Below are 144,179 nucleotides of genomic sequence, written 5' to 3' on the forward strand. Positions count from 1 at the left end.
CCGAATTGGGACAAGCTTTGGTGTAAGCTTCTTGCAAACCGGAGCTTCCCTCAAGAACGCTTGTGGTTCCAAGAGGGAACTTGTTACCCCCGTGTGCGAAACAACATACCTACACTGCCTTCTCCCGCCTTAATTTTTTTACACAGGAAGATTAGACCAAATAGAAGTATCGTGCTAAATTTTGGACTTATTCCGGGTTCGTTTGGCCATTTTTATACATTAATTGAGTTTATGTGCATTTAATGTGCATAATTTAAATTTGAACCACAAGCACATGCTCTAGTGCACCAAAGTTGGTTGAAAAAACACATGCGTATCTTTGGGTGAATTTATAGGTCCGATGCAAAAAATGGGAACGAAATCCAAACATCTGGGCGTCGTGGCTCGGCCGGAAAGATTGAGAAACTTGGTTTTTTAATTCTTGTAAATCCAAAACACGCCTGAAAATCAGGAAACTTGGCATGGTGTCATGACATGGCACCAACATGCTGCGGTAATTTTTTTGGCCGAATTGGGACAAGCTTTGGTGTAAGCTTCTTGCAAACCGGAGCTTCCCTCAAGAAGGCTCGTGATTCCGAGAGGGAACGTGTCACCTCCATGTGCGAAACAACATACATACACTGCCTTCTCCCGCCTTTATTTTTTTACACAGGCGGATTAGACCAAATAGAAGTATCGTGCTAAATTTTGGAATTATTCTAGGTTCGTTTGGCCTTTTTATACATTAATTGAGTATCTGCGCATTTAATGTGCATAATTCAAATTTGAACTACAAGCACATGCTCCAGTGCACCAAAGTTGGTTCAAAAATTACATGTGTTTCTTTGGGTGAATTTATAAGTCCCATGCAACAAATTGGAATGAAATTCAAACATCTGGGCGTCGTGGCTCTACCGAAAAGATTGAGAAACTTGGTTTTTTAATTCTGTAAATACAAAACATGCCTGAAAATAATGAAACTTGGCATGGTGTCATGACATAGCACCAACATGCTGCGCTAATTTTTTTGGCCGAATTGGGACAAGCTTTGGTGTAAGCTTCTTGCAAACCAGAGCTTCCCTCAAGAAGGCTCGTAGTTCCGAGAGGGAATATCTCACCACCGTGTGCGAAATGACATATGTACACTGCCTTCTCCCGCCTTAATTTTTTTACACAGGCAGATTAAACTAAATAGAAGTATCGTGCTAAATTTTGGAATTATTCCGGGTTCATTTGGCCTATTTTATACACTAATTGAGTTTCTGGGCATTTAATGTGCATAATTCGAATTTGAACTACAAGCACATGCTCCGGTGCACAAAAGTTGGTTGACAAATCACATATGTGTCCTCGGGTGAATTTCTAGGTCCCATGCAAGAAATGGGAATGAAATTCAAACATCTGGGCGTCGTGGCTCGGCTGGAAAGATTGAGAAACTTGGTTTTTTAATTCTTGTCAATCCAAAACATGCCTGAAAATCATGAAACTTGGCATGGTATCATGACATGGCACCAACATGATGCGGTAATTTTTTTGGCCGAATTGGGACAAGCTTTGGTGTAAGCTTCTTGCAAACTGGAGCTTCCCTTAGGAAGGCTCGTGGTTCCGAGAGGGAACGTGTCACCTGCGTGTGCAAAACGACATATGTACACTGCCTTCTCCCACCTTAATTTTTTTACACAGGGAGATTAGACCAAATAGAAGTATTGTGCTAAATTTTGGAATTATTCCGGGTTCCCTTGGCCTTGTTTATACATTAATCTAATTTCTAGGCATTTAATGTGCATAATTCAAATTTGAACTTCAAGCACATGCCCCAGTGCACCAAAGTTAGTTGAAAAATCACATGTGTGTCCTTGGGTGAATTTCTAGATCCCATGCAAGAAATGAGAATGAAATTCAAACATCTGGGCGTCGTGGCTCGGCCGGAAAGATTGAGAAACTTGGTTTTTTAATTCCTGTAAATCTGAAATACGCCTGAAAATCATGAAATTGGCATGGTGTCATGACATGGCACCAACATGTTGTGTTAATTTTTCTGTCCGATTTGCAAAGGCGCACACATTAACAATCAACAAAGTCATTTTGGAACAAGTTCTGTCACGTTACTAATCAGAAAGAAAAGTATTATTGAAAAAGTGGGTGTTCTACTTACCAATTATGTGCCGCCACATGTACCCTTTTTTATTGGCTAGGAGGTGTTGTGCGGGGTAGCTATTTGAGTAAGGGAGGCGTGTGATCAAACCCCTACGCGTGCTCATCAGGAGGAGAGCCCTTTGACCTCTACCCACCATGCACCTCCCTCCCAACGTCTCCATTAATGGCGCCCAAGCCCCTGGTCTACGGCGTGGCTATATGTCTTGCTGGACTGAGATTTAAGAGAGAAAAATGAAAATCTGAAAAGAAAGTTTTGCACGGATCTTGATGTATGATCCGATGGACCTATATAGCATCGACTGCGACTTATAGCAAGCATGATGAATATAAGGACGATGAAAGTGGATAATAATTGTCTTACATATTTAGGAACATAATTAAAATCCCCGCAAAAAAGGAACATAGTTAAAAAAAGCCACATGTGGGAACACCCGAAATACACAAGGGCAAAAGAAGAAGGAAGACAACGATCTGGCATGCTAATCTCTACACTCTTGATGCGTTGCTGCAGGCCGCGGGAACTAGTCTCCACGGTGAGTGGCGATCAACTCTTTCTTTTCCTCAAGATGCTGCTTGAGAGCATCCACAGATTCCTCCACCAGCCTTCTTTGCTCGATGCGCATCATGGCTGTAACGCCCCGAGACCGATGTGCCAGGTGTCGTGCAGTTATTCGCTGTTGTTGCATTGTCATTGCTTGCATGTCTTGCATTGCATATCATGTCATCATGCGCATTTCATTTGCATACATGTTCGTCTCATGCATCCGAGCATTTTCTTCGTTGTCCGTTTTGCATTCCGGCGCTTCGTTCTCCTCCGGTGGTCATTTCTACCTTCTTCTCGTGTGTGGGGATTAAACATTTCCGGATTGGACCGATACTTGCCAAGCGGCCTTGGTTTACTACCGGTAGACCGCCTGTCAAGTTTCGTGCCATTTGGACTTCGTTTGATACTCCAACGGTTAACCGAGGGACCGAAAAGGCCTCGTGTGTGTTGCAGCCCAACACCCTTCCAATTTGGCCCAAAACCCACCAAAACCTCCTCCATCATCTCGGTCGTTCGATCATGATCGCGTGGCCGAAAACCGCACCTCATTTGGAATCTCCTAGCTCCTCCTATGCCTATATATAGCCCCCTCCGAATTTCACGTTTTCCTTCTTCCCCGAAACCCTAGTTTTCTCCACCTCGCGCGTCGCCGGACACTTCTCCTCCGCCGACGGACATGTCTGTTTCGTCCCACCGCCGCGTCCAACCAACCCGCTTTCGACACGTGTCCCAGCGCTGCCTCTCCCGCGCGGGCCCGGGAGGCCCAGGTCCGCCCCCCCCCGGCCCGGTGCGTCGCCGCCGCCCTAGGCTCTCGCCTCCCGCCGCCGTGCTTGATCCCCGCCGCCCCGTCGTTATCAACCAGTCGCCGCGCCGCCCGGCCGGAGCGCGCCACCGCCGCCATCCAACTCCGGCCATCACCGGCGACGGGCACCGCGCCGCTCACCGACCCCGCCGGCCGCCTCCCGCGTCTTCCGGCCACCACCGTCGCAGTCTCCGGTCGTGCTCCGGCGAACTCCGTCCGCACCTCGGATTCCGTGCCAACCCTATATCTGGGAGAGGTCTATATTTCTACTAAGTCTCCGAGTTTCCCACGTTTCAAATGCACATGTTCATAGCATCGTAACTCTCTCCGTTTTGGACATATAGCATATCAAAATGTTCGACGCAGAGAGTACATCATTTCATCTCAGTGTATCATTTTCATTTGAGTTCATCTTGATGCCCGAAATGCTGTTAGAAGTATGCTAGTTGAGATAATTGTCAGATCTACTGCTCCATTTAGATATTTGTCATTTTTGCCATGATTATTGTGTGCATTTTATGCCGCTGAGCTCTACATGAGTTTTGTTATATGCAATGCCATCTTTCCAGGGGTTCCATCCATGTATTTTTGTGACGTGTGTGGTGACTAGCACAAGCTTGCAAAGTGAGGCACTTGGTAATGCTTATTTCAGGGACTTAGCATTTCCACTAAGTCCTTGATCTGTTTATCTCATATGGCCATATGTTCATATTGTTTCCTAGTGATCCGTGCCTGTTTTGAGGATGATCAGTAAGGATGTTTTGTTAATCTTTTAGTGCTCTATCCATCCATTCCTTTGTTTGCAATTATGGAGCACCCTAGATTGAGTCAATCGAGCTCTACTTTTGTCATTTCATGAATCTGGGCAGATTGTCTACTTGTTAGCAATTTTGCCGAGGATGTTGTAGTTGATCCGTGCATGATATGTTATTGTTCTTGCCATGTCTAGCTTGTAAAATGTGTATTCTTGATGGGTGTATGTTTAGATTGTCATGACTTGCTCTGTAGTGAGTGCATCGAGCTCGTAAACATGCCTACTTGATATCTGATTTTGCATGCTCCAATTTTGCACTAAGTCTGTAATCTGATTATGTTTTTGCCATGTTCACATGCTTGCAATTGTATTTTCTGATCCCTTTTGGCTCAATGTCACTAAGGGACTTTTGTTAAGCTCTTTGAGTAGCTCCATGCCATGCTTTATGTTGCCATGTTCAGGTCCTGTAGCATATTGTTTTCATGCTCCAAAGAGTGCTATCTGATCTGAAATTCCAGACAAGTGTTAATTTCACTAAGTCTGAAATCTGTTTACCAAATGCATTTTTGCCATGCTTGTTTGAACCTGTTAATGGATGAATTGGCCGTAGCTCGGTGCTAGTATTTTGTTAAGCATCATGAATGGATCCCTTCCATGTTTTTTGTTGTCATGTTTGGGTGCTGTAGCTTGTTCATCTCATTAAATTTAGATGGCTACTTGCTGTAAATCGCAGATCGTGGTCATATTTGAATTGCTTGCCATTTCCAAACCGTAACTCCGATTCCGGCGTTCTTTATATCATTTTCAAGCGATTTCATATCATCTTTACAGTGGCACACTTGGTTTTCCATGTTGAGGCCAGGTTCAATCATTCCTTGTCTAATCATGCATATGCATCGCATACCGCATCCCGCATATCATACCATGTTCATGTGTGGTTTGTTTACTATGTTGTGTGCTTCTTTTCCGGTGTTTTCTTCTTCGGGTTGGTTCCGATAACGTCGCGTTGTGAGAACCCGTTCGTCTATGTTCCATTTGTCTTCTTCATGGACTCGTTCTTCTTCCTTGCGGGATTTCAGGCAAGATGATCATACCCTCGAAATCACTTCTATCTTTGCTTGCTTAGTTGCTCGCTCTTTTGCTATGCCTATGCTGCGATACCTACCACTCGCTTAACATGCCTCCCATATTGTTGAACCAAGCCTCTAACCCACCTTGTCCTACCAAACCGTTGATTGGCTATGTTACCGCTTTGCTTAGCCCCTCTTATAGCGTTGTTAGTTGCAGGTGAAGATTGAAGTTTGTTCCTTGTTGGAACATGCAGATGTTGTTCCTTGTTGGAACATGTTTACTTGTTGGGATATCACAATATATCTTATTTAATTAATGCATCTATATACTTGGTAAAGGGTGGAAGGCTCAGCCTTATGCCTGGTGTTTTGTTCCACTCTTGCCGCCCTAGTTTCCGTCATATCAGTGTTATGTTCCCAGATTTTGCGTTCCTTATGCGGTTGGGTTATAATGGGATCCCCTTGACAGTTCGCTTTGAATAAAACTCCTCCAGCAAGGCCCAACCTTGGTTTTACCATTCGCCACCTAGCCTCTTTTTCCCTTGGGTTAGGCCAGCCCAAGGGTCATCTTTATTTTAACCCCCCTCCCCCGGGCCAGTGCTTGTCTAAGTGTTGGTCCGAACTGAGTAGACCGCGGGGCCACCTCAGGGAAACTTGAGGGCTGGTTTTACTCGTAGGATGTCTCATCCGGTGTTGCCCTAAGAACGAGATATGTGCAGCTCCCATCAGGATGTCGGCGCATCGGGCGGCTTCGCTGGACTTGTTTTACCATTGTCGAGGATGTCTTGTAGAACCGGGATACCGAGTCTGATCGGAATGTCTCGGGAGGAGGTCTAATCCTTCGTTGACCGTGAGAGCTTGTCATGGACTAAGTTGGGACACCCCTGCAGGGATTTGAACTATCAAAAGCCGTGCCCGCGGTTATGGGCAGATGGGAATTTGTTAACGTCCGGTTGTAGAAAACCTGAAGTTGACCTTAATTAAAATGCATCAACCGCATGTGTAACCGTGATGGTCTCTTCTCGGCGGAGTCCGGGAAGTGAACACGGTGTTGGAGTTATGCTTGACGTAGGTTGTTCTAGGATCACTTCTTGATCATAGTTGTTCGACCGTGCTTTGCCTTCTCTTCTCGCTCTCATTTGCGTATGTTTCGCCACCATATATGCTAGTCGCTTGCTGCAGCTCCACCTCATACCTTTACCTTACCCATAAGCTTAAATAGTCTTGATCGCGAGGGTGCGAGATTGCTGAGTCCCCGTGGCTCACAGATACTTCCAAAACCAGTCTGCAGGTGCCGTTGAGTCCGTGCAGATGACGCAATCAAGCTCAGGAGGGGCTCGATGAAGATCTTGTCCTTTGTGTCATTTCATTCTAGCTGATCAGTAGTGGAGCCCAGTTGGGGTCGATCGGGGACCTTGTCGCATTTGGGGTTCTTCTTTTATTTTGGTACCGTAGTTGGACCATGAGTATATTGGATGATGTAATGCTTTATTCATGTAATTGTGTGAAGTGGCGATTGTAAGCCAACTATGTATCTTTTCCCTTATGTATTACATGGGTTGTGTGAAGATTACCTCACTTGTGACATTGCTTTCAATGTGGTTATGCCTCTAAGTCATGCTTCGACACGTGGGAGATATAGCCGCATCGAGGGCGTTACAATGTCATTCTCGTCCATAAGTTTCTCGATGATGACGCCAGTCCACTTCAACAAGGCAATGGTCTCCTCCTACTGCTCCGCACTTCTGACAATCTTCGCCCTCAGCAGGTCGCGCTCGGCCCGGAGCTTCACATTGCTCTCATTTTGTTGACGCATGACGCCGTTAGCCTGTTCAACATAGGCTTTCATGTCGTCCTGCAACCTCGCCCAACCAGAGATCTGATCCATCTGGCTATGGATGATCGCATGCATGGGCCTGTAAGAGTCCTCGCCTACTCGCAAGAAATTTTCCCACACCGCTGTGGCACGGGAGGACATCTCTGCTGCATTCGCGGCACGGTGGGACATCTCTTCTGCTTTCGCGGCATGGCCGGACCAGTCTACCGCATCGACGGCGCGGCGGGACCTCCGTGCTTCTTTGGCGGCGCGGCAGGACCTCTATGCTATTACGACCGCGCGGTGGGACATGCCGGCTGCGTTCGTGGCAAGGCGGGACATCTCTCATGCTTCTGCTTGCATGCTCGCATCTCCCTAGTGGCAATCTCTTGACCCAAAACTCATGCTGACCATGGCTGATGCAAGGGAACGATGATGAGTGACTTGTTTGTTTTTGTGGATGAGGAGTTGAGGAGGAATGTGTAGTCATGTTGGAGTAGTAGTATGTAACACCCCGGATGTAACTTTCCCAATTTGTACTCCAACTCTTGCCGTTTCCGGCGTTAAGTTATTTTATATTCTCGGGTTCGGGTCTTTGTCTCCGTGTGTTGTTATCGTTGTCATGCATCTCATATCTTGTCATCATGTGCATTGCATTTGCATACGTGTTCATCTCATGCATTCGAGCATTTTCCCCGTTGTCCGTTTTGCATTCCGGCGCTTCGTTCTCCTCCGGTGGTCATTTCTACCTTTCTTTCGTGTGTGGGGATTAAACATTTCCGGATTGGACCGAGACTTGCCAAGCGGCCTTGGTTTACTACTGGTAGACCGCCTGTCAAGTTCCATGCCATTTGGACTTCGTCTGATACTCCAACGGTTAACCGAGGGACCGAAAAGGCCTCGTGTGTGTTGCAGCCCAACACCCCTCCAATTTGGCCCAAAACCCACCTAAACCTGCTCCATCATCTAGAGTGTCCGATCACGATCGCATGGCCAAAAACCGCACCTCATTTGGACTCTCCTAGCTCCCTCTAGGCCTATTTATACCTCCCCCATTCCAAATCCGGATCCCCCCTCGTCCAAAACCCTAAAAATCCGCTCGCACCGCGCCCGACATGTCCAATCCGGCCGGACAAGCCGCCGCTGCCGCCCGCGGCCACTGAGGCGCCGCCACCTGTCGCCACCACGTCGCCCACCACCGCTGCCCGCGGGAGCCCGGAGCCGGCCCCCCAAGCCCGCGCGCGCCGCCCGCTTCGCCCGCCTCCCCGCCGCCCTTCTCCTCCAAGTCCGGCACCGCTCCGCCCGGCCGGACCGCGCCGATATCGCCATGCGCCGCCACCTCGCCGGTCGCCGTGCCGCTCGCTGCCTCGCGTCCTCCTCACTCCGCCGCCCGAGTCGCAGGTGCCGGCCGCCGCCTCCACCCGGCGCCGCCCGCCACCCGCCGCCTCGTCGCCGCCTCGCCGGCTGGTCAGCTCCGGCGAGCTCCCTCCCCGCCGGTGAACAGTGCTCTGGTGGACCTCGATCCGCGTGCGATCCAGATCTGAAAATATCTCCTCGGGTTGACTTTTTCTCTCGAAACCCTAATCCAAGTGCTCCTGTTCATTGTGTCGTATCTTTGCATCCGTAACTCCGTTTTTGGCATATAGGATATCAAAATGTTCACCTCAGAGAGTACATTATTTCATTCCATTGCATCATTTTCATTTGAGTTCATCTTGATGCCCGAAATGCTATTAGAAGAGGGCTACTTGAGATAATTGTCAGATCTGCTGCTCCATTTGCATATTTGTCATTTTTGCCATGATTATTGTGTGCATGTAATGCCCTTGAGCTCTACATATGTTTTGTTAAGGGTTTTGTCATCTTTCTAGAAGTGCAACCCATGTATTTTTGTGATGTGTGTGGTGCCTAGTGCAAGCTTGCAAAGTGAGGCACTTGGTAATTCTGTTTTCAGGGACTTAGCATTTCCACTAAGTCCTTGAGCTGTTTAGTTCATGATGCCATATGTCCATGTTGATTCCTAGTGATTCGTGCCTCTTTCGAGGATGATCAGTAAGGATGTTTTGTTAATCTTGTAGTGCTCTATCCATCCATGACTTTGTTTGCAATTATGGAGCACCCTAGCTTGAGTCAATCGAACTCTACTTTTGCTACTTTGTGAATCTGGGCAGATTGTCTACTTGTTAGCGATTTTGCCGAGGATGTTGTAGTTGATCCGTGCGTGCTATGCTATTGTTCTTGCGATGTATAGCTTGCATTCTGTGTGTTCTTGATAGATGTATTCTTATATTATCATGAATTGCACCATAGTGAGTGCATCGATGTCGTGAACATGCCTACTTGAGTTACGTTTCAGCATGTGCCAGTTTTCACAGTCTGAAAACTGATTATGTTTTTGCTATGTTCACATGCTTGCAAATGTATTTTGTGATCCCTTTTGGCTCAAGGTCACTAAGGGACTTTTGTTAAGCTCTTTGAGTAGCTCCATGCCATGCTTTACTTTGCCATGTTCAGGTCTTGTAGCATGTAGTTTTGCTACTCTGAAGAGGGCTACCTGATCTGCAATTCCAGACAAGTGTTAATTTCACTAAGTCTGAGATCTGTTTACCATATGCATTTTTGCCATGCTTGTTTGAACCTGTTACTGTATGAATTGGCCGTAGCTCAGTGCTAGACTTTTGTTAAGCATCTTGAATGCATCCCTGCCATGTATTTTGTTGTCATGTTTGAGTGTTGTAGCATGTTCATCTCATTGCTTTTAGATGGCTACTTGCTGTGATCGCAAACCGGTGCCATATTTGAATCGCTTGCCATTTCCAAACCATAACTCCGATTCCGGCGTTCTTTATACCGTTTTCAAGCGATTTCATCTCATCTTTCCAGTGGCACACTTGGATTTCCAGGTTGAGGCCAGGTTCATGCTTTCCTTGTCACATCTTGCATATGCATCCCGCATCGCATCCCGCATAGCATATCATCTTTGCATCATACTGTTTGATCCTTGCACGTGGTTGATTGTGTCCTTGTTGCTTGTTTGTCTTATTTGGGTAGAGCCAGGAGACGAGTTCGCTAACGAGGAGCCCGTTGAGTTTGCTTTCGAGGATCTAGTCAACTCTGACAACTTTGCAGGCAAGATGATCATACCCTCGAAATCACTACTATCTTTGCTATGCTAGTTTGCTCGCTCTTTTGCTATGCCAATGCTACGATGCCTACCACTTGCTTTCAAGCCTCCCAAATTGCCATGTCAAACCTCTAACCCACCATGTCCTAGCAAACCGTTGATTGGCTATGTTGCCGCTTTGCTCAGCCCCTTTTATAGCGTTGCTAGTTGCAGGTGAAGATTGGAGACCGTTCCTTGTTGGAACATTTATTTACTTGTTGGGATATCATTATATTATCTTGTTATCTTAATGCATCTATATACTTGGTAAAGGGTGGAAGGCTCGGCCTCTCGCCTAGTGTTTTGTTCCACTCTTGCCGCCTTAGTTTCCGTCATATTGGTGTTATGTTCCCGGATTTTGCGTTCCTTACGCGGTTGGGTTATAATGGGAACCCCTTGATAGTTCTCCTTGATTAAAGCTTTTCCAGCAATGCCCAACCTTGGTTTTACCATTTGCCACCTAGCCTCTTTTTCCCTTGGGTTTCAGGAGCCCGAGGGTCATCTTATTTAACACCCCCGAGCTAGTGCTCCTCTGAGTGTTGGTCCGACCGAGTAGACTGCAGGGCCAACTCGGGGCAACTTGAGGGTTGGTTTTACTCGTAGGATGTCTCATCCGAGTGTGCCCTGAGAACGAGATATGTGCAGCTCCTATCGGGATTTGTCGGCACATTCGGGCGGTGTTGCTGGTCTTGTTTTAACCTGTCGAAGTGTCTTGAAGAACCGAGATACCGAGTCTGATCGGAACGTCTTGGGAGGAGGTCTATTCCTTCGTTGACCGTGAGAGCTTGTCATGGGCTAAGTTGGGACTCCCCTGTAGGGATTTGAACTTTCGAAATCCGTGCCCGCGGTTATGGGCAGATGGGAATTTGTTAATGTCTGGTTGTAGATAACTTGAACCTTAACTTAATTAAAATGAATCAACCGTGTGAGTTACCGTGATGGCCTCTTCTCGGCGGAGTCCGGGAAGTGGACACGGTGTTGGAGTTATGTCTGTCTGGGGTTTAGTGGAAGTGTCCCGGGGAGTTGAGCTCTGAGGTGTTGTCATCATAATTTTACCGTTGCAGTTCTGGAATACCTGAGTTTAGTACACCGACATCGAAAATCTCTTTTATGCAGTTCGTTGGTGAGATAACCTCGACGCCACCCAGTACTGGGGCGGGAGTTCGGGAGTATCGCCATAACTTGTATAACGGATGCTTTTCGAAGGTTGAGGTAGATGGTTTCCGAAGGATTCTTGGTTATGTGTTGAAGGATGGATACAGCTGGATGTAGGATTTGCTAGATTTGGGTGAGATATTATGCTTCCCCTGTATCCCCAACACCTTATTGCATAACCGGAAAGGTTCAGAGTTTCATAGGTGGGAATTCTTGTAGCTCTAGTTCTTCTTCCATGGATATTGGTTTGATATTGGGATTTCTTACCGATTATTCATTCTTGATCCATACCTTGTTGATTTATTTCTCTACCTTAATTGTACGTGGCTTCTCAATTTATGGATATGTGACCATTTCAAGAGGAATGCATTCGTTCATTTTGTTCGGATGTGAAGACTATATGTTGCAATTTTCATTCCGTTGGATTCAGCTTCAATATTTGTCTATCAATGTGCTAATGGATGTCAACCTCTTCAGGATGGCTCCTCCAACGCGCACGACTCCGAATCCTGATCCGCCACCACCTCCACCTCCTCCGGAGGCATGGCAAGCTGTGATGGCCGCAACCAATGCAAACACACAGTTGATCATGCAAATTCTTCAAGAGCGCAATCAAGGCAACCAAGGGAATCAAGGCAACAATCAGAATCACTTTGCTACACTCAACCAGTTCCTTGCTAACGGGCCAAAGACTTTCAGCAATTTTGTTGAGGCAACCGATGCTGACGATTGGCTTGTGGATCTGTGCAAGCATTTCGAGTGCAGTAAGGTCAGGCCTGAGGACTTTGTCAAGTTCGCTTCCTTCCAACTCAAAGATCAAGCTGCAGAATGGTTCCAGCAGTACAAGGATTCCAGAGGTGGACGTGTTATCACCTGGGATGAATTCCATCAAGATTTCCGAGCTCATCATATTCCTCAGAGCGTGGTTGAAAGCAAGCATGAGGAATTCCGCAACCTGAAGCAAGGCTCTTTGTCTGTCTATGACTACAACAAGTTTTCCACATGCTCACCCGCTTTGCCAAGCAGGACGTCCCGGATGAGAAGAGCATGATATACCAGTTCAGGGGTGGTCTTAGAGAAGAAATTCAGCTAGCTCTTGTTCTCTTTGAGCCGTTGAGATACGATGAGTTCTACAACATGGCACTGAAGCAAGAGGCCGCTCAGTTGAGGTGTGACGCTTCCAAGAAGCGAGTCAGAGATGTTACTCCTTCTTCCTCTACTCAAGTGGCCAAGCAGCAGAAGTATTGGCTTCCTCCTCCTCCATTCCGTCAGCCGTATCAGCAGAAGAGCAAAGGTGGCAGTTGATCTTCCCACCCACCCAACCCTGGCTTTCAGAACAAGACTTCGTCTCAAGCTCCAAGATCGAGTGCTCCGTACCACCATCCGCTTTCAGAGGTCACGTGCAACAAGTGCCAACAGAAGGGTCACTATGCCAACAAGTGTTTCAACCAGAGGCGTCTTCTTCCTCCTCCTCCTGTCAGATCGGCAAGTTCAGCAGTGGTCAAGCATAACCCCAAGCACGCCAAGGTCAATTTGATGAATGCAGCTCAGGCAGAGGACTCGTCAGATGTCATCATGGGTAACCTTCCTATTAATGATATTCCAGCAAAAGTTCTTTTTGACATTGGTGCATCACATTCCTTTTTGTCATGCCCTTTTGCATCGAAGCACAATGTTGATACTGAAATCATGCCCAAAGTCATGCAAGTTGTTTCTCCCAGCAAGCTTTTGACTTCTAGTTTGGTTGCTCCCGATATCTCTATCATGTTGGGCGATTACAAGTTTCTCTCTTCTCTGGTGGTTCTTGGTAATTCGGATATTGATCTTATTCTCGGAATGGATCGGCTTTCTAAGCACAAGCCGCATCTTGATTGTGCTGCCAGGCAGATTCAATTGACTCATTCGTCTGAGGATGTAATTGTCTTTGCCGCTCGTGATGATACCATCCGTCTGTTTTCTCTCAATGAGAAGGGTGAACTGGATGCCATCTCACAAATTCCAGTCGTTTGCGAATATCAAGACGTCTTTCCAGAAGAGCTTCCAGGAATGCCTCCGCACCGGCCAGTTGAATTCGTTATTAATCTTGAGCCTGGCATGGAACCCGTGTGCAAGCGTCCTTACAAGCTCGGACCTGAAGAGTTGAAGGAGCTGAAGAAGCAACTCGATATTCAAGAGAAAATGGGTCTCATCCGGCCTAGCTCTTCTCCGTGGGGTTGTGGTGTTCTTTTTGTGAAGAAGAAGGATGGAACGGACCGACTTTGTGTTGATTACCGTCCATTGAACAAGAAGACCATCAAGAACAAATACCCACTTCCCAACATCAATGAGCTGTTCGAATAACTCAAAGGTGCTCAAGTATTCTCCAAGCTTGATCTCCGTATGGGTTATCATCAGATTCGAATCCGTGAGCAAGATATTCCCAAGACGGCTTTCAGGACAAGCTATGGTTCATACGAATACACTATCCTGTCTTTTGGCCTCGTCAACGCTCCTCTGACGTTCTCTCGCATGATGAACTTCATCTTCAACGCTTACACCAATGACTTCGTTTTGGTCTATCTCGACGACATTCTGGTTTTCTCGAAGAACAAGGAAGATCATGCCAAGCACTTGCGTTTGGTACTCGATAAGCTCAGGGAACACCAGTTCTACGCCAAGTTCTCCAAGTGTGAATTTTGGCTCAATGAGGTTCTTTATCTTGGTCATATCATCTCTGCCAAGGGCATTGCCGTGAATCCTAAGAAGGTGTCTACAATTGTGAATTGGGAACCTCCTCAGAACGTGAAGCAACTCCGTAGCTTCCTCGGTCTCGCAAGCTATTACCGAAGATTCGTTGAAAACTTTTCTAAGATCGCGGAGCCTCTCTCTAATCTTCTTCAGAAGCACGTTAAGTACAGTTGGTCCCTGGAGTGTGACATTGCTTTCAACACTTTGAAAGAGAAATTGATCACTGCTCCAGTTCTGACTCCGCCTGATGAATCCAAGCCGTACGAGGTCTTTTGTGATGCCTCTCTCCAAGGTCTTAGCGCAGTTTTGATGCAAGAGAAGAAAGTTGTTGCTTATACCTCTCGCCAGTTGAAGCCTAATGAGAAGAACTACCCCACTCATGATCTCGAGTTGGCGGCAGTTGTGCATGCTCTTTTGACTTGGAGACATCTTCTATTGGGAAGAAAAGTGGACATTTTCACTGATCACAAGAGTGTCAAGTACATCTTCACTCAGCCTAATCTCAACCTCAGGCAAACTCGATGGGTCAAAATGATTCAAGAGTATAATCCGAGTATTGAGTATACTCCAGGCAAGGCCAATGTGATTGCTGATGCATTGAGTAGGAAGGCTTATTGCAATAGTCTTATTCTCAAGCCTTATCAACCCGAGCTTTGTGAAGCTTTCCGCAAACTTAATATGCAAGTTGTTCCTCAAGGTTTCCTCGCAAACCTTCAAGTCTCTCCTACCTTGGAAGACCAGATTGGCCAAGCCCAGCTTCTTGATGCTATGGTGAAAAAGGTGAAGATTGGGATTGCCAAGAGTCAGCCCAAGTACAAGTGCTACCGCCTTGACGACAAGGACACTCTCTTCTTCGAGGATCATATTGTTGTACCCAAAGGTGACCTCCGTAAAGTGATCATGAACGAGGCTCACAATTCTCTCCTCTCCATCCACCCTGGGAGCATGAAGATGTATCAGGACCTCAAGCAGGCTTATTGGTGGACTCGAATGAAGCGCGAGATTGCTTAATTCATGAATGAATGTGATGTCTGCAGAAGAGTGAAGGCAGAACACCAAAGTCCAGCTAGTATCCTCCAACCTCTTGCCATTCCAGAATGGAAGTTTGACCACATTGAAATGGACTTCATGACTGGGCTTCCAAAGTCCAAACGTGGCAATGATGCTATATTCATTGTCATCGACAAACTCACTAAAGTGGCTCACTTTCAACCTATCAAAGAGTCGATCACTGAAGCTCAATTGGCGGAACTCTATACCTCTCGGATTGTCTCTCTGCACGGTATTCCACAAGTGATCTCTTCAGACCGTGGCAGCATCTTTACCTCGAAGTTTTGGGATTCTTTTTAGAAGGCCATGGTCACCAACATCCACTTTAGCACAGCTTTCCATCCTCAAACTAGCGGTCAAGTCGAGCGTGTCAGCCAGATTCTTGAAGATATGCTCAGGGCTTGTGTGATCTCCTTCGGCATGAAGTGGGAGGATTGTCTTCCTTATGCTGAATTCTCCTACAACAACAGTTTTCAAGCAAGTTCGGGCAAGGCCCCATTTGAAATTCTGTATGGCAGGAAGTGCCGTACCCCTCTCAACTAGTCTGAAACCGGTAAACGTCAGCTTTTGGGTAATGACTTAATCACAGAGGCAGAAGAAATGTGCAAAGTCATTCGAGATAACCTCAAAGCAGCCCAATCCCGCTAGAAGAGCTACTATGACAGTAAGCACCGTGATTTGGCTTTCGAGATCGGAGATCATGTTTACCTCCACGTCTCTCCTATGAAAGGTACTCGTCGCTTCGGTATCAAAGGGAAGCTTGCCCCCAGATACGTGGGACCTTTCAAGATTGTCAGCAAGGGAGGCAATCTTGCCTATCAACTCGAGCTTCCTTCAAACTTTGCAAATGTTCATGATGTGTTCCATGTCTCTCAGCTTCGAAAGTGCTTCAAGACTCCTGACCGCACCATCAACTTCAAGGACATTGAGCTCCAAGAAGATCTCTCTTATCATGAGCACCCAGTTGATATTCTTGAAGAGACTGAACGCAAGACTCGCAACAAGTCAATCAAATTTCTCAAAGTCAAGTGGTCACACCATTCCGATTGTGAAGCTACCTGGGAACGCGAGGATCACCTCCGTTCTGAGTACCCGGCATTCTTTCAGTCCTAGATCTCGGGACGAGATCCTTTCGTAGTGGTGGAGTGTTGTAACACCCCGGATGTAACTTTCCCAGTTTGTACTCCAACTCTTGCCGTTTCCGGCGTTAAGTTATTTTATTTTCTCGGGTTCGGGTCTTTGTCTCCGTGTGTTGTTATCGTTGTCATGCATCTCATATCATGTCATCATGTGCATTGCATTTGCATACGTGTTCATCTCACGCATTCGAGCATTTTCCCCGTTGTCCGTTTTGCATTCCGGCGCTTCGTTCTCCTCCGATGGTCATTTCCACCTTTCTTTCGTGTGTGGGGATTAAACATTTCCGGATTGGACCGAGACTTGCCAAGCGGCCTTGGTTTACTACTGGTAGACCGCCTGTCAAGTTTCGTGCCATTTGGACTTCGTTTGATACTCCAACGGTTAACCGAGGGACCGAAAAGGCCTCGTGTGTGTTGCAGCCCAACACCCCTCCAATTTGGCCCACAACCCACCTAAACCTGCTCCATCATCTAGAGCGTCCGATCACGATCGCGTGGCCGAAAACCGCACCTCATTTGGACTCTCCTAGCTCCTCTAGGCCTATTTATACCTCCCCCATTCCAAATCCGGATCCCCCCTCGTCCAAAACCCTAAAAATCCGCTCGCACCGCGCCCGACATGTCCGATCTGGCCGGACAAGCCGCCGCCGCTGCCCGCGGCCACTGAGGCACCGCCACCTGTCGCCACCACATCGCCCACCACCGCGGCCCGCGGGAGCCCGGAGCCGGCCCCCCAGGCGCCGCCCGCCGCCTCGTCGCCGCCTCGCCGGCTAGTCAGCTCCGGCGAGCTCCCTCACCGCCGGTGAACAGTGCTTCGGTGTACCTCGATCCACGTGCGATCCAGATCTGAAAATATCTCCTCGGGTTGACTTTTTCTCTTGAAACCCTAATCCAAGTGCTCCTGTTCATCGTGTCGTATCTTTGCATCCGTAACTCCGTTTTTGGCATATAGTATATCAAAATGTTCATCTCCGAGAGTACATTATTACATTCCATTGCATCATTTTCATTTGAGTTCATCTTGATGCCCGAAATTCGGTTAGAAGAGGGCTACTTGAGATAATTGTCAGATCTGCTGCTCCATTTGCATATTTGTCATTTTTGCCATGATTATTGTGTGCATGTTATGCCATTGAGCTCTACATATGTTTTGTTAAGGGTTTTGTCATCATTCCAGAGGTGAAACCCATGTATTTTTGTGATGTGTGTGGTTCCTAGTGCAATCTTGCAAAGTGAGGCACTTGGTAATTCTGTTTTCAGGGACTTAGCATTTCCACTAAGTCCTTGAGCTGTTTAGTTCATGATGCCATATGGCCATGTTGATTCCTAGTGCTCCATGCCTCTTTTGAGGATGATCAGTAAGGATGTTTTCTTAATATTGTAGTGCTCTATCCATCCATGTCTTTGTTTGCAATTATGGAGCACCCTATCTTGAGTCAACCGAGCTCTACTTTTGCTACTTTGTGAATCTGGGCAGATTGTCTACTTGTTAGCGATTTTGCCGAGGATGTTGTAGTTGATCCGTGCGTGCTATGCTATTGTTATTGCGATGTATAGCTTGCATTTTGTGTGTTCTTGATAGATGTATGCTTATCTTGTCATGAATTGCACCGTAGTGAGTGCATCGATCTCGTGAACATGCCTACTTGAGTTATGTTTCAGCATGTGCCAGTTTTCACAAAGTCTGAAAACTGATTATGTTTTTGCTATGTTCACATGCTTGCAAATGTATTTTGTGATCCCTTTTGGCTCAAGGTCACTAAGGTACTATTGTTAATCTCTTTGAGTAGCTCCATGCCATGCTTTACTTAAACATGTTCAGGTCCTGTAGCATGTAGTTTTGCTGCTCCGAAGAGGGCTACCTGATCTGCAATTCCAGACAAGTGTTAATTTCACTAAGTGTGAGATCTGTTTACCATATGCATTTTTGCCATGCTTGTTTGAACCTGTTAATGTATGAATTGGCCATAGCTCAGTGCTAGACTTTTGTTAAGCATCTTGAATGCATCCCTGCCATGTATTTTGTTGTCATGTTTGAGTGCTGTAGCATGTTCATCTCATTGCTTTTAGATGGCTACTTGCTGTGATCGCAGACCGGTGCCATATTTGAATCACTTGCCATTTCCAAACCGTAACTCCGATTCCGGCGTTCTTTATACCGTTTTCAAGCGATTTCATCTCATCTTTCCAGTGGAACACTTGGATTTCCATGTTGAGGCCATGTTCATCCTTTCCTTGTCACATCTTGCATATGCATCCCGCATCGCATCCCGCATAGCATATCATCTTTGCATCATCCTGTTTGATCCTTGCATGTGGTTGATTGTGTCCTTGTTGCTTGTTTGTCTTGTTTTGGTAGAACCGGGATACGAGTTTGCTAACGAGGAGCCCGTTGAGTTTTCTTTCGAGGATCCAGTCAACTCTGACAACTTTGCAGGCAAGACGATCATACCCTCGAAATCACTACTATCTTTGCTATGCTAGTTTGCTCGCTCTTTTGCTATGCCAATGGTACGTGCCTACCATTTGCTTTCAAGCCTCCCAAATTGCCATGTCAAACCTCTAACCCACCATGTCCTAGCAAACCGTTGATTGGCTATGTTACCGCTTTGCTCAGCCCCTTTTATAGCGTTGCTAGTTGCAGGTGAAGATTGGAGACCGTTCCTTGTTGGAACATTTATTTACTTGTTGGGATATCATTATATTATCTTGTTATCTTAATGCATCTATATACTTGGTAAAGGGTGGAAGGCTCGGCCTCTCGCCTAGTGTTTTGTTCCACTCTTGCCGCCCTAGTTTCCGTCATATCGGTGTTATGTTCCCGGATTTTGCGTTCCTTACGCGGTTGGGTTATAATGGGAACCCCTTGATAGTTCGCGTTGATTAAAGCTTTTCCAGCAATGCCCAACCTTGGTTTTACCATTTGCCACCTAGCCTCTTTTTCCCTTGGGTTTCCGGAGCCCGAGGGTCATCTTATTTAAACCCCCCTGGGCCAGTGCTCCTCTGAGTGTTGGTCCGACCGAGTAGACTGCGGGGCCAACTCAGGGCAACTTGAGGGTTGGTTTTACTCGTAGGATGTCTCATCTGAGTGTGCCCTGAGAACGAGATATGTGCAGCTCCTATTGGGATTTGTCGGCACATTCGTGCGGTGTTGCTGGTCTTGTTTTAACCTGTCGAAGTGTCTTGAAGAACCGAGATACCGAGTCTGATCGGAACATCTTGGGAGGAGGTCTATTCCTTCGTTGACCGTGAGAGCTTGTCATGGGCTTAGTTGGGACTCCCCTGCAGGGATTTGAACTTTCGAAAGCCATGCCCGCGGTTATGGGCAGATGGGAATTTGTTAATGTCCGGTTGTAGATAACTTGAACCTTAACTTAATTAAAATGAATCAACCGTGTGAGTTACCGTGATGGCCTCTTCTCGGTGGAGTCCGGGAAGTGGACACGGTGTTGGAGTTATGTCTGCGCAGGTTGCTCTCTAGTTTCTCGCTCGCGCTTTGCCTCCTCTTCTCGCTCTCTTTTGCGAATAAGGTTAGCCACCATATATGCTAGTCGCTTGCTGCAGCTCCACATATATATTTGCCTTGCCTTTCCTATTAAGCTTAAATAGTCTTGATCGCGAGGGTGCGAGATTGCTGAGTCCCTGTGGCTCACAGATTACTATTACATCAGATGCAGGGCCTGATGATTCCGATCCAGGTGACGCGCTTGAGCTCAAGTGGGAGTTTGACGAGGACTATGAACGTTACTGCGTTTCCTTTCCTGATGATCAGTAGTGGTGCCTAGTTGGGGGTGATCGGGACCGTGTCGCATGTTGGGTTATCTTTTATTTTGGGCGCCGTAGTCGGGCCATGAGTGTTTAGATGATGTAATGTTATTTATGTACTTGATTGACGTGGCGAGTGTAAGACAACTATGTTATCTCCCCTTTTATTATCATATTACATGGGATGTTGTGAAGATTGCCTAACTTGCGACATATGCCTTCAATTCGATTATGCCTCTAAGTCGTGCCTCGACACGTGGGAGATATAATCGCATCGAGGGCGTTACATAGTATTTATAACTGAGTACTAATACACTCCTAACTGGGAAACCGTTTAGGTTTTCATTAGTGTGAACAGGTTTGCAATTTGGAATGTGACGGGACACGGGCTCAAAATTTACTGACGGCTATAAGTGCAGCGCTATTCCTGGAAGGCGTAACATGGGCACGTACGCCTTCTCAGCCGCGTACGTGGCGTTTGCACCATAGGGTGCACCGCAATAGGCAATGTTAGCACACGTCTTGTTCCAACAACCGTGCGCGCTCCTTATTACCATCGCGCACGCTTCTTTTAATTAGAATGTGTGTGCCCGTCTAGCGCACACACGTTGATCTATCTAACTGTTTCAGTTTGTTGTGGCTAATCGCAAACAGTTCATCCGTGTGAAGTGTATGCCATCAATCACAAACACTTTGATCTAGCTGACCCGTTTCTGTTCTGTTGCCTAATCGCAAATAGTTAATCCTTCTAAAGCGTGTGCCCTTAATAGCACACACCTTTATCTAGCTGCCCGTTTCTATCGCTCCTCCTCATCACAAACATTTCATCCGAGTGAACCATATGATGTATATCGCACACGCCTTCATCTAGCTGGCTGTTTCTTTTGTTCCACCTCATCGCAAAGAGTTCTCTGAACTGAACTGTATGCCCTGCATCACACATGCAACTAAAATCTGAACCGTGTTTGATGGCTCTGCCATTGCAAACGTTTTGCACCTTTTTGATGGTTCTTTTACACCACCGTTTGTGATTATTGCATCGCACACAGTTTTGTCGAAGGGTCTCTGATCGTAGTGTCGCGTTAGCAGCATCCTGCAGTAGTGATATACTGAGGCTAATGTGAATGTGATTAGTAGATCAATTGCTGGTAAAATGGTTTAAATTGATGAATTGGCCCTCCCCGTAAAGGATTAGTAATGCTTGGTCCCCTAGCCCATTTATTTTTCATGGCTTCGCAACTGCGCAACCACGCACGTTCTCGCCCCTCTCTTTAAATATCGATCTCGCACTTGTGCACTCCTTCATAGTCTCCCTCCACTTGGCCCCTCGCATCATCTTCCAGCACCCCACCCTCCATATCCTAGTGCTTGTATGCTCGTAGAGCTCTTCCCTCTATATATCTCTATTGATATCTCGTGCGGTCGACCCCTCCCCTCCCTTCTCGTATATCACCCCGGCCCCATGCACATACATGTATGTATATAGGCCTCTCCTTCACGCAAATTGCATTTACACATATTCCCTCACCATATCTTAGTATCTCTCTCACACACAGACTATGTGTGCGAAAGAGAAGAGGTGCACACACGTACTCGTTCCCGCATACAAACATGCGGGTGCACGGTGGAGCACACTTGTACAAAAATGAGCGTGTAGAATGGCTTTAGATGATGTGTACAAAAAATGAGTGTGAATAAATTTGAAAGATGGTTGTTGGATGAAGCCAACAAGACGGTGCAGAGATGGCAAATCCGAGAAGTACTGGCCATTGGATATCATCTACATTCCACCAGATTCTGCCACATGTACAATCTAGAAGACTCCATGGTTGAACTTAAGCATAATGCACAAACCTCAAATCACAAGTACTTCTCCTTTGTTGTAGAATCTTCCGTATCATAATTTCCCAAACATTTTTTTCTAGTTGAATTGCCATTATTTGTTTTTACTTTATGCTTTACAACGCACAATTCCATGAATCATAAAATAGATTAGCTTTTAAAAAAACTAATTGATTTTGAATGATATGAACTATAAGAATTAAACGAATGTCTACATCATGCATATATGGCTGAAAGCTTACATGCTATAGTGTGGTATTTGTTAATAATTTGGCTGCCAAATCTCATGCGTGCGATGCACTTGTACCTTACTAGTACTTCCAGTATTTGCAAAACACATAAATTAGAATTCCGATGGCACGCTACACAATGTATCTCCCTTTTTCAGTTAAGATGTTATGATTAAAATGATGTGGGGGAATCCATGAAGCCATGTGGCACATGTGGAGGCGTTGTCGCGACCTTGTTGTGTGGATTGATCTCAGTGACGTGTTGCTGGTTCTAGAAGAGTGTACTCGTCCTCTCTCACGCACACTGGCATCACATGCATGAAGCAAATATGTGCACTCACACACTCGTTCACTCACACACACACACGGGTACATGGTGGGACACATTTTTGTACAAAGATCCACCCGATGTGATAATTTGACACGTGTAAAGTCGTTCACTTCATTGATGGTCAATTAATACAGTGCATGCAAATTGAGTGGATGTGAGGGAGGAAGTAGTTGAGAAAGACATTACTACTCCGTTGCATGCATGCGAGTAGTTAAATCATGGGTTACTACTTCCATTGGTCTCCTTCATATTTCGTGCCAATTTTGACCATAATTTTAAGTAACACAATATTTATGCATGTCATAAAAATTTATGTCATCGAAAACTATGTTCAAATGTGATTCCAATGATATAATTTTTGGTGACATGCATTAACATTTTCTTAGTTAATATTTTGGTCAAAATTGGCACAATAAAAAGGGGGCCAATAAGCCAGGACGCAGGCAGGATGATCAACTTTTACCTGGGTTACTGTTGGTGGCCTTTGTATTTAAATATGGACGGAGTGAAGTAGTGTTATCTTTATCTTAGCCTCGTAGGGCTCTCCCAGTGCATACACTCACCTCCCCGCCTCGCCCACCGGATCCCGCCATGGATAATCCCTTAGATCCCAGGATCCCATGGGCTGCCCTCTCGCTGCGGCCCGCAGCACAGCCCCCTTTGACCGAAATCCACATGTGTTTCAGAGGGGATCCATTGCTATGGAATCACAGGTCGGTGGCGGCAGAGGACATGCCAGGGCTGCATTTCAGGTGGTGGGCAGCAAGGGCAAATCGGATTGAGGAAGCGTCACATCGATTGGAGACAAGTTCGAAGGATCTGCACCTGGCGAAGCACAAGGTGGAGGCAAAAGTCGGTCCAAGGGGAGAGATGCTGAGATACATCTGCATCGGGCAGCATCGCATTGATTTCAAGTTGGGGCTAATGGTAGATATCATATTCACGGAGTCGACTGCGGAGGAGAGAACGCGCATGCCTGTGGAATGGCATGAGGAGTCGGTGCAACTGTTCAAATGGGCCGTAGGAGAAGCCAAATCGTGGTACCAACTGTGGCAATGTCGCTGGGCATGCATCGTAGGCGAGGTAAGCTACCCTCCTTCCCCGCTAGTGATGAAGTGACCTACTCGGTTGTTGCTGCAGTGAACTTGCGGTGCCATCGCGGTTTGCAACCATGACAATCACTCCATCTATATGTAGTGTATTCATGTGAAAATACTTGGTCATTTGGAAAAAGATGGTGATCGATTTATCCCTAGTTTTTGAATCCTTGGTCGTGAAAATCACCCGAAGCCACAACCAGAAGTCTCCATCGTGTAATACTTACAGTCGGTCGCACCAACAGACAGTCGGTTGGACCCGTGTCTCACCGAAGTGACACACATCGGCTTGGTCTGACATGTACGACCAGTTACATCACTGACATGTGCCACTGCATTTGACTAGTAGTACATGAAATTTGTGTACTAGGAAATTCATGGGAGCCGTTTCGGGCCTCGAAACCAAAACCATCAATTAATCTTTAGCTTGTTCCCATCACTTTCCAATGTAGTATAAGTAAAGGAAAACCTACTCACACCAAGTATGTATCAAACCTGAACATGTTCCCACTATGGAGGTTTTAGTACTAGTGCTAGTACTAGGTTATAAAAAGGGGAACTACCAGCCGAAAATCACTCTACCTTCCTCCTCATAAGTCTTTCTTGTTCATTCGTCCTTGCCACAGCCGGTGTGCAGAGCTCTAGGTCGAAAACTACTCGTAACAACGGAGAGGCGACCAAGGCCATGGAAAAAAGTGAGGGCTCGCCACCTCACAGAGACAATGAAAGATCTCTCACGCGCAGGCAAGGGCTCCCAGCAGCGCCCTTGTAACACCCCGGATGTAAATTTCCCTATTTGTATCCAACTCTTGCCGTTTCCGGCGTTAAGTTATATTTATTTCTTCGGGTTTGGGTTTTGTCTCCGTGTGTTGTTTTCATTTTCATGCATCTCATATCATGTCATCATGTGGATTGCATTTGCATACGTGTTCATCTCATGCATTCGAGCATTTTCCCCGTTGTCCGTTTTGCATTCCGGCGCTTCGTTCTCCTCCGGTGGTCATTTCTAGCTTTCTTTCGTGTGTGGGGATTAAACATTTCCAGATTGGACCGAGACTTGTCATGCGGCCTTGGTTTACTACCGGTAGACCGCCTGTCAAGTTTCGTATCATTTGGACTTAGTTTGATACTCCAACGGTTAACCGAGGGACCGAAAAGGCCTCGTGTGTGTTGCATCCCAACACCCCTCAAATTTGGCCCAAAACCCACCAAACTCTGCTCCGTGTCCTAGAGCGTTTGATCACGATCGCGTGGCCGAAAACCGCACCTCATTTGGACTCTCCTAGCTCCACTTATGCCTATAAATAGCCCCCTCCAAATTCGGATCTTCTTCCCCGTCCAAACCCTTGTCAAAAAAAAAACATCTCCGCCACCGATGGACACGTCCGCCCCCGGCCGGACGCGTCCGCCGCCGCCCGCCTCCGCCAGCCACGACGCGCCACGTGGCAGGACCACATCGCCGCGGCCGCCGGCCCGCAGGCCCACGCGGGGCCCTCCCCAGCCCGCGAGATGTCGCGCCCTTCTTCCCCGAGCCGACCGGCCGCGCCTCCCACGCCGCTCGCCGCCGTCCTTCCCGCGCTGCCGTAGTCCCCGGCTCCGGCGAACTCCGCCGCGGCCGCCCGGCTCGCCGCGCCGCCCGGAGGCCGGCGCCCACCTCGCCGCCTCGCCGCCGTTCCACCTCGTCGCCGGCCCCGGCCTCTCCCCGCTGCTCCGGCCACTTCTCCCTCGCCGGCTGCCGTCATCTACAGGAACTCCGGCGAGCTCCCCGGCGATCCTCGCAATCCGTGCGGATCTCAGATCTGGGAAAAGAAAACCCTAGCCGGTTGACTTTGTCTCTCTCCGTTAATTTTTTTATGCATACTTTGACCGCCCGTAACTTTGCATCCGTAGCTCCGTTTTGGACATATGATATATCAAAATGTTCGTCTCGACGATTAAATCATTTCATTCCATTGCATCATTTTCATTTAAGCTCATCTTGATGCACAAAATGCTGTTAGAAGGAGGCTTCGTGAGTTAATTGTCAGATCCGTTAGCTCATCTTAGACTTTTGTCATTTTTGCCATGATTATTGTGTGCTCGCTATGCCTGTGAGTCCTTCATATGTTTTGTTAAGAATTTTGTCTTCTTTGCAGAGGTGCAACCCATGCATTTTTAGGATGTGTGTGGTGACTTGTGCAAGCTTGCAAAGAGAGGCACCCGGTAAATCTGTTTTCAGGGACTTGGTTATTTTCACTAAGTCTGGGATATTTTAGTTCATGATGCCATATGTCCAGCTTGTTTCCTAGTGATCCGTGCCTCTTTTGTGGATGATCAGTAAAGGAGTTTTGTTAATAATATTATTCTCTATCCATCCATGTCTTTGTTTGCAATTATGGAGCACCCTAGCTTGAGTCAATCGAGCTCTACTTTTGCTTCGTGGTGAATCTGGGCAGATCGTCAACTCATTTGCGATTTTGCCGGCGTTGTTGTAGTTGATCCGTGTATGCTATGACATTGTTCTTGCCATGTATAGCTTTTATTTTGTGCCTTATTAATGGCTGTATGCTTGCCTTGCCATGACTTGCACCGTGGTGAGTGCATCGAGCTCGTTTACATGCCTTCGTGAGTTATATTTCAGCATGTCTCAGTTTTCACTAAGTCTGAAAACTGATTGTGTTTTAGCTATGTTTGCGTGCCCGTTAATATATTTTGTGATCCCTTTGGGCCCCAGGTCACTTTGGGACTTTTGTTAAGCTTGTTGAGTATCATGTATCATGTTGTTTTGCTGCTCCGAAGAGAGCATCGTGATCTGAAATTTCGGACAAGTGTTAATTTCACCAAGTCTGGAATCTGTTTTGCATTTGCGTTTTTGCCATGCTTGTTTGAACCTCATAATGGATGAATTGGCCATGGCTCAGTGCTAGTCTTTTGTTAAGAATCTTGTGTGCATCCCTGCCATGTATTTTTTTGTCATGTTTGGTGGCTGTAGCATGTTCATTTTGTTGCATTTAGATGCCTACTTGCTGTAAATCGCAGACCGGTGTCATATCGTTTTCAAGAGATTTCATACCCTCTATCCAGTGGCACCCTTGGAATTCCAAGTTGACGCCAGGTTCATGCATTTCCTGCCATATCTTGCATTTTGCATCCCGCATCGCATCCCGCATAGCATATCATCATTTCATCATATTGCTTGGTCTTGCACGTGGTTGATTGTATACTTGTTGCTTGTTTGTCTTGTTGGGTAGAGCCGGGAGACGAGTTCGCTACCGAGGAGCCCGTTGAGTTTTCTTGTGAGGATCCAGTCAACTCTGACAACTGTGCAGGCAAGATGATCATACGCTCGAAATCACTACTATCTTTGCTATGCTAGTTTGCTCGCTCTTGCTATGCCAATGCTACGATGCCTACCTTTTGCTTGTCAGCCTCCTAATTGCCATGTCAACCTCTAACCCACCTTGTCCTAGCAAACCGTTGATTGGCTATGTTACCGCTTTGCTCAGCCCCTCTTATAGCGTTGCTAGTTGCAGGTGAAGTTTGGAGGCCGTCCCTTGTTGGAACATTTATTTACTTGTTGGGATATCATTATATTGCTATGTTATCTTAATGATCTATATATCTGGTAAAGGGTGGAAGGCTCGGCCTCTTGTCTAGTGTTTTGTTCCACTCTTACCGCCCTAGTTTCCGTCATATCGGTGTTATGTTCCCGGATTTTTGCGTTCCTTACGCGGTTGGGTTATAATGGGAACCCCTTGATATTTCACCTTGATTAAAGCTTTTCCAGCAATGCCCAAGCTTGGTTTTACCATTTGCCACCTAGCCTTTTCTTTCCCTTGTGTTCTGCAGACTCAAGGGTCATCTTATTTTACCCCCCCCTCGGGCCAGTGCTCCTCTGAGTGTTGGTCCAAACTAGAGCACCGTGCGGGGCCGTCCCTCGGCAACTTGGGTTACGTTGGCTCCCGTACGCTTAGCTTATCCGGTGTGCCCTGAGAACGAGATATGTGCAGCTCCTATCGGGATTTGTCGGCACAGCGGGTGGTGTTGCTGGTCTTGTTTTAACCTGTCGAATTGTCTTGTTGTACTGGGTTACCGAGTCTGATCGGTGTGTATCGGGTGGAGGTCTATTCCTTCGTTGACTGTGAGAGCTTGTCATGGGCTAAGTTGGGACTCCCCTGCAGGGATTGAACTTTCGAAAGCCGTGCCCGCGGTTATGGGCAGATGGGAATTTGTTAATGTCCGGTTGTAGATAACTTAAACCTTAATTAATTAAAATGAATCAACTGTGTGTGTTACCGTGATGGCCTCTTCTCGGCGGAGTCCGGGAAGTGGACACGGTGTTGGAGTTATGTTTGCGCAGGTTGTTCCTCTAGATTCTCGCTCGTGCTTTGCCTCCTCTTCTCGCTCTCTTTTGCGTATAAGATAGCCACCACATATGCTAGTCGCTTGCTGCAGCTCCACTTATATTTGCCTTATCCATTCCTATAAGCTTAAATAGTCTTGATCGCGAGGGTGCGAGATTGCTGAGTCCCTGTGGCTCACAGATACTATAACTCCAGATGCAGGTCCAGGTGATTTCGCTCCAGGTGACGAGTACGAGCTCAAGTGGGAGTTCGACGAGGACTCTCAGCGCTATTATGTTTCCTTTCCCGATGATCAGTAGTGTTGCCCAGTTGGGGTTCGATTCAGGTCCTTGTCGCATGTTGGGTTCTTTTCCATTTTGGCGCCGTAGTCGGGCCATGAGTGTCTGTTTGATGGATGTTATTTATGTACTCTGATGTGACGTGGCGAGTGTAAGCCAACTATGTTCTTTCCCTTTTATTATATATTACATGGGATGTTGTAATGATTGCCTGACTTGCGACATTGCTTTCAATGCGGTTATGTCTCTAAGTCGTGCCTCGACACATGGGAGCTATAGCCGCATCGAGGGCGTTACAGCCCTAGACGTGGAGGCGAACATGCGGAGCTAGCGGTGCTGGAGTCGTTATCCCTCAACGACATGCCCGATCAGCTCAATAAGTAGAAGTAGTTCATCGATGGCTTGGTGGAGCTGCTGAAGGAGAGCCTCAACGCCATGCGCGCTGACCTCAATGAGTAGGGGGGTTGACCGCCGGTTTGGTGATGCTGCTAAAGGAGAGCCTTGCCATGGGTAAGAACGGGACTGACAAAATCTTGCAACTCCAGGAGGACAAGGCGAAGCTCCGCCATGAGCTCGACCTGCTGAAGGAGGAGAACACGGCTGGAAGAAGTTGCATGATAAGAGTAGTTCCTCGGTGAAGATGTTGCACGCCCTCGTCATGGAACAGAAGGAGGAGTTGGCGAAGCTCCGCATCGAGCACCCGACTGCTGTCAATGTACGTAATGCAGTCGTGGAATAGATGATGAAGGATCACGCCGGGAAATCCTGCGTCATGGACAGAATGAAGAAGATGGCGGAGGAGGTGCACGAGGAGATGGAGGTCGTGGAGGCAATGAAGAAGCAGTTACGACTCAACCGCCAGCAACCCTTCATGTAGTAGACAGCAGCGCCTTAGACTTGTGTGTGTGTCTTCCTTCTTTTCTAGGGGGGGGGGTAATCTTCCTTTTTCTTTTTCTCATGTGTTTCTTCTTTTGCTTCGTGTGTTTCGCCGCACATGTCACGTTCTCTGCGAGGCATGAATAGAACAATGCTAACGATGAGCGGCGCCGTGGGATCGAGGACTAGCAAATTATATCTTTTTTCTCACCATATCGCACTGGGCTGCCGTGTTTCGTGCTCCTCCGCCATACTAGTACTCTAGTGGAAAACTTGAGTATACCGCACGGTTCTTTGCTCCTCCTTAGGTCGTCAGCAACATTTATATGAGTAGTCAAATCACAAGGCCCCGCCTTCTAGTAGTAATGAGCCATCAAATCACAAAGGCCCTCGCCTCTTGTGAAACCGACCAAGCGAGACTGCCCCGCCCTCTAGCCTTTTAAATGTATACTTTTGTACAGTAGTAGTATTGATGGATTGCGCCATGGAGCAAAACTAACAAGATTAAATTAAAGAAAAAAGGCAGTACATATAGAGAGCGCTTGTCGCCAAATTGTGCATATAGTACTATTAAAAGAGCTAATACGTGCTTAGATGGGGTGCTAAAGTCTATTAAAGAAATTGACATACCTATTTAATTCTTTGACAACTAAACTCCTTCATGCTTTTGGGTAAACTTCTCTCATTTAAGTGTTCTTTTTAGAATTACATATCTCATTTAAGTGTTCTGCGTATGTGGCATGCTTATAGTGTGGTTAATAGTACAGCAAACTGCTGGCTATATGATGTTGGCCATATATATTGTAAGTATATAATGTGAAGAAACGTGTGGTATTACTACCAACTACAACATGAACTGTAAGAAATACTAGTGTGTACGTACTGAAGAGTTAATGTAACAAGAAGGAACATAACATAGTTCTCCTGGGGGCTCAGCACAACACACCCCTCAAATAAAACTAAGCACCCTGAAATTAAACTAAGCAACTAATCCGGTAGACACTGGATTGGAACCACCATGAGAAGAGACACTGCCACCTTACTCGTACACCTCGTCCACGTGCTCGAGTTCGTCCTTGTCCCTCTTCCTCTTGGCCAATACTTCTTTGCTTGAATAGCACACTTGGCTCTCGCTCTTCGTCCAACCCTTGTAGATATTGAAACAAAGGTATCCATTGCAGTGTACTAGATGTGGTCTCTATCTAGTACATTCAACTTCAATGTAAGATGAAACTCGGGCGGAGGTTCCGTCAGTTTACCGTACGAAGGATCAACCATGGCTCCTGCCAGGGTCAACATTGAAGGATGACGGTAGGGCACCAGCCAATTATTTTGGAGGTCGAAGGGCTGGCCTACAACGACGCCTATCCGACTCAAAACTCTACTATCGTTCGTAAAGTCCACAGTAACAAATTTGACTTTGTCGCCCGTGAGGAAGTACTTAAAATCCTCACACTCAATGTCGGCATGGCATATGTGGTAGTCCAAGCACAAGTTATGCACGCAAACCTGGATCACGGCAACCTACTACCACAGTTTCCTGTTCATCCAACACCCACCGGGAACTGTTCATCCACAACCAACCAACGGGCTCGACTCACCACGTCTCGACTTGTTCTACATACCGCGCGCACAGTAGCAATGGTCACTGTTCATCGAGAGGCAACCCAACACGGGCTGGCTACGTCTCGCACGGGGGCTCAATCGGCTTTAGTAAGCACTAGCAGTGATCGATCACTCGGGTTCAACTAGCAGCAGCAGCGAAGGAATTGCTTGGGTTTAGTCAGTATCGAATGAGTCACTCGGGTTCAGTTAACAGCCAAGGGATCCATCGCTCGGGTTCAGTAACGGGTGTTCCCTTGGGTTCAGTTAGCCAATGCCTTACACACACGCACGTACTCGAGAGAACCGCACAAACCTCCGTGCATCACTCGGCCCCGACGACCCACCGTAACCGGGAACTCCCTGATATTTTCCTCGCCCTCACTTCTACAATGATTTTTCCTATCATGGATGGCCCAAAGAATGTCATGTAGCTGCGTCTCCGGCCTGCCCAGGACGAAAAGCCCATTTTTTGTCTTGATTTTTGTCATAGAAGTAGGAGCCCACCACATCTATGATGATACATGCTTTTGTCACAATTATCATCATAGAAGTGTCATAAGCATGACAGAAAAAAATTCATCCGGCCCAAAATGTCACGAATGTGCCTTTTTCTTGTAGTGATCATGTCCGCATGTTCTCGAATCCATAGGGTTGCACACTTAATGTTTGGTAACGCTAGGGTAGTAATGGGATATTCATAATGGTGAGACCTACGATAGTTTAGAGTCTTAAATGGGATCCGTAATATCAAGAGGAGCTTCGAAATGGTCCGAACATAAAGTTTCATATAAGGAAAGTGGTTTTCAGGGTTCTGGAAATGATCGGTTTTTTCAGTATTTGTATTGAGGGATTCTAGAATGTTTCGAGGGTCCCATAGTGGGACCACCTTTCCCGGAGGGTCCACATGGACCCAAGGGGTGGCGCACCAGCCCTACATGGGCTGGGCGCCATAGCCCCCTTGGCCGATGCGCCTAGGGGAAACCCTAGCCCCAAAATAAGGAAGGGGGAGACTTGGCAGCCAAGTCCCCCCCTAGACGCCAGCCCTAGGGCTTGGGGGAGGCATAAGGGGCAGCAGCCATCCCACCCCTTGGTGCCTCCCCTCTGGCTACTCCTAACTTCTCCTCTGTAGACGCTTCGCAAAGCCCTGCAGGAATTGCACCATAAACTCCACCACCTCGGCGTTGTGCTACTAGCCTAGACCCCATCTTCCTCTCCCTCTTGCTTGTTGGATCAAGGAGAAGGAGACATCACTGAGCCATACATGTGCATATCTCGGAGGTGCCTTTCCTGCAGTGCTTGATCAGATTTAGTTGCGAAGGAAGTATGACTACTCCAACCACGTTCGTTAGAACGTTTCTACTCTCAGTCTACAAGGGTATGTAAACACTTGATACGTCTCCATCATATCTATAATTTTTGATTGTTCCATGCCAATATTATACCACTTTTATATACTTTTGGCAACATTCTATATTATTTTTTGGGACTAACATATAGATCCAGTGCCCAGTGTCAGTTCCTATTTGTTCCATGTTTCTTGTGTCGCAGAATATCCATATCAAACGAAGTCCAAATGCGACAAAAATTTATAGAGAATTATTTTGCAATATATGTGATTTTTGGGAGGTAGAATCAACGCAAACGGAGGCCCACAGCCTCCACGAGATACCAGGGTGTGGCCTCCCCCCATTGGCACGCAGTGGTGCTTTGTGGGCACCCCGTAAGTCGGTTGTGACCCTTCTTTCACCACAAGAAAGATAATTTATGGAAAAAAACTATTTAAAAATTTCAGTGCAATCGGAGTTGCAGATCTCCAGGAATTTAAGAAACGGTGAAGGGATGAAAAACAGGAACGTGAAACAGAAGAGAACGGAGATATAGATCCAATCTCAGAGGGGCTTTCGCCCCTCCGCCGCCATGGAGGCCATGGACTAGAGGGGAAACCCTCCTCCAATCTAGGGGGGAGGCCAAGGAAGAAGAAGGAGGAGGGGGGCTCTCTCCCCCTCTCTCCCGGTGGCATCGGAGTGCCGCCGGGGCAAGGCTCATGACGGTGATCTACATCAAAAACCTTGCTATCGTCAACACCAACTTTCTCCCCCTCTATGAAGCGGTGTAATTAAGCTCTCTATTCCCGCTGCAATTGTCTACTTAAACATGGTGCTGAACACTATATATTATTATCCAATGATATGTGGTTACCCTATGATGTTTGAGTAGATCTATTTTTGTCCTATGGGTTGATGGATGATCATGATTGGTTTTAGTTGTATATTTTATTTTGGTGCTGTCCTACGGTGCCCTCCATGTCGCGCAAATGTGAGGGGTCCCTGCTAGAGGGTGTTTCAATATGTTCATGATTCTCTTATGGTGGGTGGCTAGAGTGACAGAAGCTTACGCCTGAATAAGGGGGTTGTTGCATATGGAATAAATAGGACTTGATACTTAATGCTATGGTTGGGTTTTACCTTAATGATCTTTGGTAGTTGCGCATGCTTGCTAGAGTTTCAATCATAAGTGCATATGATCCAAGTACGGAAAGTATGTTAGCTCATTTCTCTCCCTCATATAAAATTGCTAATGATTACCAGTTTAGTTATTGATCGCCAAGGGACAAATAACTTTCTTGTGTGACAAAAGATTTCTAATAAACAACTAACTTTCATTATCTTGCAATTTATTCGTATTTTTATTCTCGCAAAGTACTTCTAGTTTTATTCTTGTTCTAGGTAAAGCAAACATTAAGTGTTCGTAGAGTTGTATCGGTGGTCGATAGAACTTGAGGGAATATTGTTTCTATCTTTAGCTCCTTGTTGGGTCCGACACTATTATTTATAGAAAAATGCTACAAATGATCCCCTGTAACTACTAGGGAAAACCCTAGTAGTAGCGCTTGTTTTATAGCTAGTAGTAGCGTTTGTACGAGCGCTACCACTAAGGCGCTACAGCTAACTAGTAGTAGTAGCGCTGGAAAAGGAGCGCTACTGCTATACCTAGTTAGCAGTAGCACTTTCATTGGGACAGCGCTACTGCTAGTAGTAAGTAGCAGTAGCTTTTCTTCTGAAAAGCGCTGCTGCTAACTTTCCTGTATTTTTAAAAATACAGCTTATTTTCGTTGTGGTTTTATATACAGTACTTTCATCATATGATTTTATGACCATGATTAGTTATTATATATAATAGTGGGTGAGATGAAAGTGGAGTAGATTCAAGTGGAGGAAACATGTGGTGCATGTCAAAAGTACTACTCTAATCCAAACTTGTTCTAGTTTGCATTTGTAGTACTTTCGATGTGCACCACATGTTTCCTCCACTTGAATCTAATCCATGTTCATTTCACCTACTGATATATCTATAATAACTCATCATACTCATATAACAAGTTAGCAGCATGCATCATCGATCATAATAATAAATAACTCATCATTGGTATCATAATAACAAGTCATACTCATCATCATCGATCATACAACTTCTACTCAATTCCACATCATCATCATAGTCATCTAACCAATCCTACTTCGTTGTTAGCACATGATCATGAGTATTATTAGCTAGGACCTACTACCTTCTCTTAGGTAAAATAGCATAACAAGATAGGCATTGAATCTCCATTATGGAGAATGGAGATTATCCTGTCTCCAATTCTTGCCTTTCGCACAATGTTGCTTCCAAGTACCTCCTTATCACTTCATACATTTTTTCCATTCATTGATTTCCATGTCTTCACTGGTTTTAGAATTCTGATATGGATAGGTGTGATTCGTAGGATGACCTGGTCGTATGTTCAAAACATCAAGGCGACCATTCTGATACATCAGATCAGGCACACAATCCTTCGGGATTTTCTATTGAAAAACATAGTAATAACTTCGTAGTTATCAATGTAGTTTAGTTTTAAAAGAATTTATGCAAAATATGCACGGATGTCGTAATAGTAAAAAATCTTACCATGGCATCTCCATGGATGTTACCGTAGTTTAACACGTGAACTAGTGGCACGTATTGACCATAATGTGGAGGAGTTTGATAATAGATATTGTAATTCTCAAGATTAGTACAAAATGCGATTAGATGTTTTTTCTCCTGATAAGTTAACTCAGAGCCATCGGTGTTGTAGGTTCTGTCTATCATCTTCCGCGCATTGTTTGAAGAATGAAAATAAGCTGTCAATGGAAATAAGCTGTCAACTATTTTGAAATAAACAATATAAATTAGTTAATAACTATGTTTGGGAAACTCACATAGCGGTAGAATTGGAAGCGTATCAACAAGGACCCAAATGTCCATATTGTCTTGGTCGACGTCAGGATCACCAAGATCCATGGTGACAAGCATACCCTCATAAAAACCATACATCTTGCAAAGTGCTTCCCAATTTGTGCAACCAAAATGGTTTACGCTCTCAGAATTGTATAGATTTACTTCAAAATCCATACAATGATGGGTCCTTAGGTGAATTTTCTTAGTTTCAGAATTCTCTTGGTCTTCAAAATCCACCCTATCCAAGACATAGCGTCTGGCATGGCATGGGATAAACTACTCGAATTGTAAAAGATGAAAATTACACGTTGAAATAGTTGAAGTCATGCTTAATTACGAAAAAACAACTTGTCGCCGTTGCATACCGTTTCAACATCGAAGGTCTCATGGAGCTTAATGCAGAAGCGCTGACCTTCGTCCAGGTGAGGCCTGTCGCATACACCTCGGTCATCGTTGCACCAGTCCCACTCCCCCGGGAGACTTTCTTCATCTGATAATGACATTTCCTAGGTTCATAATTCAAAGATTAAACTTGTACAATTCAATATATGTACTACAAATACTAAAATAGATCATTATTATTCATCACGGGTTGACTATCGGTCTGCCGAGTCTAGCACACGGGAACGAAGGAGAAGCGACCCCCACGACAACAGTCGGGATTTTTCGACCTCTCATATGTGGTGGAGACTCGATCTCACTCACTGATTCCTCTCTGACATTTGCGACCGCTGGTGATGGTCGTTACTCCTCCTTCCCCTAGTGCATAACAAAGGTTTAGCACCCGGAGAAGGAGAAATGACCCCCACGACAACAGTCAGGATTCTTCGTCCTCTCTCATATATGGTGGATACACTCCCTCACTGATTTCTCGACCGTTGATGATGAAGCCTCGACAGACTTAAAGTCAACCCAAAATGTCGTTTAATTATTTTTCTAGAAAATCCAGGCCACTCGATATTTCTTACATGTTCTAGCACAAGTCATGCCAGAATTCACGGAAAAATCTAGCATGACCTTTGCTAAAAAAGGACATATCGAGCGCTTGAAATTTACCGAAACATAATTTAATCAACACTCTGGCAAAACATAGGGCACTCGGAGGTGTAACCTGCAAACATGGCCGACCACTTGGGCAAGCACATATCCTATTTGAGCAACACAAGATATGCATGTTTATCTCTACATCATATATATGAGCATTCAAACTTGATGGTCATTGCATTTCAATGGTTCAAAATATAAAAAAACATTTCAAAATGTCTTATAGGACTCTTATTGACATGGAGATTTGGCAGGTGTCACCTCGAGGTCAGAGGGGGTCGGTGACGCGGACGACGGCGATGATGATGGAGGGGCTCCTTGATTTATGAAAAAACAAAAACCCCATAAGAATAGTGCTCTCCAATTTGAGCATTCAAAGTACGAGTAGTTTTCCAATTTGAACATGAGGTGGGTGGTCTCACGTCGATCGAGGTTGGAGGGGGTCGGTGACGGGGATGACGGCGGGGATGATGCAGGGCTCCTTGATTTCTGGAAAAACAAAATATAAACAAAAACATTATGTTCATCATCTTAGGACATAGTGAAACTCCATAAGCTACATTTGCTAATTCTATTCAAATTTACTTATAATTTCCTATTCTATTCAAATTTTCTAAAAATTTCCTATTCTATTCAAAAGACCTACATTTACTTATTTCTTCAATTTCATATTTTATTCTATTCAAATTTACTTATTCAAAATTTCTAAAAATTTCCTATTCTATTCAAAAGACCTACATTTACTTATTTTTTTCAAATTACTTATTCAAATTACTAAAAACAAAATATACTAAAAACCTACATTTACTAAAAAAACCTACATTTACTAAAAACAAAAACCTACATTTAACAAAAAGTAAAACCTATTTATAGAAATGGGGAGGAGGAGGAAGGAGGAGGAGGAGGGGAATTGAAGGAGGAGGGAGGAGGAGGAGGAGGAGAGAGCAGGAGGGTGAGGAGGAGAGAGCAGGAGGGAGGAGGAGGGGGGAGGAAGAGAGAGCAGGAGAGGGAGGAGGAGGAGGAGGAGGGTGCTGCCGGAGAGGGAGGAGAGGAGGGGGCCGGCTGTGAAGAGCGAGGAGGAGGAGGGGGCCGCCGGCGCCGGAGAGGGAGGAGGAGGAGGAGGAGGAGGGAGGGATCGACCTTGGGGTGGAGGAGGAGGACGGCGACGGTGGCGAGGGCGACGGAGGCGACAAAGGTGATGAGAGAGTGTGAGGGGGAGAGTGAGAGGACGCGGCGGGCAGCCAGTTTGGATAAGGGGCCTTAGTGGTAGCACTACAAAAAAAGATATATCCGTGACATTTTGGGCCGAACGAAATTTTTTTCTATCATACATATGACAGTTCTATGACGATAATTGTGACAAAACCCGGTTTCATCATAGATGTGGTGGGCTCCTACTTCTATGACAAAAAATCATGACAGAAAATGGGCTTCTCGTCCTAGGCGGGCCGGAGACGCAGCTGCATGACATTCTTTGGGCCTTCCATGACGGAAAAAACTGTGGTAGAAGCGAGGGCGAGGAAAATTCCGGGAGTTCCCGGTTACGGTGGGAGGTCGGGGGCCGAGCGATGCGCGTTTCTCTCGTACATGTACGCGCGTGTGTGCGAGGTGTTGGCTCTAACTGAACTCGAGCGAGGCGTTGAGCTCTAACTGAACCCGAGCGATTGCACTGCAGGCTACGTGTTACTGAACCCGAGCCATCGATCGATGGCTGTTAACTGAACCCGATCGAGCCATTCCTTCGCTACTACTGCTAACTGAAGCCGATCGATGCTGCCTTTGGATGACTAGTGAGCGTTGCGGGGGGGGGGGGGGGGTGGATGAACAGTCCCGGTGGGGGTGGATGAACAGGACCTCGTGGTGTTGCCTCTGGATGAACAGGACCCCGATCGATCGAGCCGGTTGGGGCTGGATGAACAGGACCCTGTGGAGGGCTGGATGAATAGGACCACCCCGTGGAGGGCAGGAAGAAAAGTAGACGGTGGAGGGAAGGATGAATAGTAGCCCGTGGAGGGGTGGTTGAATAGGAGCCCGTGGAGAGGGCTGGTTGAACAGTAGCCGGTGGAGTAGCGCGCGGTGGGGGCTGGATGAACAGGAGCCCGTGGATGAACAGTCGCAGGTGGAGGCTGGAGGAGGTCGACAGTGGATGAAGAGTCGCAGGTGGAGGCTGGAGGGGGTCGACGGTGGAGATGAATAGTATCCCGTGGAGACCCGTTTTGTGGTACGCCACACCCCTCCCAATGAACAGGACCCCCGTTTTGACCGTAGCGCTCCAACACAAGTCTGTTTCATTTGTTTTGCGGTACGCCACACCCGTCCCGATGAACAAGACCACCGTTTCGACCATAGGAGGTCCGTTTCCTCCGTTTTGCGGTATGCCGGACCCCTCCCGATCAATAGGACCCCTTTTCGAACGTAGGAGGTCCATTTCCTCCGTTGTGCGGTACGCCAGGCCTCGTTTCCATCACCTCTTCAGTCCAAGCCCTCCCGATGAACACGACCACGCATTCCGTTCCGACCCAGCCGGTTGGCTCCCACGCGTTCTGTTGCCTCCTGATGAACACGACACATTCCGTTGCCTCTCCATGAACACGACGCATTTTGTTGCCTCCCCATGAACATGACGACGATGTTGTTTCTCCGTTCCGACCCAGCCATGTCAACGAGCCCTCGGCGTACGTATGCGTGAGTAGGCGTTCGAGACCCCGCCCGTATGTACACATACGTGGCCGTATTTTCTTTCTTGCACCCTGGCCTCCTCTACTACGACACGTGCGCGCCTCTACATCCACCAGTATATATGTACGTACACGTTCGCGACCAGAATGACAACGCTACGTACGCTTCGACCATGTGGGTCCCGACTGTCAGGCACTTCCTTGCGTGCGAAGATGTAGCTGGTGGGTCCCAACAGTCAGGGGGCGAAATACGGCGGCCCGTCCGGTGGGTCCCCGCTATCAGGTGGAGGAATAATTATTTTGCAAGTAATAAGGAGGCACTTCCTTGCTACGGCCGTGGACCCAGCTGTCAGCCTCTCCACGTACAGTCCACGTCCGATGGAAGCCGTTCCTTGACCACATTGACCACGCCGCACCGAGAGCACTAGGGCGGTGGACGACGGCGAGGCCTAGGAAGGGGACGGCTAGGAGCCGGGGAAGACGCGGCAGTGGATGCCCACGCGTAGAGGACTATGAGGGTTCACTGGTTTGCTGCGGTGTGAGGCTGCCGTCGCCGCAGAATAACAGGGGGTGTGGGTGAGTAGAGGGATGGCCTGGCCAGCGGTGGGAGTAGTAGGGCGCGGTAAGGCCTCCGCCGCATCGCAGCCGGCCACGGGAGGCAGGAGCACTAGGCACGACCGACGCTGGTTTGGGTGGCTGGAGCAAGAAGACCAGAGGTTGAAGAAGCACTACGGCCGTTGGATGGACATCGTACGGTCACTGGAGCTAGAATCATGCATATTGACTAAGTTGACAAAGCCCTCCATCCCCGTCAACTTAGTAGACCCACAAGTCAGCCTCCCACCAAGGTGGGTCCCAGCTAGCAGGGGTATTCATTTTTTGTGCGTAATAAGGAGGCACTTCCGGTGGGTCCGAGCTGACAGCAGGGGGAACGTTTTTTTCGTGAAATACGGTGTCCCGTTGGGTGGGTCCCAGTAGTCAAGGGAAAACATTTTTTCGCGATATACTGGTGGGCGTCCGGTGGATCCCTACTATCCGGTGGAGGAATAATTATTTTCTGAGTAATAAGGAGGCACTCCTTGCGGCTGCCGTTGACCCAGCTATTGGCCTCTCCACGTACAGTATTCTTCTGATGGATTCGGTCGTTGACCAGATTGACCACGCCGCGCCGACAGCACCACGGCGGTGGACGGCAGCGAGGCCTAGGAAGGGGATGATGTGGAGCCGGGGAAGACGTGGTAGTGGATTCCCATGCGGAGAGGAGTACGAGGGTTCACTGGTTCGGCTGCGCTGCCGTCGCCGCAGAATAACAGGGGGTGTGGGTGAGTGGAGTGGAGGGATGGTTTGGCCAGCAGTGGGAGTAGTATGGGGGTGGTGAGGCCTCTGCGGCAGCACAGCCGGCCACGGGATGCAGGAGCAGGCGGCACGACCGGCGCTGCTTTGGGCGGCTGGAGCAAGAAGACCAGAGGTTGAAGAAGCACTACGGCCGTTGGATGGACATCGTACGGTCAGTCGAGCTAGAATCGTGCATATTGACTAAGTTGACAAAGCCCTTCGTCCCCGTCAACTTAGTAGGCCCACTATACTACGACCCAGCTAAGAGGGGGAGTATTCATTTTTTTTGTGCGTAATAAGGAGGCACTTCCTTGCGTGCGAAGATATAGCTGGTGGGTCCGAGCTATCAGCGGAGGTAACGTTTTTTCGCGAAATACAGAGGCCGTTACGGTGGGACCCAGATGTCAAGTGGAGGAAATCATTATTTAGCGCGTAATAAGGAGGCATTTCCTTGCGTGCGGCCGTGGACCCAGCTGTCAGCCTCTCCACGTACAGTCCACTTCAGATGCATGTCGGTCATTGACCATGCTGACCACGCCACGCCGAGAGCACCAGGGCGGTGGAGGACAGCAAGGCCTAGGAAGGGAACGACACGGAGGCAGGGAAGACTAGGCCGTTGTTTTTGTTTCCCACGCGGAGGGGAGTACGACTGTACGAGGGTTTACTGGTTCGTCTGCTGTCGCCAGAGAATAACAGCAGGTGTGGGTGAGTAGAGGGATGGCTAGGCCAACGATGGGAGTACGGTGGGGCGGTGAGGCCTGCGCGGTAGCACAGCCGGCCGCGGGGAGGAGGGAGCAGGCAGTCCCGCCGGCGCTTGTTTGAGCGGCTGGAGCAGGTAGAGCAGAGATTGAAGAAGCACGACGGCCGTTGGATGGACATCCAACAGTATACAGGCCATCTGTGGAAAGCCTCAAATCTGTGGAAAACAGCATACAACCCATCTGCCATTATTTCAAATAATTTACAGCCCATTTGCTAATTCTTACGGGTTTTTTTGGAGCCCATATTCTTTATGTTAGCATTACAGCCCATATTGTGGCCGCGGTTAAAAAATTATACGAATTTTTGCATATGTCGGTGCGGTCTGAACTGTTTTTAATCCCTAAATTTTGAGTCACATTCAGACTAATTTTAAAAATAAATTTATATCAATATAAAATCCAATAAATTGTCCACGCATAAAAATCAATGCAATTTAAAATCTCAAAATGAAAAAAAGATATTTTAAAATAATTGCTGGTTTGATGTGTTTTAAAAATGTACAGCCCATTTCTCATTACTGATAGGCCATTTTCTCGGCCAGCCGAATGAAGCTCTCCTCGTCTTGAAAGATTTGCAGCCCAATAGGCCTGATAAAGCGACTTACTTGACGAATCACAAAAGAACTGGGCTAGCCATTTTCAGAAAGAAAAAAAAACTACTGGGCTGGTCTGTGGTAAACATAAAAGAAAAGGTTGTCTAGATAGGCCAGAGTGTCCCGCACAGCCCAGTTGACACCCTGCTTCCGTCTCAAAATCAAATTAGATAAATGCCACTCCAATTATGGCGATTCATAAAAATGGCACGGCAATTTCCAAACTTTGAAAAATGCCACTTCAATTTTTGCAAACTTTGAAAAACGCCACTGCAGTTTGCAAACTTTGAAAAACGCCACTCCAGACTTTGAAAAATGCCACTAGAAATGGCATGAAATGGCATTTTTCAAAGTTTGAAATTGCAGTGGCATTTCTCGGATACACTAGATTTGGAGTGGCATTTATCAAATTAACCCAAAACAAAAATAACTGGGCGAGCTGCTGGGTCCCTGGTGTCAGCAGCTCGTTGTGCAATTCTCTCGTTTATTGACTACGTTGAAAATGGCATGGGACCCACCTGTCAGAAATCCACTAGGAGGAGCCATTTTTTATTGGTTTGAAATAAGGAAGCACTTGCTTGCGTAGTGCCATGACCTTGGCGGGTCCCTGCTGTCATCCTCTCCATGTACAATCATCTCCTGATTGTGTACGCATCAACTTGCTAGGCCCACAAGTCAACCTCTAAACCCTGGAGGACAAATACAACCCATTTAAAAAAATAACAGCCCATTCCATACGTTCAAACGGAAAGCAACATTCAGACCAAAGTAACAGGTCTGATCCACATATAGAGTACTGAACTTCCACATTGACAACCATCATAGCCAAGTTAACTATCTACTCCCACTAACACTCTAGTAGCGTACAAGTACTAACTTACTCTTAGCTAACTAGACGATGCCGGCCGCCATCTGCTGTCCATGCTAAACGCTGGCACCGGCGTCCTCCGCCTTGCCTCGGACTTGCCAGAGATGCTATAGGGCGCGTTGCTCGCGCGCGTTGGCCCTTTCCATGCCGGCATGGTCCACCGAAGCTTCGGCTTCCAAGCGGGAAACCCACTTGATGAGCTAGTAGTAAAAATCAGCCTCGCGAACGCGTGCGTGCCCGACAGCCTCCAGGGCTATTTGCCGGGCGCTGGCCTCCACGTAGTCGGCCTAGATGCGGGCACTCTGCTCGTGACTCAGAGCGTCGGTGCGCTGCTGCTCCATGTCCCGCTGGCGGTGCAAATCGGCGATACGATGCTCCTCCGCCAGGCGGTCGCGCTCCAACAACTCCTGCTCCTCCGCCATGCGGTCGCGCTCCAACAACTCCTCGATCTCCTTATTTCCATCTAAAGACAGATAGAATGCGTCCTCCCTCTGTCTGCCTTCCGGTGAAAACCCGAACACTACTTCCGGCGGTGACCGCCTTCGGCGTCGCCTACCGCGGACAGGCGGGGGCTTGGCGGACGTGGCGAGCGACGTCGGGCCGGTGGGGGCTTATGAGGATATGGCGAGTTGGGTCACGGTGGCACCTGAGAAGGCCGGGAAACAGTACTTATAGCCGGAAGGTAGCGTGACGGTCATCGGAATTCAATGCATAATGGCTTAGCGCGCCAGCTTGCCGTGGAAAACTAGAAAAACAGAAATTATGACTATGCCGTCCCGTCCCGTCTGGGTCGCATGCCGGCATGGAGGTCAAACGAGTGCACTCGAATCATCTCCCTCCTTGTCAATAATGATTCCACGGATTTAAAGCATATCTTTTTTCGCATCAGTTAGCTGCCTTAATTACCGCCGGCTGCATGCAGGCACTCAGAATCGCCTGCAGGCAGTACGCGAAGTAGCATGCAACAAGTCGCAGCCGAGGGCACGCATGCAGCCACTTAAATTGCTGGAATTAATTAGGCTTAAACTTCTGCATGCAGTTAATTATTGCCATGCCTTGGTCTTGCTGCTTTGCTCACGAGACTAATAAATCCCGGACGGAGGGAGTACCTTGGTTGGTGAGAGGTTTGAATTAAGCCCTGCAAACCGGAAATGAGGTACTCCCTCCATTTTTATTTAGTTCACATATTAGCTTTGGTCAAAGTCAAGCTTTACAAACTTTGACCAAGTTTATATACAAAAATATTAAGATATATGTCGGTGTCAAAACCGGCGGATCTCGGGTAGGGGGTCCCGAACTGTGCGTCTAGGCCGGATGGTAACAGGAGGCAGGGGACACGATGTTTTACCCAGGTTCGGGCCCTCTTAATGGAGGTAAAACCCTACGTCCTGCTTGATTGATATTGATGATATGAGTAGTACAAGAGTAGATCTACCACGAGATCAGAGAGGCTAAACCCTAGAAGCTAGCCTATGGTATGATTGTATGTTCTTCTATGGACTAACACCCTTCGGTTTATATAGACACCGGAGAGGGTTAGGGTTACACAAGGTCGGTTACAAAGGAGGAGATATTCATATCCGTATTGCCTAGCTTGCCTTCCACGCCAAGTAGAGTCCCATCCGGACACGAGACGAAGTCTTCAATCTTGTATCTTCATAGTCCAACAGTCCGGCCAAAGGATATAGTCCGGCTGTCCGGAGACCCCCTAATCCAGGACTCCCTCAGTAGCCCCTGAACCAGGCTTCAATGACGGTGAGTCCGGCGTGCAGTATTGTCTTCGGCATTGCAAGGCGGGTTCCTCTCCAAATTCTGTGTACCTGTCGAAATAGTGTCTGGTTTCTTCTGAATGTTGCACTCCTTGGCTTCCACGCCCAATAATGGCCACTTTCCATGTGTCGAGCGAATGTGAAGAGCCAGGGTGTTTTCACATTTAACCCCCTAGCTATGTGAATGAGCCGCCTATTAAAAAGGCGAGGATTCATATCCAAATCACACCATCCTCCCTTGGCGAGCCTTCATCGGAGCGCGCCCGACAGAGATCCATTCCATCATGGCTGGTCGATGCAGCTCCTCCTCTCGCTCCCCTAGCTCCAAGCCTGGAGATTGGGAGAGATGTTCCGTCCCGCACAGCAAATTTGTGATGCTTCAGACCAAGGGATTTCTTCCCCCAGCGTACATGGTCCCGGTTCAAGCCGGGCTTGCCACCTATAATGGCGGAGAGCAAGCGGAGAGCCTTCCCAATCCCTCCAAGGGAGAGCGGGTATGCCTTGTCCCTTATTTGGTAAGAGGGCTCGGATTCCCAATTCATCCATTTCTCCGGGGGGCTCCTGGAGTTCTACGGCCTTCAGTTGCACAACCTTATGCCTGCCTCCATGCTGCATATCGCGGGATTCGTAGCCCTTTGCGAGTTGTTTTTGGGCTTTGAGGCTCATTTCTCTCTATGGAAGAAGCTGTTCTGCCTTGTGCCCCGTTCTCAGAAGGGGACAATATATCAAGTGGGCGGAGCCGAAGTGTGGCATGTTGCCGGGACCGGATACCTGTCCGGAACCCCAAAGAAGATGTCCGAAGACTGGCCTTCAGAACGGTTTTATATAGAAGACGTCCCCCTCCCGGATCCTATTCGGATCGGCCTTCCTAAGTTCGACAACGCCCCTTTGAAGAAGCGCCGGAGCTGGCGTCCACGGAGCTCCCTGGAGGAAGATGACAGGGACGTTCTTTACCTGATGAGCCAGATAAGTTTTTTAGCTCGATCCGGATTGACCATGATTGAGGTCATGGCCATATGTATCATGCGGGGGGTGCAGCCGCTTCAGTATAGAGGCCACCCCATGTGGGATTTCGACGGGGAGGATGACACCACCCGCTACGGTCGTAAAGGGCGGGGATCGGTTGCTGATCTAATAAAGATCTTATCCACTTTGTACAAGGGAGAAGAGGAGGAATTCCTTCGTGTCAACCCGCAGGGCGGATTTTCTATGTACAATCCTCCGAGCTGGGTAAGCGGAGACTTTTTCTCGCCCATCCGTTTCAAACTTCCGCAGTTAAGTATTCAGTCTAGCGATTTCTACGCAAGAACTGCGCCAGGCTGTAAGGGAGATAAACAACCCCCCTCCACAACCCGAGGACCCTGGACGGTCCCTCGACAGGGCCTCCCAAGAGGATCCGGACATATCTGTGGAGCTGGGCGATGGGGTGTTTTACCAATCGAGCAATGATAATGCTTTGGTGGCCATTACGGCCGATTACCCTGGGCTAGTTCCATCCTCACAGGTGACTGAGACCAAAGTCCCGGCACTTCAAAAAGGGATTCATCCTTGTGTGTTTTTGATCACCGTTAACAGCCATGTTTTGTAGGGGAGGTCCTCGAGGCAGAAGGCCGAGCCTGCGGCGACTGGCCAACAAGGGGCCGCGAGGCCAGGCAGGCTAAAAAGACCCGCAGTCCGGATTGAGACACCGGCACAGTGGTACGGCACGCCGTCTTTATTGCAAGACATTATTCTCAGAGGCGTATTAACGCCATGCCTTCTTTTCAGGAAAAAGAGCGCTCACCGGACTATACCCGGAGAGGCTACCAATCATGCCTCCACAAGCCAGGCTCCAAGGCCGGATTCGGAGGCGGGAACAAATACGAGGCATGCGCCGGGTGCTCCTCCAACAAAGGATGCGGATAAACTGTCCGCCACCAATTCCGAGGTGGAAAGTGCCATGAACCACAAGCGTCGCCGGACTGTTCTTCGTGACGCTTGTTTCTCCCAAGAGGCATTGGATGCCTTCAACTCGGGATATGCGCACCTCTGTGCCGCTCAAAATGGTCTAGGCAGAGCCACGAAGCAGTATGTAAAAGACATACAGGTGAGAAAATTTGGTGATTATATATATCAGTATCCCCCGAGACTTGAAACAGTTAGGATAACTGATTTAAGGATCATTTGTTATGCAGGTTCTTACAAAAAATAATACTCAACTGTCCCAGGAGCTGGAAGAGTGCAAAGCCCAACTTCAGGCCGCACTGGCCGCCGCAGGGGAGCCCAAAGAGACCCCCTCTGGTAACATATCCTTCAAATGATAAGTATCATATAGAATGCGGCGTGTATGCAGATCTGACGATAAAATTGCAGATGACACTGCAGTAAATCCGGATAAGCAACAGCTCCTACGCCAGCTGAAGGCCGGTGAGAATGTGCTTACGAGGGTGAAGTAGGAGAAAAATGATCTCCTAGATGCCAACACCAAGCTGGGCGTGGAACTACAATATGTTCGTGCCCAACTGTCGGACTCTGTTAAGGAAAATCGGCGGCTTCGACCATATTTAGTAAGTGCTTGAACGGACTTTGAAAAAGAGTTCGGTGAGGAAGTTGGCTGACAGAGTTATGTCTGTAGGTATGCTAACATGTCGTCCTACCGAGGAATTGCCCGGTTCAACGGGTGACCTTCTTGCCGACCTCTCACAGCTACACAAACGAGTTCGGCAGGTGATGCAAGGCGTCGCCCAGGCCTTGTGGCCATCCGTCTCCATACCCGAAGGCCTTGGAGAGCTTGCAGAAAAGCTAAAGGGAGTGTGGCGGCGCTTCCGATTATGGAAGATATTGGCCTGCCGTCAGGGCGCCAGGGAAGCCTAGGCAATGGTGAAGACACGATATACGAAGGCTGACCCGAACCACATGGCCGAAGTCGGACCTTTGGGGCCCGATGGGAAGGAGATCCCTGTGAGCTTAGTGTACGGCCAAGTAGAATTGGGCGCAAAGTATTCCCAACAAGACTGTAGACTAGACAACCTATTGGATGGTATTGAACAGGAATTCAACCAGTCAAATTGACTATGTAATTTTAAAGTGACATGTATAATGCCTTCTAGCCGGATTATAGATCGTTTGTCGTGGCGGACCTTTTCGCTTCAACCTCGGGACCCGACAGTCCGGAGTGTATCTGAATACCCTCTCGGTTATGTAAGAACCGGGGCATGCGTGGAGACCAGGCGTAGGGGTCATTAGTGCTTTATCAGACAAGTGCCCAATTGGTTATGTTATATTACATGGGTATTGAGAAACATCTTCCAGGGAGAATAGTTCTGTTAAGGGTTCCTTTCCCTGGGTAAGCATGCCCTAAAGTGCATGTCCGGACTGTGATAAGAAGCACAGAAAAATCATCTGCGGGCAGATATGGATAATAAAAGTCATCTTTTGTTCACCAACCGAATATTCCCTTAAGAACGCTAGCTTTCGGCTTCACCCAGTCTGAGGTACACGTCCGGCTGACCCGGCGGTAACAATCGCAGAGTTGCTCCCCTTATGCCCTAGCTGAATTAACGGGAACGTAGGGCATAAATACAAGAGCCAGGCAACCCAGCTTGGCCAAAACTTAAGTCATATCGATGCATATAATGGTGAAAAAAGGTACACGCGGAAGTATAACACATGTGTTGGGTATGAGGCCCAGGTAAATAATTTAAGCTTCTATGAGAGAAGCCCCCCAAGTATGAAGAGTGCGGCTAGCGCATCTGTAATGTATGAGTGAGGCACAAGGTGACCCTTGAAGGACTAGAGAAATAAAAGAAAGAAAGGGAAACAAGAAAGATGATACATATGCAGAAAATGGACAAAGGGAGGGGACTAACATAAAGTCCGGTGCTAAGCGTAGAATCTTCTAAGCCTGGCTGCGTTCCATGGGTTCGGCTCGAGTCGACTAGTCGATGCATCCCGCAGTCGGTACGCTCCACCGGTCAAAACTTGGTCGATAATGAAGGGACCTTCCCATTTGGGCTCGAGCTTGTTCTTTTTCTTATCCGGCAGCCGTAGAACTAGTTCGCCAACGTTATAAGTTTTGGCCCGTAATTCTCTGCTTTGGTATCTGCGAGCCTGTTGCTGGTAAAATGCGGAACGGGCTTTGGCTAGATCGCGCTCTTCCTCCAAGGTGTCCCAGACTGTCCTGCCGATCGAGCTCGGCTTCTCTTTCTTCGTACATGCGCACTCGAGGTGAGTCATGAATTATGTCACAGGGCAGGACTGCCTCTGCGCCGTACACCATAAGAAACGGTGTATATCCGGTACTACGATTCGGCGTGGTCCGCAGCCCCCAGAGTACGGAGTCAAGCTCCTCTACCCAGTGCGTGTCAGACTCCGTTAAGGAGCGCACTAATCTGGGTTTAATGCCGCTCATAATAAGACCATTTCCTCGTTCGACTTGACCGTTGGTTTGTGGGTGATAGACTAAAGCATGATCGAGCTTGATGCCCATTTTGCTGCACCAGAGTTTTACCTCGTCGGCCATGAAGTTTGTGCCGGTATCAGTGATGATGCTGTGGGGGACGCCGTAACGGTGTACAACCCCGGATATGAAATCTATCACCGGTTCGGATTCGACTGTTTTAACCGGTTTAGCCTCTATCCATTTGGTGAATTTATCCACCATGACCAATAAGTATTTTTTCTTGTGGGTTCCCCCTTTAAGGGGTCCAACCATGTCGAGCCCCTAGACCGCGAAGGGCCATGTAATGGGGATTGGTTGGAGGGCGGTGGGTGGCATGTGGCTTTGATTTGCAAAGAGCTGGCAACCGACGCAATGTTGGACCAAGTCCTGTGCATCTGCCCGGGCTATTGGCCAATAGAATCCTGTACGGAAGGCCTTGCTTACAAGAGCCCGGGCTGCAGCGTGATGATCGCCGAGTCCGGCGTGAATTTCTGCCAAAAGGTTCCGCCCTTCCTCTTCGGAGATGCACCTTTGAAGGACTCCGATAACGCTTTTTTTGTACAATTCTCCCTCATGGACCCTGTAGGCCTTGGATCGCCGCACTACGCAGCGTGCCTCATTTTGGTCCTCCGGAAGTTCCTGTCTAGTTAGGTAGGCCAGAAATGGTTCTGTCCACGGGGCAATAATGGCCATTATTTCCTGGGCTGAATGTGTTATTTCGGTGGCGTAGCCTCCGATTGTGTCAGACAGTTCCGTATCGGGTATTTTGGCCGGGTCCGGACTGTTGTTACCGGTGTCCCCTTCCCATGGTACGGATGGCTTGAAGAGCCTTTCCAGAAATATGTTGGGAGGGACTGCGTCGTGTTTTGCACCGATGCGGGCGAGGATATCCGCCACCTGATTGTTTTCCCGAGCCACATGGTGAAATTCGAGCCCCTCGAACCGAGCTCACATTTCTAGGACGGCATTGCGATAAGCTGCCATTTTCGGATCCTTGGCATCAAAGTCCCCATTTATTTGGGATATCGCGAGGTTCGAATCCCTGCGCACCTCTAGGCGTTGAATGCCCATGGATACTGCCATCCGGAGACCATGTAGAAGGGCCTCATATTCGGCTGCGTTGTTGGAGTCCGTATAAATTATCTGTAGTACGTATTGAACGGTATCTCCTGTTGGTGACGTCAAAACGACGCCAGCCCCCAGACCAGCCAACATTTTCGAGCCGTCGAAGTGCATGATCCAGTTTGAATATGTGCCGTATTCTTTAGGGAGTTCGGCTTCCGTCCACTCAGCGACGAAGTCAGCCAAAACTTGCGACTTAATAGCTCGCCGTGGCTTGTAAGTTATGTCGAACGGGAGGAGCTCAATGGCCCATTTGGCAATCCGGCCCGTCGCGTCGCGGTTGTTTATAATATCGTTAAGTGGTACTTCCGAGGCTACCATTATCGAACACTCTTGAAAGTAGTGTCGCAGCTTCCGGGATGCCATAAATACCGCGTACGCTATCTTTTGATAATGCGGGTACCGTTATTTGCATGGAATAAGGACAGTGGACACATAGTAAACCGTCTTTTGAAGGGGGAATTTGTGTCCGTCCACTTCTCGCTCGACGACGAGCACTGCGCTTACTACTTGATGAGTTGCCGCAATGTATAATAGCATTGGTTCGCCAATGTTTGGCACGGCCAGGACTGGGTTTGTTGCCAATATGGCTTTTATTTCGTTGTGTCCGGCCGTGGCGGCATCCGTCCACTCGAAGTGTCCGGTGCGCCGGAGGAGGAGATAAAGGGGTAATGCCTTTCTCCCAAGCAGGAGATAAAGCGGCTTAGAGCCGCCACGCATCCAGTCAATTTTTGTATTTGTTTGAGGTCTGTTGGGGTAGCCAACTGTGACAACGCTTAGATTTTGGCCGGATTAGCTTCAATACCTCTACTGGAGACAATGAATCCCAGGAGCTTTCCGGCTGGTACGCCGAAAACACATTTTTTCGGATTGAGCTTGATGTCATATGTTCGGAGGTTGTCGAATGTGAGCCTCAAGTCGTCTACTAGAGTTTTGACATGCTTGGTTTTAACGACCACGTCGTCTACATATGCCTCCACTGTTTTGCCAATCTGGTTTGCCAGACATGTCTGAATCATGCGCTGATATGTTGCGCCAGCGTTTTTGAGCCCAAAGGGCATTGTGTTGAAGCAGAATGGGCCGTATGGTGTGATGAATGCCGTTGCGGCTTGGTCTGGCTCTGCCATTTTAATTCGATGGTAGTCGGAGTATGCGTCGAGGAAACACAATGAATCATGTCCTGTGGTAGCATCGATGATTTGATCGATACGGGGGAGCGGGAAGGGATCCTTTGGGAAGGCCTTATTAAGGTCCTTAAAATCGATGCACAAGCGCCAGGATTTGTCCTTCTTTGGTACCATCACCAGGTTTGCTAGCCAGTCCGGATGTTTTATGTCTCTGATGAATCCGGCCTCCAATAGCTTGGCTAGTTTCTCTCCCATGGCTTGTTTCTTAGGTTCGGAGAAATGTCGAAGAGCCTTCTTGACTGGCTTGAATCCTTTTAGGATATTTAGGTTGTGCTCAGCCAGCCTGCATGGGATTCCTGGCATGTCTAAAGGGTGCCAGGAAAAAATGTCCCAGTTCTCGCGTAGGAACTCTTGCAGTGCGGCGTCGACATCAGGGTTTAATTGTGCCCCATTGGAAGCTGTTTTCGTAGGGTCCGTTGGATGGACTTGGAATTTGACTATTTTGTCCACCGGTTTAAAGGAGCTGGACTTGGATCTTTTATCGAGTACCACGTCGTCCCTGTTCACCGTGGAGCGCAACGCAGTTAGTTCCTCGGCCGCTAGGGCTTTGGATAGTGCCTTAAGGGCCAGTGGAGCTATCTTATTTTCGGCGCGGAGTGCTATGTCCGGATCACTAGCAAGAGTGATGATTCCGTTGGGCCCGGGCATTTTGAGCTTCATGTACCCGTAATGGGCTATGGCTTGGAAGATTGTAAACGCCTCCCGCCCTAATAGATCCTGGTATCCGCTACTGAACGGGGCCACTTCGAATGTAATTTCTTCAGACTTGTAATTATCTGGCGTGCTGAATACCACATCTAGTGTGATTTTCCCAGCACAATGTGCTTCCCGACTGGGGATGATTCCTCTAAAGGTTGTGCTACTTTGCTCAATGCGGCTCCAGTCTATTTCCAGCTTTTGAAGAGTTTCCTCATAGATGAGGTTTAATCCGCTGCCTCCGTCCATGAGTACCTTGGTGAGTCGAAAGCCGTCCACGATTGGACTGAGGACCCGTGCGGCTAGTGCTCGGGCTGTTTGGAATTTAGGTTCGTCACTGGCATTGAAGGTAATAGCCGTGTCACTCCAAGGATTTATTTCTGCTATGTGGCAGATTTCGGCCATGCTACCGAGTGTTCGCTTGCGTCTATTATTTGACGCGAAGGTCTCAAAGACCGTTAACACCGTATTGTTGTCCACGGGATGGTGCTCTGTGGTATTTGGGAGGAGTAGATCCTCACCACTTTTGGCCACCTGCCGGAGTATCCAACATGCTCTCAGGTTGTGCGTTGGTATTGCATCCGCTGTACTATGAATTTTGCAGCGTCCGTTGAGCCATCCCTCCAATATGGTTCCTTGCCCCGTAGAGGGCTTTTGCTTTTTGGTAGTTAACCCAGGTGTATTGTGATAATGCACCCTTTTATTTCGGACTGGGTTTGTATTCAGGGCCGGATTATCCCAAAATTTTATTTCTGTTTTCCAGGCGCTTTCCATCGCACAGTACTTTCGTACTATGGACACCAAGTTGGCAAAGCGTGTAATTTCGCGGCGACTTATGGCGTTGAGGATTCCCTTGTCCGTGCAATTATTGCAGAAGAATGAAATTGCGTCTTCCTCGTGGCAGTCCTTTATCCTATTCATGACCAGGAGGAATCTGGCCCAGTAATGGTGTACTGTTTCTTCGGGCTCTTGCCTAATTTGGGATAGATCGCGTATTTTTGGGTGGGTGGGTGGAATTGAATCCGAATCCTCACCCAATCTGAGACTCAGGGGCCAAGGAGTTTCCGAACTCGGATGTTTGGATTCTTGGATGTTTTCCGATAAATCTAGCCCGCTGCCTGATTCTAGGTTCAGGCCTTGAGTGACGTCCTCCCCTCCGCGGGTATCCGGCTTGGAGGGATCGAGAATCCGGACATAGCTAGTCCTTAAGATAGATGAAGGGTTGCCGCATTGTTCCTCCACCACTGCAACATGATGGGTGACCTGGGGAGAGTTGATCTCTCTCAGATCGGGTTTAGGGCCAATCTGATCGTAGTCTGTAGCGACTCCCAGGGCCGCGATGCGATCCAGGAGCTCGTTCAGGGAAGAGAGCTCCATTGGATCTAACTGCTCGGCGAGTTCCGAGTTGACGTGAAGATTGCTTTCGATGACCCGAGAAGTCATCGTCGGCGCAGCGGCCGAACAGGCGGTCATAAGAAAACCACCTAGCCAGAGAGTTTGGCCGACAGCCAAAGCTCCTTTAGCAACAGTGCCGTCTTTAAAGACAGGATGAGACATCCTTCCTGGTGGCAACGGCACAGCGGAACTCTCAATGAAAGCACCAATGTCGGTGTCAAAACCGGCGGATCTCGGGTAGGGGGTCCCGAACTGTGCATCTAGGCCGGATGATTACAGGAGGCAGGGGGCATGATGTTTTACCCAGGTTCGGGCCCTCTTAATGAAGGTAAAACCCTACGTCCTGGTTGATTGATACTGATGATATGGGTAGTACAAGAGTAGATCTACCACGAGATCAGAGAGGCTAAACCCTAGAAGCTAGCCTATGGTATGATTGTATGTTCTTCTACGGACTAAAACCCTTCGGTTTATATAGACACCGGAGAGGGTTAGGGTTACACTAGGTCGGTTACAAAGGAGGAGATATTCATATCTGTATTGCCTAGCTTGCCTTCCACGCCAAGTAGAGTCCCATCCGGACATGAGACGAAGTCTTCAATCTTGTATCTTCATAGTCCAACAGTCCAGCTGTCCGGAGACCCCCTAATCCAGGACTCCCTCAATATACAATAACAAATCAACAATAAAAATATTAAGGTATACAATAACAGATCATATACAAATACGTAGCTCCAAAAGGAGAGATCTAGAAAAAACATTTGTTCTTCCTACTAACATGGATGCTTCTCCTGGCCAACATTCAGTATAGACTGAAAGACAAATTTGTTTGTGAAGTCTACAATTCCTCTTGCAAACGCAAGTGGTTTCACCAACAGCTGGAACCATGAGAATGAACCACACATGATGGAGGAACATCCACTGCAATATGATTTGGTCTTCTCGCGATCACACTGTGAGACTATTTTTGGAATACAAACTTTAACTTAGGCAAAATGATGCCCATTGTATAATCAGACCAAAGCAATGAAGCACCTACTGTTGGCCAATAAATAGTACAGTACTACTTTTCTGCAGTCCATGAAGTGACTATCCAATCTTTCTGTGTCTATTTTCAAATGGCACTGCATGCAGTGACTATACTATTCTCTTGTGCAGTTCAACCAAAATTGCGGACACTTTGTTTGTTTGCCAAATAGAAACGGGCAGACATCTCTGTCTGCACAAATATCAAGCAGCTAGTAAACATATACCACACCTTGCATTTTCGGTTTAAACATGTCTCTTCCGCTTAGCATCTGTCATGTTCTGCACGGGACAATCTGATACAGTTATGTTTTGCCCTGGACAATTTCATACTAAATTGATTTGCTGGTTCAGAGCAGAAATATAGCGCCTATTCTTCATCAGACCAAGGATATCCATGTTCGCAGTGATGTAACAGGTGAAATCAATAGAACCGAAGTTGAGCATCCAATCATTAAATCCTGTCCTGCACCTCCAATGTAGGTCCATCCTGCCAATAAATTCACATGCAAACCACTAATATTACAATCTAATGACAGTACAAAAAGAGTAGCAAGATAGTAGCAAACCATGTACCTTCGTAATGAACAGCTTATAGTGCCACCAATTGGATATAAAGATTTGGAAAAAACATGCTCCTAATGTTGAACCAGTTGGACTTTTTGTGCAGTTCCACTAAAATCGAGCATCCCTATTTGCATAGATATTGAAAGTGTGATTACCTTAAAAGTGGCACTAGTTGAAGCATAGACTCACAAATATAAGCATTCCAATTTCATAATGGGAAAAGTTAGCAAGACTGTTTCTAACCACCTGTTTGAAGGAATAAATAAAGCAACAGCGGCTGACGTCAGGAAGGCATACATAGTTTTTTCTGAAAAACTGAGCCATTCCTGACCTTTCCTCTTCTTTTAAGCAAATTTTGTGCAGTTCTACTAAAATAAAATGCCATCCCCGCCTTGACAATTCAGTGACACTGTACAAAGGGAAATGACTTAACATTACATCATGATGTCAGGTATGTAGTCGACAGGCATTAGAGACAAACATACAGACCTCCTCCGATAACATAATGAACATTAATTTTAATAAAGGTGTGACTAGCTTTACCGCGATAATTTGAGTGAACTCTACACCCTTTGTTACTTAATATAAGACGTTTTCGCGGTTCAATTTAAAGTACCCAAACGTCTAGTATTTAGAAAAACAGGTAGTAGTTTTCTTGAGCACATATCTTGGAAACCTTGCCACACTTTATTTATGTCCATACGCTAATGCAACACCATTCGAATACTACAAATATACACTAATCCAGTGGCTAGTGCAATAGTAGAGTAGTTAGTTTATTACAGGGTACAGTACAATGGTTTTACTGAACATATTTCAGTAAACTCTAGCACTGGAAGGTTTCTATAAGAATTAACAATACAAAATGTAAAGGTAACAAGTTTCAGCATTGGTATACTAGCTCTGCATGAGCATTAAACCAAATACAAAAGTCTGAAGGTAACAAGCATTATTAACTAATGACAGTATAAAAAATTGCAAACCATGTACCTCCAAGGTAAATATCATTTTGAACTCCGGGGGACCTTAAAAATTGCTATCCCAAACTTGATAATCGATCAAACATAAAAACTTGATCGAACGAATCAAGAGAACAGCCGGAGGAGGAGGTGCCCACTCTTGAACTTTCCTCTTGTCTTCATAATTGTCTGTGCAGTTTAACCAAAATAAAATGACATCAGCGCCTTGGCATTTTGGTGACACTGTACAAAAAAATTAACTTATCTCATGAAAGTGAGGTATGTAATCTATAAGCATTAACAGTGCAAAAATCTGAAGCTAGTAACAAGTTTCATCGTTGGTATACTGGCTATGCAACAGCATTAGAATGCCTTAGCTGAAAAATCTTTAATACATCCATAATCAACAGCTAACCCTGAAATAATCCAGTCACATTAAACGGCATTGCTTAAATTTATCGGTTGCGTTAGACTAAGAGCGACATTAGTTAAATGTGGCATCACTTTAGCAGTAGCATTGCTTGACTTGACTGCTGGCGTTATACTAACAGCAAAAAAAGTGGCAATAAGAGCATGGGAGGCCCATTCAGACAGTGGGCGCACCAGTACGATGTACCTCCACGGACGCAGAGTGGTGAGGGAGGTATGGTTGCCCAGGGCAACAAATATCCAGGCAGCATATGTGGATTACATCCCATTTTTGCTCTCTTTAGCCACCTTTTTCCTATGTGAGGACAACAAACCGATCGACCTGGTCATTCTCTATGGCGTTGTCATGCCTTTCTACCCTTCTTCGACCAAGAGACACGAGACTCGTTCCTTAGCTACTGATTTTCCCCTTTTCAACCTAGATGAGGGTTCGATGCCTACTCTCTTGGACAGTACAGTCTCCCTTCCTTTCCTTATTCAACCCAGACATGGATTAGTCTGCATGAAGTAGGGTTTCCTTTAATAGTGCAAATTATGGTTTTTGTCTGCGTGGCCAGCAGAGCAGAGGATAGCAAATTGGGAAGATCGTGGAGTGGAAAAAGATCCACATGCAACAACGTGGTAGATGGGGCAATAGAACAAGGTTATGGTTCGAAAAGAGGTAGCATACCTGAGGGTCGGCGGGAAGTGGCTTCGCTCGTGGTTGTCATCCTCTGCACACACTACGGAAGCGACCTTGGGGATAGATACCATCCCGCGCGGGCGCTAGGTCTGAGAGGACGGCCTTGTCGTCACTGCGTGACCTCGCTCGCCGACGACGAGTGCGTCAACACTGCACGTCCTTTTCTTCCCTGGCGGATCTGTGACCACCGGTGAGGAGGGAGAAAGGGGCCGTCTTTTTTAGATCTGGAGAGAGGGTGGTAGTGTGGGAAGCAAGTGGGCAGCCCTTAGCAAGAAAGAGCTCAAGCTCCAGCCTATATATCTTTTTTATACTACTAGTACTGGAGGTGGAGTAGTGGTAGAGTAGTTTATATTTTCTCTGCCTACAGTACCAGTTAGTCGTTCTTCAAAACTGATCGGCACGCCATTAAAAAAATAAAGGTCAATAACTAATGCGGCACCTGGGGCCAACGCGGCCAGATCACATTTTGCACGAGAAATTACACACCATGTTTCGTTGACATGTGGTCCCGTTCCAACATATCAGTGAGACGACGGCGAGTAGTAGGAGTATTTCCAAACGAACGTGTAGGCTGGGATGCCTCTTCGTGAACCGTGGCAAACTCGCAACCGTCCACCGACTCTTTGCCTTTCCCTCTCAATTTGGAACTGCTATCGCACGCTCTTCCTCTCCCTCCTCCATTTTCCTTCATCCGTTCACCCTTTCTTCTGCCATTGTTCGATCGTCTTCTCCATGGAGGGAACAGGCCGGAAACGACCCCGTTATTCTTGCCCCGATCTGAAAGATGACGTGGTGGAGGAACTCATTGATCGGTGCAACGCCATCACCTCGGCTAGCATGGCAGGTTCGTTCAAGCCCATTCTCGACTCAACTAATAACATCATTACAAAGAACCCAAGAGTCAAGGAGCGGTTTGATCTCCCCTATCTTCTTCGCCGTGACCCTGATGATGATTGGCGCCGGCACGACGGAGGCCTCGCCCTGTGCAAGTTGATGCCGCTTGATAATGATACGTATGATGTTAAGATGCCATCGCTTGAAGGCAAGGCTTGGGCGGGCGCAAATGGAGATTGGGTTGTTTACATAGGGTCCAACTGCGAGTGGGAACTTGTGAATGTGTACACTCGTCACCGGGTTCCACTTCCAAAATTCTCAGCACATTGCCTAGAGGTTGAGCACACCGGTAATGTACGCACGTTCAAATATGATCATGGTGACTGTATTCTACGGAAGATAGCAATTTGTCGAGTTCCCAACCGCTCTTGGAATTACAGCAACTATGATATTGTTGCTATCTTCGACAAGCTTGTTGCCGTCCTTGATGGTGTCACTCGATGGATATTGCTCAAAAATCAGTTTCTGTACATGGATGAGTACTGTGATGCAATTCAATACGAGCGCCTTGTGTTTGCTGCCACCACTCGTGGCACTGATTTTGCATGGCATCCTCATAGTTTCGTTACGTTTGTCTTCCACCGTAATTATATTTGTTTCATCCACATGCATGCGGGTTAGCAAGTTTCCCTTTACTAATTAACCTTCTTCTTGTGTTTCCAAGGTCCTGTGAACATCCCACCACCTATACATGAAAATTTTTATAACCAAGGGGGAGATGACGATGGTGATGATCACGAGCATGAGGACGAGCAGCGCCCATATACTCTGTGGCGCCTGGCAACTAATTCCGATGGATCACCTCTTCTTGTGTGTATACAGCCCAGTGATGATGTTACTACTAAGGAAGCAGGTGTCTCCCATGGTCGCACTCTCCAGACCTATTCCAACACCCGTTACATGGTATTCGGGATGGATACTAGTGTGCTAGCACCAACTCCTTCTCCCTGGTACAGAATTGATAGTCTTGGAGAAAACTCGCTCTTCCTTGGAAAAAACTATCCGATGATGGTGAAAGGCGATCCAACTGCTGTTGACACATTTATGAGAAGCAACTGTGTCTATACCTCGGACATTTGTGTGGTTCCCTACCCTGGTAGGGATATAGTAGGCCTGTTCAGCCTTGATGATCAGTCCTGCGTTGGTTTCCAGATCGACAATCGATGGCCCGTCCCAGAGAATCACTTGTGGTTCAAAGCAAGCGTTTCCAACGCCGAGGAATGGTTGAGTTGAAGTTCATTTCATTGCATGTTATTTGTTGTGTGGTGAAAACTTTAGTATTTATAATGTATTCTCGTTGTCGATGTGGGTTGATGACCCGTTGTATGTAATAAAATTATATGCATGTGATAAACTTACTAAATTTATGAATGGCTTTCAAGTCGCTTCTCTGAGTGAGTGGTGCGACGAGGATAAAAAATATTTTCCAAATACATAATTGTATGTGCATTGCAACATGTTATCGGATGAGGCCAATCAACAATAGTAGTATACTATTTGTACTAGCTTCAGATACTTCGTGCGTCGGGCGGGTGTTTTTACTGTAGCCATATGTTAATGTGTTCGTTGTATGTAACCAGCACCTCGAATCCTCGATACTAGTACTATATAGTAGGAGTAAGTAGTAGGGAGTAGTAGGGTGGCATGGGCCAGAACAAGCATTCACGTCCAGGAGTACGGCACACGCCACCACCACGACATCCATCTGACACCATATTATTTCTTGGAGTTCGTGCTAGAGCAATCTCTTCAACCTCGTCGTTTCTCTAACTTCAGCCATCGCGTGGCGGGCGAGGTGGGGGTTTGCCGATAGTCGGTTTCCTTAACTACGGTCCCACTTGTAAGGCCAACTCCAATGCACGACCCCAAATGCACCTCCGTTTTACACGGACTCCAATGATAATTTTGACTAGAAAAGCAAGACCAAAGAAAACAAGAACCACAAGAATACATTTTACTACTCCTGTAAGTTGGATTAGTGCCTTCTCGATGCATTCATTATTGATCTGTGGAGGCTCGATCTTGCGTCTGTGCTAGCTAAAAGTGATAGAACATATATTAAATTGCGCTCTATCAATATATGGATGTACTCTTCTTCCCAATACAAAAAATGCATCCATTTACTCCCTCCGTTGCACAATACATGCCTTCTATTTGTCAAAATATATATGTATCTAGACATGTCTTAGTATATAGGTAAATCCATTTTTGGACAAATGGAAGTCAAGTATTTTGGAACGGAGGGAGTACACAATAAATTTTTTAAGTTAGCACAACTAGTCTAATCCGAGAGCAGAACCGAAGATTTGGTCGGGTTCTTCCTCCTTTTGCCGACACGTGGGACATCCAGCATCCAGGTCGTGTCATGAAAGAAAATAGAGTGGTAGTTGAAGCCACGAGATGTGCATCTTGGGTTAAACTGTAAATAGGATCTTACTACTCTTGAGTAACTCCAAAAGCGGCAACCGAAGATCTTTATTGGATTTGTTTTTCATCACCAGCATGTCGAGGTGAAAGATGTGCAGGTTCAGTGGGTCCTCTTGCGTTTTCACTGACATGTGGGGCCACATGTGAGCAAACAGACGATGGGCTCCGCGCGTCCGCTGGCTGGCTGAGAAGAGAGATAGAGGAGGGCTGAGCACGGACTGCAGGAAATTTGTTCTATGTCCCTCGATATAGGCTCGATATAGTGGGGTGGCATGGGCCATAACTCAGTAGCATTCACGTCTAGCAGTACGGCACACGCCACCCACACGAGTCCCATCCGACACCAATTTTCTTGGAGTCCATGCTACAGCCATCTCTTCTCCCTCCTGTTTTCTCAGCCATCGCATGGTAGGCGGGGTGGGGGTTTGCCGATAGCCGGTTTGCTCAACTGTGGTCCCACTTGTAAGTGAAAATGCAACACCGCATGCATTCCCGCTTGAGCGGCGTGCCGGACCAACCGTGTGGGGGTGCGACGCGAACACGGCAGGCTTTTCCTTTTGAACTCGTAACTTGTAAAATTTGGTTCTGCTCCATGGCGCGGCCGATAGATAGAAAATAACGATTTTGCCTAGAGTAATGAGAAGTTTGGTTCTGGCGCCGTTCATGCATGGAGTACGTACGAAAATTATGAAGTTGATCCGAAAGGTAAGATAATTACTATAGTATCATATACTACTCCATGGATTTGACGGAAAGATAAAAATACATACGGATCCATCAACGTTCAACGACATCCTCACGCCCTAGTGCACCGGGTCACCAACCAACGTGTGAGGAGCAGCGGCGTTGGCGGCAAGCTCAACGTGCTTCTGAACAATGCCGTCCAAGGTTGCCCTGCGCTCCAAGAAGGCCAGCGTCCTAGCGTCCTCCTCTTGCATGTAGTAGTCCTTGTGGATGATTTGCGCGTAGACTTGGGTGATTATGTCGATGGTGTCTTGCTGCGCCAGGAGTTGTGTGGCGAACGCGACCTTGAGGTGGACATTCTTCGGCGCGACGGCGGGCAGTCGCAGGGCCACCAATGCGTCGAAGAGGTTGTTACCATAGTGGCCGTTGAGGGTGGCGGGCATCGCAGAGCCTGGGCGCGTCGGCTGGAGGCTTACGTCATAGTCGTCCACAAGCTTCTTGACGACGGTGAACTTGTGGAGGAAACTGACGAGGACCTCGTCGAACAAGGATACGAAGCTGTCGTCCAAGCGGCCCCTCGCCCTGGCGGCCTCAAGCAATACTACCTGGAGACGTTCCTCGGTGCCTGTGGACGTGGTAGTACTCCTATATCCAGACGGTGGTGCTACTAGTACTAGTAGTAGTACTACCAATGTAGTAGTATGAGTACTAGCACTGTACTACCCGTTGGTCAAATTATTACGTGCTGCTCCTCACAGTGAAGTGACAAGACCCTGTGCCGGAGATGACACCTGAGTATAGGCGCCGTGTTCGACATACCATAGTCAGCCTCACCGTCTGCAGTCACTATCATCATGGCTGTAGAGCTAGCCTGCTTACAACTAGCCCTGTTCGACATAATTTCTCATGCGTAGATGCCCGTGCATTGCACTGAACACCAAGATTGGGGGTGGACGGCTCCGGCAGCGGCCATCGCGCTAGATTTTTCCACGGCCTTCTACTCCTAGATGTGTACACGTGTGCTGGTGTGTGTTGTGTGCTGGGTGTGCGCGAGTGCGTCCTTCTGTGCACGCCGCCGCACAGTGCTGAATTGTGCGCGAGTGCGTCCTTCGCGCGCAAGAAGTTTGTCCTCAATGCGCCCTCAATTTACTAGTGTGCGGGGTGCTACCCCGAGTGGTTTCAACTTTGTTTACTTCACCGCGTGTCAGATGGGCCTCTAGTTTACTTATTTTCACCCACTGCCACATGGGCCAGCACACGAAGATACAGAACACGAGTTGATAAGGCAGCATGTGGATTGGTTGACCGGTCAACTAAACAATATACGGAGCTATACGCTGACACAGTGAGCGTATAATCCGTCGGTATAGAGATTTTGAGTGAGAGGGGAGGCCCGTGAGCGATAGCAGAGAGAGAGAAAGAGCTACTCCCTCCATTCAATAATGTAGTTCCAACATTTTTTAAGTCAAACTTTTGAAACTTTGACCAAGTTTATAAAGAAATTACTTATATCTACAATACCAAAGATAAATGATAGTATGAAGTAAGTACATGTTGTGATAAATCTAATGATCGTTCCAGATGTAAATGTTTTTCTCCACATATACCTGGTCAAACGTTTCTGAGGTTTGACTTTTCAAAACATCCATATGCTTATGGACGTGACAGAGTCCCTAACAAGAGAGAGAGAGAAAGAGAGAGAGAGAGAGAGTGAAAAAAGTGTGTGTGCGTGTGTGAAAGAGACATGGACAACACACGATAAAAGTAGAGACAAAGCGTACGTGTCTTATGCAAACATATCACACATGCATCTTCGACAACGGAGGCAAGGTGAGGAGATAGTGTGTGGTTGTTTGGAATGGAGAGAGGAAGACCCCTAGCACGTGGCCAAGAGGGGGCTGAGAAACAAGGGAGAGAGGTCAAGAGAGACGTATGGAGAAAATGCAGACATGGGGAGGAGAGAGTGTATATTTGTCATAGAGAGATCCCCTGGAGATCGTGATGGGACTACATGGGTGGGAGATCGAGTGACAACGTGTGTGCGCGATAGAAGATGCCCCGAGAGATATCGAGATAGACGTATGGATGGAAGGAGACAATACGTGTGTTCTCGTTGGCTAGTAAGAGATAATCATACTTAGGAGGGGGGGAGTGCTTGCGCCTATGATGGATTGAGGGATTATGGTACTTAGGGGGTGCGTGTCACATGGAGAGAGAACAAGGGAGGAGAGTGTTGGATGGGTCTGTATGTATAGCGCGAGCGAGGCATGTGTATGTGTGAACCAGGGAGATATAAGGCCAGTTTGGCTTGCGTCCTGAGCATCTTTTGCCTGGCCTAGGGTTGTGGCTGGATTTCATGCATGCTTGTTTGGTTGCTACCCTGTGAAAAAGAAAGCCCGCCTGGCCTGGGTTCCCTTGCACTTTAATTAGCCTGGCTGAACTCCAGACACTGCAAGTAGCCTGGCCCAGGCTACCGATTTCGAACGCCTGGTCGTGTGGCCACGAGGCTAACAGCAACATGGATGGATATTAGCATTAAATAATTGATGCATGGATTGATTGATGGGACGTTGATGCTTTGCCTGGCCCAAGCATGAACCAAACGCTTCAGCACCACACAAGCCTGGCCAGGCATAAATATTTTACATCTCACGTCCACACCAGGCAGTACCGGCCATCAAGGCATTAGGGTCAAGTCACGAACCAAACTGACCAATAAAGTTTGAGAGAGATTGAGGAGCCCCGATAAGGCTGAGTGGTGCGTCAGATAGCTGAGAGGGGGAAAGAGATATTCCATCCGCTCGATAATGCAGTGCATGCAAATTTTTTAGAAGTCAAACTTTGGAAACTTTGATCAGGTTTATGCAAATGTTATTTATATCTACAATACCAAAGATACATCATACAAAACTACATCTCATGGTGAATCTAATAGCATATGTTTGTCGTACTAGATGTAATTCTTTTTCTCCACGTACATGGTCAAACTTTGTGATGTTTGACTTTTCAATAAATCTATATGCTATGGACCGAGGAGAGTGCCTCAGTCGAGACAGATCAAGTGTGTGTGAAGGAGAATGAGTAAGTGTGCAAAAAGAGTATGTGTGTGAAAGAGAAAGTCACAACAAACGATAAATTAGAGAGTGTGTGTTTTTTTGTTTCTTATGCGGACATATCACGCATGCATCTCCGAGATGGAAAAGCGAGGCGAGGAGATACACGAAGATAGCTAGTGTGTGATTGTTTACAATGGAGAGAGACACCCCTGTAGCTCATGTCCAATAGAGGTGTGGCCAAGAAGGAACAAAGGACGAGAGGGACACATGGATGGCATGGACGCATGAGGAGGAGAAAGGGTGTGTTTGTGATAGAGAGATCCCATCGAGATCATGAGGGGATTATATGGGTGGGAGATGGAGGGAGTGCGTGCATGATAGAAAGATGCCCCGAGAGAAATCGAGATAGACCATGCACATGTTTGTGATGGAGACTAAGATTAGCTAGTCATATACATATAGGGGGGACTGCGTGTGCCTACAATTGAGTGAGAGACCATCATACTTGGCTAGCTGGGCATGAGATTGTGTGTGTGCGCGTCTAAGATGGTGAGAGAACGAGGGGAGAGATAGAGTATTAGATGGGCCTATCGAGTGCGAGTGAGATATGCATGTGTATGTGTGACCCAGGTGGATGGACAGTTTGAGAGAGGGGGGAAAGAGCTCCGAGACGACATAGTGGTGCGTGAGAGAGTTACACGCAAAGAGCCAAGGAACATGTGTGCATACAATGAGTGCACCCAAGATATGTAGCTTGGAATAGCTAGAGTATCATACATAGTGTGCGAGAGAGACCTATAGATGGTGTATATATGCATGCGAACTAGAAAGACCCCCCCACACACACACACAAAGAGAGAGAAAGGGAGAGGGACGAACAAGGTTTTTGTGTCGGATGCGTGCGACAGATTAAAGATTGTTGGCGAGAGAGAGAGAGAGAACAGGAGTCCGGGAGAGGGGGAGGTCGCGTTTTATACATATAGGGGGGACTGCGTGTGCTTAGAATTGAGTGAGAGACCATCATACTTGGCTAGCTAGGCATGAGATTGTGTGTGTGTGTGTGCGTGGGAGATGGAGAGAGAGCGAGGGAGAGAGATAGAGTTTTAGATGGGCCTATCGAATGCGAGTGAGATATGCATGTGTATGTGTGACCCAGGTAGATGGAGAGTTTGAGAGAGAGGGGGAAGAGCTCTGAGACGACAGAGTGGTGCGTGAGAGAGTTACGGGCAACGAGCCAAGGAATTTGTGTGCGTACGATGAGTGCACCCAAGATATCTAGCTTGGACTAGAGAATCATACATAGTGTGCGAGAGAGACCTATAAATGGAGTATATATGCATGCGAACTAGAAAGACCCCCCCACGCACACACACAAAGATAGAGAGAGAGATGGAGAGAAAGAGAGAGGACTAACAAGGTTTGTGTGTTGGATGCGTGCGACATAATTGAAGATTGTCGGCGACAGAGAGAGAGAGAGAGAGAGAGAGAGAGAGTAGGAGTCCGGGAGAGGGGGAGGTCGCGTTTTATGCATCAAAGACTGATGTAAACCATGTTTCGATATAAACTTGCATTCAAATATTTAAACTGGAGAACATGTTGTCTGCAATCCACACATGAATGGATATATGTGTATATCAAACAAGTTCATTAATTTGACTTTCAACATGTTCATGGAGTACTATAATAATGTACAACATGCTACTCGATTGAGGTGTTCAATTTTGGATTTAGTACACTATTTTGACCTACTCAACGAGCTATTTCATTGAATCAAGATATTTCATTTTGGGTTTGATTCGCGTTTTTGAGTGGGTCAACTATTTGTCATATAGTAAATCGCTAGCAATGAGCATGTAAAAACACATTACTCCCAAGCATCATCTCTCCATCTAAAAAAGAAGTGGCAAGCTAATATTTCAAAATTTGATCCGAATCGACTTGGTAAGGTAGACGTGGATGCTCGTTGTCCCAAAATTTGAACGAACCGTTAAACATCCTCTTTGCTCGGTGGAATTCGCCCCAGCAAATAAATGGGAGATGCGAAATTACCGTCCTATGTGGGACACGCATCAATTGGCCCGTTGTACATCGAGGGTAGGTTCGTAACTTCATCCAAGCGCGCCTTCTCCTCGGCCGAAATGACATGTGCCGAATAACTCATAAACCATGGTCCGCAAAACACGCTCTCCTCGCCCGAAATAGCTCGCGCCCACTATTTCAAAACACGCTCTCCTCGCCCGAAATCGCTCGCGCCCACTATAGTTCAAAACACGCCCTCCTCGCCCGAAATCGCTCCCGCCCAAAGAAGCAAAGTTACTCTACTATCCCCGACCCTCAGTACACAGACCCAAGCCGAGAAGCCTATAGGAAAGGGTAGAACTGTAACTCCCCCTCACATTTCAGACAAATGCGTCCGTAAGACATGGTTCCACTCCCCTCCCAATTTCCCCCGCCCGCCCCCATTCATACCTAGTGGGCGCCAAATCACCTTCTCCCAGGGAAGCTACCTTCTCCCGAGCTGCGAAACCTCAGCCCCACCTCCATGGAGCCCCTCACCGCACCAATTTCACAGCCGCCCTCCTCCCTAATGCCGGAGATGCTGTCCATTTGCCGTCGTGCACTGGGCCGTGTGCCTCTTACTCCGTGCTGCTGGTGCTGCCTCGACGACGGTCGCGTGAACCGTACCGGAGCTGATTCACCCCCGCCGTTGTTCACGGCGCCAGAGCGGCTCCAACTTCGGATCCGTCTAGAGTCCTGGCGCTGCTTCGGCGTAGCCGTCGACCGTCGCGACATCGCTCTTTCCCTACCGCCGGTCGCCACCGCAACCGCGCCGGCCTCACTGACTCGGCAGCTGGTCCTGCCTACTTCACCATGCCGCCAGATAGGTCGCATCCTCATCTCAAATCACTTTGTTTAGGCGTCAGTTGTCTGAATTTTTATTCTGGGCCAATCGATTTGCAATGGGAAGCAGCACCCCTCGAGGCGGCGGAGCTCCTAGGCTGCCGGTTGGCTGGTGTCTAACGTAAGGGTGCGGGGCCGCAAAGTTCGCCGCGGAAGCAACGCTTAGATGGCTATCTTTTAGAGTTGCGTGGGTTGAAGGTACTGCCGCCGCCAGATCTGGATGACGGGGAGTCTTTGTGGATTAGCCCGGGGGCAGCGCAACCACGGCAGTGGGGTGGGGCCGGGAGCGGGGTTTTGGCCGGGGCCACAGACGGCGGAGGCATGCTGCTCTGCCGTTGGTCGCTGGCTCTTCGGGGAAGATTCCGAACAGTGTCAGCCGGGAGGCACAAGACGGCCAGCCATCCGGCGTAGATCGGACATTACCAAAATAAAATAAAATCGTGTGACCCCAATTTAGTCTTCAGTCAACAGACGTGTGACCACTCTCGTACCTTGTTGTTGATCTCTTAGTGTATTTCTTCCGATCAAAGAGATATGTCGTTCTTAACATTATGCGTTATCTGCATCTTCAGACACACCGTCTTCCGACTCACCGCAGCTGCTCCAACAAGGGAAGCATACACCAAAAGGGAGCTATAGTCCCCACTCAACAGTTCCCTGCATCGAATGCACGTGCCCGACATGCACAGCCACAACAACTGCAGGGCCATCCACAAGTCAGCACATGATGCTCACTCCTATGGATGGCAGCCAGATAGGTTGTACCCTCATCTTACTTGTGTGCAACATTATGGCTTTGATATTCATCTAAGCATGGAAAATAGATCATGACATTTCACTGTATATTCATGCTAATCTCTTACGGGTCTTGTTCAGGAGTTAACGCTGTTCCATAGTTCAGCTAAGATACTTGTTCTTTAGGTAACACTGTTCCATAGTTATCATCCATCAGCCAATGCTATCCCACAGGCTGGAGATTATAGTATTATACCACTTCAAGTATTTCCTATGTTGTTCTTTAATACTTTTGTGTGCCATCTAGTTAATCTCGAGTACAAACGATACATATTCTGTAGCTTTCATCTGTGTTCTCCCTTTAGTTTATGAGACATGTTGCTGCTAGTTAACCCCAGTCCTACTATTTATGTCCTCTCCTGCAGGCACTCATTACATAAATCTAACTACTAGTTGTCTTCCATGCATGTCAGATATAATTGCACACACTAATATATCCACAAGAACCTCACGGAGCAATGTAAAGGCCAATAAACTTGATGTCAATGATACCCAATATGATGGAACATGTAAAGGCAGTTCTTCAGAAGACTTGCAGAAAGATGATGAATCCTCTTCACCCCACAAGGTCCTTGCTCTAACTTGGCCTGTGATATGGGTACAACATGCATATAATGTCCTGGAGTGTATCTACTCTATTGCAATGCCATGTGCTTAGCATGCTGATCATGCATGTAAATATGTCATGCCTTCCTGTTTTTTAGTACCTATTCCATTCATGATAACATGTTTTTAAATTTAAGTACTGTCATTCTACTCTATCGCAATGCCATCTGCTTAATTTGGACATCATGCTTCTGAATATCTTATGCATTGTTATTCATCTGTATGTACTTCATCTGTCTACCATACCATATTTTTTTACATTGAAGTGCTGTTCTAGTGCTGTGTTGCAATACCATCTTATTTTCCCAATCATACACGTGTATGTTGCCTTAGTTATTTCTGTATGTATTCCTCTAGCATATAGTTTTACATTCAACTAGTGTTTTTTTGCTGTGTTGTCCTGTCGTATCCCTAGCTCTTACACCATACTCCCTCCGTCCGGATTACATGTTGCCGAAATGGATAAAAAAGGATGTACCTAGAACTGAAATACGCCTAGACCCATCCATTTTTTTCCGGATGGAGGGAATACATGTCAATAATTCATGCCTTTCTATTCTTCAGTACCTATTCCATCTCTCTGCTGCCGCTTGTTTTATAATTAAAGCACCATTCTTCTATACAAGGCATGCAAGGGGAAGACAACTATGTTAGAATCTGAAGGGTTACAAACAAGGCCTTTGCAAAATATCCAAACGCCAGGAGATAATAAACCAACTCCAGTTTTTAAAGATACTGCTCTAGCACAGAGAAACCCAACTCCTACTGATAATAAGCAGATTCCAGTGGCCAAAGAACTAGTCCGCTCCAGTCAAGCAAAAATATGTCAACTCAATTCTAAGAAGCGTGTGCGTATCCTTGCATCATGAAATTTTATAGCATGCTGATCATATTTTCTACATGTTTCTTACCCATCTCTCTTTTAGAAAATAAGCTTAACAGATAGAAGATTTTCTGCAATGGTATCATTTATGAGGAAAGATTCTTGCAGGAATTCTCTGTGCTCCAATGTAGATGTAAGTACCTGTTGTATATCACTATATTTTTACATCAGCATGCATTTTGTTAACCGGCGTGAATCCAACCTCTATCTGATCTAAATTTAGTTGTAGCAAAATGTATGATTAAAGGCCACAATGTTGATTTTTGCAAGGAAAACTGCCTGGTAGTTTTGCATCCTGAGCTGCATGAGTGTACTATATCATATCAGTGGGTTTGAATACCTTGGTTCTGCAGTGGGTTTTTTAGTGTTTTTTTACTGTGTTGTCCTGTCGTATCCCTAGCTCTTACATCATACTCCCTCCGTCCGGATTAAATGTTGCAGAAATGGATAAAACTGGATGTATCTAGAACTGAAATACGCCTAGACCCATCCATTTATTTCCAGATGGAGTGAATACATGTCAATATGTCATGCCTTTCTATTCTTCAGTACCTATTCCATCTCTACTGTAGCATGTTTTATAACTGAATCACTATTCTTCTATATAAGGCATGCAAGGGGAAGATGGCTATGTTAGAATCTGAAGGGTTACAAACCAGATCTTGGCAAAAGATCCAAATGCCAGGAGATAATAAACCAACTCCATTTTTCATAGATACTGCTCCAGCACAGAGAAGCCCAACTCCCACTGATAATAAGCAGATTCCAGTGGCCAAAGAACTAGTCCGCTCCAGTTCAGCAAAAGAATGTCAACTCCATTCTAAGAAGCGTGTGCGTATCCTCGCATCATGAAATTTTATAGCATTCTGATCATATTTTCTACATGTTTCTTACCCGTCTCTCTTATAGAAAATAAGGTTAAACGATACAAGACTTCCTCAATTGGGATCGTATTTGAGGAAAATATCTTGCGGGAATTCTCTGTGCTCCAGTGTTGATGTAAGTACCTGTTGTATATCACTATATTTTCACATCAGCATGTATTTTGTTAATCGGCCTGAATCTAACCTTTATCTGATCTAAAATTAGTTGTAGCAAAATGTTAAAGGCGCCAATGTTGATTTTTGTAAGGAAAATTGCCTGGTAGTTTTGCGTACTGAGCTGCATGCATGTGCTATCTCATATCACGCACATTACTGAATTGCAGTGCTTCTCTGGTTACCCATTCATTCATTGTGTCAATGTTGCTTTCGTATTACCTTACCTGGCTGATGATAGCTGTGCCATATTGTGTTAATTTGGTGTAGGCTAGTTGCCCAAACGTTCGTTGTGTCAATGTTGCTTTCCTATTATCTGACTTGGCCAATGATAGCAATGCTAGTGTGTTAATTTTGTGCAGGCTGTTGAAGATAAGAAGAGAAACTCTGAAAACAGCAAGGCAACCCCATTGTTTCTTTATAGTAAATCTAGGCCAGGTAATATGGCAATAACTCATGCTTAATCTGTTTGGTTCCCGTCATAATTTATGTAATGATGAAGTGGTCAAGACACTCTCCACTATCAATAATACAAGCATGCCAAAATCGCCATCTGAATTTGTTCAGTATCCTCTGTCTCGAATGCAATGGAATAAATGTATGTTTGTCAACCAATTAATGGCTGAAGCAATGATGGAAATGGTGGATGAATCAGAGGTGCAGAGTCGTGTGACACAACAACTGATCAATGTTTTTAGAGACAGTGTGGCAAAGCAGCAAGAAGTTGCCCACATGCTTATGGGCGTTATCTGTGCTGAGGTTGCAGATTGTGACGTTGTAGATGGTTAGGTTCTGCTCATTTATTTGCACTGGCATCAATCTTTGATTGCCCAGTGGATGTAATTTCCTGTAATATATTCTGGATGTGCAACGTTATTCCCTGTATGTCGTACCTTTGCTCGTCGTAATGGGCTCAAATTATCTAATTTGGCCTAAAGACATGAACGAACTTTAGTGGGCCCATTAAGTTAATGGGTCGTTACTAGGACGAAAGTTAATGGTCGGCCCTCTTACCTCCCGGGTCGTTAACAGGCCGACATCGAAGCGGGCAACAGGTGGCCCCAATTTATTTCACGGGCCGTTAATAGGCCATTACTAAGTTTGGGCTACATATGGCCCAACTATACTATAGGCCTTTAGCAGGCCGAAAGAGACAGCTGGCTTGTATTGGACCATGAAGAGCATGGGCCGCTAAGAGGCCGAAAGTCAGGTCGTATTGTAAATGGACCAACTGTGTTGTGGGCCTTTAGCAGGCCGAAAGAGAAACCGGGCTGGTATTGGACCATAAAGGGCATGGGCCGTTAAGAGGCCAAAACTAAGGTCTGACTACAAATGGCCCAACTTATTTATGGTCTGTTAATAGGCCGAAAGGCACACAGGGCCGTGAATTGGCCCAACACTTAAATGGGTCGCTAAAAGGCCAAAACTCAGGTCCGACTATAATGGGCCCAACTGATTTATGGGCCGTCAACAGGCTGAAAGTGACATCGGGCCAGAAATTGGCCCAACACTTAAATGGGCCGCTAAAAGGCCGAAACTCAGGTCCGACTACAAATGGACCATTAGATTTATGGGCTGTCAACAGGCTGAAAGACACACCGGGCCGGAAATTAGCCCAACATTTAAATGGGTCGCTAAAAGACCGAAAGATGTACATCCTGAAAATTGGCCCATCCATTAAATGGGCCGTTAACAGGCCGAAATCTCATCGGGCCGATATTGAGCCCAAATATATAGTGGGCTGTTAACGGGCTCGAACTGATGATGGGCTGCAATGGTGTCAAATATTTAACAGGCCGAATCGGCACATCTCGTATGGGCCGTGGGCTTAAATGGACCTGACACAAGTAGGCCTTATATGGGCCGGCCTGGTAATTTTTACGAGGCCGGCCTTTTTCACCGGAATGTGGCACTATTGGGCCGTGGCACGTGTCAACCTATCATAGGTGCCTCCTGTCCAATGAGTGGATGACATCTGTCCCAACGATGAGCCGACACGTGTTTCCTCTAGCCAATGATGATTTTACATGTGGAAAATCCCCATTGGTCGGTGCTGTTAACGGATTATCGGATCCAAAACCCGACCGATAGCTTAACGGTCTTCCGTTACGGTGGATGCCACGTGTCGGTCACCCTTGACGAAAGCACTTCTGTGACGTGCGATTTATCGTCATGGAAGTGGACACTTCCGTGATGATAATTTTGGTAATGTCATGGAACACTTCTACGACAACACAGGTATGACTATCTTGATTCTGTCATAAATTTGTCATGGATGTACATGCATGACAAAAAAAGCGACCTACTGTGACAAACACGTATCATCACAGAAGTGTATTTTTTTTAGTGTAGCGCTTGCCCGTAAAAACCGCTACTCCTAAAACCTATAGCAGTAGCGCTCTACGTAGAAATGCGCTACTGCTAAAATCTATAATAGTAGCGCTCTCGGTCAAAACGCGCTACTGCTAATGCTAAGCATGTAAAAAATTTCAAAAATACATTGGTCATCAATGATGTTTTTGTGTAGAATCTAAATTGTCAATAGGAATCTTCTGCAGTTTAAGAACCGATGAAGATTCCTATTGCAGCCACAGATCCTACACATAGAGTTCAATGAAGGCCATGTGGTTGTGATGGTTTGAGAAACACCGTATTTAAGGTGGTAAGAATTATGTTCGCGGAGCGAGGTGGGACTAAACTTTTATCTTATTAAGGGGACTGAATTTATCAGTAGAGCTTGTCAGGGAAAAAGCGCTATTACTAAGATCCGTAGTAGTAGCGCTTACTACGCATAAGCGCTACTAGTATCCCTAGCATACCTAGAACGGTCTGTCAGTTTTAGTAGTAGCGCGTTTTCTAGCTCCAGCGCAACTACTATGCTCATATTAGCAGCGCTCGTGCTGCTCAAGCGCTACTGCTATTTAGTAGCAGCACATGCTTTGTAAAAGCGCTACTGGTGAGCTCCTATGTATAAGCATTTCCCTAGTAGTGTATACTTGTGGGTTATCAAGACCTTTTTCTGGTGTCGTTGCCGAGGAGCAATAGCGTGGGGTGAATTTTCTCGTGTGTGCTTGTTTGCTTTATCACTAAGTAGTTTTTATTTTCTGTTCTAAGTTTTTATATCTTTAATTATGGATATGGAACACGAAACACCAAAAAAATAGTTGTACTTGCTACTCATGGAGATGGGGAACCTCCTAAAACCCTCGATGCTCGTTATATGAAAAATATTGAACACAACTTTGATAATCCTGAGAAAACCCCATTCAACGTGATGATGGGAGACATGTTGGATCAACGTGAATACTTTAGGGATTGTCTCTTGACTCAAAAAGGGAAACTATTATTGGATCAAATTCATATGTTGCATTGGTATGCTTGGGATCTATACTTGAGATATGATTATACTTGTTTTCTCTAGGATGAAGGCTCGACACCTTCCCTTTTAGTGCAAATTTAACGATAATGAAATCTTAGCTTATTATTCTAATGGCATATATGGTTAGTATGTTGTAGAATGAATAGAAGAATTTATTGCATTTAAGTGTGCTTCTGAAATTGAATCTTTGTTCATACAGTATGAAAATTATAGTGATGTTATTTATAGACCTGAAAATTTTGCTATACTTAAATATTGCTATGATAATTAGGCTGGTTGTAATGAGGAGTATCATATACTAGAATCATGCATATGATACTAGTGTATGATACTACTTCTGTAATGCATAGTATCATAAGTTAGTATCTTAGGTTGCCTTATTAATTGTCGTGGATGACACAAAGTAGTACACCATTTAATATGATATGGTATCATAATATGATACTACATCCTCTCTTCCCTCATCTAATTGTGTGCCACATCATCCAAAAAGTCTAGTTGGCATGCATGATACAGCTTATGATACTCCCATTATGACAGCCTTATGAATATAGTGCTGATATTAATGAGTTTATTGAGAAAGTCTCCGCTGTCCAAGAAGAGACTAATATTTTGTAGGAATCTACGGAAGAAGAAATTGATGAAACTATGAGCTCATTGGATGAAAAAGTTGATGAGAAGAGCGAAGAACAAAAGGAGGAAGAGCGGATTAGCTACCCGTGCCCGCCTTCTAATGAGAATAACTCTTCAACTCATACATTGTTTAGTTTCCCTTCGTGTTTGCTGAAGGATGAATTCTATGATGATTGCTATGATCCCTTGGATTCTTTTGAAATATCCCTTTTTGATTAAATTAATGCTTGCTATGCTTGTGGCCAAGATGTCAATATGAATGATGCTTATGGAGATGAAATTGCAATAGTTCCTTATGTTAAGAATGAAATTGTTGCTATGGCACCCACACATGATAGTCCTATTATCTTTTTGAATTCTCCAAACTACACTATATTAGAGAAGTTTGTTCGTATTAAGTATTACATTGATGGGTTGCCTTTTACCGTTGCACCTGATGATTTTAATGGAATTGATATGCATGTGCTTGTTGGTCCTACTTGTAATTATTACAAGAGAGGAACCACACGTACATCTCCGCCTCTCCATGTTTACAACACGATAAAATTGCAACAAACTGTTTATACGATGCATTGGCTTTTACTTGATGTGCATGAATTGTTCTTTTATGATATGCCGATGCATAGGATGAGAGTTAGACTTCGTTGTTTCATGATTTATGTTGCTTTGTGCTCACTGTGAAATTATAAATCATTGCTAATTAAAATTGGCTATGATATACCTTGGGATCCGGGTGGACCGATTACTTGAGCACTTTATGCCTAGCTTAATGGCTTTAAAGAGAGCGCTACCAGGGAGACAACTCGGAAGTTTTAGAGAGTCATTTTATTCTATTGTGTGCTTTTATAAAGTTTAAAATCAAAAAGTATAGAGGGGAACTTAAAACCTTTGAAAGAGGAAAGTGAAAGTAAGAAAGACGGGCACCGTTGAAGTGGGGGAGCTCCTTGAACTTTGTTCATGCCCATCAAAATTTTGCAAACCTTGATTACAGAACATTTTCAACAAAAATAATTATCTCATTGTACAAATCCATTGTATTATAAAAATAATGTGCCAAGATTTTCCATTAGGATGATTAGATCGCTAGTTGGTATGTGCGGTGCAAAAAGACAAACTTTGGCTGTAGTGCGTGAATATAATTTTTTTTACCGAAACATCAAAAGTTTGTGAAATTTTTACACAGTACTACTATGCAAATTGTCTATTTTTTCCTAATTTTCCAAAAATTTTGGAGTTACAGAAGTATGGTCAATGTTCAGATTGCTACAGACTATCATAATTTCGACAGATTCTATTTTTTATGCATTGTTTTGCTTGTTTTGATGGAACTATGGATTGAATCAGTGGTATAAGCCATGGAGTAGTTAGAGTACTGTAGCTATAATGCAAATATAAAATATGAATGGGTTTGCAACAGTAATTAAAGTAGTGATTTGAATTATTATACTAACAGATCTCATTGACTTTTGTGTTAAGTTGTGTGTGGATGAAGTGTTCGAAGATCGAGGAGGTCTTGACATGAGGAGGAGGAGAGGCAAGAGTGTTGGGGAACGTTGCATGGAAAACAAAATTTTCTATGCACAAGCAAGATCTATCCATGGAGATGCATAGCAATGAGAGGGGAGAGTGTGTCTACGTACCCACATAGACCGTAAGAAGAAGCATTTACTAACATGGTTGATGTAGTCAAACTTCTTTGCAATCCAACCGATCGAGTACAGAACATACGACACCTCCGCATTCAGCACATGTTTAGCTCGGTGACGTCCTCGCCTTCTTGATCCAGCCAAACGGCGAAGTAGTGGATGAGTTCCTGCGACACGATGGCGTGATGATGGTGAAGCTATCTTCGCAGGGCTTCGCCTAAGCACTACGAAAATATGACCGAGGGACTAAACTATGGAGGGGGCGCCCCACATGGCTAACCAATTGTCGTGGTCCTGTGTGGTGCCCCCCTCCCACACACACACACACACACCCACACACACATATATATACATATATATACACATATATATATACATATATATATGCATATATATATATACATATATATATATGTGTGCCCCATGTAGGACCTAATCCTACTTGGGCTCCTGCCCTTGGCCGCGCCCCCTTCCATATTTGCTCAGGAGAAAGGAAAGGGGGAGAGAAAGGAAGGGGAGGCCGAATCCCCCCTTTCCTTTCATCCCCTAGGCCGGCTGCCATAGGAGGGGCGCGCCAGCCCCTTATGGGCTAGTGTGCTCCCTTCTTTTGGCCTGTATGGCCTATATACTTCCCGGGGGTGCCCGGAACCCCTTCCGGTGATCCATAACTACCTGGTGCTCTCCGAAACTCTTTCAGAATCCGAATATTATCGTCCTATATATCAATATTTACCTTTGAACCATTCTGGATTTCCTCTTCATGTCCGTGATCTCATCTGGGACACCCAACAACATCCGGTCACCAAATCATATAACTCATATAACATTATATCTTCAACGAACGTTAAGCATGTGGACCCTACGGGTTCGAAAACTATGTAGACATGACGGAGACACCTCTCCGGTCAATAACCAATAGTGGAACCTGGATGCCCATATTGGCTGCTACATATTCTACAAAGATCTTTATCGGTCGAACCTTATGACAACATACGTAATTCCCTTTGTCCATCGGTATGTTAGTTTCCCGAGGTTCGATCGCCGGTTTCTTCATACCTAGTTCAATCTCATTACCAGCAACTCTCTTTACTCATTCCGTAATACATCATCCTGTAACTAACTCCATAGTCACTTTGCTTGCAAGGCTTCTTATGATGTGTATTACCGAGAGGTACCAGAGATACCTCTCCGATACTCGGAGTGACAAATCCTAATCTGGATATGTGCCAAATCAACAAACACCTTCAGAGATACCCGTAGAGCATCTTTATGATCGCCTAGTTATGTTGTGACGTTCGATAGCACACAAGGTATTCTTCCGGTATCCGGGAGTTGCATAATCTCATAGTCGAAGGAATATGTATTTGTCATCAAGAAAGCAACAACAATAAACTGAACGATCAATATGCTAAGCTAACGGATGGGTCTTGTCCATCACATCATTCTCCTAATGATGTGATCCCGTTATCAAACTACAACTCATGTCTATGGTGAGAAAACCTTAACCGTCATGGATCAACGAGCTAGTCTAGTAGAGGCTCACTAGGGACATGGTATTTGTTTATGTATCCACACATGTATTTAAGTTCCCGGTCAATACAATTCTAGCATGAATAATAAAACTTTACCATGATTTAGTAAATAAAATAATAACCATTTTATTATTGCCTCTAGGGCATATTTCCATCAGTCCCTTACTTGCACTAGAGTCAATAATCTAGTTCACATCCCCATGTGATTAACACCCATAGTTCACATCGCCATGTGACCAACACCCAAAGAGTTTACTAGAGTCAATAATCTAGTTCACATTGCCCGGTGATTAACACCCAAAGAGTTCTAAGATGTGATCATGTTTTGCTTGTGAGAGAAGTTTAGTCAGCGGGTCTGTCACATTCAGATCCGTATGTATTTTGCAAATTTCTATGTCTACAATGCTCTCCATGGAACTACTCAAGCTTATTGCTCCTACTTTCAATATGTATCCAGATTGATACTCATAGTCATTCGAATCGGTGTCAAAGCTTGCATCGACGTAACTCTTTATGCTGAACTCTTTATCACCTCCATAACCGATAAAATATTTTCTTAGTTCTCTAAGCATAATTTTAACCGTTGTCGAGTGATCTACTCCTACATCACTATTCTACCCCCTTGCCAAACTCATGGCAAGGTAAACAATAGGTCTGGTACACAGCATGTCATACTTTATAGAACCTATGGCTGAGGCATAGGGAATGACTTTCATTCTCTCTCTATCTTCTGCCGTGGTCGCGCTTTGAGTCTTACTCAACTTCACACCTTGCAATATAGGCAAGAACCCTTTCTTTGACTGATCCATTTTGAACTTCTTAAAAATGTTGTCAAGGTATGTGCTTTGTGAAAGTCTCACTAGTGCAGAAACGGGCTTTAGCACCAGTTCATAAGTCCCTTTAGTGTCGGTTCTGTAACCGGCACTAAAGGGTGGGGACTAAAGCCCCCCCTTTAGTACAGTTCAACACCAACCGGTACTAAAAGGTTTTGGGGTTTTGGTTTCATTATTTATTTTTCCTTTAATTTTGTGTTTTCCATTTAATTTTTTTCATTTGCTCATACTTTATGATACTACATATTGTACACATTATGCATATATATAAATAGAATTTCTCATAGAACCGATCATATATATATATATATATATAAATATCATCGAATATCTCGCACCACCATTCACACATACACATGTATATATACAATTTCTCCTACAATTTGCATATCATTACATGGAGGCAATACTGCGGTAGCGGGTAATGGAATTCTCCTTTGGGATCTATGACCCGGTCAAGCAAAAATCCCGCTATTTCCTCTAGAAGTGCTTCTACGTGAACCTCCGGTAGTAGATGATCCTGCATCCCCTTCATCTTTAAATACACAACAAAAAAATAGACTTCCATGATGATACGTGTTTGTCATAGTAGGTCACGTTTTCTGTCATGCATGTACATCCTTGACGATTTTATGATAGAATCAAGATAGTCATACTTGTGATGTTGTACAAGTGTTCCATGATATTACCAAAATTATGATCATGGAAGTGTCCACTTCCATGACAAGAAATCACGCGTCATAGAAGTGTTTTCGTCAAGGGTGACTGACACGTGGCATCCACCATAACAGGTCACCGTCAAGCTATCAGGTCCGGTTTTGGATCCAATAACCCGTTAACAGCACGGACCAATGGGGATTTTCCACATGTAAAATTCTCATTGGCTAGAGGAAACACGTGTTGGCTCACCATTGGGATAGATGTCATCCACTCATTGGACAGGAGGCGCCTATGATACTTCGACACGTGGCACGACCCAATAGAGGCCCATTCCGGTGAAAAGGTCGTCCCATTTAACTTGGTCAAAAGGTAACGGGCCGGCCCACGGAAAGCCTGTTAACGGCATGTTCGTATATCACCCATTTACGGCCCGCTAACTCCCGGCCCATTACAGCCTATCAGGATTAAGCCCAGTAGCTTCATCTGGGTCGTCCAATATGATTCCAGCCCGTTCTAACTTCCGACCCATGTATGTGTTGGAGAACGTAGCATAAATTCAAAATTTTCCTACGTGTCACCAAGATCTATCTATGGAGTCATCTAGCAACGAGGGAGGAGTGGATCTACAAACCCTTGTAGATCGCGCGTGGAAGCGTTCAAGAGAACGGGGTTGATGGAGTCGTACTCGTCGTGATCCAAATCACCGATGATCCTAGCGCCGAACGGACGGCACCTCCGCGTTCAACACACGTACGGAGCAGCGACGTCTCCTCCTTCTTCATCCAGCAAGGGGGGAGGAGAGGTTGATGGAGATCCAACAGCACGACGGCGTGGTGGTGGAAGTAGCGGGATTCCAACAGGGCTTCGCCAAGCGCTGCGGGAGGAGGGAGATGTGTCATGGGAGGGAGAGGGAGGCGCCAGGCCTTAGATTGGATTGCCCTCCCTTTCCCCACTATATATAGGGCCAAGGGAGAGGGGGAGGGCGCAGCCTTGCCCCTTCCTCCAAGGAAGGGTGCGGCCAAGGGGGGAGGAGTCCATCCTCCCCAAGGCACCTTGGAGGTGCCTTCCCCCTTTAGGACTCTTCCTTTCCCCTCTTCTCTTGGCGCATGGGCCTCTTGGGGCTGGTGCCCTTGGCCCATATGGGCCAAGGCGCACCCCTACAGCCCATGTGGCCCCCCGGGGCAGGTGACCCCACCCGGTGGACCCCCGGGACCCTTCCGGTGGTCCCGGTACAATACTGGTGACCCCGAAACTTGTCCCGATGGCCGAAATAGCACTTCCTATATATAATTCTTTACCTCCGGACCATTCCGGAACTCCTCGTGACGTCCGGGATCTCATCTGGGACTCCGAACAACTTTCGGGTTACCGCATACTAATATCTCTATAACCCTAGCGTCACCGAACCTTAAGTGTGTAGACCCTACGGGTTCGGGAGACATGCAGACATGACCGAGATGACTCTCCGGTCAATAACCAACAGCGGGATCTGGATACCCATGTTGGCTCCCACATGTTCCACGATGATCTCATCGGATGAACCACGATGTCAAGGACTTAATCAATCCCGTATACAATTCCCTTTGTCTAGCGGTACGATACTTGCCCGAGATTCGATCATCGGTATCCCGATACCTTGTTCAACCTCGTTACCGGCAAGTCTCTATACTCGTTCTGTAACACATCATCCCGTGATCAACTCCTTGATCACATTGTGCACATTATGATGATGTCCTACCGAGTGGGCCCAGAGATACCTCTCCGTTTACACGGAGTGACAAATCCCAGTCTCGATTCGTGCCAACCCAACAGACACTTTCGGAGATACCTGTAGTGTACCTTTATAGCCACCCAGTTACGTTGTGACGTTTGGCACACCCAAAGCATTCCTACGGTATCCGAGAGTTGCACAATCTCATGGTCTAAGGAAATGATACTTCACATTAGAAAAGCTTTAGCATACGAACTACACGATCTAGTGCTATGCTTAGGATTGGGTCTTGTCCATCACATCATTCTCCTAATGATGTGATCCCGTTATCAACGACATCCAATGTCCATGGTCAGGAAACCATAACCATCTATTGATCAACGAGTTAGTCAACTAGAGGCTTACTAGGGACATGGTGTTGTCTATGTATCCACACATGTATCTGAGTTTCCTATCAATACAATTATAGCATGGATAATAAATGATTATCATGAACAAGGAAATATAATAATAACTAATTTATTATTGCCTCTAGGGCATATTTCCAATAGTCTCCCACTTGCACTAGAGTCAATAATCTAGTTCACATCGCCATGTGATTAACACTCACAGGTCACATCGCCATGTAACCAACATCCAAAGAGTTTACTAGAGTCAATAATCTAGTTCACATCACTATGTGATTAACACTCAATGAGTTCTGGGTTTGATCATGTTGCTTGTGAGAGAGGTTTTAGTCAACGGGTCTGAACCTTTCAGATCCGTGTGTGCTTTACAAATCTTTATGTCATCTCCTAGATGCAGCTACCACGCTCTATTTGGAGCCATTTCAAATAACTGTTCTACTTGGAGTTATTCTAAACTGTTGCTCCATTATACGTATCCGGTATCTCTACTCAGAGCTATCCGGATAGGTGTTAAGCTTGCATCGTCGTAACTCTTTACGTCGAACTCTTCATCACCTCCATAACCGAGAAAATTCCTTAGTCCACTAGTTACTAAGGATAACTTTGACCGCTGTACTGTGATCCATTCTTGGATCACTCTTGTACCCCTTGACTGACTCATGGCAAGGCACACTTCAGGTGCGGTACACAGCATAGCATACTGTAGAGCCTATGTCTTAAGCATAGGGGACGACCTTCGTCCTTTCTCTCTATTCTGCCGTGGTCGAGCTTTAAGTCTTAACTTCATACCTTACAACTCAGGCAAGAACTCCTTCTTTGACTGATCCATCTTGAACACCTTCAAGATCATGTCAAGGTATGTGCTCATTTGAAAGTACCATTAAGCGTTTTGATCTATCCTTATAGATCTTGATGCTCAATGTTCAAGTAGCTTAATGCAGGCTTTCCATTGAAAAACACTTTCCAAATAACCCTATATGCTTTCCAGAAATTCTACGTCATTTCTGATCCATAATATGTCAACAACATATACTCATCAGAAATTCTATAGTGCTCCCACTCGCTTCTTTGGAAATACAAGTTTCTCATAAACTTTGTATACACCCAAAATCTTTGATCATCTCATCAAAGCATACATTCCAACTCCGAGATGCCTACTCCAGTCCTTAGAACGATTGCTGGAGTTTTGCATACTTATTAGCATCTCTCAGGATTGACAAAACCTTCCGGTTGTATCACATACAACCTTTCCTCAAGAAAATCATCGAGGAAACAATGTTTTGACATCCTATCTGCAAGATTTCATAAATAATGCAGTAATCGCTAATACAATTCCAACAGACTCTTAGCATCGCTACGAGTGAGAAAGTCTCATCGTAGTCAACTCCTTGAACTTGTCGGAAAACATCTTAACGACAAGTCGAGCTTTCTTAATGGTAATACTTACCATCATTGTCCGTCTTACTTTTAAAATCCATCTGCACTTAACAGCCTTACGACCATCGAGCTATTCTGCCAAAGTCTACACTTTGTTTTCATATATGGATCCTCTCTCGGATTATATGGCCTCGAGCCATTTTGGAATCCAGGCCCACCATCGCTTCTCCATAGCTCGTAGGTTCATTGTTGTCTAGCAACATGACTTCCAAGACAGGATTATGTACCACTCTGAAGTAGTACGCATCCTTGTCATCCTACGAGGTTTGGTAGTGACTTGATATGAAGTTTCATGATCACTATCACAAGCTTCCACTTCAATTGGTGTAGGTGCCACAGGAACAACTTCCTGTGCCCTGCCACACACTAGTTGAAGAGACGGTTTAATAACCTCATCAAGTCTCCACCATCCTCCCACTCAATTCTTTCGAGAGAAACTTTTCCTCGAGAAAGGACCCGATTCTAGAAACAATCCCTTATTGCTTTCGAATCTGAGACATGAGGTATACCCAACTGTTTTGGGTGTCCTATGAAGATGCATTTATCCGCTTTGGGTTTGAGCTTATCAGCCTGAAACCTTTTCACATAAGCGTCACAGCCCCAAACTTTTAAGAAATGACAGCTTAGGTTTCTCTAAACCATAGTTCATATGGTGTCATCTCATCGGAATTACATGGTGCCCTATTTAAAGTGAATGTGGTTGTCTCTAATGCCTAACCCATAAACTATCGTGGTAATTCGATAAGAGACATCATGGTATGCATCATATCCAATAGGGTGCAGTTATGATGTTCGGACACACCATCACACTATGGTGTTCCAGGCTGTATTAGTTGTGAAACAATTTCCACAATGTCTTAATTCTGTGCCAAACTCGTAATTCAGATATTCATCTCTATGATCATAACATAGATATTTTATCCTCTTGTCACGACGATCTTTCAACTTCACCCTGAAATTACTTGAACCTTTCAATATTTCAGACTCGTGATTCATCAAGTAAATATACTCAACATCTACTCAAATCATCTTTGAAGTAAGAACATAACGATATCCACTACACGCCTCAGCACTCATTGGACTGCACACATCAAAATGTATTACTTCCAACAAGTTGCTTTCTATTTCCATTTTACTAAAAACGAGGCTTTCAGTCATCTTGCCCATGTGGTATGATTTGCATGTCTCAAGTGATTCAAAATCAAGTGAGTCCAAACGATCCATCTGTGTAGAGTTTCTTCATGCATATCTACCAACAAACATGGTTCGCATGTCTCAAACTTTTCAAAAATGAGTGAGTCCAAAGATCCATCAACATGGAGCTTCTTCATGCGTTTTATACCGATATGACTTATGTGGCAGTGCCACAAGTAGGTGGTACTATCATTACTATCTTATATCTTTTGGCATGAACATGCGTATCACTACGATCGAGATTCAATAAACCATTCATTTTAGGTGCAAGACCATTGAAGGTATTATTCAAATAAACAGAGTAACCATTATTCTCCTTAAATTAATAACCGTATTGCGATAGACATAATCCAATCATGTCTATGCTCAACGCAAACACCAATCTCGATGGTAGAGGGAGCGTGCGATGCTTGATCATATCAACATTGGAAACACTTCCAACACTTACCGTCAGCTCACCTTTAGCTAGTCTCCGTTTATTCTGTAGCCTTTTGTTTCGAGTTACTAATACTTAGCAACCGAACCGGTATCTAATACCCTGGTGCTACTAGGAGTACTAGTAAAGTACACATCAACACAATGTATATCCAATATACTTCTATCGACCTTGCTAGCCTTCTCATCTACCAAGTATCTAGGGTAATTCTGCTCCAGTGGCTGTTCCCCTTATTACAGAAGCACTCAGTCTCGGGTTTGGGTTCAACCTTGGGTTTCTTCACTAGAGCAGCAGCTGAATTGCCGTTTCATGAAGTATCCCTTTGTTCCCTTGCCCTTCTTGAAACTAGTGGTTTCACCAACCATCAACGATTGATGCTCCTTCTTGATTTCTACTTTTGTGGTGTCAAACATCGCGAATATCTCAAGGATCATCATATATGTCCCTGATATATTATAGTTCATCACGAAGCTCTAGCAGCTTGGTGGTAATGACTTCGGAGAAACATCACTATCTTATCTGGGAGATCAACTCCCACTCGATTCAAATGATTTTTGTACTCAGACAATCTGAGCACAAGCTCAACAATTGAGCTTTTCTCCCTTAGTTTGCAGGCTAAGAAAATCGTCGGAGGTCTTATACCTCTTGACGTGGTCTCGAAACATCTCATATGTTCCGCGACGTTTCAAAAAACATCTTTGGCGCCTCAATTCTAAACCATTTAGTATTACGCACTGAACTATCATGTAGTTATCAAAATGTGTATGTCAGATGTTCGCAACATCCACAGACAACGTTCGAGGTTCAGCACACTGAGCGGTGCATTAAGGACATAAGCCTTCTATGACGCAATGAGGACAATCCTCAGTTTACGGACCTAGTCCTCATAATTGCTACTATCAACTTTCAACTAAATTTTCTCTAGGAACATATCTAAACAGTAGAACTGAAGCGCGAGCTACGACATAATTTGCGAAGACCTTTTGACTATGTTCAGGATAATTAAGTTCATCTTATGAACTCCCACTCAGATAGACATCCCTCTAGTCATCTAAGTGATTACATGATCCAAGTCAACTAGGCCGTGTCCGATCATCACGTGAGACGGACTAGTCATCATCAGTGAACATCTTCATGTTGATCGTATCTACCATACGACTCATGCTCGACCTTTCGGTCTCTTGTGTTCCGAGGCCATGTCTGTACATGCTAGGCTCGTCAAGTTAACCCTAAGTGTTTTGCATGTGTAAAACTGTCTTACACCCGTTGTATGTGAACGTAAGGATCTATCACACCCGATCATCACGTGGTGCTTCGAAACGACAAACTTTAGCAATGGTGCACAGTTAGGGGAGAACACATTCTTGAAATTGTAATGAGGGATCATCTTATTTACTACCGTCGTTCTAAGTAAACAATATGCAAAAACATGATAAACATCACATGCAATCAAATAGTAGTGACATGATATGGCCAATATCATATAGCTCCTTTGATCTCCATCTTGGGGCTCCATGATCATCTTGTCACCGGCATGACACCATGATCTCCATCATCGTGTCTTCTTGAAGTTGTCTCGTCATCTATTACTTCTACTACTATGGCTAACACTTTAGCAATAAAGTAAAGTAATTACATGACGTTTAAGTTGACACGCAGGTCATAAATAAATTAAGACAACTCCTATGGCTCCTGTCGGTTGTCATACTCATCGACATGCAAGTCGTGATTCCTATTACAAGAACATGATCATCTCATACATCACATATATCATTCATCACATCCTTTGGCCATATCACATCACATAGCATACCCTGCAAAACAAGTTAGACGTCCTCTAATTGTTGTTTGCATGTTTTACGTGGCTGCTATGGGTTTCTAGCAAGAACGTTTCTTACCTACGCAAAAACCACAACGTGATATGCCAATTGCTATTTACCCTTCATAAGGACCCTTTTCATCGAATCCGATCCGACTAAAGTAGGAGAGACAGACACCCGCTAGCCACCTTATGCATCTAGTGCATGTCAGTCGGTGGAACCAGTCTCACGTAAGAGTACATGTAAGGTCGGTCCGGGCCGCTTCATCCCACGATGCCGCCGAATCAAGATAAGACTAGTAACGGCAAGCATATTGAACAAAATCAACACCCACAACTACTTTGTGTTCTACTCGTGCATAGAAACTATGCATAGACCTAGCTCATGATGCCACTGTTGGAGAACGTAGCATAAATTCAAAATTTTCCTACGTGTCACCAAGATCTATCTATGGAGTCATGTAGCAACGAGGGAGGAGTGGATCTACAAACCCTTGTAGATCGCGCGTGGAAGCGTTCAAGAGAACGGGGTTGATGGAGTCGTACTCGTCGTGATCCAAATCACCGATGATCCTAGCGCCGAACGGACGGCACCTCCGCGTTCAACACACGTACGGAGCAGCGACGTCTCCTCCTTCTTCATCCAGCAAGGGGGGAGGAGAGGTTGATGGAGATCCAACAGCATGACGGCGTGGTGGTGGAAGTAGCGGGATTCCAACAGGGCTTCGCCAAGCGCTGCGGGAGGAGCGAGATGTGTCATGGGAGGGAGAGGGAGGCGCCAGGCCTTAGATTGGATTGCCCTCCCTTTCCCCCACTATATATAGGGCCAAGGGAGAGGTGGAGGGCGCAGTCTTGCCCCTTCCTCCAAGGAAGGGTGCGGCCAAGGGGGGAGGAGTCCATCCTCCCCAAGGCACCTCGCAGGTGCCTTCCCCCTTTAGGACTCTTCCTTTCCCCTCTTCTCTTGGCGCATGGGCCTCTTGGGGCTGGTGCCCTTGCCCATATGGGCCAAGGCGCACCCCCTACAGCCCATGTGGCCCCTCGGGGCAGGTGACCCCACCCGGTGGACCCCCGGGACCCTTCCGGTGGTCCCGGTACAATACCGGTGACCCCAAAACTTGTCCCGATGGCCGAAATAGCACTTCCTATATATTATTATTTACCTCCGGACCATTCCGGAACTCCTCGTGACGTCCGGGATCTCATCCGGGACTCCGAACAACTTTCGTGTTACCGCATACTAATATCTCTATAACCCTAGCGTCACCGAACCTTAAGTGTGTAGACCCTACGGGTTCGGAAGACATGCAGACATGACCGAGATGACTCTCCGGTCAATAACCAACAGCAGGATCTGGATACCCATGTTGGCTCCCACATGTTCCACGATGATCTCATCGGATGAACCACGATGTCAAGGACTTAATCAATCCCGTATACAATTCCCTTTGTCTAGCGGTACGATACTTGCCCGAGATTCGATCGTCGGTATCCCGATACCTTGTTCAACCTCGTTACCGGCAAGTCTCCTTACTCGTTCCGTAACACATCATCCCGTGATCAACTCCTTGATCACATTGTGCACATTATGATGATGTCCTACCGAGTGGGCCCAGAGATACCTCTCCGTTTACACGGAGTGACAAATCCCAGTCTCGATTCGTGCCAACCCAACAGACACTTTCGGAGATACCTGTAGTGTACCTTTATAGCCACCCAGTTACGTTGTGACGTTTGGCACACCCAAAGCATTCCTACGGTATCCGGGAGTTGCACAATCTCATGGTCTAAGGAAATGATACTTGACATTAGAAAAGCTTTAGCATACGAACTACACGATCTAGTGCTATGCTTAGGATTGGGTCTTGTCCATCACATCATTCTCCTAATGATGTGATCCCGTTATCAACGACATCCAATGTCCATGGTCAGGAAACCGTAACCATCTATTGATCAACGAGCTAGTCAACTAGAGGCTTACTAGGGACATGGTGTTGTCTATGTATCCACACATGTATCTGAGTTTCCTATCAATACAATTATAGCATGGATAATAAACGATTATCATGAACAAGGAAATATAATAATAACTAATTTATTATTGCCTCTAGGGCATATTTCCAACAGTATGGCCCATGATGTCTTTTGGCCCATACGAGGCCCTTCGTAACTCTGGGCCCAATAAAGGCCCAAGATGAGACTGGCCAATAATGAACAATGTATCTCTTTATACCCATTAACAGCCCATTATTCCGTCAGCCGTTTCTAGCCCGTGTTAACTTTCAGCCTTCTAAGGGCCCATTTATTCTTGGGCTTATTTCTAGTATTCGGTTAGTTATGGTCCGTTACTGGTCTGTTCGGTTTGTGGGCCAAATTCAGCCTGTGGTTACATTCGGCCCGTTTGTGGCCCATTAACCCATTGGGTTGTTTTCATAGTGTTAACCCTTTATCCCACACAATGAGAGAGTTTTGTCCCATTTTACTATACAAACGCTATTCAAAGCTACTCCCTCCTTCCATCTATATAGGGCCAAATGCGTTTTTCGAGGCTAACTTTGACCAAATACTAGAGAAATAATATATGACATGCAACTTATACAAAGCACACCGTGAAATTCATGTGTGAAAGGATCTTTCAATGATATAATTTTCACATTGTTCATGTCATGTACTATTAATCTTGTCAATAGTAAAATGCGGTCTTAAAAACACATTAGGCCCTATATACCAACATTTTAGTGCATTCCAAATATTTATACTACCACTCCAATTCAAACTAAATTTGAATTCGTTTCTCTATTTCAATAAGAATCTAAAATCACGATTGTTGCCAACTTCAACCATCATTCGTGTATTAACTTAACAACACACCACATGACTACTATAGAGATAGATATGAACTATGTTTACTATGTGAACTCAAATCCAATTTTTTGAATAGACTTCATGTTGATTCCAAATAATAGTACATTTGATGTACTAACTATATACTCATAATCTAAACCATGTTCCATACATACACCATGTCTATCACACAAAGTATAGTGCCCCGCCCCCAACATTATGACAAGTATTTAGCCCTGAGCTACAAAAGCCACACATTAGCCCAAATTATAATCAATGTTCTACATTATGATATCTTCTTCAAGTATCCGTATCCACTTTTTTATAATGAATTATGATCTTTGTTTGTCTTTTACACCTTCACGATCCTCTTCTCTTTGTATCTAGCTAGCGCTAACTTTCTATCGTGCATGCACACGCCCACTCCCCTCTCACCCTCCCTCAACATTCCCTCCATTGCACACGTTCATTATTTCTCTTTAGGTCGTTCACCCGCGGTGTGTGTAGGCCCCCGGCTCCTTTATTCTGGCACACACCGGTCGAGATACCTCTCTAGCCAAGTGTGCCTACCACAAACACATACTTCCCCTCTTCTCTTTCTCATCGTCCATGCCCCCCTATGTCCAATACGGTTCCATGCAGGTGCACACTCCTGATGACCCACAAGTATAGGGGATCTATCGTAGTCCTTTCGATAAGTAAGAGTGTCGAACCCAACGAGGAGCAGAAGGAAATGATAAGCAGTTTTCAGTAAGGTATTCTCTTCAAGCACTAAAATTATCGGTAACAGGTAGTTTTGTGATAAGGTAATTTGTAACGGGTAACAAGTAATAAAAGTAAATAAGGTGCAGCAAGATGGCCCAATCCTTTTTGTAGCAAAGGACAAGCCTGGACAAACTCTTATATAAAGGAAAGCGCTCTCGAGGACACATGGGAATTATCGTCAAGCTAGTTTCCATCACGTTCATGTGATTCGCGTTTGGTACTTTGATAATTTGACATGTGGGTGGACCGGTGCTTGGGTACTGCCCTTCCTTGGAAAAGCATCCCACTTATGATTAACCCCTCTTGCAAGCATTCGCAACTACAAAAGAAGTATTAAGGTAAACCTAACCATAGGATGAAACATATGGATCCAAATCAGCCCCTTACGAAGCAACTCATAAACTAGGGTTTAAGCTTCTGTCACTCTAGCAACCCATCATCTACTTATTACTTCCCAATGCCTTACCCTAGGCCCAAACAATGGTGAAGTGTCATGTAGTTGATGTTCATACACCACTAGAGGAGAGACAACATACATCTCATCAAAATATCGAACGAATACCAAATTCACATGACTACTTATAGTAAGACTTCTCCCATGTCCTCAGGAAGAAACGTAACTACTCACAAATCATATTCATGTTCATAATCAGAGGGGTATTAATATGCATAAAGGATCTGAACATACGATCTTCCACCAAATAAACCAACTAGCATCAACTACAAGGAGTAATCGACACTACTAGTAACCCACAGGTACCAATCTAAGGTTTTGAGACAAAGATTGGATACAAGAGATGAACTAGTGTTTGAGATGAGATGGTGCTGGTGAAGACGTTGATGGATATTGACCCCCTCCCGATGAGAGGATCAATGGTGATGATGATGGTGATGATTTCCCCCTCCCGGAGGGATGTTTCCCCGGCAGAACAGCTCCGCCAGAGCCCTAGATTGGTTCCGCCAAGGTTTCGCCTTGTGGCGGCGGAGTTTCATCCCGTGAGCATGCTTATGATTTTTCTCGGACGAAAGACTTCATATAGCAGAAGATGGGCACCGGAGGCCTGCCAGGGGGCCCACGAGACAGGGGGCTTGCCCAGGGGGTAGGGCGTGCCCCCACCCTCGTGGCTAGGGTGTGGGCCCCCTTTGGTTAATACTTTTGCTAGTATTTTTATATATTCCAAAACATGCTCCCATGAAGTTTCAGGACTTTTGGAGTTGTGCAAAATAGGTCTCTAATATTTGCTCTTTTCCCAGCCCAGAATTCAAGCTACCGACATTCTCCCTCTTCATGTAAACCTTGTAAAATAAGATAGAATAGGCATAAGTGTTGTGACATTATGTGTAATAACATCCCATAATGCAATAAATATCGATATAAAAGCATGATGCAAAATGGGTGTATCAACTCCCGCCCCTCTTTTCATCGATCTCATACTCGCACGGTCCTCCCCCCTCGACATGGTAGGCCTCTCGCACCACCTCCTGGCCGCACCCATCTCCCCTGTCTGTCTCTCCGGACCTTATTTTCTTGTAACACATGCATGCATATATACATACCGATCTCCCTACATATAGCCAGGTCGACTATAATTCGTTTTCCCCATGCACCTATAGACTTTCCTCACTAGTTATGTCTCTCCCTTTCTCGGACACACGACGATTGATCTTCCTATGTAGTTACGTATGCTTACCACAACCATATCGTCTCCCCTCATCATCCTTGCATACCTCCCGACCCATCTCTCACACGCACATGCATAGACAAACAGACATCCCCCGCCCTCTCTTATTGATATTGCACTCGTACCCTCCGTTTGTCTAGCAGGCCTCTCCCACCATTTCTGAGACGCCACTCCACCACCAACCCTCCGACACTCTACCATTGTCTTTCTCCCAACCTTATTCCTATGCTACACATATCCATGGATGTCGACCGATCTCCCTCAATACATAGCTAGGTCCCTCTCCTTCCCCATAGATATTCTAGTCAATCGGTCTCTGCCCCCCCCCCCACACACCGATAGTCGAACGTTGTAGGTAGGTATCCATGCCACAAAGAAAAACTGCACCTATGCCCTCTCAAATTCCAGTAGGCCCGCCGACCTGTATCTTTAACGTGGGTAAACAGAAATTCGATGGCACTCTTTATCGATTGTGCAGCCACACACTTCATCCCTATATTCGATTCTATCGATATCTCATGTCCATGACTCTATTTCACACACATTGCATATATTACGTTTTTTGTTTGAGATATCATCGACACATTGCCTCTGTTTCGCACAAACCATCTCTCTCACACCCACCCACGTACGTACCTACACCTAAAGAAGAGGTGCATGCAGGACGCACCTACTCACGTCTCGTTCCCGGCCACACCCGCGCGGGTACACGGTGGAGTTCGTTTCTGTACGAAAAGGTAGCCCACGTGATAATTTGACGCGTGTAGCGGTTGTTTACTTGAAGGAGGGTCGGGTACCAAGACTAGACAGAACAAAGTTCGACCTGATGCATTAGTATCAAATAAAGTTATATATTCCTCAGTGGCACATACAGAATATAAAACGATTGCCGTGCAGAAAATTGAAAAATCCGCTCCACTATATAGAACGGAGCCTGCCTGCTGGGGTTTGTCTCTCGTCACACCATCTCCCACAAGGCGGTGGTGGCCTCTCTCTCTCACTGTTGGTCAGTGATCCGGCCTCATCCCATCCACCAGCAGAAAGGGAGGATGTGCATCGTTTCTCCGTTCGATGGTGTTGAGGCAGCACATCCTGATCTAAGGTACCTGTCGTTTTCTCTGACCAAGCTCCGACATGGTATGGCCTTCGCCACTTTCTCGCTGCCGCAGTATGGGCAGATCCCGGCTGTCGGCCCCCTCCTAGTAACATCTCGACAACCCTCAGGTACAGCTTCCTCTAGCCTTGCTCCACTGCCCATCTTCCCATGTTGCTACATGTGGATCTTCTTTAGTTGTTTGCTTAAAACGTATCTCGGCCAACGTACTTTGCGTCTTGCAATCTTGTCCTCAAACCATTTTTGATAAACCACCATGCTACTATCTTTCCCTTATTACATGGAATATGCTTCTTTTTTGTCGGCGTATGTGTCTTCAACTCGTGTTATTGGGCAGTAATTATTTCCTTTCTACCTCCTTTTGAAAACAGGGATATCCATTTTCACCTCGTTGCTATTGCGACCTTTTGGTGAACTGCACAGATCACTTTTTTCTTAAGCGTGTTTTGTGCAATTCCGCCAAAATGTCACAAGGGCAACATTTTTACATTTCTGTGGGATTGCATAAAGGGAGATCGGTTTTGCAATCCTCCTCATCCAACTCCGTGCCTAATCTTCTCCAACAAGTAGTTAGTCCTAAAGAGAGATCGCAGAGGTGATTGGCTTCTATTTGTGTGTGTTACGTTTCATCATCTAGTTCCACTATTATTGTAATCACACTGACTGGATATCTTTGCAAACAGGGATGGTCGGCTCAATTTTAGTGGAGCTGCACAAAATGATCGGATTGTGGTGTCCTCCATACACCTCTTTTTTGGCTATAGTGCTGGGTGAAACTAGCTGCCAAGTAATGAACACTGTGCCCAGGAAATGGAGCCATGCCTATGAAAAACATCGATCAATTATATATTTTTCTTTATTTGTACACCTTCGCACAACTTTGTCTTCAGTTGTGATGTGAATATTGGCGCTGATCTACGAACCATTGAGATGCATTAGCAGCCATGGTAGTTTCATTTGTATTAGATGGAATGTTGTAACGAGATAATCTTGAGGCAAGAGGAAACATGAATCCTAAGTTGGAACCTTTTTTCCCGCAGGAACCAAAGTTGAAACCTTCATAGAATCACAGTACAATTTCATTAAAATTATGCGTACATATAAACAAATCCTGAACGATTGATAGCAATGCGAGAAACAATTCAACTTTGTTTCGCCGACATGTGGGACATCCTTCATCCGGCTCCACCTGCCATGCAGCCATATTGAGTGCACAATTGCAAGGAAAGATTCACCCCGGTCATTGCGCCGCAGTAGTAATGACTAGTGAGCAGTCAAATCACAGAGCCACGGTAAGTTGCTCGGACGAAGCAACCATCATTTCTCTGTTCCTCGAATCTGCTGGTACTCCCATATTCCTAGAGTAATAAGTTGCTCGGGCGAAGCAACCATCACTTCACCTTTCCCACAGTAAGTACTAGTACCTCCTTTTTTACTCTAGAAATAACCACACGCGAATATTGGCGGTAGCAGCACAGCAACTGAATCAAAATTCGAACCCAACAAATGAACTACTACTAATGGTGAGCGTTTGCTAGTATCATGTACTCCGTCTGTCCATGTATATAGGGCTTAATGCGTTTTCGGAGACTAACTTTGGCCCTCTTTGGATCCATGGGTTAGTGTTAGTTTGAGCTAGTTGGGGCTCAAATAGCCCTAAAGTATCCAAGCATGAGGGTTAAGGGCTCCTTTGATTCACAGGGTTTAGGAAGTGCAGGAATAGGAAACATACAGGAATAGGATGTACCGTCCACTGAAATCCTAAGTTGAGTAGCAAAATAGAGGATTTTTTCCAAGAAGTCCAACCTCATGCTTGTTTTCCTGTAAAAAATGAACTAAGAAGTTCCTACAGGATTGGTTCCTGAGGAATGCAATCCTATGAATCGAACAACATGTAAAGGGAACATTCTAGAGGGTGTCAATCCTGTAAAATTCCTATGCAAACCCTATAAATCAAAGGAGGCCTAAATTGGAGCAAGTTGCACCGAACCCACCAAAAAACTATCCCACCCATGAGGTGCTAATTGGAGATAGTTCTCACTGGGCCCATTAAAAAATGACTTTTCTCTCTGCATCAAGTGCATTTATTGTTAATCTAACCCTGTCACCCAAACACCTCTTTGGCTACATTTAGTTGAGGGTTAGTCATGAGTTAGTCCAACCTCTAGCTAAGTTAGAGTATCCACACAGGAGCAGTATAGGACAAGCAAGTTGCTCAAAGCATACAGTCAAATTCATACGTGAAAGGATCTTTTTTTAAACGGAACGTGAAAGGATCTTTGAATGATATAATTTTTAAATTATATAAAATCTTATCAATAGTCAAAGGCATCCTTGAAGAATACATTAGGCCCTATATAAAATCTTATCAAAAGTCAAAACCTAGTGTTCTAAACGAGTTCAAAACGAGAAACTGGACCCACTCACGGCATGGCACGCCTGTCTCATTTGGTCTGTCGGTCAAAGTGCTTCCTCTTCTTGGCCTAACAATAGAGTATAGTATTTTTAAGAATGCTCGTGCGCTGATTCTTGGCCTTTAAGGCGTTCTGCTTCCTGCTTCCTCTGCTCCTCCTCTAGCTTAATCTTCTTCTCCTCATCCATCTTCTTTCTCGCACGGCTTCTATAGTCGGCGTTCCAGTCCGCAAACCCCTCATACCATGGAACAATGCCCTTTCCTCGTGTTCTTCCCGGGTGTTCAGGATTTCCCAAGGCGCGTGTAAGCTCGTCGTTCTCTCTATTGGGAGTGAACACCCCCATTCGAGCCTCTTCTATTGCAACAAGTATTTTCATGTCAGCTCCTTTAAAGACTTGCCTTCTCCAAAACCTGGTCTGTCTTTGGGTCAAACGTCCCACCATGCGCATAGAACCAAGTCCTTAACCTAGGGAGCTAGCTCAATGTAACTGGAATGACCCCTGCATCCACCATCTACTGCTCAGTCTTATCCCACTAAGACCGGGCCATCGCATAGCCACCTGGCCCCAGCCTATGGTAATGCTCCTTTTTCGTGGCATTGAGCTTGTTTACTCTCTACCATTCCTTAGCGTATTCCAATTCCTTGAATTTCACGAAAGCGGGCCAGTGATCTCTTTGCTTCTCTAGTGTTCCTGTGAATTCTGGAGTCTTCTTTCCTCCTTCAACGTTCTTGGCCCATATACATTTCTTAGGGTTGTTGAATGCAACTACCATCTTCCTAAGGGCAGCGTCCTTGACTTTCTGCACATCTGCATCTGTGAAATGATCTGGTAGGGTGAAATGTGACATGAGAGATTCCCAAAGCAGATCTTTTGCTCTTTAGTCAAAAAAAGTAAGATCTGGACGTTCCTTTGCTACCTTTTTCAATTCTTGAACGGAGATCGGGATTTGGTCCTTCACAAGAACTCCGCACTAACGAATGAACTTGCCCGCATTCTTCTTAGGCTCGCTTGGTTCACCATTAGGTTAGATGGCATCAATGTTGTATTTTACGTCACCCTTCAACTTTTTGGCCAGGCCTCGCACTATCCTTCAGCCTGTAGAAGATTTGCTCGATCCGGAGGGCTGAAAGAAGAAAGATCGATTCATTAATATATATACAAATCATTTAAAACATGTGTTGATCACTAGATGCCTGCTTATATAAATATACCTCGCCGGTCTTTGTTATTTCAAGATCAACACTTTCTTCGTCATCATAATCATAGTTTTGGCCTTCTTATATACGTTCGTCTTCATCAAATATCATACCCTCACCGGTAGGGTTCAGATATTGCAATCCGTCATCTTGGTCAAACTAATCTGGGTGAGGGGATGATCGTATGATGTTGAACATGGCCTCCTCTCCTTCTCTGCCGGTATTGTTGTAAACCCCCGAGTCCGATGCACCAGGTGTCTTCCAGTTAGTCACTGTCTTTGCCGTGTCATTTGCTTGCGCGTTGCATTTTGCCATGTCATCATATGCATTTCATCCTCATGTTTTTCTAAACATGCATCCGGTCATTTTCTACGTTCTCCGTTTGGGGTTCCGACACTCTCACATGCACCCGTTGCACCTTCCAGTTCTCATTTCATGAGCGGGAGAAAAACGTTCTCGCAAAGGGCCGAGATTTGTTGTGTGGTCTTGGTATATCACCGGTAGACCGCCTGTCAAATTTCGTTCCATTTGGAGGTCGTTTGATGCCCCAACGGTTAACTGCGTTAACCAAAACCCCTCCTTCGCTTTGCAGCCCAGCACCCCTTCACAACAGCCCACTAGCCCATCTAAACCCCCTCCATTCTCTTCATCATTGGATCACGATCGTGTGGGCGAAAACCACACCTCATCTGGACTCTCCGAGCTCTCTCTACCTATAAATAAGCCCTCCCCCTCCATTTTCACGGACGAAACCCTAGCCCTCTTCCTCCGCGCCGTCGGACATTTCCGCGTCACGCCGGACACGTCCACCGCCGCGTCCACGTTGCCTGGACAATCAGAGCATGCCACCTCATCCCCAGCATCGTCCTCCACCACTACCGCATCGCCACGTGTCCCCGCCAGCACCCCCAGCCATGCGGGCCCACCGGAGCCCATCGCGAGGCCGCCGCTAGCCAAATCAGGCCCGATCGCCGCGCCCCATCCGAGCACCGCCGCCCCGCAGCGCGCCTCCTTCGCCGTGCTTCGACCCCGCCGCCGGCGAACCCCGCTGTCGCCCCGTCTCCTTGCCGTAGAACCGCCATGGCGACCTCGCCGGAGTGCCTCGCCAGGTCGCCGCCTCCTCGTCGCCTCCCTGCCTCCCCGTCGCCTTGGAGCCCCGCCGCCCAGCTCGTCACCGCCGACCCACCATCCCCGGATCCAGAGACCCTGCGTCCGGATCTGCCCGTTCCCGACCCCCGCGACCTCGTCACCGCCTTTGGTGGCCACCCAGCCATCTGTCTTCTCCGGAGCCGCCGCCTCCATTACCCTGCTCAGGGACGAGTAGAGGAGTTACTCGTCCCGCTCGCGCCACCACGTGGGCCACCAGCCCAACCCCTCTGGCCCACCTCGTCCAACCTGGGCCACGTCCGACTCTGGTGAGCCCCTGGCCCAGTTCGCCCCGTGCCTCTATTTTACGCCCTGTGCGTTATATAGTTATCCCGTGCTCAGTTTCGAAATGGTTAAGTCGCTGGATTTTAGCATCATGCATGCATTTTGTATTGGCTATAACTGTGTGCATGTGGCTCCGTTTTGAGTGTATGATATGTCAAATTGTTCATCTCTGAGTGCTCTACATGCTAGTGTCATTTGCATGCATGTTACTATACATCTTCATGCTTTAATCATCATTGCAAAAGTGCTAAATAATATAACCTGTTGAAATTGTCATAACTTGCTGATTTGTCTTTATCATAGCCTTTTGTGTGTTGATCTTTTGAGCATCATGTCAACATGTTTTAGGAGCATATTCATGACATCTTAACAGTGGTGCAATCCATGTATTTTTATGTGCCTTGTGGTGACTAGCACAAGCTTGAAAAGTGTGCTAGTTGATGTTTGCTGTTTTTTGAGACTTAGTGATTTTTCCTAAGTCAGTAATTGTTACTTTGTGATGATGTGTTAGTTTGATGCTACCCTCAATTCCATGCATAATCTAGAGTTGTCTACTTGACATGTTTTGGTATCCATGTTATACTCTATCATGCCAGGCCATTTGATCCCTCATATATGTCCTATAGCATATGTTTTCATTGCCATGAACATGCCTAAATGATGTTCCAGTTTCCTGTTAACTTCATGATGCCATGTTGTGAGCTTGTTATTGAATAATCTATGCCTCTTTTGGAGATGCTCCAATTACATGATTTGAAGTATGCTATGATTACTTTGCCACATGCCAAGTTTGATAATTTTGGACTTCATAAGACCTCTGTTCCAAGCTTGCAAACATGCTATGCTGATGTTATTGTTTAACACTTGCTGAAGCTGTTACAACTTTCAAACTTGTCTTGACGGTTCCCACTAGGCCATGAGCCATTTTTTATGATGCCTTGATGTTATTTTCTCCTTGTTATGTTTAATTTGATTCCATGCGCTTGGTTGCCATTTAACTTGCTATAGTTTGACTCTTTCTTGCTCTCAAGTTGCCATCATGCTAAATTTGTCATCCTATTAACAGCATGTTCCTTTTTGCATGAATCGTAGTACTTACTCCATGCAGCATATGAACTTGTGCCCATGGACTAAGTTGAAGTATATCATGTCTATTACATTCCCTTGTCTTTTGCATGATTAGTTAAGTTGCTATGCCTGCTGTTATGTGCCTCCAAAGTCAGCATCATAATATTATTGTTTTGCATTCCCAGATTTCCTTAAGTCTGAGAATCAGCTTATATCATGTTGCATCTTGTCTTGTTAATTGCCTTTGATCTAGGTGTTATATGGAGATGCTTAGTAATCATGTTTTGCCATGTTTAACCTGTGCTTTAATGCCATGCTTTTTTTTGGCATGATCTTGCACTATATCATCATTATTTCATGGCTCCAACATGTCAACATGTTGTTCCTGCTCACATGTATGCCCTGTTTTTCAGTAAGTCATAATCTTTGTTATTAAGTTGCTTTTTACATTGGTCATATTGGTTTAATCTTGATGCCTATGAACCTGAACCTTAATGATATTTGAAGAATGTTGTCTGTACTTTGAGTGCATATCAAGTTTGTGCTCATATGTTTCCTGTAGCATGTTGTTTCCTTGATTGCAAAGTGCTTAGTTGCTGTTTTGGGAAGATTGTGTTTGAAACTTGTTTCGTGTGTATGTGTTGAACCGTTGCACCATTTTGCATGCTCTATATGAAACTTGCTTGGTTTTGCATGTAGATTCATGTTACCTTGTTGCATCCATTTTTTGGAGTGTTTATGATTGTGTTTGTGTGGATTTTGCATCAATGGCATGTTTAACTCATATCTACTAGGCCGTATCTCTGAATTAAATGAACTTATATGTAACTTCACTAGAAAACCATGTAGATCATCATGGTGCATTTTAACTTGCTGTTTAACAACATTAACATAATGTTTTGTTCAGATCTGGACCAATTTTTAAATTTGCATATGGGGAGTTTCTGGAATTGTTATATGTTGTTTCCGGCCTCATTTAAACTTGCTTTGATGTGTTGCTCTTGTATGCATCATCTCTTGCCATGAGTAGCATCATGTAGCCTTGTCATGCAACATACTTGGTTGAGCATCATGTCTTGTTTATGTGTTGTGTGTTTATCATGTTGTTTGCTTCTTTCTGGTTGTGCTCCTTCTCGATAGTTCCTGTTTCATTGCGATTATGAGGATTTGTTTGTCTACGCCCGTTCATCTTCTTCATGGACCCGTTCTTCTTCCTAGCGGGATTTCAGGCAAGATGACCGTCACCTTGGATCTCACTACTATCTTTGCTATGCTAGTTGTCTCGATGCTATATCTATGTCATGCTACCTACCACTTGTTTATCAAGCCTCCCAAATTGCCATGATTAGCCTCTAACCTTTTCACCCTTCCTAGCAAACCGTTGTTTGGCTAAGTTACTGCTTTGCTCAGCCCCTCTTGTAGTGTTGCTAGTTGCAGGTGTAGTTGCAGGTTGTTCCATGTTGGGACATGGATACCATGGGATATCACAATATCTCTTATTTAATTAATGCACATATATACTTGGTAAAGGGTGGAATGCTCGGCCTTTTCCCTGGTGTTTTGTTCCACTCTTGCCGCCCTAGCTTCCTTCATACCAGTGTTATGCCTTGATTTTGCGTCCCTAACACGGTGAGGGTTATGGGGCCCTCTTGACAATTTGCTTTGAGTAAAACTCTTCCAGCAAGGCCCAACATTGATTTTAACATTTGCCATAATAATACTTGAACCTAATGATTAATTGGCATAGGGCGTCATGAACCCGAGGATTTTCTACATGGCAGGGGGCCAGTGCTGATGGTGTTGGTCCTAAACGGGCAAACTCCGGGGCCGCCTCGGGGAAACTCGAGGCATTTGGTATATACCTGTAGGATGACCCATCTGGATGTGGTCTGAGACGAGATACATGCGGCTACTATCAGGGTGTCGACACGCCGAGAGGTCTTGCTGGATTAGTTTTACCATTTGTCAAAATGTCTTGTGCACCGGGATTCCGAGTCTGATCGAAGGGTCCCGCGATGGAGGATTGTCTCTGCGGATCATGTGTCATGGGCTAAGTTGGGACACCCCTGCAGGGTTTAAACTTTCAAGAGCCGTGGCAGATGGGAATTTGTTGATATCCGGTTATAAAAGACTTGAAGGAAACTCAATTAAAATACACCAACCGCGTGTGTAACCGTGATGGTCTCTTTTCGGGTAAGTTCGAGAGGAGAACACGGTGGGGTTATGTTTGAGCGTAAGTAGTTCAGGATCACTTATTGATCGTTACTAGATTGCGACCGTTTGCGTAGTTTCTCATCTTACTCTTGTACTCGTAAGTTAGCCATCATACAATGTTTAGTCGCTTGTTGCAACCTCACCACTTTACCCCTTCCTTACCCATTAAGCTTTGCTAGTCTTGATACCCATGGTAATGGGATTGCTGAGTCCTCTGGCTCACAGATTACTACACCAACAATTGCAGGTAGAGGTGATGCGATGATCTGACGTGAGAGCGACATTTACTTGTTTTGGAGTTCTTCTTCTTCATCGATCTTGGGTTAGGTTCCTGGTCGGCAGCCTGGGCTAGCAAGGTGGATGTCGTTGAGTTTTCTGTTTGTGCTTCATCCATAGTCGGATGTTGTTCTCTTGTATGATGTATTGATCTATTCTTGTGGCATTTGTATGGATTTTGTATGCATCCCGACTATTATGTAATGGTACGATGTAATGGTATCCACCTTGCAAAAGTGTGTCAATCTGCAGTTCTATCCTTGGTTGGACCTTTGAGTTCCTTTAGGATAGATTCGCATATTGGGCACTGCAATTGTCCATAGCTTTTATTTAACTAATCCAAAAGAAATATAAAACAATTTAGTGTTCAAATTACAATGTATGCATGCATTCAATAAGGAAAAACTGAATCTTAGTGCATGATATGCATCATCGAATCTAATCTCTAATACATCGTCTCGAATATTATCGAATAATATATATATAATCTCGAATATATCATCTCGAATATTATCGAATAATATATATAAGCTCGAATACATCGTCTTGAATATTATCGAATAATATATAATCTCGAATACATCGTCTCGAATATTATGGAATACATCACTAGCTAGCTAATATAAATCAAATACTATCGAATAATCTAGTTCACTCGAGGTTCCTGAGGTGCGAGTGGTAGACACCCAAAGAGAAGGAACCATCACAAGATCGAAGCTCGGGTGAGATCCCCAATGAACCTGCCAGGTATTGGAGAACCTGACATCCATAGCAGCCATGTAGCGACAGACGTGCTCGTCCTCCTCCCTGACACGGTGACATACCACATCCAGCGGGGCCGGCTCCCTCCTCACCGAAAGTGGCCCACGCGTACGCCACCAAAGGAGCTCCGAGTTGAAGATGGGACCCGGGGCCTAGTTCCTCACCAAGCGGCGTGCCCCTAAAGGTAGCACCTCCCGAACATGGCTCATGTGAAGCAGGACGTCGTCGCGAGCGGGTCGACGGCGAGGATGCGGGCCGGGCATCGTTGACGTCGAGAACAAATTCTATATGCAAATGTAACATTTTTTAAATGATTGGATTGCGATTTCTTATATACAAATTCTATATGCAAATGTAACATAATGGATTATCTTGACCTTTAAGGGATTTAACAAAATGGCGCTATTCTAGATGTGCAGAAATGGTCCATCTTTTACTGATCTCATCTACCCTTCTATATGTCACATTGTCAAGTGTCAAAGGATCCAAGAAAACCATGGCTTCATCATTAGCCAGAAGTAACAGCCACATAATGGTACGAATACTAGTGCAGAACCGGGCAATAGCACCGGTTCATAAGGCCCTTTAGTGCCGGTTTGGTAATCGGCGCTGAAGTGTAGGCACTAAAGGCCCCCCCTTTAGTACTGGTTCAGCACGAACCGGTGCTAAAGGGCAACCACGTGGCACGAGCCATCTTCGGGGGCAGGGAGCCCTTTAGTACCGGTTGGTGTCACCAACCGGTATTAAAAGGTTGGGGGGTTTTGGGTTTATGATTTCTTTTTCATTTAATTTTGTGTTTTCCATTTAATTCTTTTTCGTTTGCTGGTATTTTACGATACTACATATTGTAAACATTATGCATATATATAAATAGAATTTCTAGTAGAACCGATCATAATATATATATATCATCGAATGTCTCACAACCACCATTAATTAATTCACACACATATACACACATGTATATATATATATACAATTTCTCCTAATTGGTGCCTTCGGAGCCAATGGCATTAGCCTAATTGGTGCCTTCGGAGCACGATAACAATTGGAAGTGGTTCATGGGGGCGGTAGCGGGTAATAGTATTCTCCTTTGGGATCTATGACCTGGTCGAGCAAAAATCCCGCTATTTACTCTTGAATTGCTTCTATGCGGTCCTCTGTTAGGAGCTTCTCCCGCACCTCTTTGAACTGTTAAGAAGGAGATCAATATGCATGTGTATTAGTTGTGTGACTAGATATCGATAATGGTGTAAAAATTGTGAATAGTGTTCTGACAAACGTACCCACTCCTGTCTTTGAGATTTGCTCCTTTCGGACGCCATCATGAGAATGTTCTCGCAAACGTAGTACACACACAGATTATTCCCTGGCGCCTGCTTCAGGGCCTTTATGAGAATGGAATTTGATCAGATAATAATTAATCAAGCATGATCATTAAAGAGATGGCAGCTAGCTAGTACTACTTAATTACTTACCTGGGGTCGATACCATTTCAGATTTTGTTTCCATGGGCCTGGAGTGGCCCTGATGAACTTTGCCCAAGCCCTGCCCGCCGACAAAGAAAATGAATAAATGGGTTATTAAATAGTTCTTATCAGGAAATATGATGAACTAATTAAATAGGCCGAGATATAGTTAATAATGATTGAAATTACCTGTTGACTATCCCCTTCATGATGGTCTAGTCACTTGCTTTCTTAAGTAGTGAGTCTAGTACTTCAACTATTCCTTCATCAACTTTAATGATTAACAAGATCCAATGAAATCTGCATGCACACACGTTTGCATGTCTTAATTAAGCGGGCATATGTAAGCAAAAACAGGTAGCAAGCTAGTAGGCAAAAACAGAATTTGTAGTACAAGACATTGTGACTCACTCGATGTTGTAAGGAAGTAGTATATCTTCATTGTATTTGAGGTGCTTCAAGAACTCTAGCATGCTTTTCTCTACACTTTTTTCGTAATATGAATCTATTTTCCATGTGTATTCATTAATGGTATTTGCGTCAACGAACCCAATGCCATAGCGTCCACCTTTTTTCATTTCATAAATCTTCATCCTGCATAATACCACAGAAAAGAATATAGTGAGGATAATTACAGGTAATGATTGATTAAAATGATCACTACAGCTAGCTTCAGACTTAAATTACAGAAAGAAATCACTTACAGACAATAGCAACTGACGATAGATTTGTCGAGTGCGTCTTGATTGTATAGCTGAAATAGTTCTGAATACTCAACAGTCACAGCTTTCTCATGGTAGTAATGATCCTTCTTGACATTCACCATGAGGGACTCTCGATTGGAAATCTTGGTAATGTCCATGTACCATTGATGCAATTCATACATTCTCGTTGGGAGCTTATTGACCTCATCTGGCTCGACCAAAGGTTGGCCCCGGACATATTTCCGTTTTATTTCCTCCTCTCTAGTCGGGGACATGGGCTCGATATCGAGGAGTTGTCCAACAGTGATCCCGATCATTTCAGCCCGTGCAATATGGTCCTCGGTTATTACCACATCGCCCACCCCGGGAACGTTAACGGTTTGCCCACAATAATATTGCGCGCGCCTACTCTCATGTGTTGTTGGCACAACAAGCTGGGGGATTGATTGCGCCGCCTGTTCTCCCAGCTGGGGACCGGTTTTACCGCTCCTTTTGCCAGCTGATTTTCTCGAGCTCGAGCTCGCCTCTTTCTGTAGACGTGTTCAATTTAACTTCTTGATGTGGCGCTCATAGTCTGTGTCAACAGGCTTGGGTGCTGGTGCTCTAGCCATACGAATGAAGTGGTCAATCTTTTCCACAAGCACTTTCTCCCTTGGCGGCGGTGGCGGTTTCGGTGCAAAATGTGCTTCCACCTCGGCCTTTGATATGGCTATGTTTTCCTCCTCGGACTTGTCGTAAGGCATCTGCGGAAGAGGCGCGAGGCTTGGACCATATTGAAATCGCTTGCCTCTGCCTGTACCTCCAGTACTACCTTGACTTGTATAGCTAAGCACCATAGCTGAGGCGGCTCTCTTCCATGATTGCTGAGGCGGCGAAGACAGCTGATGTGGCTGAGTTGGAGGAGGAGGAGTGGCCTGAAGTTGTGCTGGACTTGGAGGAGGAGTGGCCTGAAGTTGTGCTGGACTTGGAGGAGGAGTGGCCTGACACTTTGCCGGACTTGGAGGAGGAGGAGTGGCCTGAAGCTGTGCAGGACTTGGAGGAGGAGTGGCCTGACGTGTTGGTGGACTTGGAGGAGCGGGAGTCTGCTGACTCGGTGGCGGACTTCGACGAGGAGTCGGATGACGTGATGTCAGTGGCCTTCGAAAGATGATGCAATCCTTTCAACATAGGATGATAAGATGGTTGGCCTGTCCCAGTGTGTGCTCATCGTCACCTCCAGGAATGTCAAGCTCTAGCCCCGAATATTGGTCCACCACCTCATCAACCAAGACACGAGCATAGCCCGCTGGAATAGGGTTCCAATGGAAGGTTGCCTCGGGGGGATTTGTAAAAGCAAGGGCGTCCGCCACCTTCATGGATATGTTCTTCATTTTGAAGTGTAGCTCGCCAGTTAGTGTTCTCCATGATGTCATCCACTGGGTAGCTATCCAGCAATGCATCGCCCGGGGCGGAACTCACGCTGCTTCTCGGCATGGATGGGACGGTGCTATCCAATGGTGCATCATCCGCTAGCTGCTGTGACCCCCTTTGCTGGCTAAGTGAGTCGATCTGCTCCTGCTGCCGCTGGAATTTGACTACCAAGTCCGCGTGCACTGATTCTAGGCCTTGAAGGCGTTCATAGTCTAGCTTCCTCTGCTCCTCCTCCATCTTCCTCTTCTTCTCCTCCGCAATCTTCTTTCTCGCACGAGTTCTGTAGTCGGTGTTCCAGTCCGAAAACCCCTCATACCACGGAATAGCACCCATGCCTCGTGTTCCCGGGTGTTCAGGATTTCCCAGGGCACGCGTAAGCTCGTCGTTCTCTCTGTTGGGCTCGAACACCCCCGATCGAGCCTCTTCTATTGCAACAAGTAGCTTATCTTCGGCTCCGTTCAGACATGCCTTCTTCGAAACTTTGCTTGTATTTGGGTCCAACTCCCCCCATGTGCATAGAACCAAGTCCTGCACCTGGGGGGCCAGCTCAATGTTTCTGGAGTGACACTTGCATCCAACATCTCTTTCTCAGACTTATCCCACTTAGGCATTCCCACCGCATAGCCACCTGGCCCCAGCTTATGGAACTTATCCTTTTTTGCGGCATTGGCCTTGTTTATTCTCGACCGTTCCTTAGATAATTCTGAACCCTTGAATTTCACGAAATCGTCCCAATGAGCACTTTGCTTCTCTAGTGTTCCCTCGAATACTGGAGTCTTCCTTCCTCCCTTGACGTACTTGGCCCATTCACGAATCTTGTGGTTCTTGAATGCAACCGCCATCTTCCTAAGAGCAGCGTCCTTGACTTTCTCCACATCTGCATCTGTGAAATGATCTGGTAGGGTGAAATGTTCCATGAGACTTTCCCAAAGCAGAAGTTTTTGTCTGTCGTCGACAAAAGTAACTCCTGGACGTGGCTTTGCTGGCTCTCTCCATTCTTGAAGGGAGATCGGGAGTTGGTCCTTCACAAGAACTCCGCGATGACGAATGAACTTGTCCGTAATCTTCTTAGGCGCTAATGGTTCGCCATTAGGTTTGATGGCCTCGATATTGTACTTTACGCCCTCCTTCAACTTTTTGTTCGGGCCTCACTTCCTTTTGCCTGAAGATTTGCTCGATCTGGATGGCTGAAAGAAGAAAGATCGATTCGTTAATATATCTTCAAGTCATTTAAAACATGTGATGATCACCAGATGCCTGCTTATATAAATATATATATCTCACCGGTCTTTGTTGTTTCAAGGTCAACATTTTCTTCATCATGTTCATAGTTCATGACTTCATCAATTCGGTCGTCGCGATCGAATATCATATCACCCTCCCTGGTGTTGTTTAGATATTCGGAGCCATCATAATCTTCTTCATTCTGATCATCATCTGGCCCACGAGGATTGCGTATGATATTGAACATGGCCTCTTCTCCCTCTCTGCCGGTATTGTCCGCCATAGGTTTTGTTTAACTAATCCAAAAGAAATATATTCAAATTACAATGCATGGACGCAATCAATTAATAAGGAAAAACTGAATCAATCATAGTACATAATAAGCATCATCGAATATAATCTCGAATACGTCGTCTCGAATAACACACATATTCTCGAATACATCGTCTCGAATAATATATATAATCTCGAATAAATCATCTCGAATATTATATATCGAATACATCACTAGCTAGCTAGCTAGCTAATAAAGATCGAATACTAGAGAGTAATCTAGGCGGTGGACAACCAAAGTGAAGGAACCATCACTGGATCATAGCTTAGCTGATCTCCCCAAAGAACCTGCCAGGTATTGGAGAACCTGACGTCCATAGAAGCCATGTAGCGATGGACGTGCTCGTCCTCCTCCCTGACACGGCGACGTACCACCTCTGACGGGGCCGGCTCCCTCCGCACTGAAAGTGGCCCACGCGAACGCCACCAAAGGAGATGAGGGTCGACGATGGGACCCGGGGCCGGGTTCCTCACCAAGTGTCGCACCCCTGAAGGTAGCACCTCCTAGTGCCAGCCCGGCGGAGCCCAGTCCCGGACATGGGTCCTCTGAAGCAGGACGTCGTCGCGAACGGGTCGATGGCGAGGATGCGGGCCGGGCATCGTCGACAACAAATACTATATGCCGCAAAAGTAAAGTAACATTTTTTAAATGATGGATTGTGATTTCATATATGCAAATTCTAAATTTTATAACTAAAACTAACATTTCTAATATTTCTATAACTAAAACTAACATTTCTAATATTTCTATAACTAAAAACATTTCTATATAACTAACATTTCTATATAACTAACATTTCTAATATAACTAACATTTTTATATAACTAACATTTCTAATATTTCTATAACTAAAACTAACATTTCTAATAATTCTATAACTAAAAAACAGAAAGATTGCTAACAATTCTATAACAATGTGTGTGTGTGTGTGTGGTTGGCGGCCGGGGCAGGAGCTCACCGGCGAGGCGCGACGACGGTGGGCGGGGACGGGGACAGGGACGGAGACGGAGACGGTGACGGGGACGGGGCGGCGACGACGGGGATGGGGACGGGCCGGGCGGCGAAGACGGGAGGACGGGGCGGGGCGCGGCGACGGGGACGACGGGGACGGGGACGGGGACGGCGACGGACGGCAACGGCGCAGAGGAGAAAGAAGCAGGGAGAGATGAGAAACTGACAATTTTTTTGAAGTGTTTTCTTATATAGAACCCACCTTTAGTACCGGTTGGAGCCACCAACCGGTACTAAAGGTCTGTTTTTGCCAGGCGAAGCGGTAGGAACCGCACCTCCTTTAGTACCGGGTCGTGGCGCCAACCGGTACTAAAGGCCCCCCCCTTTAGTACCGGTTGGAGCCACGACCCGGTACTAAAGGGTGTGCGCTGCCAGGCGAGGGGCGCAAATGTTTAGTCCCACCTCGCTAGCCGAGGGGCACTCGCACCTGCTTATAAGCCCCGCCATCGCTGCTGTCTCGAGCTCCTCTCTTAAGCAGGCCTTCTGGGCCTACCTCTTCTGCGATGCCCTGTTGGGCCTACTGGGCTAGCGGGCCTACATCCTGGCCCAACTAGAATTTGGGTTTCTAGTCATATGCAGGCCGCTATGGCCCAGTAGGTGGGCTTTTTCTTCTTATTTTTTTGCTTTATATATTTTTGTTTTATTTATTTTTGAGTTGTTTTTTGCTGTATTTAGAGTTTCTTTGTGAATATTTTTGCTTTAGGTACAAAAAATTACAAACTTTCTGTTAGTACCCGTAGTTTACAAATTTGAATAGTTTAAATTTTCAATTATTTGAAATTTGTGTGAATCACTAGTTTGTGAATAACTTAACTTTGAAAATAGATTTTTTAGTGATTGTTTTTTCTTATGTTTAATATTAGTGTGTTTTATCATTATATTCAATTTGGTAATGCTTAGGTTATTTAAAAAATGAAATGCCTTTGTAACGGATGAGTTTTTGTCCGAAACCCTGATAATTCGAAAGAGATTGTCCAGTTTGTACACGAAGTGCATCCAGTTTTTGCGGTAACCCTCTCTACTTTTTTGCGCATGCTATGTGGGTGAAATTATGATACCATGCCAACTTTCAACCTTTTCTGAGTTCATTTGAAATGCTTTTCAATTTCAGGGTCATTTAGCTGGAAAAAATCAGTAAATGCATGAAAGAATTTGCTTGCACATAAAATTTCTTCGCGTTTCAAATGCCAAAACACATAACTAGCTACCCTAACTATTGTAGAGATTCCCTCCTGGGTGTGAAACACAGAAGAAAGTGATGATAGTGAAGCCGATCACATCCTAGATCTTTGGTGTGAAACTTTTTCTTCGCGTGTGTCCCTTTGCGCAATAGCCATGGAAAATCTTCATCATTTAACTGGATGCTCGGGTCAATATTCACTGTGAATGGAGCAATTTCATCAAACTTTTCATAATCTCCTGACATGTCTATCTTGTCATCCACTCCCACGATGTTTCTCTTCCCAGAAAGAACTATGTGCCGCTTTGGCTCATCGTACGATGCATTCGCTTCCTTATCTTTTCTTTTTCTTGGCTTGTAGACATGTCCTTCACATAGAAAACTTGTGCCACATCATTGGCTAGGACGAATGGTTCGTCTGCATACGCAAGATTGTTGAGATCCACTGTTGTCATTCCGTACTGCGGGTCTTCCGTTACCCCGCCTCGTGTCATGACCCATTTACCCCGCCTCATCCATATACGGAGCCACCAAGGCGGAATTCTGTAGCACTGTGTAGTGTGCTTCAGTGAGAGAATGTCCGTCCATACATATTATTTGTTCCCCTCCTAGCTTGCCTTTTCCATCCAGTCCGCCCTTATGCCGCGATTTAGGAACACCAATCGGCTTAAGGTCAGGAATAAAGTCAATACAAAACTCAATGACCTCCTCATTTTCATGGACCTTGGAGATGCTTCCTTCTGGCCTAGCACGGTTATGAACATATTTCTTTAAGACTCCCATGAACCTCTCAAAGGGGAACATATTGTGTAGAAATACAAGACCCAAAACGTTAATCTCTTCACATAGGTGAACTAGGGCGTGCGTCATGATGTTGAAGAAGGATGGTGGGAACACCAACTCGAAACTGACAAGAAATTGCACCAAATCATTCTCTAACCTTGGCATGATTTCTGGATCGATTACCTTCTGAGAGATTGCATTGAGGAATGCACATAGCTTCACAATGGCTAATCGAACGTTTTCCGGTAGAAGCCCCCTCAATGCAACCGGACGCAGTTGCATCATAATCACGTGGCAGTCATGAGACTTTAGGTTCTGGAACTTTTTCTCTGCCATGTTTATTATTCCCTTTATATTCGACGAGAAGCCAGACGGTACCTTAATACTGAGTAGGCATTCAAAGAAGATTCCCTTCTCTTCTTTGGTAAGAGTGTAGCTTGCATGACCCTGATGTATGCCGTCTTTTCCGTGCATACGTTCCTGGTCCTCTCGTGCCTCAGGTGTATCTTTTGTCTTCCCATACACGCCCAAGAAGCCAAGCAAGATCACACAAAGATTCTTCGTCACGTGCATCACGTCGATTGCGGAGCGGACCTCTAGGTCTTTCCAATAGGGCAGGTCTCAAAATATAGATTTCTTCTTCCACATGGGTGCGCGTCCGTCAGCATCATTCGGAACAGGTTGTCCACCAGGACCCTTTCCAAAGACCACCTTCAAATCCTTGACCATATCATGTACATCAGCACCAGTACAGTGGCGAGGCTTCGTCCGGTGATCCGCCTCACCTTTGAAATGCTTTCCTTTCTTTCTTACGGGATGCCTGCTCGGAAGAAATCGACGATGTCCCAAGTACACATTCTTCTTACAATTAGCCAAATATATATTGTCGGTATCGTCCAAACAGTGCGTGCATGCGCGGTATCCCTTGTTTGTCTGTCCTGAAAGGTTACTGAGAGCAGGCCAATCATTAATGGTCACGAACAGCAACGCCTTTATGTCAAATTCTTCCCCCATGTGCTCATCCCATGCACGCACACCTGTTCCATTCCACAGTTGTAAGAGTTCTTAAACTAATGGCCTTAGGTACACATCAATGTCGTTGCCGGGTTGCTTAGGGCCTTGGATGAGCACTGGCATCACAATGAACTTCTGCTTCATGCACAACCAAGGAGGAAGGTTATACAAACATAGAGTCACAGGCCAGGTGCTATGGTTGCTGCTCTCCTCCCCAAAAGGATTAATGCCATCTGCGCTTAGACCAAACCATATGTTCCTTGCGTCATCTGCAAACTCCTTCCCGTACTTTCTTTCGATTTTTCTCCACTGCGACCCGTCAGTGGGTACTCTCAACTTTCCGTCTTTCTTACGGTCTTCTATGTGCCATCGCATCGCCTTGGCATGCTCTTTGTTTTGGAACAAACATTTCAACCGTGGTATTATAGGAGCATACCACATCACCTTGGCAGGAATCTTCTTCCTGGGGCGCTCGCCCTCGACATCACCAGGTTCATCGCGGCTGATCTTATAGCGCAATGCACCACATACTGTGCAAGCGTTCAAATCCTCGTACTCACCGTGGTAGAGGATGCAATCATTAGGGCATGCATGTATCTTCTGCACCTCTAACCCTAGAGGGCAGACAACCTTCTTTGCTTCATACATACTCTCGGGCAATTCATTGTCCTTTGGAAGCATGTTCTTTATCATTACCAGCAACTTTCCAAATCCCTTGTCAGATACACCATTCTCTGCCTTCCATTGTAGCAATTCCAGTGTGGTGCCCAGCTTTTTCTTGTCACCTACGCAATTTGGGTACAACAATTTTTTGTGATCCTCTAACATGCGCTGCAACTTCTTCTTCTCCAAATCACTTGCGTAGTTTCTCTTTGCATCGGCAATGGCCCGACCTAGATCATCAACGGGCTCATCTGATGCCTCTTCTTCAGCTTCATCCCGCATTGCCGGCTCAGATTCTTCCCGCATTACTGGCTCTGCTTCTTCCCTCATTGTTGTATCATCATATTCAGGGAACCCATGGCCAGGATAGCTGTTGTCGTCCTCTTCTTCTTCATTGTCTTCCATCATAACCCCTCTTTCTCCATGCTTGGTCCAAACATTATAGTGGGGCATGAAACCGGACTCAAACAGGTGGACGTGAATGGTTCTTGACGTAGAGTAATTGTGCCCATTCTTACAGCCAGCACATGGACAAGGCATAAAACCATCCGCCCGCTTGTTTGCCTCAGCCGCAAGCAGAAAAGTACGCATGGCATTAATGAACTCGGGAGAGCATCGGTCATCGTACATCCATTGCCGGCTCATCTTCAATACACAACACCGAAAACACCAAATTAATACAATACATAAAGTTCATACATAAAGATCATACAACACTTAAATGCAACAAACAAATAACTCTCTAGCTATAGAATTTAAATGCAACAACAAATGCGATCAAGATCACAACTAAGGTAACAATTGATCCAACAGCATAATGATACCAAGCCTCACTATGAATGGCATATTTTCTAATCTTTCTAATCTTCAAGCAAATTTTCTCCATCTTAATCTTGTGATCATCGACGACATCCGCAACATGCAACTCCAATTCCATCTTCCCCCCCTCAATTCTTTTCAATTTTTCCTTCAAATCCTCGTTTTCTCTTTCAACTAAATTTAACCTCTCGACAATAGGGTCGGTTGGAATTTCCGGTTCAACTATCTCCTACATACAAATCTCTATGTCAACTTGATGGGCATAATTTGTCAAACACGAAATGCAATGAATAGTTTTAAAAGAGAATATACCACATCCGAATCATAACCCGGACGAGGGCCGACGGGGACGGATATCAAAACCATGGCACTATGTATAACAAACAACGTATGTGTAAGATAATTATACGAGTAACTATATATCCAAATCACACAAACATCAATTTTTATATAAAACTTCATGAATAAGAGGCTCACCACAAGGTGGTGCCGGTGGTGGGACGTTGCGAGCGATCGACAGTGGTTACGACGGAGATTTAGAAGGTACTAAGTAAAACACACCTACATATGCAAACTAAGTGTTATTTTTGACCTCAAATTGCATATAAATCAAATACTAGCACATATATATAATTCCTCCCAAATTACTAAACTCAAAAATCAATCACTATATAAAGCATTGCATGAGCTAATCTAGAAATGAGAGATGAAAGGACAAAGTTGCTAACCTTTGTGATCATTTGAATGGATGGGGGCCTTCAAATCTTCACAAATTTTGGGCAAAATGTGTGATCAGCTTGAGAGGAAGAGGGAAAAGAACAGAGAGGAGAGGGGAAAGGGGAAGAACAGAGCAAGCTCGGGTGGACGAAGGGTCTATGTAGGACGACCTTTAGTATCGGTTCGTGATACGAGCCGGTACTAAAGGTGCTGGAGGGGCCCCGGACTGACAACATCCTGCCACCACTCACTTTAGTACCGGTTCGTGGCACGAACCGGTGCTAAAGGTTCGCCACGAACCAGTACTAATGAGAGCGGCCGGCTAGCCGTTGGAACCAGCACTAATGCACACATTAGTGCCGGCTCAAATTCAAATCGGCACTAATGTGCTTCACATTTGACCCTTTTTCTACTAGTGGAATCTCTCCAAAATTGTTTTCGAACGGATTCCCGGATCGGATAATTTGCTTTTTGGTACGAAGTTCAGCAAAGCCTTCCGAATATTGCTATTTCGAAGGCCTTTGCTGAAATTCATACAAAAAAGTTAACTATTTTGTCCATAACTCCATTCCAAAACAACTTTGAAGAGCTTCGTAGCATCATACGCATGTTACTTCCGGCAAATGACAAAGCCATGGTTTTCATCAATACTTTGACAAACCGCGTGACATATAGAAGAATATACATATATGAGATCAGAAAAAATGCATCAACTTGTGCACATCCATAATGGGAGCATTCTTGATAAATCTATGTCAAAGTCAAACTTCGACTGAAACGTTGACATATGATCAAATATTGTTGCATATAAAAAATTCAAACATTGACATATGATCAAATGTTGCATATGTCCAAATTCAAACTTTGACATATGATCAATTAATATATTTAGCTAATTCATCTAACATTTGACAAAAGTATAAAGAACTAATTCATCTAACAGTAATATATCTAATTCATCTATAACTAAAAGCATAAAAAAGCTAATTCATCTAACATTTCTATCTAACTAATTCATCTAATTCATCTAACAATTGACATTAATCTAACATTTCTATCTAATCCATCAAACATTTGACATTAATATATCTAATTCGATCATCTAATTAACAATTTGACATTAATCTAATTCATCTAACTAGCTAAAACTTTGACATTAACAATTTGACATTAATCTAAAAACAGAAAATAAGTAAGAAAAATGTGTGTGTGTGTGTGTGCATGTACGTGCATGTGTGTGTGTACAGGTGGGGGCTCGATCGGATGATCGAGGGTGCGGCCATGGCGCAGGGGGCTCACAGCAGGGCGACCGGGGTGGCGACGGGGGCGGCGGCGTACTGGGCGGCGGCGAGACGGCGGCGTACGGGGCGGCGGCGAGACGGCGATGATGGGGGCGGCGACGGCGACGGCGCGGGACGGGGGCGGTGGCGACGATGAAGCAGAGTAGAGGGAGATGAAACTTCAAAATTTCATAAGTGTTGTATATATAGGACGGACCTTTAGTACCGGTTGTAGCCACCAACCGGTACTTAAGGTCAAATTTGGTCAGGCCAAGCGGTGGGAAGCGACCCCCTTTAGTACCGGCTCGTGGCTGCATCCGGCAATAAAGACGCCCCCCTTTAGTACCGATTCGAGCCACGACCAGGTACTAAAGGGGGTGCGCTGCCACCCTGCGGTGCACAAAGTTTAGTCGCACCTCGCCTAGCGAAGGGCAGCCGCACTGGTTTATAAACCTAGCCGCAGCTTCTCCTTCGAGCTCCTCTCCAAAGCAGGCTTCCGGGTCTAAACTGTTGCGCTGCCCCATGGGCTACTGGGCCATGCGGGCCTGCATCCTGTCCCAACTACAGGTTTGGTTTCTACTCGTATGCAGGCCGCTGTGGCCCAGTAGGCAGGCTTTTTTATTTTCTTTTTTCCGTTTGTAGTGCCTTTGTAACGGATGAGTTTTCGTCCGAAACCCTGATACTTCGAAAGAGATTGTCCATTTTGTACACGAAGTGCATCCAGTTTTTGCGGTAACCTTCTCTACTTTTTTGCACATGCTATGTGGGTGAAATGATGATACCATGCCAACTTTCAACCTTTTCAGATTTCATTTGTAGTGCTTTTCAATTTCAGGGTCATTTAGCTCCAAAAAAATCAGTAAATCCATGAAAAATAGCAAATGATGTCAGAAAGGGCCGAAAGTTGATGACGTGGCTTTGAATGGTGCATATTGAATGCACAAAAAGTCTTGAGTTGAAATAAGTTCAAAAAATGAAATGCCTTTGTAACATATGAGTTTTCGTCCGAAACCCTGATACTTTGAAAGAGATTGTCCATTTTGTACACGAAGTGTATCCAGTTTTTGCCGTAACCCTCTCGACTTTTTGCACATGCTTTGTGGGTGAAATGATGATGCCATGCCAAATTTCAACCTTTTCATAGTTCATTTGTAGTGCTTTTCAATTTCAGGGTCATTTAGCTCAAAGAAATCAGTAAATCCATGAAAAATAGCAAATGATCTCAGAAAGGGTTGAAAGTTGATGACGTGGCTTTGAAAGGTACATACTGAATGTAAAAAAAGTCTGGAGTTGAAATAAGTTTTAAAAAATGAAATGCCTTTGTAACAGATGAGTTTTCATCCGAAACCCTGATACTTCGAAAGAGATTGTCTATTTTGTACACGAAGTGCATCCAGTTTTTGCCGTAACCCTCTCAAATTTTGAGCACATGCTATGTTGGTGAAATGATGATACCATGCCAACTTTCAACCTTTTCAGAGTTCATTTGTAGTGCGTTTCAATTTGAGGGTCATTTAGCTCAAAATAATCAATAAATTCATGAAAATAACAAATGATGTCAGAAAGGTTGAAAGTCGGTGACGTGGATTTGAATGGTGCATACTGAACGCACAAAAATTCTGGAGTTGAAATAAGTTAAAAAATGAAATGCCATTGTAACAGATGAGTTATCGTCCGAAACCCTGATACTTCGAAAGCGGTTATCAATTTTGTACACGAAGTGCATCCAGTTTTTGTCGTAACCCTCTGTACTTTTTTGCACATGTTCTGTGGGTAAAATGATGATACCATTCCAACTTTCAAGCTTTTCAGAGATAATTTGTAGTTCTTTTCAATTTCAGGGTCATTTAGCTCCAAAAAATCAGTAAATGTACGAAAAATAGCAAATGATGTCAGAAAGGGTTGAAAGGTGATGACGTGGCTTTGAATGGTGCATATTGAATGCACAAAAAGTCTGGATTTGAAATAAGTTTGAACAAATGAAATGCCTTTGTAACAAATGAGTTTTCGTCTGAAACCCTGATACTTCGAAAGAGATTGTCCATTTTGTACACAAAGTGCATCTAGTTTTTGCCGTAACCCTCTCTACCTTTTTACACATGCTATGTGGGTGAAATGATGATACCATGCCAAGTTTTAACCTTTTCAGAGTTCATTTGTGGTGCTTTTCAATTTTAGGGTCATTTAGCTCAAAAAAATCAGTAAATCCATGAAAAATAGCAACTGATGTCAGAAAGGGTTGAAAGTTGATGACGTGGCTTTGAATGGTGCATACTGAATGCACAAAAAGTCTCGAGTTGAAATAAGTTCAAAAAATGAAATGCCTTTGTAACAGATGAGTTTTCGTTCGACACCCTGATACTTCGAAAGAGATTGTCAATTTTGTACACGAAGTGCATCTAGTTTTTGCCGTAACCCTCTCTACTTCTAAGAACATGATGTGTGGGTGAAATGATGATACCATGCCAACTTTCAACCTTTTTAGAGTTCTTTTGTAGTGCTTTTCAATTTTAGGGTCATTTAGCTTAAAAAAATCAATAAATGCATGAAAAATAGCAAATGATGTCAGAAAGGGTTGAAAGTTGATGACGTGGCTTTGAATGGTGCATACTGAACGCTCAAAAATTCTGGAGATGAAATAAGTTAAAAAAATGAATTCCTTTGTAACAGATGAGCTTTCGTCCGAAACCCTGATACTTCGAAAGAGATTTTCCATTTTGTACGTGAAGTGCATCCAGTTTTTGCCGTAACCTTCTCAACTTTTTTTGAACATGCTATGTGGGTTAAATGATGATACCATGACAACTTTCAACCTTTTCAGCGTTCATTTGCAGAGCTTTTCAATTTTAGGGTCATTTAGCTCAAAAAAATTAGTGAATGAGCTGACATATAGCAAATGAAGTCAGAAAGGTACACGTTTGTCCGATGCACAAAAGTACACGTTTCAAATGCCAAAACACATAAGCACCCTAACTATTACAGAGATTCCCTATGGTTTGTCCAAAGTGGTACTTTCCAAATATATAAGTCCAGAAACTCACTAGAGAAGAAAGTGATGACAGTGCAGCCGGTCACAAACCAGAATGGGATCTTTGAGTGTGAAACTTTTTCTTCAAGTGTGTACCTTTGCACCGTAACCATGGACAATCTTCATCATTTAACTAGATGCTCAGGTCAATATTCACTTTGAAGGGAGCAATTTCATCAAACTTTTCATAATCTTCTGATATGTCTGTCTTGTCATCCACTCCCACGATGTTTCTTTACCCTGAAAGAACTATGTGGCGCTTTGGCTCATCGTATGATGTATTCGCTTCCTTATCATTTCTTTTTCTCGGCTTCATAGACATATCCTTGAAATAAAAAATCTGCACCACATCATTGGCTAGGAAGAATCATTTGTTTGTGTACACAAGATTCTTGAGATCCACTGTTGTCATTCCATACTTCGGGTCTTCCATTACCCCGCCTCGTGTCATATTGACCCATTTGCACCGAATCAAAGGGACCTTCAAACCACGTCCATAGTCAAGTTCCCATATCTCCTCTATGTAACCATAATATGTGTCCTTTTCCCTCTTGGTTGCTGCATCAAAGCGGACATTGCTTTTTTGATTGGTGCTCTTCTTATCTTGGGAGATCGTGTAAAATGTATTCCCATTTATCTCATACCCTTTGAAAGCCATTATATTCGAAGATGGTAACAGGGACAACAAGTACAGGTCATCTTCAACAGCGGCGTCATGCGTGGCATGTGTCCGCAAGCAACCGATGAAAGTCCTTGTTTGTTCACGTGTAATCCAGCCGTCAGACTGCTCCGGGTGTTTGGAGCGTAGAATATTCTTGTGTTCCTCCGTATATGGAGCCACCAAGGAGGAATTTTGTGGAACGTCCATACATATTATTTGTTCCCGTCCTAGCATGCCATTTCCACCCACTCTGGCCTTATGTCGCGATTCAGGAACACCAATCGGCTTAAGGTCTGGAATAAAGTCAATACAAAAGTTAATGACCACCTCATTTTCATGGCCCTTGGAGATTCTTCCTTCTGGCCTAGCAGGGTTATGAACATATTTCTTTAAGACTCCCATGAACCTCTCAAAGGGGAATATATTGTGTAGAAATACAGGACCCAGAACTTTAATCTCTTCGCATAGGTGAACTAGGACGTGCATCATGATGTTGAAGAAGGATGGTGGGAACACCAACTCGAAACTGACAAGACATTGCACCAAATTATTCTCTAACCTTGGTATGATTTCTAGATCGGTTACCTTCTGAGAGATTGCATTGAGGAATGCACATAGCTTCACAATGGCTAATCGAATGTTTTCCGGTAGAAGCCCCCTCAATGCAACTAGAAGCAGTTGCCTTATAATCACGTGGTAGTCATGAGACTTTAGGTTCTGGAACTTTTTCTCTGCCATATTTATTATTCCCTTTATATTCAACAAGAAGCCAAGCGGTACCTTCATACTGAGCAGGCCTTCAAAGAAGATTTCCTTCTCTTCTTTGGTAAGAGCGCAGCTGGCATGACCCTAATGTATGTCATCTTTTCCGTGCATACGTTGCTGACCCTAATGTACCTTCATACTTTTGTCTTCAAATACACGCCCAAGAAGCCTAGCAGGGTCACGCAAAGATTCTTCATCATGTGCATCACGTTGATTGAAGAGCGGACCTCGAGGTCTTTCTAATAGGGCAGGTCAAAATATAGATTTCTTCTTCCACATGGGTGCACGTCTGTCAGCGTTATTCAGAACAGATTGTCCGCCAGGACCCTTTCCAAAGATTACCTTCAAATCCTTTTCCATATCATGTACATCATCACCAGTACGGTAGCAAGGCTTCTTCCGATAATCAGCCTCACCTTTAAAATGCTTGCCATTCTTTCTTACGGGATGCCTGCTCGGAAGAAATCGACGATGTCCTAGGTACACATTATTCTTACAATTATGCAAATATATACTATCGGTATCATCCAAACAGTGCATGCATGCGCGGTATGCCCTGTTTGTCTGTCCTGAAAGGTTACTGAGAGCAGGCCAATCATTGATGGTCACAAACAGCAACGCATGTATGTCAAATTCTTCTTGTTTGTGCTCATCCCATGCACGTACACCTTTTCCATTCCACAATTGTAAGAGTTCTTCAACTAATGGCCTTAGGTACACATCAATGTCGTTGCCGAGTTGCTTAGGGCCTTGGATGAGCACTGGCATCATTATGAACTTCCGCTTCATGCACAACCAAGGAGGAAGGTTATACATACATAGAGTTACAGGCTAGGTGCTATGGTTACTACTCTACTCCCCAAAAGGATTAATGCCATCTGTGCTTAGACCAAACCATACGTTCCTTGCGTCACCTGCAAAGTCCTCCCAGTAACTTCTCGTATTTCTTACAGTCTTCTCTGTGCCATCGCATCAACTTGGCATGCTCTTTGTTTTGGAACAAACGTTTCAACCGTTGTATTATAGGAGCATACCCCATCACCTTGGCAGGAATCTTCTTCCTGGGGCGCTCGTCCTCGATATCACTAGGGTCATCACGGCTGATCTTATAGCGCAATGCACTGCATACCAGGCTCGCGTTCAAATCCTCATACTCACCGCGGTAGAGGATGTAGTCATTAGGGCATGCATGTATCTTCTGCACCTCTAATCCTAGAGGGAAGATGGCCTTCTTTTCTTCGTACGTACTCTCGAGCAATTCGTTGTCCTTTGGAAGCATCTTCTTTAACATTATCAGCAACTTTCCAAATCCCTTGTCAAATACACCATTCTCTGCCTTCCATTGCAGCAACTCCAGTGTGGTGCCCAGCTTTTTCTTGTCAGCATCGCAATTCGGGTACAACAATTTATTTTGAACCTCTAACATGCGCTGCAACTTCTTCTTCTCCTTTTCACTTCCGCAGTTTCTCTTTGCATCGGCAATGGCCCGACCTAGATCATCAGCGGGCTCATCTGATGACTCTTCTTCAGATTCTTCCCACATTGCTGTCATCGTCCTCTTCTTCTTCATTGTCTTCCATCATAACCCCTCTTTCTCCATGCTTGGTCCAAACATTATAGTGGGGCATGAAAACGGAGTCAAACAGGTGCCAGTGAATGGTTTTTGACATAGAGTAATTCTGATCATTCTTACAGCCAGCACATGGACAAGACAGCCGCAAGCAGAAAAGTTTGCATGCCATTAACGAAATGGGGAGAGCATCGGTCATCGTACATCCATTGTCGGCTCATCTTCATTACACAACACCGGATAGACGAAATTAGTACAAGTTCAAACATAAAGTTCATACAACACATATTCTTATGAAACAAATATACAAATAACTCTCTAGCTAAAGCATTTAAATGCAACAACAAATGCGATCAAGATCGCAACTAAGGTAACAATTGATCCAACGACATAATGATACCAAGCCTTAATATCAATGGCATATTTTCTAATCTTTCTAATCTTCAGGCGCATTTTCTCCATCTTGATCTTGTGATCACCGACAACATTTGCAACATGCAACTCCAATTCCATCTTCTCTCCCTCAATTATTTTCAATTTTTCTTTCAAATACTCGTTTTCTCTTTCAACTAAATTTAACCTCTCGACAATAGGGTCGGTTGGAATTCCCGGTTCACATACCTCCTAGATAAAAATATCTATGTCAACTTGATGGGCATAATTTGTCATAAACATGAAATGCAACAAATAGTTATAAAAGAGAATATACGACATCCGAATCATAACCCGGACGAGGGCCGACGGGGACAGATATCAAAACCACGGCACTATGTATAACAAACAACGTACGAGTAAGATAATTATACAAGTAACTATATATCTAAATCACAGAAACATGATTTTATATATAAAAAACATAAGAACAAGAGGCTCACCACAAGGTGGTGCCGGCGACAGGACGGTGTGGGCGATCGATGGTGGTTGGGATGGAGACGGGAAGGCACTAAGTAAACCACACCTACATATGCAAATTAAGAGTTATTTTGACGTCAAATTGCATATAAATCAAATACTACCACGTATAATTCCTCCCAAAATAAAACCCACAAATCACTATACTTATAGAGCATTGCAAGAGCTAATCTAGCAATGAGGGATGAAAGGGAAAAGTTGCTAACCTTTGTGATCACTTGGATGGATGGGGTGCCTTCAAATCTTGGACAAAGTTTGGCAAAAATGGAGCTGAGCTCAAGCAAGAGGGGAAGAAAATAGAGAGGAGGGGAAAACAGAGCGCTTCGGCTCGGGCTGGACGAAGCACTATATTCAGTGATATATTTAGTCCCGGTTGGTTATACGAACCGGGACTAAAAGTGCTTCTCTAGTCCCGGTTCATGGCATGAACTGGTACTAAAGGTGTTGGTGGGGCCCTAGCCTGACAACAGCCTGCCACCACCTCTTTAGTACCGGTTCATGCAACGAGCCGGTGCTAAAGGTTCGGCATGAACCGGTACTAATGAGCGCCTCCCGCCGAGCCGTTGGAACCGACACTAATGGTCAAATTAGTGTCAGTTCAGTTACAAACCGGGACTAATGTGCTTCACATTAGGTCCTTTTTCCACTATTGTCTATTAAGCATCTTGATCCATCCCTATAGATCTTGATGCCCAATATGTAAGTAGCGGCACCAAAGTCTTCCATTGAAAAATTCTTATTCAAGTATCCTTTTATGCTATCCAAAAATTCTATTTCATTTCCAATCAACAATATGTCATCCACATATAATATCATAAATGCTACGGAGCTCCCACTCACTTTCTTGCAAATACATGCTCCACCATAAGTCTATATAAAACCATATTCTTTGATCACCTCATCAAAGCGTATATTCCAACTCTGAGATGCTTGCACCAGTCAATAGATGGATCGCTCGAGCTTGCAAACTTTGTTAGCACCTTTAGGATCGACAAAACCTTCTGGTTGCAACATATACAACTCTTCTTTAAGAAATCCATTAAGGAATGCAGTTTTGATGTCCATTTGCCACATTTCCTAATTATAAAATGAAGCAATTTCTAACATGATTCGGACTAACTTAAGCATCGCTATGGGTGAGAAGGTCTCATCGTAGTCAACCCCTTGAACTTGTCGAAAACCTTTCACGACAAGTCAAGCTTTGTAGATGATGAAATTGCCATCGACGTCTGTCTTCTTCTTGAAGATCCATTTATTCTCAATGGCTTGCCGATCATCAGGCAAGTCCACCAAAGTCCAGACTTTGTTCTCATACATTGATCCTATTTCAGATTTCATGGCCTAAAGCCATTTATTGGAATCTGGGCTCATCATAGCTTCTTCATAGTTTGTAGGTTCGCCATGGTCTAATAACATGACTTCCAGGACATGTTTACCATACCATTCTGGTGCTGAACGTGCTCTGTTTGACCTACGAGGTCCAGTAGTAACTTGATCTAAAGTTTCATGATCATCATCATTACCTTCCTCTCTAGTTGGTGTAGGCATCACGGGAACGAATTTTTCCGATGTGCTACTTTCCAATTCTAGAGAAGGTACAATTACCTTCATCAAGTTCTCCTTTCCTCCCACTCCTTTCGAGAGAAACTCCTTCTCTAGAAAGGATCCATTCCTGGCAACAAAGATCTTGCCTTTGGATCTCTGGTAGCAGTTGTTCCCAATTGTTTCCTTAGGGTATCCTACGAAGACACACTTCTTAGATTTTGGTTCGAGCTTATCAGGCTGAAGCTTTTTGACATAAGTGTCGCAACCCCAAACTTTAAGAAACGACAGTTAAGTTTCTTGCCAAACCACAGTTCATACGGTGTCATCTCAAAGGATTTAGACGGTGCCCTATTTAAAGTGAATGTGGTTGTCTCTAATGCATAACCCCAAAACAATAGTGGTAAATCAGTAAGAGAAATCATAGTACGCACCATATCCAATAAAGTACGGTTACGACGTTCGGACACGCCATTATGCTGTGGTGTTCCAGGTGTCATGAGTTGTGAAAAAATTCCACATTGTCTTAAATGAACTCAAAACTCGTAACTCAAATATTCGCCTCCGTGATCATATCATAGATACTATATTTTCTTGTTACGATGATTCTCCACTTCACTCTGAAATTCTTTGAACTTTTCAAATGTTTCACACTTGTGTTTCGGCAAGTAGATATACCCATACCTACTCAAATCATCTGTGAAGGTCAAAAAACAACGATACCCGCTGCGTGCCTCAACACTCATCGGACCACATACATCGGTATGTATTATTTCCAATAAGTCACTAGCTCGCTCAATTGTTTTGGAGAATGGAGTTTTAGTCATCTTGCCCATGAGGCATGGTTCGCAAGTATCAAATGATTCATAATCAAGTGATTCAAAAATTCCATCCGCATAGAGTTTCTTCATGCGCTTTACACCAATATGACCTAAACGGCGGTGCCACAAATATGTTGCACTATCATTATCAACTTTGCATCTTTTGGCATCAATATTATGAATATGTGTATCACTACGATCGAGATTCAATAAACCATTCATATTGGGTGTTTGACCATAGAAGGTTTTATTCATGTAAACAAAACAACAATTAATATCTGACTTAAATGAATAACCGTATTGCAATAAATATGATCCAGTCATATTCTTGCTCAACGCAAACACCAAATAACATTTATTTAGCTTCAACACTAATCCCGAAGGTAGAGGGAGTGTGCGATGTTGACAGTATCAACCTTGGAATCACTTCCAACACACATCTTCACCTCATCCTTAACTAGTTTGTGTTTATTCTGCAACTCCTATTTCGAGTTACTAATCATAGAAACAGAACTGGTATCAAATACCCAGGGGTTGCTACGAACACTAGTAAAGTACACATCAATAACATGTATATAAAATATACCTTTGTTCACTTTGCCATCCTTCTTATCCACCAAGTATCTGGGGCAGTTTCTGCTTCGAGTGACCATTCCCTTTTGCAGTAGAACCACTTATTTTCAGGCTTAGGTCCAGCTTTGGGCCTCTTCATGGGAGTGGCAGCTTGCTTGCCATTCTTCTTGAAGTTCCCTTTCTTTCCCTTGCCCTTTTCCTTGAAACTAGTGGTATTGTTAACCATCAACACTTGATGATCTTTCTTGATTTCTACCTTCACCGATTTTAGCATCACGAAGAGCTCGGGAATCATTTTCGGCATGCCTTGCATATTACAGTTCATCACAAAGTTCTAGTAGCTTGGTGATAGTGACTAGAGAACTATGTCAATCACTATCTTATCTAGAAGATTAACTTACACTTGATTCAAGTGATTGTAGTACCCAGACATTCTGAGCACATGCTAACTTTGCTCATCTTGTAAGCAAAGTACTTGTCAGAGGTCTCATACCTCTCGACACGGGTATGAGTCTAAAATACCAATTTCAGCTCTTGGAACATCTCAAATGCTCCGTGGTGTTCAAAACATTTGCGAAGTTCCGGCTCTAAGCCATAAAGCATGGGGCACTAAACTATTAAGTAGTCATCATATCGAGCTTACAAAACGTTCATAATGTCTGCATATGCCACTTCAATAGGTCTGTCACCTAGTGGTGCATCAAGGACATACTTCTTCTGTGCAGCAATGAGGATAATCCTCATATCACAGACCCAGTCCGCATCATTGTTACTATCATCTATCAACTTAGTTTTCTCTAGGAACATATCAAAAATAGGGGAGCTATATCGCGAGCTATTGATCTGCAACATAGATGTGCAAAAAACTATTATGACTAAGTTCATGATAAATTAAGTTCAATTAATCAAATTACTACTGAACTCCCACTTAAATAAACATCCATCAAGTTATCTAAGTGATACATGATCCAGATCAACTAACCCATGTCCTATCATCACGTGAGATGGGGTAGTGATCAATGGCGAACATCTCTATGTTGATCATATCTACTATATGACTCACGTTTGAGCTTTCGGTCTCTAGTGTTCCGAGACCATGTTTTACATGCTAGGCTCGTCAAGTTTAACCCAAGTATTTTGCATGTGCAAAACTGTCTTACACCCATTGTATGTGAACGTAGAGTCTATCACACCCGATCATCATGTGGTTCTTCGAAACGACGAACTTTGGCAATGGTGCATACTCGGGGAGAACACTTTCATCTCCAAATTTAGTGAAGCGATCATCATATAATGCTACCGCCGTTCTAAGCAAAATAAGATGCATAAAGGATAAATATTAGATGCAATCAAAATATGTGACATGATATGGCCATCATCATCTTGTGCTTTTTGATCTCCATCTCCAAAGTATCGTCATGATCTCCATCGTTTCGTCATGGTCGTCTCGCCAACTATTGATTCTACAACTATTGCTAATGCATAGTGATAAAGTAAAGCAATTACATGGCGCTTGCATTTCATACAATAACTAAGAGACAACCCTAAGGCTCCTGCCGGTTGTCGATATTACAAAACATGATCATCTCATACATCAACATATATCACATCATATCTTGACCATGTCACATCACAACATTCCTAGCAAAAACAAATTAGACGTCCTCTACTTGTTGCAAGTTTTATGTGGAAGCTACGGGCTTATAGCAAGAACCGTTCTTAACTACGCAGAAACCACAATGGTGATTCATCAAGTTTGTTGTTTTAACCTTCTTCAAGGACAGGCCGTAACCAAATTCGATTCAACTAAAGTAGGAGAAACAAACACCCACCAGCCACCTTTTATGCAAAACAAGTTGCATGTCAGTCGGTGGAACTGGTCTCATGTGTGTGGACATGTAAGGTTGGTCCGGGCCGCTCCATCCCACAATACAGCCGAATCAAAATAAGACGTTGGTGGTAAGTAGTATGACTATCACCACCCACAACTCTTTGTGTTCTACTCGTGCATATCATCTACACATAGACCTGGCTCATGATGCCACTGTTGGGGAACGTTGCATGGAAAACAAAAAAATTCTACGCACATGCAAGATCTATCCATGGAGATGCATAACAATGAGAGGGGAGAGTGTGTCTATGTACCCACGTAGACCGTAAAGTGGAAGCCGTTAGTAACGCGGTTGATGTAGTCAAACTTCTTCGTGATCCAACCGATCGACTGCCGAACGTACGGTACCTCCGCGTTCAGCACATGTTCAGCTCGGTGACATCCTCGCCTTCTTGATCCAGCAAGATGGCAAAGTAGTGGATGAATTTTCTCTAAGCAATTCTCGTGGTTCTGTGTGGCACCCCCCTCCCACATATATATAGGTGGGGGAGAGGGGAGAGGCCAAGGGGCGCCCAAGTAGGACAGAATCCTACTTGGGCTCCAGCTCTTGGCTGCCCCCTTCCATATTTTCCTTTGGGAGAAAGGAAAGGGGGAGAGAAAGGAAGGGGGAGGCCGAATCCCCCCCTTTCCTTTCATCCCCTAGGTCGACAGCCTTTTCTTTCTTACAAGCTGTTAACGGCCCGTTACCATGTTGGCCCGATACCAATTACGCCCGTTTACAAAGGAGGAGGTATGTATATTTGTATTGCCTAGCTTGCCTTCCATGCCAAGTAGAGTCCCATCCAGACACGGGACGAAGTCTTCAATCTTGTATCTTCATAGTCCAACAGTCAGGCCAAACGATATAATCCGGCTGTCCGGATACCCCCTAATCCAGGACTCCCTCACTCCTCCAGCAAGGCCCAACCTTGGTTTTACCATTTGCCACCTAGCCTTTTTGTCAGGACCCCGATTCTAAGTCACACCGATCTAGCCTGTAACACCTCATATCACTTTGCGGCCTCACGCACGGTATTCCCACGGGTGTCGCCTTACCATGGCCCGGGACTATTTGCGCCTTTTTGCTCATTTATATAATAGTGTCGCTAGCATCCATATGATAGAGAACCCGGGACGACATGACTAGTCGTGAACCCAAAGTGGCACTAACTTACGGGAACAGGCATACATGAATCAACATCGAGCATGTCGGTCAGCAGCGTGTGAATCCGGGCTATAGCACTAGGCTAACAGGACTCCGGGAACCCGGGCTGTAGCAGGCTAGGCAGGACTCCGGATGTCACCGCATGACATTTCCCCGAAGGGACAGACACAGGAACGAAGTGAATCACATGCCGACCAGTCAAGTGTTTCGGAGCGGTAGTGCTGGGCTAGCAGGACTCCGGTGAACCGGGCTATAGCGGACTACTATGGCTCATGGAAGCACAAGACTACATTTCCCCATAATAGAGGCTACCAAGGATAAACAAGTAGGTTGTCGGATCCCACACATACCAAGCATTTCAATCATACACACAATATGCTCAATATGTACAATACAACATGGCATCACAACAAGACTCTACTACTCAGAGTATTTATTCATTAGGCTCCGAGGAGCGAGATATTAAAAGCATGGGTCTCATGACCCCACATACAGAGCATACAAGCAACAAGAACATGCGGAAGCTTAACATGTCTGAGTACAGACATCTACAAATGAAAAAGGCTGAGAAGCCTGATTATCTACAAGACCCTCCCAAGGATACAAGATCGTAGCTGAGGTAACAAGCTAAACGTCGAAGTCCACGCGGAACTACTAGCGAGACTGAAGTCTCTCTGCAAAACATAGAATAGGCAAACGTGAGTACAAATGTACCCAGCAAGACTTACATCATAACTAACTACATATGCATCGGTATCAACAAAGAGGTGGTGGAGTTTGACTGCAGCAAGCCAGCTTTGACTCAGTGGCTAACCTAAACTACGACTGCAAGTAACTCTTTTGAGGTGGTGCACACGAGTCCACAAATTCACCATACCAATACACCACTATGGATCCGCTCCCGTCTCCCTACGAGAACGCCATCCATAGCACTCACACTTATCTTGCGCATTTTAGAGCATCCACTTTCACTTGTCTATGAACTATGCAAGGGGTCCAAGTTTCCATATCCGAGGAATCCGGCTATTCGAATAGATAATGATAACCCTGCATGGGTGTACTTCTTCACACACGCTCTCGCCACTTACCACCATGTACACGTCGTGTATCTCGGCAACCTTCAAGAGGAAGCCTGGCGAGGGAGTCGGCCATGACCCGACTAACCAACAAGTCTCTAGTCCAGGTTTATCGCCTATTTGGGTTCCATCCGCAAGGAGATCCGGCCGGGGTGTCGCTCACGGCCCCAAACGATGTGAGAAGGGTTCCCAAGCCAACCATCTGGGTGCCACTTGGTACACCGTGCCACTGCACCTAGTCTGTCCCAAGCCCACCTGTACCGGGTGCCACTTGGTAGACTACTAACACTACCTACAAACACCAGAAACTAGTTGCAACTCCTGGACAGAGATCGAGTTGATTAATAAGTCGAGAGAGCTTGGAGCGCCCGGAGCCCAATGTGTGGTAGTAATTGTTCATGGATCACAAACACAGAACTCAGTTCATGAGGACGGCTACAATGAGACAACCCACCATGTACTCCTACGTGGCCTCTCACCGCTACCTTTACCAAATCGTGTTCACACACTTAGCTCTCAACAGTAGGACATGTTCACCACATTCCCATTCATCCCCGATGAATCAGACCTGACTCAACTCAAACAGTAGCAGGCATGACAAACAAACATGAATGAGCAGGCACATCAGGGCTCAAACAACTCCTACTCATGCTAGTGGGTTTCATCTTTTTACTGTGGCAATGACAGGTCATGCAGAGGAAAGGGGTTCAACTACCGCAGCATGTAATAGTTGAGACATTGTTGTCCTAATGCAGTAAAAGAGAGCAGGAGTGAGAGAGTGGGATTGTATCGGAATGAACAAGGGGGTTTTGCTTGCCTGGCACTTCTGAAGATAACATTGAGTCTTCATCAGTGTCAACGATCACAGCGTCGGAGCAGCGTCTACCGAGAGGGGACAATTACCGGCAAACAAGGAAGAGCACAATCAATGCAATGCACAATATGATGCATGATCATGACATGACAATATGTTGTGATTTGAGCTAATGCAACTAGTAACAGAAAGGTCTGGGTTGATTTGTACTCAAGGTTCAAATTCAAATTCAAACTATGAATTCAAATAGTGCATTATCATGTTTTGGGCTAAACAGTGAGGTTAAGTTGCTCAAACATGCATGAAAATGGTACATATGTATAGATTGGATTTTTCTGATCATTTTTCATATATAATTTATTTCATTCTGAGCTACGGTTAATTTTCTATGAATTTTAGAAGTTTTGGTTATTTTCTGGAATTTCCTGAATTAAATTAGATCCAGAAAATAGCTTATTGCGTCGGCATGACATCAGCAGGTCAACACGCAAGGTCCAGGTCAAACCTGACGTGTGGGGTCCACACGTCAGTGACACAGGGCTGGTTAGTGTAGCTAACAGGTGGGACCGGTCAACGTCCACGTCGGCAAAGTCAATGTTGACGTGTCAGTGCCGCTGGGTTATGAACTAATCTAAACAGAAATCAAATTAACCTAAATAGGCACAGGGGCCCACATGGCAGTGGCTCTAGGGGTGTTTAGTAGGGTCATTAGCACTAATTAAACTGGCGCCACATCAGTAGTTGACGCCGACGACCACAGCAATGGCAGGGACTGCCGGAGTTGCTCGGGACAGCGCTACAGAGCACCGCTTTGCGCGGGGTTTGCGGCTACGGCGTGGCGGTGCAGCGCATCTGATGGAGTAAGCATAAGGGGCTGCTGTGGTCTGTGGTGACGGCAGCAGCGAGCTAGGCGGCGGCCGGAGTTTGGGCGCTGATGAAAACAATGGCTACAGCGAGCGCTAGGTCACGGGGTTAAGGGGAAACGACGACGAAGCTCACGGTGATCACGAAGAGGGGCTCGGCTTGCTCGGGGATGTCCTGTGGCCGGCGAATCAACGACGGCGGTGGTCGAATGCAGAGGACGAGGACGACGGCGTAGTCGGTGCTGCGACGCGTCTGGTGAAGCGTGGCCCGGCGGAGACGACGAGCAGGTCATGGCGGAGCTTCCAGAGAGGGAGAAGGGCGCGCGGGGACAGCGGTGGCTACGGAAACGGCGGCGGTGCGCTCATGGCCGACTCGGTCATGGGGAGGAACGAGAGGGAGGCAAGTGGGAAAGTGAACGAGGGGGTTAGCAGGATCCAGGAGGCCACGCGGAGTGTGCCTGCATCATTGCGCTGGCAAGGGAGGGCCAGGCAGGCAGCTGCGTGCTGGCGCGTGCGAGCGCCATGAGTTGCTTCCCCTCTGCCTTCTGGCGAGAGGAGGAAGACAACTGGCAGGGAGGTGGGCTGCTGGGCTGCACAGTAACGGCCGGCTAGGTGGGCTGCAGGTAAGTTCGTACCCTCTCCCCCTACTTATCTAATTCTTTTTTCTTTTCTATTTCTGCTTTATGTTTTGCGAATAAAATACTAACCAAAACACTTTGGTTAATTCTATAATTTTCTTGTGAGGAATATTTGAATTATTTTGATACTACACAACAAATTTCAGAATAGTTGGAGCAACCAATATTTAATGGTAAATTTTAAACTCCAACTCAAATACCATAATGATTTAATTCATTGACCAAAATGTCCTCCAAAAATATGCATCATCTCTAGTAGAGGCTTTCACCTTTTTCCATAAATCATGAACATTTTATAAGGATATTTTGAGTTCATTGAAGATATTTTGGTTGAACCTATTTGAGTTCTTTTGATGCTAGGGTTTGAACATCCCCATTTCAAATTTCCATGAAAGTTAAATATGATGCAACCAAGATGCAAACACTAGGCAGCACCAGGAGCTAGGGATGTGACAACTCGCCCCCACTAAACAAGAATCTCGTCCCGAGATTCAAGCGTGGGTAAAAAGAAGAGGGGACTCGAACTATCACAATCTTGATGATCCAACTGCCCTTCTCGAAGATGTTGATTCATTGCTCCAATTGATCTTGACTTCTTTGCTTTCATGATCTTCATCCAACATGATGTCGACAAAGGAGAGACAACTCTACAAGGATGGATCATCTTAATGATCACAAGATCAACTCACCGAATGAGACGTAAGAACACCTCTTGAGTTGAGACACAAAACACACATCGAGAGGGGAGGAAAGAAACATATGACGAGGTTTCAATTTGGGAGGCTACAATTCCACACTTGACTAAGATGGAGCATGAATTTCAAAGTAGCAAGGAGATAATTGCCATGATTTCATAACATGATACCTTAAAGAAGATGACTCGTGGAATTATTCCTTAAGTGGCAAAAAGAATTAATTTTGATATAGAGATCATTGGAACTCTCTATACCAGCCTAAGGCAATTTACGAGCGATCATTTGACAGAGTTCGGGAGAGCGACACACTCGAGCTAGAATGGATGATGTGAACTACCTTGTTGAAGACAACGCAAGGGATGATTTTGCTTGCGCGTGCTCTCAAGAACTTGAGCATTTCCATATTCATCAAGGTTCTACCAACATCCGAGTCGAGGATCCTGGCAACACATCTTACTACCTTGACGAATAGTGATGGACAATGCAGATGCATAGAAAAGGCAACCCTTTCTTAGATTTCACCTTAGCGAGGCCAAGAAAATGAAATCTGGATGATCGACCGAAAGACATTTAGCACTCCGCTTGTAATGTTCTCCTTGATGTACTGGTTACCACGGTCATGCTTTAAAGCATCAACATAGCCATCAAGTAGTGGTCGGACTTCGGAATACAATAGATCCATAAGTAACAACTTATGGAGTAAATCCTACGAAATCCTTACGGGGAGGTGGCCAACTTCCTCAATCAAGATACTACAATAATAGGTCTTCCGGCCCGGTGTGTTGGCCACGACATCCACATTACCGGTTACAGAGAGACCAATATTATAGTTCTTGGAGTGTGTTCCAACCATCATATCTGCCTGAGATTCAGATCTGGTTGGTATCAGGATATTCCAGACTCATCAAGTCTAGAAAGAAAAATGAAAGTTTGCAACACAAATCAACGAGATGACGTTGCGAGACTCTCGGGGGAATGAACTACGGTAGTAAGCTCCAAAACATGAGCCGGTTCTACTACAAGCATGTGAACACGTTGTCCTAGACAAGCATGGTCACCTAGTAGTCTTACAATGAAACACTACCGAGTTCAGGGGGAACCATCAACGAGGATATCGAAGTCCTTGCGTAAGTCTAGCTCTTAAGAAGAAACTTCTTCTCCTTGAACAAATCAATCAGTGGCTTGGTGTGCTAGGGACACATATGGACTGGAGGTAGCGAGCCTATCAAACCATAGAATACTTCGCACATGCATGACTAGCTTGGGATGACTCCAAAGGAAGGAAAACAAGCTTTCTCGAATCCACGGTGGCAACTTGCATCAGATGCACATGAATTAGAGGAAGTCACATATTTCAACCGGACATATGCTTCATCAACGAGACATGAGGGCAATTCTTATAAAGTTTCCAACACTAGTATAATGTTCAACATGAATCATGGGGGAGACAAAATGCTGCTGATGGTCTCAACAGCAACTCATCGGAATCTCCATATCACTAGACTTCCACCATCATGTGAACACGATGATAGCATTGGTCAGACCAAAAGATGTAATGGTGTATGCTCGAGGGATCAACCATGAGTAAGACAACATTACGAACATTGTTGGTTCTGATTAGATTTTACGATAGCCCACACCCAAATCAAGGGATTGATAAGACAATAGCGCCGACAATTGATCACGTGGATCAATCGATGAAGATATTATCTTTCTTCAACACAGATACAAGATATCCCTTAGGGATGAGCATGGTAGGACAAGCTTTTATCTTCCAACTCTCCAAGTTGTTGTTAAGCTTAACCAACTAGCTCAGGGGTATCCAACATAGATTCTTGGAGAACAGGGTGGCTACAAGAAACCAACTTGATCACGAACTCAACATAGTGACCAGGTGACAGCCTGGTGATAGCTCTGAGGAACAGGCATACATGAATAAACATCGAGCATGTCGGTCAACAGCGTGTGAATCCGGGCTGTAGCACTGGGCTAACAGGACTCTGGCTACCGGGGTTGTAGCAGGCTAGGCAGGACTCCGGATGTCACCACGTGACATTTCCCCGAAGGGACAGACACAGGAACGAAGTGAATCACATGCCGGCCAGTCAAGTGTTTCGGAGCAGTAGTGCTAGGCTAGCAGGACTCCGGTGAACCGGGCTGTAGCGGACTACTATGGATCATGGAAGCACAAGACTACATTTCCCCATAAGAGAGGCTACCAAGGATAAACAAATAGGTTGTCAGATCCCACACATACCAAGCATTTCAATCATACACACAATATGCTCAGTATGTGCAATACAACATGGCATCACAACAAGACTCTACGACTCAGAGTATTTATTCATTAGGCTCCGAGGAGCGAGATATTACAAGCATGGGTCTCATGACCCCACATACAGAGCATACATATGCATCGGTATCAACAAATGTACCTAGCCTTTTTGTCAGGACCCCGATTCTAAGTCACACCGATCTAGCCTGTAACACCTCATATCACTTTGCGGCCTCACGCACGGTATTCCCACGGGTGTCGCCTTACCATGGCCCGGGACTGTTTGCGCCTTTTTGCTCATTTATATAATAGTGTCGCTAGCATCCATATGATAGAGAACCCAGGCCGACATGACTAGTCGTGAACCCAAAGTGTCACTAACTTACGGGAACAGGCATGCATGAATCAACATCGAGCATGTCGGTCAGCAGCGTGTGAATCCGGGCTATAGCACTAGGCTAACAGGACTCCGGGAACCCGGGCTGTAGCAGGCTAGGCAGGACTCCGGATGTCACCGCATGACATTTCCCCGAAGGGACAGACACAGGAACAAAGTGAATCACATGCCGACCAGTCAAGTGTTTCGGAGCGGTAGTGCTGGGCTAGCAGGACTCCGGTGAACCGGGCTATAGCGGACTACTATGGCTCATGGAAGCACAAGACTACATTTCCCCATAATAGAGGCTACCAAGGATAAACAAGTAGATTGTCGGATCCCACACATACCAAGCATTTCAATCATACACACAATATGCTCAATATGTGCAATACAACATGGCATCACAACAAGACTCTACTACTCAGAGTATTTATTCATTAGGCTCCGAGGAGCGAGATATTAAAAGCATGGGTCTCATGACCCCACATACAGAGCATACAAGCAACAAGAACATGCGGAAGCTTAACATGTCTGAGTACAGACATCTACAAATGAAAAAGGCTGAGAAGCCTGATTATCTACAAGACCCTCCCAAGGATACAAGATCGTAGCTGAGGTAACAAGCTAAATGTCGAAGTCCACGCGGAACTACTAGCGAGACTGAAGTCTCTCTGCAAAACATAGAATAGGAAAACGTGAGTACAAATGTACCCAGCAAGACTTACATCATAACTAACTACATATGCATCGGTATCAACAAAGAGGTGGTGGAGTTTGACTGCAGCAAGCCAGCTTTGACTCAGTGGCTAACATAAACTACGACTGCAAGTAACTCTTTTGAGGTGGCGCACACGAGTCCACAAATTCACCATACCAATACACCACTATGGATCCGCTCCCGTCTCCCTACGAGAACGCCATCCATAGCACTCACACTTATCTTGCGCATTTTAGAGCATCCAGTTTCACTTGTCTATGAACTATGCAAGGGGTCCAAGTTTCCATATCCGAGGAATCCGGCTATTCGAATAGATAATGATAACCCTGCAGGGGTGTACTTCTTCACACACGCTCTCGCCACTTACCACCATGTACACGTCGTGTATCTCGGCAACCTTCAAGAGGAAGCCTGGCGAGGGAGTCGGCCACGACCTGACTAACCAACAAGTCTCTAGTCCAGGTTTATCGCCTATTTGGGTTCCATCCGCAAGGAGATCCGGCCGGGGTGTCGCTCACGGCCCCAAACAATGTGAGCAGGGTTCCCAAGCCCACCATCCGGGTGCCACTTGGTACACCGTGCCACTGCACCTAGTCTGTCCCAAGCCCACCTGTACCGGGTGCCACTTGGTAGACTACTAACACTACCTACAAACACCAGAAACTATTTGCAACTCCTGGACAGAGATCGAGTTGATTAATAAGTCGAGAGAGCTTGGAGCGCCCGGAGCCCAATGTGTGGTAGTAATTGTTCATGGATCACAAACACAGAACTCAGTTCCTGAGGACGGCTACAATGAGACAACCCACCATGTACTCCTACATGGCCTCTCACCGCTACCTTTACCAAATCATGTTCACACACTTAGCTCTCAACAGTAGGACATGTTCACCACATTCCAATTCATCCCCGATGAATCAGACCTGACTCAACTCAAACAGTAGCAGGCATGACAAACAAACATGAATGAGCAGGCACATCAGGGCTCAAACAACTCCTACTCATGCTAGTGGGTTTCATCTTTTTACTATGGCAATGACAGGTCATGCAGAGGAAAGGGGTTCAGCTACCGCAGCATGTAACAGTTGGGACATTGTTGTCCTAATGCAGTAAAAGAGAGAAGGAGTGAGAGAGTGGGATTGTATCAGAATGAACAAGGGGGTTTTGCTTGCCTGGCACTTCTGAAGATAACATTGAGTCTTCATCAGTGTCAACGATCAAAGCGTCGGAGCAGCGTCTACCGAGAGGGGACAATTACCGGCAAACAAGGAAGAGCACAATCAATGCAATGCACAATATGATGCATGATCATGACATGACAATATGTTGTGATTTGAGCTAATGCAACTAGTAACAGAAAGGTTTGGGTTGATTTGTACTCAAGGTTCAAATTCAAATTCAAACTATGAATTCAAATAGTGCATTATCATGTTTTGGGCTAAACAGTGAGGTTAAGTTGCTCAAACATGCATGAAAATGGTACATATGGATAGATTGGATTTTTCCGATCATTTTTCATATATAATTTATTTCATTCTGAGCTACGGTTAATTTTCTATGAATTTTAGAAGTTTTGGTTATTTTTTGGAATTTCCTGAATTAAATTAGATCCAGAAAATAGCTTATTGCATCGGCATGACATCAGCAGGTCAACGCGCCAGGTCCAGGTCAAACCTGACGTGTGGGGTCCACACGTTAGTGACACAGGGCTGGTTAGTGTCGCTGACAGGTGGGACCGGTCCACGTCAGCGAAGTCAATGCTGACGTGTCGGTCCCGCTGGGTTATGAACTAATCTAAACAGAATTCAAATTAACCTAAATAGGTACAGGGGCCCACATGGCAGTGGCTCTAGGGGTGTTTAGTAGGGTCATTAGCGCTAATTAAACTGGCGCCACGTCAGCAGTTGACGCCGACGACCACAGCAACGGCGGGGACTCGCCGGAGTTGCTCGGGGCGGCGCTATAGAGCACCGCTTCACACGGGGTTTGCGGCTACGGCGAGGTGGCGGTGCAGCACATCTGATGGAGTAAGCAGAAGGGGCTGCGGTGGTCTATGGTGACGGCAGCAGCGAGGTAGGCGGCGGCTGGAGTTCGGGCGCCGATGAAAACGACGGCTACAGCAAGCGCTAGGCCACTGGGTTAAGGGGAAATGATGGCGAAGCTCATTGTGATCACGAAGAGGGGCTCGGCTTGCTCGGGGATGTCCTGTGGCCGGCGAATCAATGACGGCGGTGGTCGGATGTAGAGGACGAGGACGAGGGCGTAGTCGGTGTTGCAGTGCGTCTGGTGAAGCGTGGCCCGGCGGAGACGACGAGCAGGTCATGGCGGAGCTTCTAGAGAGGGAGAAGGGGCGCGGGGACAGCGGTGGCTACGGAAACGGCGGCGGTGCGCTCATGGCCGGCTCAGTCATGGGGAGGAACGAGAGGGAGGCATGGGGAAAGTGAACGAGGGGGTCAGCAGGATCCAGGAGGCCACGCGGAGTGTGCCTGCATCATTGCGCTAGCGAGGGAGGAACAGGCAGGCAGCTGTGTGCTGGCGCGCGCGAGCGCCGTGCGTTGCTTCCCCTCAGCCTTCTGGCATGAGGAGGCAGACAACTGGTAGGGGAGGTGGGCTGCTGGGCTGCACAGTAACGGCCGGCTAGGTGGGCTGCAGGTAAGTTCGTACTCTCTCCCCCTGTTTATCTAATTCTTTTCTATTTTGAATTTCTCCTTTATGTTTTGCGAATAAAATACTAACCAAAACACTTTGGTTAATTCTGTAATTTTTTTTGAGGAATATTTGAATTATTTTCAAACCACACAACAAATTTCAGAATAGTTGGAGCAACCAATATTTAATGGTAAATTTTAAACTCCAACTCAAATACCATAATGATTTAATTCATTGACCAAAATGACCTCGAAAAATATGCATCATCTCTGGTAGAGGCTTTCACCTTTTTCCATAAATCATGAACATTTTATAAGGATATTTTGAGTTCATTGAACATATTTTGGTTGAACCTATTTGAGTTCTTTTGATGCTAGGGTTTGAACATCCCCATTTCAAATTTCCATGAAAGTTAAACATGATGCAAGCAAGATGCAAACACTAGGCAGCACCAGGAGCTAGGGATGTGACACTTTTTCCCTTGGGTTCCGCGGACTCAAGGGTCATCTTTATTTTAAACCCCCCGGGCCAGTGCTCCTCTAAGCATTGGTCCAAACTAGAGCCCTTTGCAGCGCCCCCTCGGGGAAACTCGAGGTTTGGTTTTTGTTGTACGGAGCGCTCATCCAGTGTGCCCTGAGAACGAGATATGTGCATCTCCTATCGGGATTTGTCAGCACATTCGGGCAGCTTTGCTGGTCTTGTTTTACCATTGTCGAGATGTCTTGTAACCGGGATTCCGAGTCTGATCGGCCCGTCCTGGGAGAAGGAATATCCTTCATTAACCGTGAGAGCTTGTGATGGGCTAAGTTGGGACACCCCTGCAGGGATTTGAACTGTCGAAAGCCGTGCCCACGGTTATGGGCAGATGGGAATTTGTTAATGTCCGGTTGTAGAGAACCTGAAACTTAACTTAATTAAAATGAATCGACGGCGTGTGTAGCCGTGATGGTATCTTTTCGGCGGAGTCCGGGAAGAGAACACAGTCTCGAGTTATGCTTGAACGTAAGTAGTTCTAGGATCACTTCCTGATCATAGATTCTCGAACGTGCTTTGCCTTTCTCTTCTCGCTCACATTTGCGTATGTTAGCCACCATATATGCTAGTGCTTGCTGCAGCTGCACCTCATACCTTTTACCTACCCATAAGCTTGAATAGTCTTGACCATGAGGGTGTGAGATTGCTGAGTCCCCGTGGCTCACAGACTACTTCAAAAACCAGATGCAGGTGCCGATGATACTGTTGCAGGGGATGTGACTGAGCTCAAGTGGGAGTTCGATGAGGACTCAGGACGATACTACATTTCCTTTCCAGCCGATCAGTAGTGGAGCCCAGTTGGGGCGATCAGGGATCTTATGCATTTGGGGTTGTCTTTATTTTGGTGCCGTAGTCGGACCTTGATTGTATCTGGATGATTGTAATGTTATATTTATGAATTTTTTGAAGTGGCGATTTTAAGACAACTATGTACCACTTTCTTATTCAGTACATGGGATGTGTAAAGATTACCCCTCTTGCGACATTGCCTACAATGCGGTTATGCCTCTAATTCGTGCTCCGACACGTGGGAGATATAGCCGCATCATGGGTGTTACATTCACCCCTTGTCTCTCGGCTCTCAAAGACTTGCTCCCACCAAATGAGGACATAGTCTTGGAACTCAAGAGATGCTGGCGATCTTCTTCTCTTCCTCATAGTTGTGCAACCGAAAGATCTTGTCAACCTTCAATGCCCTACTCTTTGGGGTCGTTGCTTCCGGAGAACTTAGGCATGGTGAACTTGAGCTTGCCTTAGTGGTGCTCTTCATTGTATCGGGATTGATGGTGATGTTGAGGATGCTCTTCCCGTGGAGGAGGATCTTGAGCTGCTTGCCCCTCGTGCTCCGCTTGGTTAGCTCGACATTGAGGACGTGGAATTCTTGCACGGTTTCTCATCTCTTGAAGCTCTTCACGACGAGCGGCTTCTTCTTGATGCTCATGGCGGATGGCCTCTTCTTGTAGACGTACTTGACGGTTTCACGCATTGACGGCTTGAGTTGATTCTCATAGAGCTTGTTGGGATTCAAGGGCTTGTTCCTCATGGCTTTGTTGCTCTTGTCGAGGTGCATCACCATCTTGTTGCTCTTGCCAATCTTGGCGGATTGGAGCTTGCTCTTGGACCAGAGGCTCATTCGCATGTTGCCGTTAGCGTGCACGTTCATGGAGACGGCTTGTAAACCATTGCCATGTTATGGGTTTTGTGGAGCTTGATGAACTTTATGGTCTTGCCGACGATGCGAACGAGCTCGAGGAGGACATGTGAGGGAGTCCTGGACTCGTCGTTGCAATGCCGAAGACAATCTGTGCGCCGGACTCGTCGTCATTGAAACCTGGTTCAGGGGCTACTGAGGGAGTCCTGGATTAGGGGGTGTCCGGATGGCCGGACTATACCTTCAGCCGGACTCCTGGACTATGAAGATACAAGATTGAAGACTTCGTCCCGTGTCCGGAAGGGACTTTCCTTGGCGTGGAAGGCAAGCTTGGCGATACGGATATGCAGATCTCCTACCATTGTAACCGACTTTGGGTAACCCTAACCCTCTCCGGTGTCTATATAAACCGGAGGGTTTTAGTCCATAGGACAACATACACAACAACAATCATACCATATGCTAGCTTCTAGGGTTTAGCCTATCTGATCTCATGGTAGATCTACTCTTGTACTACCCATATCATCAATATTAATCAAGCAGGACGTAGGGTTTTACCTCCATCGAGAGGGCCCGAACCTGGGTAGAACTTCGTGTCCCTTGCCTCCTGTTACCATCCGGCCTAGACGCACAGTTCGGGACCCCCTACCCAAGATCTGCCGGTTTTGACACCGACATTGGTGCTTTCATTGAGAGTTCCTCAGTGTCGTCGCCGTCAGGCTTGATGGCTCCTACGATCATCAATAGCGATGCAGTCCAGGGTGAGACCTTCCTCCCCGGACAGATCTTCATCATTGGCGGCTTCGCACTGCGGGCCAATTCACTTGGCCATCTGGAGCGGATCGAAAGCTATGCCCCTGGCCGTCAGGTCAGATTTGGAAGTTTAAACTACACGACTAACATCCGCGGGGACTTGATCTTCGATGGATTCGAGCCATTGCCGAGCGCGCCGCACTGTCACGACGAGCATGATATAGCTCTGCCGCCGAACAGTGCCCTGGAGGCCGCACCCGCATCGGCTTCGACCTTTAATTCGGAGCCAACTGCGCCGATCAAGGATGGGTGGTTGGACGCCGCCTCGGGGGCTGCGATTCCGACGGCAATCGAGCCAAACACCAGCCCCGCACGCCGCGAGACTCATGACTCCAAGGAGCCGGACTCCTCTCCGGACACCGAACCCTCCGTGCCCCTGCCGATCGAATCCGATCGGGCGCCGATCATGGAGTTTACTGCCGCGGACATCTTTCAACACTCGCCTTTCGGCGATATTCTGAAGACACTTAAGTATCTCTCTCGATCAGGAGAGCCCTGGCCGGACTACAGTCAGCAAGGTTGGGGTACGGACGATGAAGAAATTCAATGCCCACCCACCACCCACTTTGTAGCCACTGTCGACGATTTAACCGACATGCTCGACTTCGACTCCGAAGACATCGACGGTATGGACGCCGATGAAGGAGACGATGAAGAACCAGCGCCTATTAGGCCCTGGAAAGCCACCTTGTCATATAACATATATATGGTGGACACCCCAAAATAAGGAGATGGTGATGGAACAGCGGAGGATGACCCCTCGAAGAAACAGCCTAAGCGCCGGCGTCAGTGGCGCCGATCAAAGTCCCGCCAAAACAAACACGGCGATTCCAGCACGGGAGATAATAATACTCCGTAGAGTGCCTAAGAAAAACCCCTCTAGCACAGGAGGATGGAGAAACCAGCCCTCATGAGAGAGCGGCAGACAGAGAGGTCGAGGACGATAATTATATGCCTCCCTCCAAAGACGAGGCAAGCCTCGACGACGACGAATTTGTCGTGCCAGAGGATCCTGTCGAGCAAGAGCGTTTTCAACGCAGGCTTATGGCCACGGCAAGAAGCCTCAAGAAAAAACAGCAACAGCTTAGAACTGATCAAGATTTGCTAGTCGACAGATGGACTGAAGTCCTTGCGGCCGAAGAGCATAAACTCGAACGCCCCTCCAAGAGCTACCCAAAGCGCAGGTTGCTACCCCGGCTAGAGGAGGAAGCACTTAAACCTGCATCACCTGCACTCGATACGGCCGATCGGCCACCTCGTGGCCGCGACAAAGAGGCCTCTCGGCCCTCCACTCAAGCAGCACCCCGTACCAAGGCACGGGAAAATGCACCGGACGTGCGAGAGATGTTGGAGGACAAGGCAAGGCAAACAAGATAGATCTACGGATCGCATGGGTGCCCCATGACTCGAGACGGTAACCGTGACGCCGGCCATAAATCCAGCGGGGCCGAACATGGTAGACAAAGCTCATTGGAGCTACGTCGTGATATAGCCCAGTACAGAGGCGCCGCACACCCACTATGCTTCACAGACAAAATAATGGATCATCAAATCCTCGAGGGTTCCAAACCCGTAAACATAAAATCATATGATGGCACAACAGATCCTGCGGTATGGATCAAGGATTATCTCCTTCATATCCACATGGCCCGCGGCGATGATTTCCACACCATCAAATACCTCCCACTCAAGCTTAAAGGACCAGCTCGGCATTGGCTTAACAGCTTGCCAACAGGATCAATCAGTTGTTGGGTGGACCTGGAAGCTGCATTCCTCGACAATTTCCAGGGCACTTATGTGCGACCACTAGATGCCGATGACCTAAGCCACGTAATTCAGCAGCCAGAAGAATCGGCCAGGCAATTCTGGACACGGTTCCTAACAAAGAAAAACCAAATAGTCGACTGTCCGGACACAGAGGCCCTAGCAGCCTTCAGGCACAATATCCGTGACGAGTGGCTTGCCCGGCACCTTGGACTGGAAAAGCCGAAATCTATGGCAGCACTCACGACACTCATGACCCGCTTTTGCGCGGGAGAAGACAGTTGGCTTGCTCGTAGCAACAATATGACCAAAAACCATGGTAATTCGGATACCAGGGACAGCAGTGGCAGGTCGTGTCGTAACAAGCAGAAGCGCCGCATTAACGGCGATAATGCTGAGGATACGGCAGTTAATGCCAAATACAGAGGCTATAAATCCGGTCAGCGGAAAAAGCCATTTAAAAGAAATCCTAGGGGCCCGTCTAGTTTGTACCGAATACTCGACCGCTTGTGCCAGATACATGGCACCCCCGAAAAGCCGGCCAATCACACCAACAGGGATTGTTGGGTGTTCAAGCAGGCAGGCAAGTTAAATGCCGAAAATACAGACAAGGGGCCGCATAGTGATGATGACGAAGAGCCCCGGCCGCCGAACAACACTAGGCAGAAGGGTTTTCCCCCGCAAGTGCGGACGGTGAACATGATATACGCAACCCACATCCCCAAGAGGGAGCGGAAGCGCGCGTTAAGGGACGTATACGTGATAGAGCCAGTCGCCCCAAAGTTCAACCCATGGTCCTCCTGCCCGATCACCTTTGATCGAAGGGACCATCCCACTAGCACCTGTCATGGCGGATTCGCCGCATTGGTTCTAGACCCAATTATTGACGGATTTCATCTCACAAGAGTCCTTATGGACGGCGGCAGTAGCCTGAACCTGCTTTACCAGGATACAGTGCGGAAAATGGGCATAGATCCCTCGAGGATTAGGCCCACCAAAATGACCTTTAAAGGCGTAATACCAAGTGTAGAGGCCAACTGTACAGGCTTGGTCACACTTGAAGTGGTCTTCAGATCTCCGGATAATTTCTGAAGCGAGGAGTTAATCTTCGACATAGTCCCATTCTGCAGTAGCTATCACGCACTGCTAGGACGAACCGCATTCACCAAGTTCAATGCGGTACCGCACTACGCATACCTTAAGCTCAAGATGCCAGGCCCTCGAGGAGTAATCACGGTCAATGGAAACACCGAACGCTCCCTCCGAACGGAGGAGCACACGGCGGCCCTTGCAGCGGAAGTACAAAGCAGCCTCTCCAGGCAGTTCTCCAGTCTGGCCACAAAACGTCCGGACACTGTCAAGCGCGCCTGGAGTAACCTACAACAAGACCGCCTAGCACGTTCCGAGCAGGCGTAGCAATGCGGCCCCAACCCCAGCCCTCGCAAAAATGCGATACCAGTACTTTGCGTACGTAACTACACTTTAGAAATACCATGGGTACAGGGGGAGTGGCACCATCACGGCACGCCCAAAACACGGCTTAAACCGTACCAGGGGCTGCCGATTTTTTTATTTTCTCTTACTTTCAGGACTCCATTCTTCGGAAGGCCTGTTCGGCAGTTCAATTGCCGCACAAATGATGCAAGAACCAAGGAAGCAGACAAGCCACGCCATATTACGGAACTCCCAGGTGGTCTCTATCATGAGCAGTATATCTGTTTCGCATACCATTCCACAGCCTGCCCCTGGAACAGACATATTCAATAGTCCAACCTTTTGCTTATCGCATTATTTGTATTGTTCTGCTTTGATCGCAAACCTTTTTAATAAACAACGCATAGCTTTTGTCTATTTTTGCATTACTCTTTTTCTATAAATATATGTTCCTTAATGACATGTTGCACCCGTACACTTTGGTACGCCCAAAATACGCCAGGGGCTTTAGTACCCCTCAATATGGTGTGAGAAGTCCGAACACTTTCACAAGTGTGGCACCCCTAACTTATAGCATTATATGCATCGACTCTGAATCATGTCTTGGGTCAATAGTTGGGTTTGCCCAGCTCCTATGTTTTGGTGCCTTACGTTCCGCTATATCGGCTAAGGTAGCACTAGGAGAACCACTGCGATTGTCCCCCAGTTGAGCTGGGTCGAGCACCTCAGTGGAGAAAGCTAAAACTGACTGTCATGATGAAGCGAGAGCTGGTCGCTATTCGAGAGGTTTTTTCGAGTCCCTAAAGACTTATGCCGCTTTGGGCGAGGAGTCGGCTCTGTCCGGCCAAGGCGTGGATAGCGCCCCGAACTCGGTCTTCCGAATACTAGGGGCTTCGCCGAAATTTAAAATTATAAAATTCTATGGCTAAGTGAGAGTGTTCACGCATTATAGTCTGATTGCCTTGTTTGTTTGGCTGAGCGCCTCCCTCGAAGGACCCAAACATAGGAAAAAGAGCGCCCAGGTTTATCCCCGAACACCCCAGCACTAGCGGCACGGGGGCAGAAGCCGACGACTCGCCATCTCTCAGTATTGATAAACAGCCGCACATAAGG

The sequence above is a fragment of the Triticum urartu genome, chromosome 2A (assembly GCF_056163025.1).
Source record: "Triticum urartu cultivar PI428250 chromosome 2A, HENAU_Tu73, whole genome shotgun sequence".
Taxonomy (NCBI): domain Eukaryota; kingdom Viridiplantae; phylum Streptophyta; class Magnoliopsida; order Poales; family Poaceae; genus Triticum; species Triticum urartu.